The sequence below is a fragment of the Pseudophryne corroboree genome, chromosome 7, assembly GCF_028390025.1.
Source record: "Pseudophryne corroboree isolate aPseCor3 chromosome 7, aPseCor3.hap2, whole genome shotgun sequence".
NCBI classification, from domain to species: Eukaryota; Metazoa; Chordata; class Amphibia; order Anura; family Myobatrachidae; genus Pseudophryne; species Pseudophryne corroboree.
Window position 1 is genome coordinate 40,915,282 of NC_086450.1, and position 144,179 is coordinate 41,059,460.

A 144,179-nucleotide genomic window follows, 5' to 3' on the forward strand; every position below is an offset into this window, starting at 1 on the left:
ATGGCGCCAGTGTGCTGAGGGAGATAGCTCCGCCCCTTTTTCGCTGACTTTTCTCCCGCTTTTTTATGGATTCTGGCAGGGGTATTTATCACATATATAGCCTCTGGGACTATATATTGTGATTATTTTGCCAGCCAAGGTGTTTATATTGCCCTCAGGGCGCCCCCCCCCCCAGCGCCCTGCATCCATCAGTGACCGGAGTGTGAGGTGTACATGAGGAGCAATGGCGCATAGCTGCAGTGCTGTGCGCTACCTTGGTGAAGACTGAAGTCTTCTGCCGCCGATTTTCCGGACCTCTTCTTGCTTCTGGCTCTGTAAGGGGGACGGCGGCGCGGCTCCGGGACCGAACATCAAGGACGAGTCCTGCGGTCGATCCCTCTGGAGCTAATGGTGTCCAGTAGCCTAAGAAGCCCAAGCTAGCTGCAAGCAGGTAGGTTCGCTTCTTCTCCCCTTAGTCCCTCGCTGCAGTGAGCCTGTTGCCAGCAGGTCTCACTGTAAAATAAAAAACCTAAAATATACTTTCTTTCTAGGAGCTCAGGAGAGCCCCTAGTGTGCATCCAGCTCGGCCGGGCACAAAGATCTAACTGAGGCTTGGAGGAGGGTCATAGTGGGAGGAGCCAGTGCACACCAGGTCGTCTAAAAGCTTTCTTTTAGTTGTGCCCAGTCTCCTGCGGAGCCGCTATTCCCCATGGTCCTTACGGAGTTCCCAGCATCCACTAGGACGTCAGAGAAAATGGGAGAAAGGACATTGCCAGGTTATTTTGATTTTTAAATATTCATATATTGGAATTCTCGCAATCAAACAAGTCTACAACGGAAAGGAATAGAAGCCAGGAGCAGGTTGAACAGGGCTACTTGTAAGTGAATAAGTGCGGGCAGATGGGCTCCCCAGAGCATGTCTGCATGGCATACGATGGGTCTGAGCACTAGGCCACTGCTTAATAGAGCACTACTCTTGCAGACTGTAATGTAGGCGTACCAGTTACCTTTACACCCAGGTTTTCCCAAACCCAGCAAGAAGCAGAACAGTAGGGCTACATTTATGAAGTGGTGGCTTTTGTAAGCTGCCGTTTTTCAGGCAAAAATTTAAAGCGCCACACTGGGCTTTACACTTTATGTGAACGCCGCGGTACTTTTGCACCCGAAACCCGCTAAGAAGCTGCAGTTTACAACAGCCCCTGCTTTGAAAATATAATCCTTAGGGGGACATTTACTAAGCAGTGATAAGAGCGGAGCCGCCGGCTGGCGCGCGCGACGGGTCCGTCTCCCGTAGCGGCGCCTGTGCTCCGCTCCGGACGTGGGTCTTGTACTTGCCGCTTTGCCGTCCCCCCCTGCTTACAGGGAAGACAGGCTGAGTCCCGCGCCGCACTAAGGCTCCCACGCGCCGGCCACCGTCGCTCTGCCCTTCCCTGATTAGTCTTTATAAAGGGGAATTATTCAAAACAGTATTTACAAAGCTATAAAAGAGAGAGAGAGAGGGAAGAAAAAAAAAATAGATAATTTTACTACTGGAAGACCCTAGCCTAAGCTTATACGACCAGTACTTACTATTTTGGAGGATCTCCTGTGGAGAGATGCAGGTCACTTCAATAGGGATCTTTGTCTCTCTGAAATCAGGTAGCCTTGTCCCCCCTTTATTAGGGTTACGCAGCCCCTTTTAGATTCTTAGTCAGGAGCTCAAGTGCTCCACGTATTGTGCCTCCAGCAAAATTTTTCAAACTGAGGGAGCAGGGATGTGAAGGGAGAGGAGCCGGCTGTGCAGACAATGCTAATTTAAGATTGTGCCACACCTCCGGTTGAAGGCTTCACACCCCTACTGTATAGGACTCCAGTGTCCCCTAGTGGATGAAAGAGAAATAAATAAATAAATAAAGCAAGTAGCAAATATCAAAGTAATATTTTTTATTAAATATGTCAGTCTTGGATACTGTATTTTATTATATGCAGCGGTGTGGCATGACGGCACTTAGTTCCCACTAATCCGGAAGTAGGATTTTTTTATTGAATGAAAAAGAGTGCAGCAGGAGGTGGGGGAAGTGGCCAGCCTGCTGCACTTGTAGGATACTGGTCCCGTCCCTGCCGGGCACCGACATGGGGTGCACCCCGCTCTCCTTCAGTGCCTCCGCCGGAGCCCCACCAGGCGCCCACGTGTGGTGTACCCAGCTCTCGTCACTGCTGCTGCCAGAGCCCTGCCGGGCTCTGGCAGCAGCAGTGCTCTGCCAGAGCCCTGCCGGGCGTCCACGTGTGGTACGCCCGGCTGCCACCGGAGCCCCTGTACCTGCCGTAGCAGACTGGTAGGCTAATATTAAATTACAATCCCCAATATGTCCCTCTCCCACCCTGCACCTCCCATGTGTCCTCTCCCACCATGCATCCCCCCCCTTACTCTGTGTCCTCTCCCACCCTGCACCCTCACCCTGCATCCCCCTCTCACCCTGTGCCCAATCCCACCCTGCACCCCCCTCTTCCTCTGTCCCTCTCCCCAATATGTCCTATTAACACCCTGCGTCCCCCAATATATCCTCCTCGCACCCTGCATCACCCCTCTCACCTGGTGCCCCATCTTCCTCTGTCCCTCTCCCCAATATGTCTTACACCCTGCATCCCCCCTCTCACCTGGTGCCCCTCTCCCATCCTGCAACCCTCTCCCATCCAGTTTCCCAATCCCTAATATGTCCCTCTCCCACCCAGCATCCCCCCTCCTTCTTATGTCTCTCTCCCCAATATGTCCTCCTCCCACCCTGCATCCCCAATCTCACCCAATGCCCCCCGTCCCCCTCAGTCCTTCCTCCACCATGTGTCCTCCCTCTCATCCAGTGCCTCTTAAGGACACGCCCCTTGTGATTGGCCACGCCTCGGCATGCACAAAAAGTACACCCTGGAATGGACACTATACCCCTTTCAATTTTCCATACCCCCACATCAAAATTCCCACTTCGACCACTGTGCGTGTGCATAATAAATATTATATATATATATATATATATATATATATATATATATATATATATATATATATATATATATATATATATATATATTATACACACACACACACACACACACACACACACACACACACACACACACACAAATAAAAACATACACGCCGATATATACTAAGCATTCCCCTGGCATGACACATTTAGTAGCAGAACGCACCACTTTATTACAGAAACTTTTCATGACTGTATACCCTTTCTATTTCTGCTTCCCTGCTCCGAGCTGGCCGTGGTCTCACACATGCCCTGAGCATGGTCTTTGTTCCAGGCTGGATTATGATCACTTAGAATAATTATTAGGTTGGGCACACACAGTTTTTAAGGTCAGGTCAACTGACAGATATGATGCGGAAATTTGACATCAAATGGAGGATAGGCTTAAACATGGACGTTACTTACGTTATCATATGTAAGCACTTACGGGCAGGGCCCTCCTCCCTCTTGTTATTCCCTAGAAGACTCCAGGTAACCAGTAATCTACCCCCTTGTTTCCTCTCCCCCTTCAGCAACACAGATTCTGTCTGCTCGCCCACACGTCGGGTACAGGATCACTGCGTTCGGAGGAAATTCCCAACTGTGACTCCTGCTAGATTCAGCCCAACCAATGCGCAGTTATCCGTCCTACTCCCACCCTGTGGTGCGATACTAATATCTGGTATTTATGCCAAGGCATTCTGCTGTGTATTGTATGTGAGATGTTTTTGTACAGTACGTTTATTCTGTATGCAGATGCATACATTTTGTGGCGCCATTTATAAAGAAAAAAAAATAGATAATAATTGTATAATAATTTATTTTTTGAAAGACAAACAAGTCAGATACAGAGGTTTTACTTTTTTTTTTTTTTAATTCAGTTTACATACTGGAGGCACTTTTGTTTTTATCTTACCAGTTTAGTCACAATGTACAATTACCCCTCAAGAGGAGAAACAAGAGGAATTACAGGCACCAGGTGTCACCTACTCGCAATCATCACTTATCTTGTACGATCGTTCTCGCAATGAGCTCCTTCATAATTTCATTGGTTCCCCCGTAGATCGGCTGGACACGAGAATCTACGTACGCTCTGCAGGAATAAAGAGAGGGTGCGCGTTTTCATTTCATGTAAATAGATGAATAGCAAGAACATATTCTTCTCATTCTATGGTCAGTGCCAGACTACAGAGTGATAGTCTTCTCACTCAGGGTGGTGGTGCTTTATCACCATCCACTAATCCTGTATCTTCATTATATCCTATGACCAGACCGGTGTTTTTTTTATATTTAAAATAAAATGACAACACACCACTGTGTATTATTAAAATAGAAAAAAAAAAAAACTGAACCCCGCTCCCTCCCTCCCCTCCCCTCAATTAGCTCCTTCACATTCAACATAAAAGTTTAATCTCCCTTTGCTGTAACATTTTCAACCACAGATAACTTAAAAAGGAGATTCAGGGGGTCATCCCAAGTCAGACAGATCTCTCTGCAAGTACATAAATAGAGAGCTTTAGCATATAACGCAGCTGTGGCCAACCACTGGCTTTTGAGCCGTATGCGGCTCATTCTTTATTCAAACGTGGCTCCAACAGATCCTGAAACACTGCACTCCAGCCAGACACGCAGCAGCACTACGGGCACTGAGAACTGAGGGAGACAGATACTAGAGGTGAGACACCCACCGGAGGGAGACAGGTACTAGAGGTGAGACACCCACCGGCAAACAGAGGACACATAAGGGGCTGCTGCAATGACGTTGTGGGTTCTGTAGTGACACGTAAGGGTGGGCTGGAGTGATACAAAGGGGAGCTGACTGGAGCGACATAGGAGGGTGCGTGACATATGGGAGAGCTGGCTGGAGTGACACAGGAGGGTGCTGGCAGGAGTGACATAGGAGGGTGGTAGCAGGAGTGACACATGGGAGAGCTGGCTGGAGTGACACTGTAAGGTGCTAGCAGCAGTGACATATGAGAGAGCTGGCTGGAGTAACACAGGAGGGTGCTGGCTGGAGTGACTCATGGAGAGCTGGCTGGTGTGACATAGGAGGGTGCTAGCAGGAGTGACACATGGGGGAGATTGCTGGAGTGACACTGTAGGGTGCTAGCAGCTGTGACACATTGAGAGCTGGCTGGAGTAACAGGAGGGTGCTGGACAGAGTAATTCATGGGGAGCTGGCTGGAGTGACTCATGGGGAGCTGGCTGGAGTGACTCATGGGGGAGCTGGCTGGTGTGACATAGGAGGATGCTAGCATGAGTGACACAGCAGGGTGCTGCTGGAGTGACACATGGGGGAGCTAAAGTGCATTATGTGAATCTGGCTTTTTCAATTATTTTATGTGGAAGTTTTTTAAAATGTATTTTATGTTGGATCTGGCTTTAAAAATGTATTTTATTTGAATCTGGCCTTTTTCACTGTATTTTATACCAGGGTCGTGGTCTAGCAGGCACAAAGCCACACCCCATTTTTACATGTGTGCCTTCGACTTGATGACGGCTCTTTTTGACGCACCTAACTAGTTTTTTGTCTGACTGGTTGGCCGCCCCTCATATAGCATATGCAGATTAGAATTTCTACATTATTGCAGCTGGGGACAGAAAACCAGTGGATCGTCATATTAGTCCTATGGAAACCCATTATCATTATACATTAGTAAATCTGCGGCATCACACAAACACAGAACCTTAAGGCCAGTACTCACATCCCGATGCAGGAGAGAGGTGTGCTGAGCGAACCGCTCAGCACACCTCTCTCCCGGGGCTCAGTACAGCGCGATCTGTGCTGAGCGTACGGGGGGACCGCTCATTTCACCCAGCGGGTGAACTGAGCGACCCGCTAGATTGGCCTGCATGCAGGCCAATCTAGCACTAGCGATAGCGATGTGCTGGGCTGCGTATCGCTATCGCTGTTAGGACTACACACGGAGCGATCTTGCTGGAAATCTAAGCAATCTAGTCAGAGTGCTTAGATTATCGCTCCGTGTGTACCCCCCCCTTTAGTGTTCGAGAACCAGCACCTCAGTAAATTATTAACAACATTTACTAATATAAAGCTTATTGAATTGTATCACATTTTATTGAATAGAAAATGTGTTACACAAATCGTGTTTTATTCATTTCTACGTATGTATTAGAACAATCTCCTTTATATTGGTAGGCTACTGCTCACCAGCAGCGGAAACACAGGCTGCCCTGGGAATTGGGCCTGAAGGCTAGTCACTCCTCCTTACAATAGATTTCATTCTGCGAGGCTGAATTCTTGTATTGTCGGTAAGAATCTACTTACTTGGCAATGGGGTATTCCCACATATAGCCCCATCCGCCGTGTAGCTGGACACACTCTGTGGCTACTTGGTTCTGGAGCTCAGATGCCCTGCAAGAGACATTGTAGCCTGTCCGTTACATTACAGAACGCATAAATAAATATTGCTTCGGTCAAACATCACAGAAATGAATCAATATAAAAATTGGAGCTTTAACCCCAATTAAAGACGTTTATCAAATTTGTACAAAGAAGTTTTCAGGTTAAAAATGTGGTTCCCAGACTCAGGGAACCTTTACGCTGACATGCGGGGAAATGCCCAGCTAAGGGCAAGTCGGCCCTGCATGCTGGGTCCTGCCCCCCATGCGATGCACTCACGTTTAGGGTTGCCCTCTGCCTACGCAGCCTAGCTGCCAAAGCAGACTGCTTCCTACCATGTTTTGGCTCGCAGCGGCTGCATGTGATGTCAGGCAGCCGCTGCGGCCCGCCCCAGAAACAGTCTGGACACCCCTGCGTTGTCCGGACCACACCCTCTAAAACGCCGCCGCAACACCCCCTCCCACCCTGCAAACTCTAATTGACGGGCAGAGGTGTTCGCACATGTGAGATGCCGTCACAGTCCGGTTTCCGCTCGTGCGCACACTGCAGAGGTATTCAGCATGCGAACGCTGTCGGAGCAGCGTTCCATGCTGAAACGGGCCCTCAGTCCTCAGAGCACCCTAACAGTCCAGGTTTTAAGGATATCCATGCTTGAGTACAGGTGGCTTACTTAGTACCCACTGCCAGATTAAGGCTTGTGGGGGTCAATCAAATCAAATAAAAATGACGGCCCACAATCCCCCTGTATAATACACAGTGCCACTGTACACATGTGGCTATATAGCGTGAGAAGCATCCGCCACCCGGCAATAGATAACGTGACCGGGAGAGCTGCCGGGCACCAGCTACTGTCACTACAGGCAGTTGCTGTCAGGAAGTAACCTTAAGAATGGGGCCAGCACCTACCTCACTCGGCGCGTGATTCTCTCCACACGCTTCTAATCTACACTGTGGCTGTTCTGGGTAGGTCACATGCTATGCTCCCTCCCGCACTGATTGGCTGAATGACCGAGTGTAGAGAAATAGGAAACATCACTCAGAGTTCTGACATCACTGACAGCGGCCACAGGAGGCAGTCCATTGACCGCCTGTTGGGATCCCGTCGGTCAGGAGACCGACGCTGGAATCCCGACACCAGCTGAAATACCGGCCTTCAGAGTCCTGACCACCGACTGGTTACCCCTCTTGTGTGGTGGTCCACGTCGCCACCGGGATCCCGGCTGTCGGGCTCCTGGCGTCTGTCTCCTGATCGCACTCTATGGGGACATGGGGATAGTCCCCGTTAGTCGGCATGCCAACTATCGGGATTGTTAGGGGGCGGGATCCTGGCGTCGGTATTGTGACCAGTGGTCTCCTGACCGCCGGTCACATAACTACATCCCCGCACAGCAGCTCCCGGGTACCCTCATTAGCGACACCGACCTGTGTCATGCAGCGCTGATGAGGGGACTCGGAGCCACTCTGCGATGTATGCAGCACTGATTGTGCAACAGTACACCCAGCCACAGCAGATCCCATCCGAGAACAGCTGCCATAGGTGTGGGGGCCCCGGAATGACCGCCCCTGTCGCCCCTCCCTTAATCCGTCCCTGTTAGTACCTCAGTTAATTTGATTTTACGAAATGCGTGGTTGCCTTGAGGACCAAGTTTGGGAAGCTCTGGGTCAAGGAATTAAGGCAAGTTAACAAACATGTGCCTTAAAAAGTACCAGGCTCAGAATAGATAATTTCTTGAGTCATGGCGCCCTACAGTGCCAGCAATTTTTTTTACTTCACTCCTAGGACAAAACCCCCCCACAACTTTCTTCTATAGAAATTCAGCAAAAAAATAGGTAAATTGTGTTGGTCATCCCTCGGTTATGTTTTGGTGGACAGGGCTGTGCTTCTGTTTGTCCACATACTTTATAATTGTCAGCCACCAGTACTTGTTAAATAGACCATAAATAATTTGATCAGGTGCTGGACCACCAACACGTGGCACCCCAGGTTTGGGAACCACTAGTTTAATACAAGAATGGTGCTTATTCTATTTATTAATTCTGAGGCTTTCCTTTCACTTTATTTCAGATCATGGGCTGTGTGTATTGAAGTCCAAGTTGGCCAGGGGTGCGGATTCCCAGCTGAACACATACGTTTTTTACAGCAGCAATAGTGTACAAGACATGGTTTTGCCTTGAAAAGATAGCCACTTTAATAAAAAAAACTTTCACATTTGGCAGGCAACCCGCACTTTTGGCCAACTCGGACTTCATTATATCCGGCCCCATATCTATAGTACAAGAGCGGAAGCTGTCACTCTGCATTTATGGTAAAAGGGGCCGATTCGCTGTTGCGACCGCTTTATAGCGTCTTTCTGCGCAGTGCTCATGCTAGTATCAGCCCTTTCCCTGGAGTACAAGTTTGCAAGAACTGGGACGACCACTCTGCACGCCTTGAAACGCTACCATTGCACGTACTATCAGAACTTGCCCCAGCCCAATGCTAAATGCAGATTCTCAGCCTCCAATATAAGCGATTCAGCGTCTGTGCACGCAACATTCTCATTACAAGACCGTGCAGCTTGGTGCATCGGAAAACAGCCACATCCTAGTCACCGCCCAATAGACTTCTGAGGCCGTCCATATGCCATGTGACTTCGTTTCTAGTGACTTGGACGCATGCGCAGTTGAAAAACATTGACCATTTGCGCAAATCTCAGCATTGCATGAGACGCTGAAACAGGCCCTAAATTTGCAGACAGATCAGGACTACCGAGTAACCAGGAGGACTGTGGCGCAATCAGAACTGATTTCACCAGAACACCAGCAAAACGTTTGGTTGACGATTCTACATATATGTCCTTACTTCTTATACTTGGCCTGTCCTTCTCATTAAGCCGTCCTTGTTAACAATTAGAGCTACATTCCTCCCTATTCTTATATAGAGACACACACATCATACATTGGGGTCAATCCAATTGCGTCCGATCTTCTTGTCCCCGCAGGTTAGTGCAGTGCCTTATGGGAGCTTGGACCCACACAATTTTGTTTGAGGGCTGCATACGTAATTGTGCAAATTAGGGGGGAGAATGGGCTACGAGATGAGGTGCAGTTGCCAGAGTTTTTACGCTATTGCAACTGTAACTCGCACCCTTCACCTGCAATTCAATTGAACCCATTGACTCAGAAGAAGCCACTTGACCAGCTGGGACTTGCAGTGCCACAGCAGCTAACAACAAGCCACCGTAACTGCGCTCTATCCGAAGTACCGTTGCTCAGGCAAGCTATTGTTATCATGAACAATCAGTTCAGATGCCTCAAATGACGTAGTATGCAGAGCAATTGCTCAGCTGACATACCTCAGTGTTAAATAGCTCTGCGCTATGTGCTTGTAAAATGGAGAATTTAGTGCCCGCTTTCCTTACCCCGGACAGAGAACGTCATGAAAACATCAAGTGGGAACAAAAAGCCAAAGCTGTGAAAAGAGCTGAAAGGACAGCGCCATGGAGACGAGGACAGGGTCACCCACAGTAACCCTTTCACCATTACAAGTGCTATACATTAAGGCAGCAATGCTGGGAGATGCGTTGGATTTAGTTAATGAAATAAACCAGATTAAGGGAATACATTTACTAAGCAGTGATAAGAGCGGAGAAGTGAGCCAGTGGAGAAGTTGCCCCATCAACCAATCAGCACTGAAGTAACATCTATCATTTGCATATTATAAAATGATACAGAGCTGCTGATTGGTTGATGGGAAAATATTTCCACTGGCTCACTCCTCCGCTGTTATCACTGCTTAGTAAATGTACCCCTTAATTAGCTACTTTACGATAGTCTACATTAGATCCTTCAGTAGCTGAAAAGTATGCCAGCCACTTATGGGCAAATACAGGTCACTGGGGCAGATGTATTAAGCCTGGAGAAGTGATAAAGAGGTGACAAGTGGAAGGTGATAACGCACCAATCATTACAGGTATGAAAAATTAGTTAGAAGCTGATTGGCTGGTGCGTTATCACCTTCCACTTGTTACTTCTCCGGGCTTAATACATCTACCCCATAGTGTGTACTTGTCTTTATTCCATGGAAAGTGCTTCTCTCATGCATACCAATATTTTGCCATGGAAGCGGTGGCAGAGTCCAAACGTTTCTCTGAATGAAGCTTGAGACAGCTGTCCAAAAAGGCGCGCCCCACACAGATCTGCGTCTTCAGCTCCGCCAGCTTGTGCTGCACAGTCTTAGGGAGAAAATACAGAGATGTAATAAGAGTGACTGGGGGCTGGGCTTACATATAACCCCAGAACGTCATAGTCAGATATTCTGTGAGTAGCACAAGGACTTTGGTTCTTAGTTCCTACATATTACTAATGCCAAGTCCAGGCATGCAGAGAACGCACAATGATATTTTAACATTACATGTGAGCGCCCCCAACAGGGCATCCGCGTTAATTATATTAAAAAATCGTACAGCTTTAATCCAGTGTAGTGTAACAGAATATCTGGCAGAACCTCAAGCTGGGACTGCTCACTCAACCACAGGACATCTATAGATTTCATATTGTTTAGCTTATTTTAAACAACATGTTTTATTTATATGGCACCGCCAAGTGTCCGTAACGACACATCTTCAATTGTAAAGTGAAAATCAGTCATGAACAATTCAGTGTAAAAAGGTTCCGACAGAACATGGGGATAACTCAGTATCAGTAAGATAATTATACAAGGAGGGAGCTGCCAACAGCAGCGGTCTATGGCCCAGCGTCCTGAGAAAGGGCAGACAGCGGTGAGCGGAGTCGCTCACTGAGTGGGAGTGCACAAGAGGGGCGGAGGGCCCTGCACGTGATGGCTTACAGTCTAGGGGAGTCGTATATTCAGGCTTTAGTACTGTTACTTACATTGTAGGCATTTGCCATTACAAGGACTGCTATAGTATTGGTGAACACAAAGCTTCCTCTGGGTAAAAGCATATGTGCGCACTAGCCTTAGTGCAAAGTCTGGTCTAGAAGGACAATGTGACACGTTCCACGCCAATGACTCAGCTATTACTATAGAGTACTACCTGTAAGTGTGCAATAGTTTTTCCAAAAGCTTTCCTTTGTTTGACATAGTTCCTGGTTTCCTCAAACATGAACTCGCAGCTAGCGAGCGCCATGTCAGCGATTAGTAGTCTCTCCTACAGGGTAACAGAAGGGAGTTATTCACAGTGACACAGAACAAATAGCACAGTTTTTAAATAGATTCATGTAACCCCATCACCGGATTCCTATGTCCGCAAATATAAATATATGTCATTTATATAACACTTTTCATCAGTAGGACTCAAGGTGGTTTACATCTGGAGGATAAATGAACATAATACGAGTAGTCAAAATCGCAAGAAAAGTTAGTGCAGATCGCAAGGTGAAAGTCACCTTGCGATCCCGATTCGATCCCGATGCGCGGTCCCGCCAGGTCGGCATCGCAAGAAAAGATAGACTGTGCAGGCAAGTCAGTCCTTGCTAGATCGGTGTACTGTCTAGTTCATCTCACATGTCAATGACATCTCACATAAGCCAAAATCTCACATAAGCCAAAATCGTAAGCACACATAGTCCATATCTCAAGAAAAGTTAGTCAAAATTTGTGCTATCTGGGCTCCAGGGAGTTCAAGGGAAATCGCAAGTGAAAATCGGGCATAGCAAGGATCTCACCGTGTGTACACACCCTAACAGTGAGTATGATATATATATATATATATATATATATACACAGTAAACATTGGTCGCACCAGCCGTATGGAAGTAGTGTCCTCATCTGCCCACGGCCTCCTATGCTTGCGGGCGTGCACGTGGGAACGCAGCTGCTTGCACTGACACGCCTGCGACACTCCCACAACACGCCCACTGAACGGACCATTTTTGCATGCACTACTAGCCGCCTCGCAGTCACTGCCCAGGAACGCCATCACTTTTCTGTAACATTTCTAAAACAGTCTCAGTCGACCGCACAATTGTACACACTCTTTGTAACACATGCACCGTAAGGAGAGGGGACCTGGACTGCACACAGGCGAGCATTTAAAAAATACAAATCTGATGGGAAGGCGGAATCATTTCAACACTATAAGGACTGTAACAAAATATGCAAAAAAGAAATAAGATCGACTAAAGTAGAAACTGAAAAACTAGTAGCAAAGGAAAGCAAATCAAATCCCAAAACATTCTTTAAATACATTAATAGCAAGAGATTAAAGAAGGAGAGTATAGGCCCTTTAAAAGACAAGTCGGGAGTCTTAATCAAAAATCATAATGACATAGCGGACACACTAAATTAGTTTTTTTCAACAGTATTTACTAGAGAGGACCCAATTCAGGGACTAACACACAATCTCAATAATGAGAATATCCCACTGATAGGTACTTATTTAAGTGAGTAGGTAGTCTGTGACCGATTAAAACATTTAAAGATTAATAGTCACCAGGGCCCGATGGAATTCACCAAAGGGTTTTAACGGAGCTTCACTCTGAACTTGCAAAACCCCTATTTATGATCTTTAAGGATTCAGTTATATCAGGTATGGTTCCCAAAGACTGGCGTATAGCGGAAGTAGTGACTATATTCAAAAAGGGAAGTAAAGCTGAACCGAGTAATTATAGGGCGTAAAGGCTTTTTCACGGAAAGGACAATACGTGTATGGAATTCCCTGCCTGAGGGAGTTGTAATGGCGGACTCTGTCAACACCTTTAAGAATGGGTTAGATAAATTCCTAATGGATAAGGATATCCAGGGCTATTGTGCATAGTCACGCACTATAGTTACTATAAAAAAGGGATATAATGCAACGGCTGACGCCAGCATCAGTCAATTTTTTTTTAGATAAAATAATCCTGCATAGGAGACCACAAATAGGTTGAACTCGATGGACAATTGTCTTTTTTCAACCTTAGATACTATGTTAGCCCATTACTAGAGATATTAAGAGTTGCTATCATGCTGAGGCTTGTATTACTATGCTGGAGGAAGAAAAATAATGATGCACACTCCTAGCACTAAGAACACAGATAATGAAAATAATTTGCATATACTCCATGTTAATTGAGGGTTTAAGTTAAGTTCTTTATTTACAGTTCTTATATAGCGCAGCATATTCCGTTGTGCTTTACAATTAGAACAACAGTAATAGAACAAAACTGGGTAAAAACAGACAGACATATAGGTAAGAAGGCCCTGCTCGCAAGCTTACAATTTATAGGGAAATAGGCATAGATACACAAGGATAGATGCTACCTATTGCATAATGGTCCACCAGATTGCTAGGTTCTTAATGGGTTGTATGATGATACCCACGCAATGTTGGCCAAGTGTCAGGAGGGTGTGAGACTAAAGAAAGACAAGATATGTGATGTTATGAATACTCTACAGAGTATGTAATTAGATAGGGAAGCACTGAAGGTTATGTGGGTGGGTCTGGAATTTGATAGGCTTGTCTAAAAAAGGTGAGTTTTCAGGGAACATTTAAAGGTTTGGAGACTAGAGGCGAGTCTTACTGTGCGTGGGAGGGCATTCCACAGAGTGGGTGAAGCCCGGGTAAAGTCCTGTAATTTTGAGTGTGAACAAGTAATGCGTGTAGATGAGAGACGTAGATCTTGTGCAGAGCGGAGAGGTCGGGTAGGGAGATATTTTGAGATGAGTGAAGAGATGTATGTTGGTGCAGTTTGGTTAATAGCCTTTTATGTGAGTAAAAGTATTTTATATTTAATACGGTAGAATACCGGTAACCAATGGAGGGACTGACCGAGTGGATCTGCAGAAGATGAACGTCTGGCAAGGAAGATTAGCCTCGCAGCTGCATTCAAAATGTATTGTAGTGGTGAGAGCCTATGTTTGGGAAGACCGGTCAGGAGACTATTACAATAATCAATGCGGGAGATAATGAGAGCATGGATTAGAGTTTTTGCTGTGTCTTGTGTAAGATATGGTCGTATTTTGGATATGTTTCTTAGATGTATGTAACATGATCTTGAGACAGATTGAATGTGGGTAACAAAGGACAGTTCAGAGTCAAGAATGACACCTAGGCAGCGAGCTTGTGGGGTAGGGGTGATTGCCGAGTTCTCAACAGTGATAGAGATATCAGGTTGGAAACTACTATTGGCCGGTGGAAATATAATTAATTCTGTTTTGGAAATATTAAGTTTGAGGTGGCGAGATGTCATCCAAGATGAAATGGCAGAAAGGCATTCAGTGACACGGCCCAATACAGATGGTGACAAATCAGGGGAGGATAGGTAGATTTGAGTATCATCCGCATACAGATGGTACTGAAATCCGAAAGAGTTGATTAGTTTGCCAAGAGATGTGGTATAGATCGAGAAAAGCAGAGGACCTAAGACCAAGCCCTGCGGTACTCCAACTGAGAGAGGTAGTGAAGAAGAGGTGGAATCAGAGAAACAAACACTGAAGGAGCAATTAGATAAGTAGGATGAGAACCAAGGGCCATGTCCTGAAGACCTAGGGATTGCAGTGTTTGTATGAGAAGAGAGTGGTCAACAGTGTCAAAGCAGCAGAGAGATCAAGGAGAATACGTAGATTTAGCAGTTACCAAATCATTCACTACCTTAGTCAGTGCTGTCTCTGTGGAGTGTTGGGCACGAAATCTTGACTGAAATGGGTCCAGTAAGCCGTGTGAGTTAAGAAAGTGTGTGAGGCGAGTGTAGGCAAGTCTCTCAAGTAGCTTGGAGGGGCATGGGAGCTGAAAGATGGGACGGTAGTTAGAGAGAGAGTTCGGGTCAGAGTTTTGTTTTTTCAGAATGGGAGTAATCACTGCATGCTTGTATAGAGAAGGAAAGATACCAGTAGACAGAGAGAGATTATAGATTTTAGTTAAGGTTGGGATGGGCACAGTAGATAGAGCTTTACTAATTTGTGAGGGTATAGAGTCAAGGGGAGAGGTAGTAGAGTGGGAGGCAGTCAATTGACCGCCTTTCGGGATCCCGGCAGTCAGGATACCGATGCTGGAATCCCGACACCAGCTGAAATACCGGCGGTCGGAGTCCTGACCGCCGGCTGTTTACCCCTCTTGGGTGGTGGTCCACACCACCACCCGGAGGGGGAATAGAAACCTATGGCGACCAAAGGTCGCCACCGGGCCAGAAGCGTGGCGAGCACAGCGTGCCCGTAAGGGGACATGCTGCGCTCGCCACCAGGATCCCGGCTGTCGGGCTCCTGACCGCCAGGATCCCGTACTGATCCCAGAGTAGGCAGATGAGAAGAGTGCAGATTCTTGTGGGATCAAATGAAGAGAAGGTGTTAGAGGGTTCAGGAAGGAAATGGAGCAGGTCACTGGCTGTGGAAGAGCGTACCATTTCATTTTGGATCTTATCAATCTTGTCTTTGAAATAGGAAGCAAGATCTTGCGCACTGACAGTGGATGGTGGGGTGGGTGAGGGAGGGACAAGAAGTGATTTAAATGTATTAACAAGACGTTTGGGGTTAGAGGCTTGAGCAGAGATGAGAGATTGGAAATATGTTTGTTTAGCAGTGTCCAGAGCATTACGATAAGAGTGGTACATGGTCTTATATGTGAGGAAGTCACATGTACTACGAGATTTACGCCACTGGCGTTATACTTTACGTGAGAGTTTCTGTAGGTGTCTTGTGTATTTAGAGTGCCATGGTTGACATCTAAGTCCACGTGGAGTGTGATGGGTAGCCGTAGCCACTTCATAGAGTGCGGTTTCTAGAGTTTGGTTAAGGTGCGATACAGCAGTCTCAGGAGAGGTGAATGTAGAAATCGGTGAGAGCAGTGGTTGCAGTGAGGTAGATAGTTGTTGAAAATTAATAGCGTTAATATTTCTGCAGGTTAGAGGCGGCTTGATAGACTTCAGGGACATGGAGTTTGAAGTAATGGAGGAGAGCATGCAGGTGATAAGGTTGTGATCTGAGAGAGGGAAAGAAGTGTTAGCAAGTTCAGAAACAGAGCATAGACTGGTGAATACAAGATCAAGGCAGTGGCAGTCCCGATGAGTAGGGGAGTCAGTCCACTGGGAGAGGCCAAGAGAGGAGTGTCTGGCTCCGGAGCTTTACCTCCGGCGGGTGCTCCCGCGGGTTACCTTCCCACTGGTTGGCGCGGCTGCGGCGGCAGGGAGCTGCTGGCGGCGGGTCCTTCTGGACGGATGTGTGGCTGCCAAGGGCCAGGAGAGCCGGGCGCTGCGACGGGGATCGCTGCGATAAGGTCCTCTAGTGGTGACACAGTATAGTGTGTCAGAGACAGAAGCTGGCTAAAGCTGTGTGCTAACAGCTAAGTATGTCTCCTGTGCTGGGGGCAGCCATGTTGATGACCATAGTATTACCAATGAAGTTCCCAATCTGTGTCCAGCCAATCTTGCGTGTTCTCCCCTTACAAAAGGGGGCTGGCTCAGAGGGAGAGTGCCAGTGCTTCATGTTATCTCCTTGTGAAAGGTTCTCCAGCTCTGTGCTCCCAGGTTACTTCTGGTTCCCTGGTCCTAATTGCTCTCATCCATCGGTTACCTAAACGCTGCTGCAGTCCTGCTGTCTAAGTCCGTTGCCACTCGTGGAAGCGCTCACGGGGTCCCAGGTCGTAGAGGAGCTCCAGGTGCTAACGGTGGTTCCCGCAGACGTCTTCATTTCTTCAAAATCCAAGTTCTTCAGCCTCGTCTTTTAATCATAAAACACAGTCATCAGTTCTTCTTTACCGGAGTTCTTCAGCTTCACTCTTCAAGTCATTTAACCATAGACTCTAATTCTTCCAGTTTCTTCAATTGCTCCAATATTCGTGTACAGCCTGATTATTCATTAAAACTACAGTTATCTTCCTACGAAGTCCTCCTTTTCTTTACGCCCTCCGGCCAACGTTAACACTTAGTTTGGCTTCCACCACATGGGGAGGAATTACATTCAGGCACCTCGTTTACTCTCCTCACAGGTAGCTGTCCCTTGAGCCAAAACTCTGTTGTCGGAACCCCAGCTTACGCAGAGCATGACAAGGAGGTTAGAGAGAGTAGTTTGGAGGCATGGGGAGATTGTGGACTGTCAATAGAGATATTGAAATCGCCCATAATGACGGTGGAGAGGTCAGAGGATAAAAAGTGAGGGAGCCAAGAAGAAAAATCTTCCAAAAACTTTTGGGGTTGCCCAGGTGGGCGATAAGATAGCTGCAACACGCAGATAGAAAGGGGTGAAAATCCTAATAGAATGTACTTCAAATGATGTAAATGCGAGTGAAGAAACAGGTGGTAAAACTGTGTGTGTAAGATTTGGACAGTAATATTCCAACCCCACCTCCTTTACAGTTACTAGGCCTGGGGGGGGAGGAGGGAATGGAGGCCAGCAAGTGACAGTGCTGCAGGGGAGGCTGTGTCTGATAGTGTGAGTCATGTTTCTGTTATAGCTAGCATATCGAGTTTTTTTAAATGAAGTCATGAATAGATGTTAATTTATTGCAAACAGAGCGTGCATTCCATAAAGCACATTTTAGTGACTTGGAGGGAGATGGGAGACATGTGATGTTTATACGGTTTGTTGGAATTATATTATGTTGTGAATCAGCTGAATGTGAGCGTGGTATGTGGATGGGACCTGGATTTGGGGATATGTCACCAGCTAGCAGAAGAAGAGAGAGATAGGTATAGTTGGGGGAGGTGTGTGATAGTTTCTTATGGTGACAGGTTGAGGCTGTTACAGTTAGTGTACATAGAGGGTCATTCCGAGTTGATCGCTCGCTAGCTACTTTTAGGGGTATATTCAATTAAAGTCGAAAGCTGCCGTCTGTCGAAAAGACGGCAGTTTTCGACTTTTTAAGGTAATTTGACCTATTCAATATATCCCAAAATTTTTCAACAAGTCGATGAATGTCACTTGTCGAAAAGCACGTGGATCGGCGGAATAGCTGCCGATCCACGTGCGTGTGTCAAACGGTGTTTTGGCCCCCTTTTTGACCATCTCAGTCCGACATAGAAAAAAATGTCGGACTGAGATGAGGGATTAGAGCAGGAGAGGGGGGGGAGCCGCAGGGGGACGGGGGACAGCCGTGGGCATACAGGGGAGATCAGCGCTACAGCACTGCACTGCAGCAGGATGTCACACAGACGCGCCGCTCACGGCAGCTTCCACCCGGCTCCAGCAAGTGAGGTCACGCTTGCTGGAGCCAGGTGGACACTGCCGTGAGGTCGGCCGGCTGTGTGTCATCCTCCTGCAGCGCTACTGTAGCCCTGATCTCTTCCGTCTGCCGGCGGCTGTCACCGCCGGTCTCCTCCCTCCCTCCCCCCCCCCCCCCCTCCTCCTCTGGGTCCCTCATTTCATTTAGACTTGAAAAAGTCAAATTGAGATGAGATTTGAATAGGGGTTGTCGGATCCATTCTGACAAATGCATGAATATACCCCTTAGCAGCCGTGGAAACGCATAGTCGCCGCCCACGGGGGGGTTGGGGGGGGGGGGGGGGGGGGGAGAGTGTATTTTTGCTTTGCAGGAGTGCGAACGCCTGTGCAGCCAAGCGGATGCAAACACGTTTTGTGCAAAACAAGACTAGCCCTGTAGTTACTTATCTGTGCGATCATTGCTGCGACGAATGACACGGTAATGACATCAGATACCCGCCCGGCCACGCCTGCGTTTTTCCAAATACTCTGAGAAAACGATCAGTTGACACCCAGAAACGCCCTCTTCCTGTCAATCTCCTTGCGATCGGCTGTGCGAATGGAATCTTCGCTAGATCCAGTGCACAGCAGCGATGCTCTTTGTGCCCGTACTACGCGCATGCGCATTGTGGCGTATACGCAGTTTTGCCATTTTTTACCCAATCGTGGCGCTGCGAAAATCGTCAGCAAGCGATCAACTCTGTATGACACCCATAGATAGGTTAAAAGCTCATGAGAGTTAATAAGAGGGCAGTGGATTAATGAGGATTAATGAGGCTGCAATGTGTATGGAGCGATGAATAACAGGAATAGTGAAGGATGTTGCCATTTTAGAGAGGATACCATGAAGTGCTATTAGGAAAAACAGTCTGTGGTACATGGTGTTGTTTAAATAGAAGTATAGATAAATAGGTAAGTCCTTAAGGAAAACGCAAGTTAAATGGTGAAATTACCTGGTTTCCAATGTTTTTCAATGTTGGTTTAACTTTTATTTTAACATTTCCTAACTTTGTAATTTCCTCACTTCTTATATTTCCAAACTCAGACAACTGCCCCATAACTGAATGCAAACATATACTACTGTAGCCAGGTCTACTTAAACAAAGGCTTCAGCTAAAGCCAATTGGACAACTAATCAACGGAATTAAATTGCCCTGTGTTAAGTAAATACCAGTCCATGTACAAGCAAGTACTAATATTATACAAATACATTACATACACTACCAAATTATACATTCGTGTGAACTCAGATTAGGAGTTGTAGTATGCAGGATGCCAATGAGAAATCAAATACAGTCAGGTCCATAAATACAGTATTGGTACATCAACACAAATCTCATATTTTGGGCTCTATTCACCACCACAATGGATTTGAAATGAAACAAACAAGATGTGCTTTAACTGCAGACTTTCCGCTTTAATTTGAGGGTATTTACATCCAAATCAGGTGAACGATGTAGGAATTACAACGGTTTCTATATGTGCCTCCCACTTTATAAAGGGACCAAAAGTAATGGGACCAACTAAACAATCCTAAATCAAACTTTCACTTTTTAATACTTTGTTGCAAATCCTTAGCAGTCAATTACAGCCTGAAGTCTGGTAAGCATAGACATCACCAGACGCTGGGTTTCATCCCTGGTGATGCTCTGCCAGGCCTCTACTGCAAATGTCTTCAGTTCCTGCTTGTTCTTAGGGCATTTTCCCTTCAGTTTTGTCTTCATCAAGTGAAATGCATGCTCAATCGGATTCAGGTCAGGTAATTGACTTGGTCATTGCATAATATTCCACTTATTTGCCTTAAAAAAACTCTTTGGTTGCTTTCGCAGTATGCTTCGGGTCATTGTCCATCTGCACTGTGAAGCGCCGTCCAATGAGTTCAGAAGCATTTGACTGAATATGAGCAGATAATATTGCCCGAAAAACTTCAGAATTCATCCTGCTGCTTTTGTCAGCAGTCACATTATCAATAAATACAAGGGAACCAGTTCCATTGGCAGCCATACCTGCCCACACCATGACACTATCAACACCATGCTTCACTGATGAGGTGGTATGTTTTGGATCCTGAGCAGTTCCTTTCCTTCTCCATACTATTCTCTTCCCATCACTCTGGTACAAGTTGATCTTTGTCTCATCTGTCCATAGGATGTTGTTCCAGAACTGTAAAGGCTTTTTTAGATGTTGTTTGGCAAACTCTAATCTGGACTTCCTGTTTTTGTGGCTCACCAATGGTTTACATCTTGTGGTGAACCCTCTATATTCACTCTTGTGAAGTATTCTCTTGATTGTTGACTTTGACACATATACACCTACCTCCTGGAGAGTGTTATTGATCTGGGCAACTGTTGTGAAGGGGTTTTTCTTCACCAGGGAAATAATTCTTCTGTCGTCCACCACAGTTGTTTTCCGTGGTCTTCCGGGTCTTTTGGTGTTGCTTAGCTCTCCAGTGCATTCTTTTTTAAGAATGTTCCAAACAGTTGATTTGGCCACACCTAATGTTTTTGCTATCTCTCTGATGGGTTTGTTTTGATTTTTTACCCTAATGATGGCTTGCTTCACTGATAGTGGCAGCTCTTTGGATCTCATATTGAGAGTCGACAGCAACAGATTCCAAATGCAAATGTCACACCTGGAATCTACTCCAGACCTTTTACCTGCTTAATTGTTGATTAAATAATGAGGGAATAGCCCACTCCTGTCCATGAAATAGCTTTTGAGTTGATTGTCCCATTACATTTGGTCCCTTAAAAAGTGGGAGGCACATATAGAAACAGTTGTAATTCCTACACCGTTCACCTGATTTGGATGTAAATACACGCAAATTAAAGCGGAAAGTCTGCAGTTAAAGCACATCTTGTTTGTTTAATTTCAAACCCATTGTGGTGGTGTATAGAGCCCAAAATATGAGAATTGTGTCGATGTGCCAATATTTATGGACCTGACTGTACATTGAATATACAGCTGAGGGTGTTTGTGGCTTAATGCACTGAGATGTAGGGATCATCAATGAGAATGCCACCTCAGCACTATTTTCACAGACATCACATACTGTATATAACTTATTCTTTTTTTTGTTTTTGTCATTAGGACTTATTTTTTTATTATTTTATTTTGCAACTGATGGGAGTGGGACAATGGGCAGCAAATTGATCTGGGAGGAGGTAGCGGGGTGAGGTTGGGCTGCTTTGGCAATCTCAGGGTATCCGGTCTGGCCCCCAAAATGAAGGGGGCAGTGACATGAGGCATTGGGAACCAATGATGTGTCTAGAAGCTTGACCCCTAAGTCCACCCCTGTGTTGTGTATGGCCCCAGGAAGTCTACTGGATGGGATCACTCAGAGGTGGACAAGGAGCAAAGTGCGTGCAGTCATCCTCCAACTGCAATGATATGGTTCCATGGGATCCAACCAATCAACCCAATTAGTGATCAGCCAGCTCTTTCAGTAGCCACCTATATGGGTATGGCTAACACACACTAAGATCCACCTGCTGCTCTGTTATCAGGTCTGTCATACCCACTATGGGGGTTATTCAGAGTTGTTAGCAAAAAAAAAAAAAGTTAACAATTGGCCAAAACCATGTTGCACTGCAGGTGGGCAGATGTAACATGTGCAGAGAGAGTTAGATTTGGGTGGGTTATATTGTTTCTGTGCAGGGTAAATACTGGTTACTTCATTTCTACACTGCAATTTAGATTTCAGTTTGAACACACCCCACCCAAATCTAACTCTCTCTCTGCACATGTTCCATCTGCCCCTCCTGCACTGCACAAGGTTTTGCCCAATTACTAACTTTTTTTGGTTTGCCAACAAACCTGAATAAGGCCCTATGAACGTAAAGCTTCCGAGCCATGCCTGCTAGGATAAATTCAAACACTTACACAATGAAATATAGAACAGAAAAGTTATAATTATGGACAACTTAAATATAATCTGGTAATGAAAATAATGTAACATGTTAGCTGCAGGTTAGACTCATTTTGTGATTGAATATTTGGTTTATATGGTAAACCGTACTGAAATAATTGATATTTTACAGTATACGGTTGTTATTTATCTTCCAAGTTATATACAGTGTTAAAAACTGTGCATAAGACCTTTGTTACCGTCAGTAACATCCCTGGTTTTATCAAAGGTTTTATGTAGACGCACCTGAGGTAGTTCTGCCATCAAGTAATAGAAACCCTTATTTTCCTCTCCCAATAAAGCGTCTGCAGGAAGCCGGACATCTTCAAAGAACAATTCTGCTGTGTCCTGAAATTACAGTACAGACGTGGTTAGAGGACGGGAGTACAGGACACCCGTTTACTGTATGTAGGTCTGCATATTAACCCGTGTTCTCACGATTATCCGCAGCCAGTCACTGAAATAGGTAAATCAAGATCTTCAAAACAATGCAAGTCACCTAGTAAACATCCCCACATTGTTTTAAAATGGACAGGGGAAAGAACATAGGGTCCGATTCAGCATGGAACGCAGGTACAATTGCGTTCGCATGCTGGGGCCTTTTAAAGTGTGCGCACTAGCAGGAGCCATACTGTGCGTGCGCACACAGAGGGTGATTCAGAGTTGATCGTATAGCACATCTACGATCAGGCACACTGACATGTGGTGGGACGCCCAGCACAGGGCTAGTCCGCCCCGCATGTCTGGACCTATCCAGTCGCAGAAGTACAAAAGCATCGCACAGCGGCGAGGCTTTTGTACTGTAGGAGTAACTCCCTGCCAGCGCAGCTCCTGCGCGCTGGCAGGAGTTACTCGTCGCTGTGAGGGCCGCAGCGGCCCGCCCCAGCCGTCCGGGGACACCTGCATTGCCCGGACGCGCCCCCTAAACGGCGGCCAAATGTCACCAGCCCGCCCCCTCCCTCCTCTGCCTGTCAATCAGGCAGAGGCGATCGCATGGCTAAGACAGCCGTCGGCTGCTGGCCATGCGCCGGCACACTGTGGCGCCGGCGCAGTTCAGACCCGATCGCTGCCGTGCGAAAACGCACAGCAGCGATCGGGTCTTAATAAGGCCCACTGTGAGATGCGACGGCACCTAACATCTGCCAAAGCCTCTAATTGACAGGCAGAGGTGTTTGCAGGGGAGGGGGGGCGTAGTGGGAGCGTTTTCGGGGTGCAGTCTGGACAACGCTGGCGTGTACGTCCCGAAACATGGCGGGTAGCAGTCTGTCTTCGCAGCTAGGCTGCATAAGCAGAGGGCTACCCTAAACATGGAAAAGCATCACCACCATGCAATGCTTTGCATGTTTGCAGGGGGGCTGGATCCGGGGCTAGAGAAAACGACCGTAGATAAGCATTTTTTCGCACATCTATGATCCATGCTGAATTAGGCCCATAGTATCCTAGCCTGCATTTAATCCCATACTCTGCTATACTACAAGGTACAATGTAAGAATACTGTATAAAGGACTCTGCAGTGTCAGTGGGTGCATTATGGTGTTGCAGTACAGTATAACTTGAATGAGTTTCTGTCCCAGGTAAAAACATTGTGGCAAAGTAAATTAAGCTCAAGGTTCTTATGCGATGTACAGCTGTGTACAGAATGGGATTACTACAGTAGTATTAGTCTACAGATTTAAAGGGGCAATAATATTATACACAAAACCAGGTGTCTTTTGTATTTAATATTACTGCCCCTTTAAATCCATCGGTGAAACCAAAATTTAAAAGTGGTACTAATATTACATGCACAACACGTGGAGCTTTGCACTCCATATTCGTGCCGCTTTAAATTTTCAATGTAGAAGCCACGACTTAGTAAATCTAGCCCTTACTGTAGATGCCGTCCTTCACATGTGGTGTGGCCTGTGACAGCGGTAATAGGAATCGCACGCCAGCTGAAGCTTATATGTAAAGTCTTCCCGCATGGAGGACTTGGGTTGAAAATCCCTGCAGGGTACTTGGAACCACTAGTGCAAATACCACACCGCTATAGTAGTATTTCCTTTCCTACCACATGGAGTGCAGCTGCCGAGCACGAGGTTACCTGCGCCTTCAGGCCGATCTTCTCCAGCTTCCGTCCCTTCACAAAGCCTTTGGTACCATTGTCCACCAGGAAGAGGCTAATGCCATGGGCAGGAGTGCGAGCCTCACGGTTTGTGACAGCGACCACAATGACTACATCGCTCAGCCAGCCGTTCGTAATAAATACCTGCAAAACATACAGTAACTTGTCTGAGCAGTGCGAGCGAGAATCCACCGCTTTGCCTCTCCGGTTCAGATACCAGCTCTCCCATAAGCAACAGAGCATTTAAAATTCATCGCCAACTTGTCGAGGTGTGCAGGGACAACAGGCTACATAACACCAGGCCCCTCAGCCAGCTACACGTGTGAGGTGTTACAGCGCTACCATAGGGAGATACTGGACCATCTGCCTTACAGCCCTGTCCTGGCATCAAGTGGTTCCCATCTCTTTTCCGCCATAGAATAAGCACCTGGCTGGACAGAGATTCACAACTGACGGTGAAGTTCAGCAAGCCGCCATGTCCCGGCTTCAGGCGCTTGACACCGATTTCTTCTATGCCGGGATAGATTCCTTGGTGTACCAATGGAATAAACGCTAATACAACTATGGGGACTACAGTATGTGGAAAAATAATCTGTACCAAGGCCATACTACCGATTAAACATATATGTAATAGTTGAATAAATGTACGCAATGAGAGGTCTTGTTGTTACCTTATTAATTGAACCATGCTCATATACAGTAGATGGAGCCTCGCTAATCATGGCTCTTTCTGTGCGTGGGCGCGCATATCTCCACGTCCGTGATGCGTACGCGCCCCATTCACTAGAATGGGAGCGTTTCTGTGCACTCTCAGCGGGGCTAGGCGGACGGATCGCCTAGTCACGCCAGGAGTTTATGTATGCAATGTAGCTGCACTAGACAAGTGCGGAGCCATCTGTACATAAAAATGTTTTACTGTATATATTTGATGACACCTCTGCATCCATCATGATTCAGTGCAAGGGGGGGGGGGGTTGGGATTGAAATGCCGGTGGTCAGAATAACGACCGCGGCATCCCGATCTTCAGAATCCCGACGGGGGAAGTTAAGTATACTGCCTCCCCGCAGCCTAATTTATTATTAACAGTTTCTTATACAGCGCAGCAAATTCAGCTGCGCTTTACAACGGGACACAATAAGACAAAACTGGGTAATCAAACAGTCATAGAGGTAGGAAGGTCCTGCTCGCAAGCTTACAATCTAACCCTAACCCTCCCCCCTGCGGCTTACCGGTCAGACGGTTCGGCACACGCTTGTCCCAGAATCCCGGCGCCGGGCTTGCGACCCTATTCGGGATGCTTGTGTCGGCATTCCGAGTGGGGTCGGGATTTCAACTGCTGGGATCCCAACCGGATCCCGTGTAAGGTACTGTGTCAAATATAGAGAGAGGTGTGTGTGTATACACACACACACACACACACACACACACTTAGATACGTACATACACACACACACTAGCTGAATACCCGTGCTTCGCTACGGGATGAGGATGGTAAATTAGAATTATAGTTGTTTGTTAATTTACGTTGGTTGGAGATCTAGTATATAGGCATATCTTGCTTCCCTGACCCACTTTGTGTAGTGGCCGGTCCCCTTTTTGGTCCCCCAAGGAACCCTGCTCTTCCCATTATACAACGCTCAGTCTGTGGCTTCTTGCTGCCTCCATTCCCCTCCTCACATCATGTCAGTGCCCCTGTGAAATGATAGATTTATTTACAGTTTCTTATATAGCGCAGCACGTTATGTATCTCCTGATATACTCTGTACTGCTGGGTGACCCTTGTCAAAGTCAGAAAAATATCACGCTATACATAGCCATATTTGCACCTCATGCGTGTCCCCGCTGCGAGTGCATGGGCTCTCCCGTGCGTGCGCATACTCGCTGTTGCGTGCACCCGCAGGCGCACGGTATGCGCATTTACGGTAAAGTTTATGTGCGTCTAGCGGGCGACTCGTTCGTAACATATTTTAACTATATAATGTATTTTGTAGATTATGGTCCCTTTGATAGAACCTGAAAGTTTAGTTAATGTAGCATGTTCATAGACAAAGAGATCCCTCTTTGTTTGATACGAAGGGTCAGACAGAGGTTATACAGTGGTGTTTAGTATCCATCGGAAGAGTATTTAATTAGCAATATTCCGGTGTTGGTTGGAAGCAGATTAATCGCTCGTGCGAATAGTTATGGACATAAGAAGTTTATGGACATTTGCTATTATTTGCACTTTATTATCCATGCGGCGGGAAACCTAGTTTCCCACCCACCTGAGCAGTTGGAAATAGTCACAGCCCACCTGTATGAATCAACCTATGACCTTTTGTTATAATGCTAAGACGAATTCCTGTGTCCAATGAACAATAAGAATATAGGGACCATTGTACTGTATTATGTGTAGTGTATAAAAGGACAAGCCGACCTGGGCCAGCTCTCTATTCTCTTCAACGGTTCTCACCACTGATAATCGGGAGCTGGATATCCAGAGGCGCATGCGATTGTTTCCCTTGAGCGTAAGTTTCTCCGCAACCATATTGCCTTTATTGTTATTGTGAGCCATATCTCTCTCTCTCTTCTCCTCTTTCTCTCTCTTTCTCTTAAGTGTTATTGTACTGCTATTGTATTTCATGTGTAGTTTTCTGGTTAGGTAGTCAATGTTATTTTGGTAGTGTATGACTTGTATTGTATTATTCTTTTGCAAATAGAACGTTCATATAAGGTGTTAGAACCTAATACCGGTATCTGTGTATTTATTATATTTCTAAGTATTCTCAGAGCGTCGGAGACGCTCGTACAGCTTTCAAGTTAATAAGGTTACACTGTGTTACATTTACACCCTATCACTGCACCAAGGTTTATTGCATAAATACATTGTTTATGGTATAGTTATAAAGGTTTAACATTGTGAGCATCAGCGCCGCTTGTGATCTCCTCGTGGTCCCAAGCGTCCGCTACGCTAGTAGCATATCATTGTTAGTCGGCAGCCTATAGCGTGCCCGCCTGTGATCTCTTGGCCGTGAGCGAACGTGACGCTCGAGCGTCTCGACTACGGCTAAGCGATTGTTACGCAACGTGCGTACCCTTACGGTATACCATATGCCAATAGCGTACTGTGTTCTTTCACCTTTTAGAGGGTTTTAAGTAAGATAAATATTAGGTTTTATCACCCTGCTACTTCCAATATATAACTCTCAGTATGTGGGTTCGTGCTACCTCCATTCCCCTTCTGACATCATGTCACCGCCCCTGTCACATGCAGCCCTGTCCTGCCTGACATATCATGCATCTCCTAATATACTCTGTGCTGCTGGGGACCCTGCTCCTCCCACTATATAACTCTCAGCGTGTGGCTACCTGCTACCTCGATTCTCCTCCTTACATCTTGTCCTGTTGTCACTGACATATCATGCGTGTCCTGATATAGTCTGTGTTGCTGTCCCACCCCTAGGGGTGTCTTACCCCCACAGTGTTTGTTCCCAGATTGTAAGTCATACGTGTACCAAGTTTGCTGTAAATTGCTCCAGGCATTCCAGAGTTATGCTGTCTGCTTAAATACTCTGTGCTGCTGCTGTCTCGCCCCTGGGGGTGCTAGGGGTGTGTTACCCCCACAGTGTTTGTTCCCGGATTGTAAGTCATATGTGTACAAACTTGTTGTAAATTGCTGCAGACATTCCGGAGTTATGCTGGAACATACATGTACGTACGTACGTACGTACGTACATATCCATTTTTGGCGATTTCCGTGGATGGACAGTGACACTTGTAAAACTGGTTCTTAGCAAGCACCTGGGACCTAAGGAGAAGCTACCTGCCAAGTTTCAAGATTGTAGAAAATAAATTAGTTATATACAGGCCATATGAGTAATTCACATATAGCTCTGTAAACGGGCAACAGTGCACCCTGTGCCGGACTCTCCCCCTATACCAGCGACATCATGTCATCATGCCAAAGGGGCGGGGCCCTAGCATTGGGAGATAAAGCACAGCCTGGAGCACCCTAATGATGCTCCACAGGCTGCCTGCATGTAGTGTGACTCAGAAGCGCTAGGTGGCGCTGCTGTAGAGCTACTGACTGCAGGGTGTCTTTCCAGCACCCGGCAAGCCACAAACAGGTGCGTTGGGGCAGCAACAGTGCTACCCCCAGGACCCTGTACAGCGGCATGGCTCGCACACATCTAGTTGTGGTCCTGTTTACGTACACCTAGCCCTTTCACAAGGATGAGGAGTTGTATGTGGAAAAATAAGAATTTACTCACCGGTAATTCTATTTCTCGTAGTCCGTAGTGGATGCTGGGTACTCCGTAAGGACCATGGGGAATAGACGGGCTCCGCAGGAGACTGGGCACTCTAAAAGAAAGATTAGGTCCTATCTGGTGTGCACTGGCTCCTCCCTCTATGCCCCTCCTCCAGACCTCAGTTAGGGAAACTGTGCCCGGAAGAGCTGACACTACAAGGAAAGGATTTGGAATCCAGGGTAAGACTCATACCAGCCACACCAATCACACCGTACAACTCGTGATAACTATACCCAGTTAACAGTATGAATAACAACTGAGCCTCACTGAACAGATGGCTCATAACAATAACCCTTTAGTTAAGCAATAACTATATACAAGTATTGCAGACAATCCGCACTTGGGACGGGCTCCCAGCATCCACTACGGACTACAAGAAATAGAATTACCGGTGAGTAAATTCTTATTTTCTCTGACGTCCTAGTGGATGCTGGGTACTCCGTAAGGACCATGGGGATTATACCAAAGCTCCCAAACGGGCGGGATAGTGCGGATGACTCTGCAGCACCGAATGAGCAAACTCAAGGTCCTCCTCAGCCAGGGTATCAAACTTGTAGAATTTTGCAAACGTGTTTGATCCCGACCAGGTAGCAGCTCGGCAAAGTTGTAAAGCCGAGACCCCTCGGGCAGCCGCCCAAGAAGAGCCCACCTTCCTCGTGGAATGGGCTTTGACTGATTTAGGATGCGGCAGTCCAGCCGCAGAATGTGCAAGTTGAATCGTGCAACAGATCCAGCGAGCAATAGTCTGCTTAGAAGCAGGAGCACCCAGCTTGTTGGGTGCATGCAGGATAAACAGCGAGTCAGTTTTTCTGACTCTAGCCGTCCTGGAAACATAGATTTTCAGGGCCCGGACTACGTCCAGCAACTTGGAAGCCTCCAAGTCCTGAGTAGCCGCAGGCACCACAATAGGTTGGTTCAAATGAAACGCTGATACCACCTTAGGGAGAAATTGGGGACGAGTCCTCAATTCTGCCCTGTCCATATGGAAGATCAGATAGGGGCTTTTACATGACAAAGCCGCCAATTCTGACACACGCCTAGCCGAAGCCAAGGCCAAAAGCATGACCACTTTCCACGTGAGATATTTCAACTCCACGGTCTGAAGTGGCTCAAACCAATGTGATTTTAGGAAATCCAACACAACGTTGAGATCCCAAGGTGCCACTGGGGGCACAAAAGGGGGCTGAATATGCAGCACACCCTTAACAAACGTCTGAACTTCAGGCAGTGAAGCCAGTTCTTTCTGAAAGAAAATAGACAGGGCCGAAATCTGGACTTTAATGGATCCCAATTTTAGGCCCATAGTCACTCCTGACTGTAGGAAGTGCAGAAATCGACCCAGCTGAAATTCTTCTGTTGGGGCCTTCATAGCCTCACACCAAGCAACATATTTTCGCCATATGCGGTGATAATGTTTTGCTGTCACATCCTAACTAGCTTTTATCAGCGTAGGAATGACTTCAACCGGAATGCCCTTTTCCATCAGGATCCGGCGTTCAACCGCCATGGCGTCAAACGCAGCCGCGGTAAGTCTTGGAACAGACAGGGCCCCTGCTGTAGCAGGTCCTGTCTGAGAGGCAGAGGCCAAGGGTCCTCTGAGATCATTTCTTGCAGTTCCGGGTACCAAGTCCTTCTTGGCCAATCCGGAACGACGAGAATAGTTCTTACTCCTCTCTTTCTTATTATCCTCAGTACCTTTGGTATGAGAGGAAGAGGAGGGAACACATAAACCGACTGGTACACCCACGGTGTCACTAGAGCGTCCACAGCTATCGCCTGAGGGTCCCTTGACCTGGCGCAATATCTTTTTAGCTTTTTGTTGAGGCGGGACGCCATCATGTCCACCTGTGGCCTTTCCCAACGATTTACAATCAGCTGGAAGACTTCTGGATGAAGTCCCCACTCTCCCGGGTGGAGGTCGTGCCTGCTGAGGAAGTCTGCTTCCCAGTTGTCCACTCCCGGAATGAACACTGCTGACAGTGCTATCACGTGATTTTCCGCCCATCGGAGAATCCTTGTGGCTTCTGCCATCGCCATCCTGCTTCTTGTGCCGCCCTGTCGGTTTACATGGGCGACCACCGTGATGTTGTCTGACTGAATCAGCACCGGCTGGTTTTGAAGCAGGGGTCTTGCCTGACTTAGGGCATTGTAAATGGCCCTTAGTTCCAGAATATTTATGTGTAGGGAAGCTTCCTGACTCGACCATTGTCCTTGGAAGTTTCTTCCCCGAGTGACTGCCCCCCAACCTCGGAGGCTTGCATCCGTGGTCACCAGGACCCAGTCCTGTATGCCGAATCTGCGGCCCTCGAGTAGATGAGCACTCTGCAGCCACCACAGCAGAGACACCCTGGCCCTCGGGGACAGGGTGATCAGCCGATGCATCTGAAGATGCGATCCGGACCACTTGTCTAACAGATCCCACTGAAAGATCCGTGCATGGAATCTGCCGAATGGAATTGCCTCGTAAGAAGCTACCATCTTTCCCAGGACTCGCGTGCAGTGATGCACCGACACCTGGTTTGGTTTTAGGAGGTCCCTGACCAGAGATGACAACTCCTTGGCCTTCTCCTCCGGGAGAAACCCCTTCTTCTGTTCTGTGTCCAGAATCATACCCAGGAACAGCAGACGCGTCGTAGGAACCAGCTGCGACTTCGGGATATTCAGAATCCAGCCGTGCTGTTGTAGCACTTCCTGAGATAGTGCTACTCCGACCAACAACTGCTCCCTGGACCTCGCCTTTATAAGGAGATCGTCCAAGTACGGGATAATTATAACTCCCTTCTTTCGAAGGAGTATCATCATTTCGTCCATTACTTTGGTAAATACCCTCGGTGCTGTGGACAGACCAAACGGCAACGTCTGGAATTGGTAATGGCAGTCCTGTACCACAAAACGGAGGTACACCTGGTGAGGTGGGTAAATGGGGACATGTAGGTAAGCATCCTTGATGTCCAGTGATACCATGTAATCCCCCTCTTCCAGGCTTGCAATAACCGCCCTGAGCGATTCCATTTTGAACTTGAACTTCCTTATATAAGTGTTCAAGGATTTCAAATTTAGAATGGGTCTCACCGAACCGTCTGGTTTCGGTACCACAAACATTGTGGAATAGTAACCCCGTCCTTGTTGAAGGAGGGGAACTTTTATTATCACCTGCTGGAGGTACAGCTTGTGAATTGCCGCCAGTACTACCTCCCTGTCCTGGGGAGTAGCTGGCAAGGCTGATTTGAGGTAACGGCGAGGGGGAGACGTCTCGAATTCCAGCTTGTATCCCTGAGATACCACTTGTAGAACCCAGAGATCCACCCGTGAGCGAACCCACTGGTCGCTGAAATTCCGGAGACTGGCCCCCACCGCACCTGGCTCCACCAGTGGAGCCCCAGCGTCATGCGGTGGACTTAGTGGAAGCAGGGGAGGATTTTTGTTCTTGGGAACTGGCTGTATGGTGCAGCTTTTTCCCTCTACCCCTGCCTCTGGGCAGAAAGGACGCGCCTTTAACCCGCTTGCCTTTCTGGGGCCGAAAGGACTGTACCTGATAATACGGTGCTTTCTTAGGCTGTGAGGGAACCTGAGGTAAAAATGTCGACTTCCCAGCTGTTGCTGTGGAAACGAGGTCCGAGAGACCATCCCCAAACAATTCCTCACCCTTGTAAAGGCAAAACCTCCATGTGCCTTTTAGAATCCGCATCACCTGTCCACTGCCGAGTCCATAATACTCTCCTGGCAGAAATGGACATTGCATTAATTCTAGATGCCAGCCGGCAAATATCCCTCTGTGCATCTCTCATATATAAGACGACGTCTTTAATATGCTCTATGGTTAGCAAAATCGTATCCCTGTCGAGGGTATCAATATTTTCCGACAGGGTATCGGACCAAGCTGCTGCAGCACTACACATCCAAGCTGAAGCAATTGCAGGTCTCAGTATAGTACCCGAGTGTTTATATACAGACTTCAGGATAGCCTCCTGCTTTCTATCCGCAGGCTCCTTTAAGGCGGCCGTATCCTGAGACGGCAGTGCCACCTTTTCTCTAACGTCCTAAGTGGATGCTGGGGACTCCGTAAGGACCATGGGGATAGCGGCTCTGCAGGAGACTGGGCACATCTAAAGAAAGCTTTAGGACTATCTGGTGTGCACTGGCTCCTCCCCCCATGACCCTCCTCCAAGCCTCAGTTAGATCTCTGTGCCCGAACGAGAAGGGTGCACACTAGGGGCTCTCCTGAGCTTCTTAGTGAAAGTTTTAGATTAGGTTTTTTATTTTCAGTGAGACATGCTGGCAACAGGCTCACTGCATCGAGGGACTAAGGGGAGAAGAAGCGAACTCACCTGCGTGCAGAGTGGATTGGGCTTCTTAGGCTACTGGACATTAGCTCCAGAGGGACGATCACAGGCCCAGCTTGGATGGGTCCCAGAGCCGCGCCGCCGGCCCCATTACAGAGCCAGAAGGCAGAAGAGGTCCGGAAAATCGGCGGCAGAAGACGTCCTGTCTTCAACAAGGTAGCGCACAGCACTGCAGCTGTGCGCCATTGCTCTCAGCACACTTCACACTTCGGTCACTGAGGGTGCAGGGCGCTGGGGGGGGGGGGGGGCGCGCCCTGAGACGCAATAAAAACACCTTGGATGGCAAAAAAATGCATCACATATAGCTCCTGGGCTATATGGATGCATTTAACCCCTGCCAGAATCCATAAAAAAGCAGGAGAAAAGTCCGCGAAAAAGGGGCGGAGCCTATCTCCTCAGCACACTGGCGCCATTTTCCCTCACAGCTCCGTTGGAGGGAAGCTCCCTGTCTCTCCCCTGCAGTCACTACACTACAGAAAGGGTTAAAAAAAGAGAGGGGGGCACTAATTAGGCGCAGTATTAACTATACAGCAGCTATAAGGGGAAAAACACTTATATAAGGTTATCCCTGTATATATATAGCGCTCTGGTGTGTGCTGGCAAACTCTCCCTCTGTCTCCCCAAAGGGCTAGTGGGGTCCTGTCCTCTATCAGAGCATTCCCTGTGTGTGTGCTGTATGTCGGTACTTTTGTGTCGACATGTAGGAGGAGAAAAATGATGGAGACGGAGCAGATTGCCTGTAATAGTGATGTCACCCCCTAGGGGGTCGACACCTGAGTGGATGAACTGTTGGAAGGAATTACGTGACAGTGTCAGCTCTGTATAAAAGACAGTGGTTGACATGAGACAGCCGGCTACTCAGCTTGTGCCTGTCCAGACGTCTCATAGGCCGTCAGGGGCTCTAAAGCGCCCGTTACCTCAGATGGCAGATATAGACGCCGACACGGATACTGACTCCAGTGTCGACGGTGAAGAGACGAATGTGACTTCCAGTAGGGCCACACGTTACATGATTGAGGCAATGAAAAATGTTTTACACATTTCTGATAATACGAGTACCACCAAAAAAGGGGTATTATGTTCGGTGAGGAAAAACTACCTGTAGTTTTCCTGAATCTGAGAAATTAAATGAGGTGTGTGATGATGCGTGGGTTTCCCCCGATAACAACTGATAATTTCTAAAATGTTATTGGCATTATATCCTTTCCCGCCAGAGGTTAGGGTGCGTTGGGAAACACCCCCTAGGGTGGATAAAGCGCTCACACGCTTGTAAGGGCTCTACCTTCGCCTGAGATGGCCGCCCTTAAGGATCCTGCTGATAGAAAGCAGGAGGGTATCCTAAAAGGTATTTACACACATACTGGTGTTATACTGCGACCAGCAATCGCCTCAGCCTGGATGTGCAGTGCTGGGTTGGCGTGGTCGGATTCCCTGACTGAAAATATTGATACCCTAGATAGGGACAGTATATTTTGCCTATAGAGCATTTAAAAGATGCATTTCTATATATGCGTGATGCACAGCGGAATATTTGCCGACTGGCATCAAGTCTAAGCGCGTTGTCCATTTCTACCAGTAGAGGGTTATGGACACGTCAGTGGTCAGGTGATGCGTATTCCAAACGGCATTTGGAAGTATTGCTTTATTAAGGGGAGGAGTTATTTGGGGTCGGTCTTTCAGACCTGGTGGCCACGGCAACAGCTGGGAATTCCACGTTTGTACCCCAGGTCGCCTCTCAACATGAGAAGACGCCGTATTATCAGGCGCAGTCTTTTCGTGGACAAGCGGGCAAAAGGTTCCTCATTTCTGCCCCGTGACAGAGGGAGAGGAAAAAGGCTGCAGAAATCAGCCAGTTCCCAGGAACAGAAACCCTCTCCCGCCTCTCCAAGCCCTCAGTATACGCTGGGGCTTTACAAGCAGAATTAGGCACGGTGGGGGGCCCGTCTCAATGAATTTCAGCGCGCAGTGGGCTCACTCGCAAGTAGACCCCTGGATCCTTCAGGTGATATCTCAGGGGTACAAATTAGAATTCGAGACGTCTCCCCCTCGCCGTTTCCAAAAGTCGGCTTTACCGATGTCTCCTTCTGACAGGGAGACAGTTTTGGAAGCCATTCACAAGCTGTATTCCCAGCAGGTGATAATCAAGATACCCCTACTGCAACAGGGAACGGGGTATTATTCCACACTGTTGTGGTACCGAAGCCGGACGGCTCGGTGAGACCGATTCTAAATCTAAAATCTTTGAACACTTACGTACAGAGGTTCAAATTCAAGATTGAGTCACTCAGAGCAGTGATTGCGAACCTGGAAGAAGGGGACTACATGATGTCTCGGGACATCAAGGATGCTTACCTTCATGTCAAAATTTACCCTTCTCACCAAGGGTACCTCAGGTTTATGGTACAGAACTGTCACTATCAGTTCAGACGCTGCCGTATGGATGGTACACGGCACCCCGGGTCTTTACCAAGGTAATGGCCGAAATGATGATATTCCTTCGAAGGAAGTGAATTTTAGTTATCCCTTCCTTGGACAATTCCCTGATAAGGGTAAGATCCAGGGAACAGTTGGAGGTCGGTGTAGCACTATCTCAGGTAGTGTTGCGGCAGCACGATTGGATTCTCAATATTCCAAAATCGCACCTGGTTCCGTCGACGTGTCTTCTGTTCCTAGGGATGATCCTGGACACAGTCCAGAAAAAGGTGTTTCTCCCGGAGGAGAAAGCCAGGGAGTTATCCGAGCTAGTCAGGAACCTCCTAAAACCGAGCCAAGTCTCAGTGCATCAATGCACAAGGGTTCTGGGTAAAAATAAGAATTTACTTACCGATAATTCTATTTCTCGGAGTCCGTAGTGGATGCTGGGGTTCCTGAAAGGACCATGGGGAATAGCGGCTCCGCAGGAGACAGGGCACAAAAAAGTAAAGCTTTACTAGGTCAGGTGGTGTGCACTGGCTCCTCCCCCTATGACCCTCCTCCAGACTCCAGTTAGGTACTGTGCCCGGACGAGCATACACAATAAGGGAGGCATTTTGAATCCCGGGTAAGACTCATACCAGCCACACCAATCACACCGTACAACTTGTGATCTAAACCCAGTTAACAGTATGACAACAGAAAGGGCCTCTTAAAGATGGCTCCTTAACAATAACCCGAATTAGTTAACAATAACTATGTACAAGTATTGCAGATAATCCGCACTTGGGATGGGCGCCCAGCATCCACTACGGACTCCGAGAAATAGAATTATCGGTAAGTAAATTCTTATTTTCTCTATCGTCCTAAGTGGATGCTGGGGTTCCTGAAAGGACCATGGGGATTATACCAAAGCTCCCAAACGGGCGGGAGAGTGCGGATGACTCTGCAGCACCGAATGAGAGAACTCCAGGTCCTCCTTTGCCAGGGTATCAAATTTGTAAAATTTTACAAACGTGTTCTCCCCCGACCACGTAGCTGCTCGGCAGAGTTGTAATGCCGAGACCCCTCGGGCAGCCGCCCAAGATGAGCCCACCTTCCTTGTGGAGTGGGCTTTTACAGTTTTAGGCTGTGGCAGGCCTGCCACAGAATGTGCAAGTTGAATTGTGTTACAAATCCAACGAGCAATCGACTGCTTAGAAGCAGGTGCGCCCAACTTGTTGGGTGCATACAATATAAACAGCGAGTCAGATTTTCTGACTCCAGCCGTCCTTGCAATGTATATTTTTAAGGCTCTGACAACGTCCAACAACTTGGAGTCCTCCAAGTCGCTAGTGGCCGCAGGCACCACAATAGGTTGGTTCAGATGAAATGCTGATACCACTTTAGGGAGAAAATGCGGACGAGTCCGCAGTTCTGCCCTATCCGAATGGAAGATTAGATAAGGACTTTTATAAGATAAAGCCGCCAATTCAGATACTCTCCTGGCAGAGGCCAGGGCTAGTAACATAGTCACTTTCAATGTGAGATATTTCAAATCCACCTTTTTCAATGGTTCAAACCAATGGGATTTGAGGAAATCTAAAACTACATTTAGATCCCACGGTGCCACCGGAGGCACCACAGGAGGCTGTATATGCAGTACTCCCTTGACAAAAGTCTGGACCTCAGGGACAGAGGCCAATTCTTTTTGGAAGAATATTGACAGGGCCGAAATTTGAACCTTAATGGATCCCAATTTGAGACCCATAGATAATCCTGATTGCAGGAAATGTAGGAAACGACCCAGTTGGAATTCCTCCGTCGGAACCCTCCGATCCTCGCACCACGCTACATATTTTCGCCAAATGCGGTGATAATGTTTCACGGTGACTTCCTTCCGTGCCTTAATCAAGGTAAGAATGACTTCTTCTGGAATGCCTTTCCCTTTTAGGATCTGGCGTTCAACCGCCATGCCGTCAAACGCAGCCGCGGTAAGTCTTGAAAAAGACAGGGACCCTGCTGTAGCAGGTCCCTTCTCAGAGGTAGAGGCCACGGTTCGTCCGTGAGCATCTCTTGAAGTTCCGGATACCAAGTCCTTCTCGGCCAATCCGGAACCACTAGTATTGTTCTTACTCTTCTTTGCCGTATGATCTTCAATACCTTTGGTATGAGCGGCAGAGGAGGAAACACATACACTGACTGGTACACCCAAGGAGTTACCAGTGCGTCCACAGCTATTGCCTGTGGATCTCTTGACCTGGCGCAATATTTGTCCAGTTTCTTGTTGAGGCGAGACGCCATCATGTCTACAATTGGTCTTTCCCAACGGTCTATTAACATGTTGAAGACTTCTGGATGTAGACCCCACTCTCCCGGATGAAGATCGTGTCTGCTGAGGAAGTCTGCTTCCCAGTTGTCCACGCCCGGGATGAACACTGCTGACAGTGCTATCACGTGATTCTCCGCCCAGCGAAGAATCTTGGCAGCTTCTGCCATTGCACTCCTGCTTCTTGTGCCGCCCTGCCTGTTTACATGGGCGACCGCCGTGATGTTGTCCGACTGAATCAACACCGGCTTTCCTTGCAGGAGAAGTTCCGCCTGGCTTAGAGCATTGTAGATTGCTCTTAGTTCCAGAATGTTTATGTGAAGAGACTTTTCCAGACTCGTCCATACTCCCTGGAAGTTTCTTCCTTGTGTGACTGCTCCCCAGCCTCTCAGGCTGGCGTCCGTGGTCACCAGGATCCAATCCTGAATGCCGAATCTGCGGCCTTCTAATAGGTGAGCCTTCTGCAACCACCACAGAAGTGACACCCTTGTCTTTGGTGACAGGGTTATTCGCAGGTGCATCTGCAGATGCGACCCTGACCATTTGTCCAACAGATCCCTTTGGAATATTCTTGCATGGAATCTGCCGAATGGAATTGCTTCGTAAGAAGCCACCATTTTTCCCAGGACTCTTGTGCATTGATGTACTGACACTTTTCCTGGTTTTAGGAGGTTCCTGACCAGATCGGATAACTCCTTGGCTTTTTCCTCTGGAAGGAAAACCTTTTTCTGAACCGTGTCCAGAATCATTCCTAGGAACAGCAGACGAGTTGTCGGGATTAAATGGGATTTTGGAATATTCAGAATCCACCCGTGTTGTCTTAGCACCTCTTGAGATAGTGCTAAAGCTGTCTCCAGCTGTTCTCTGGACCTTGCCCTTATTAGGAGATCGTCCAAGTATGGGATAACTAATACGCCTTTTCTTCGAAGAAGAATCATCATCTCGGCCATTACCTTGGTAAAGACCCGAGGCGCCGTGGACAATCCGAACGGCAGCGTCTGAAACTGATAGTGACAGTTTTGAACAATGAACCTGAGGTACCCCTGGTGTGCGGGGTAAATCGGAACGTGTAGATACGCATCCTTGATGTCCAAGGATACCATAAAGTCCCCTTCTTCCAGGTTCGCTATCACTGCTCTGAGTGACTCCATCTTGAACTTGAACTTTTTTATGTAGAGGTTCAAGGACTTCAGATTTAGAATAGGCCTTACCGAGCCATCCGGCTTCGGTACCACAAATAGAGTGGAATAATACCCCTTTCCTTGTTGTAATAGGGGTACTTTGACTATCACCTGCTGAGCGTACAGCTTGTGAATGGCTTCCAACACCCTCTCCCTTTCGGAAGAGACGGTTGGTAAGGCAGACTTCAGGAAACGATGAGGAGGATCCGTCTCTAATTCCAACCTGTACCCCTGAGATATTATCTGCAGGATCCAGGGGTCTACCTGCGAGTGAGCCCACTGCGCGCTGTAATTTTTGAGACGGCCCCCCACTGTCCCCGAGTCCGCTTGAGAGGCCCCAGCGTCATGCTGAGGTTTTTGCAGGAGCCGGGGAGGGCTTCTGTTCCTGGGAAGGAGCTGCCTGTTGGTGTCTCTTCCCTCTTCCTCTGCCTCGTGGCAGGTACGACAAGCCCTTTGCTCTCTTATTTTTGTAGGAGCGAAAAGGCTGCGGTTGAAAGGTCGGTGCCTTTCTCTGTTGGGGAGTGACTTGAGGTAAAAAAGTGGATTTCCCGGCAGTAGCCGTGGCCACCAAGTCTGATAGACCAACTCCAAATAACTCCTCCCCTTTATACGGCAAAACCTCCATGTGACGTTTTGAATCCGCATCGCCTGTCCACTGTCGTGTCCATAAGGCTCTTCTGGCTGAAATGGACATAGCACTCACCCGAGATGCCAGTGTGCAAATATCCCTCTGTGCATCACGCATATAGATAAATGCATCCTTTATTTGTTCTAACGACAGTAAAACATTGTCCCTATCTAGGGTATCAATATTTTCAATCAGGGATTCTGACCAAACTACTCCAGCACTGCACATCCAGGCAGTTGCTATAGCTGGTCGTAGTATAACACCTGCATGTGTGTATATATTCTTTTGAATAACTTCCATCTTTCTATCTGATGGATCCTTAAGTGCGGCCGTCTCAGGAGAGGGTAACGCCACTTGTTTGGATAAGCGTGTGAGCGCCTTGTCCACCTTAGGGGGTGTTTCCCAGCGCGCCCTAACCTCTGGCGGGAAAGGGTATAATGCCAATAACTTTTTTGAAATTATCAACTTTTTATCAGGAGCAACCCACGCTTCATCACACACGTCATTTAATTCTTCTGATTCAGGAAAAACTGTTTGTAGTTTTTTCACACCATACATAATACCCTGTTTTACGGTATCTGTAGTATCAGCTAAATGTAACGTCTCCTTCATTGCCAAAATCATATAACGTGTGGCCCTACTGGAAAATACGTTTGAATTTCTACCGTCGTCACTGGAATCAGTGCCCGTGTCTGGGTCTGTGTCGACCGACTGAGGCAAAGGGCGTTTTACAGCCCCTGACGGTGTTTGAGGCGCCTGGACAGGCATTAATTGATTGTCCGGCCGCCTCATGTCCTCAACTGACTGTTTAAGGGAAGATAAACCATCACGTAATTCCACAAATAAAGGCATCCATTCTGGTGTCGACCCCCTGGGGGGTGACATCTGCATATTTGGCAATTGCTCCGCCTCCACACCAATATCGTCCTCATACATGTCGACACCACGTACCGACACACACCGCAAACTCACAGGGAATGCTCTAATGAAGACAGGACCCACTAGCCCTTTTGGGGAGACAGAGGGAGAGTCTGCCAGCACACACCACAAAGCGCTATATATACAAGGGATATCCTTATATTAAGTGCTCCCTTATAGCTGCTTTAATATATATATATATATATAGCCATTAATGTGCCCCCCCTCTCTGTTTTACCCTGTTTCTGTAGTGCAGTGCAGGGGAGAGACCTGGGAGCCGTTCTGACCAGCGGAGCTGTGACAGAAAATGGCGCCGTGTGCTGAGGAGATAGGCCCCGCCCCTTTTTCGGCGGGTTCTTCTCCCGCTATTTTTCCAGTCAGGCAGGGGTTAAATATCTCCATATAGCCCCTATGGGCTATATGTGAGGTATTTTTAGCCTTGTATAAGGTTTATATTTGCCTCTCAGAGCGCCCCCCCCCAGCGCTCTGCACCCTCAGTGACTGCCCAGTGAAGTGTGCTGAGAGGAAAATGGCGCACAGCTGCAGTGCTGTGCGCTACCTTATGAAGACTGAGGAGTCTTCAGCCGCCGGTTTCCGGACCTCTTCACGCTTCAGCATCTGCAAGGGGGTCGGCGGCGCGGCTCCGGGACCGGACTCCACGGCTGGGCCTGTGTTCGATCCCTCTGGAGCTAATGGTGTCCAGTAGCCAAGCAGCAAATCCACTCTGCATGCAGGTGAGTTTACTACTTTCCCCCTAAGTCCCACGTTGCAGTGATCCTGTTGCCAGCAGGACTCACTGTAAAGAAAAAAACCTAAACTAAACTTTCTCTAAGCAGCTCTTTAGGAGAGCCACCTAGATTGCACCCTTCTCGTTCGGGCACAAAATCTAACTGGAGTCTGGAGGAGGGTCATAGGGGGAGGAGCCAGTGCACACCACCTGACCTAGTAAAGCTTTACTTTTTTGTGCCCTGTCTCCTGCGGAGCCGCTATTCCCCATGGTCCTTTCAGGAACCCCAGCATCCACTTAGGACGATAGAGAAATGGTGGCTTCCTACGAAGCAATCCCATTCGGCAGATTCCACGCAAGAACTTTCCAGTGGGACCTGCTGGACAAATGGTCCGGATCGCATCTTCAGATGCATCAGCGGATAACCCTGTCACCAAGGACAAGGGTGTCCCTCCTGTGGTGGTTGCAGAGTGCTCATCTTCTAGAGGGCCGCAGATTAGGCATTCAGGACTGGGTCCTGGTGACCACGGATGCCAGCCTGCGAGGCTGGGGAGCAGTCACACAGGGAAGGAATATCCAGGGCTTATGGTCAAGCCTGGAGACATCACTTCACATAAATATCCTGAAGCTAAGGGACATTTACAATGCTCTAAGCTTAGCAAGACCTCTGCTTCAAGGTCAGCCGGTGTTGATCCAGTCGGACAACATCACGGCAGTCACCCACGTAAACAGACAGGGTGGCACAAGAAGCAGGAGGGCAATGGCAGAAGCTGCAAGGATTCTTCGCTGGGCGGAAAATCATGTGATAGCACTGTCAGCAGTATTCATTCCGGGAGTGGACAACTGGGAAGCAGACTTCCTCAGCACGACCTCCACCCGGGAGAGCACTGGGGACTTCACCCAGAAGTCTTCCACATGATTAAAAAAGGTATTGCGCCAGGTCCAGGGACCCTCAGGCAATAAGCTGTAGACGCTCTGGTAACACCGTGGGTGTACCAGTCAGGGTATGTGTTCCCTCCTCTGCCTCTCATACCCAAGGTACTGAGATTGATAAGATGGAGAGGAGTAAGCACTATATTCGTGGTTCCGGATTGGCCAAGAAGGACTTGGTAACCGGAACTTCAAGAGATGCTCACGGAGGATCCGTGGCCTCTACCTCTAAGAAGGGACCTGCTCCAGCAAGGACCCTGTCTGTTCCAAGACTTACCGCGGCTGCGTTTGACGGCATGGCGGTTGAACGCCGGATCCTGAAGGAAAAAAGGCATTCCGGATGAAGTCATCCCTATCCTGATCAAAGCCAGGAAGGATGTAACCGCAAAAACATTATCACCGCAATTGGCGAAAATATGTTGCGTGGTGCGAGGCCAGTAAGGCCCGACGGAGGAAATTCAACTGGGTCGATTCCTACATTTCCTGCAAACAGGAGTGTCTATGGGCCTGAAATTGGGGTCCATTAAGGTTCAAATTTCGGCCCTGTCAATTTTCTTCCAAAAAGAACTAGCTTCAGTCCCTGAAGTTCAGACGTTTGTAAAAGGGGTACTGCATATACAGCCTCCTTTTGTGCCTCCAGTGGCACTTTGGGATCTCAATGTAGTTTTGGGTTCCAAAAGTCACATTGGTTTGAACCACTTAAATCTGGGGAGTTAAAATATCTCACATGGAAAGTGGTCATGCTGTTGGCCCTGGCCTGGGCCAGGCGCGTGTCAGAATTGGCGGCTTTATCCTGAAAAAGCCCTTATCTGATTTTCCATTCGGACAGGGCGGAATTGAGGACTCGTCCTCAGTTTCTCCCCAAGGTGGTTTCAGCGTCTCACCTGAACCAACCTATTGGTGGTGCCTGCGGCTACTAGGGACTTGGAGGCCTCCAAGTTGCTAGACGTTGTCAGTGCCCTGAAAATATATGTTCCCAGGACGGCTGGAGTCAGGAAATCTGACTCGCTGTTTATCCTGTGTGCACCCAACAAGCTGGGTGCTCCTGCTTCTAAGCAGACTATTGCTCGTTGGATTTGTAGTACAATTCAGCTTGCACATTCTGTGGCAGGCCTGCCACAGCCAAAAATCTGTAAATGCCCACTCCACAAGGAAGGTGGGCTCATCTTGGGCGGCTGCCCGAGGGGTCTCGGCTTTACAACTTTGCCGAGCAGCTACTTGGTCAGGAGCAAATACGTTTGTAAAATTCTACAAAATTGATATCCTGGCTGAGGAGGACCTGGAGTTCTCTCATTTGGTGCTGCAGAGTCATCCGCACTCTCCCGCCCGTTTGGGAGCTTTGGTATAATCCCCATGGTCCTTACGGAGTCCCCAGCATCCACTTAGGACGTTAGAGAAAATAAGAATTTACTTACCGATAATTCTATTTCTCATAGTCCGTAGTGGATGCTGGGCGCCCATCCCAAGTGCGGATTGTCTGCAATACTTGTACATAGTTATTGTTACAAAAATCGGGTTATTATTGTTGTGAGCCATCTTTCAGAGGCTCCTCTGTTATCATGCTGTTAACTGGGTTCAGATCACAGGTTATACGGTGTGATTGGTGTGGCTGGTATGAGTCTTACCCGGGATTCAAAATCCTTCCTTATTGTGTACGCTCGTCCGGGCACAGTATCCTAACTGAGGCTTGGAGGAGGGTCATGGGGGGAGGAGCCAGTGCACACCAGATAGTCCTAAAGCTTTCTTTAGATGTGCCCAGTCTCCTGCAGAGCCGCTATCCCCATGGTCCTTACGGAGTCCCCAGCATCCACTACGGACTATGAGAAATAGAATTATCGGTAAGTAAATTCTTATTTTTTGACAAGCGTGTGAGCGCCTTATCCACCCTCGGGGATGTCTCCCAACGTAACCTGTCCTCTGGCGGGAAAGGGTACGCCATCAGTAACTTTTTAGAAATCACTAGTTTCTTATCGGGGGAAGCCCACGCTTCTTCACACACTTCATTCAACTCATCTGATGGGGGGAAAAATAAGAATTTACTTACCGATAATTCTATTTCTCATAGTCCGTAGTGGATCCTGGGAACTCCGTAAGGACCATGGGGAATAGCGGCTCCGCAGGAGACTGGGCACAAAAGTAAAAGCTTTATGACTAGCTGGTGTGCACTGGCTCCTCCCCCTATGACCCTCCTCCAAGCCTCAGTTAGGATACTGTGCCCGGACGAGCGTACATAATAAGGAAGGATCTTGAATCCCGGGTAAGACTCATACCAGCCACACCAATCACACCGTACAACTTGTGATCTGAACCCAGTTAACAGTATGATAAACGTAGGAGCCTCTGAAAAGATGGCTCGCAACAATAAACAACCCGATTTTTGTAACAATAACTATATACAAGTATTGCAGACAATCCGCACTTGGGATGGGCGCCCAGCATCCACTACGGACTATGAGAAATAGAATTATCGGTAAATAAATTCTTATTTTCTCTGACGTCCTAGTGGATGCTGGGAACTCCGTAAGGACCATGGGGATTATACCAAAGCTCCCAAACGGGCGGGAGAGTGCGGATGACTCTGCAGCACCAAATGAGAGAACTCCAGGTCCTCCTCAGCCAGGGTATCGAATTTGTAAAATTTAGCAAACGTGTTTGCCCCTGACCAAGTAGCTGCTCGGCAAAGTTGTAAAGCCGAGACCCCTCGGGCAGCTGCCCAAGATGAGCCCACCTTCCTTGTGGAATGGGCTTTTACAGATTTTGGCTGTGGCAGGCCTGCCACAGAATGTGCAAGCTGAATCGTACTACAAATCCAACGAGCAATCGTCTGCTTAGAAGCAAGAGCACCCAGCTTGTTGGGTGCATACAGGATAAACAGCGAGTCAGATTTTCTGACTCCAGCCGTCCTGGAAACATATTTTCAGGGCCCTGACTACGTCCAGCAACTTGGAGTCCTCCAAGTCCCTAGTAGCCGCAGGCACCACAATAGGCTGGTTCATGTGAAACGCTGAAACCACCTTAGGGAGAAATTGAGGGCGAGTCCTCAGTTCTGCCCTGTCTGAATGAAAAATTAGGTAAGGGCTTTTATATGATAAAGCCGCCAATTCTGAGACACGCCTGGCTGAAGCCAGGGCTAACAGCATGACCACTTTCCATGTGAGATATTTTAATTCCACAGTGGTGAGTGGTTCAAACCAATGTGACTTTAGGAGACTCAACACTACATTGAGATCCCAAGGTGCCACTGGAGGCACAAAAGGAGGCTGTATATGCAGTACCCCTTTGACAAACGTCTGAACTTCAGGCACTGAAGCCAGTTCTTTTTGGAAGAATATTGACAGGGCCGAAATTTGAACCTTAATGGACCCTAATTTTAGGCCCATAGATAGTCCTGTTTGCAGGAAATGCAGGAAACGACCCAGTTGAAATTCCTCTGTAGGGGCCTTCTTGGCCTCACACCACGCAACATATTTTCGCCAAATGCGGTGATAATGATTCGCGGTTACATCCTTCCTGGCCTTGATCAGGGTAGGGAGGACTTCATCTGGAATGCCTTTTTCCTTCAGGATCCGGCGTTCAACCTCCATGCCGTCAAACGCAGCCGCGGTAAGTCTTGGAATAGACGAGGTCCCTGCTGGAGCAGGTCCTTTCTTAGAGGTAGAGGCCACGGGTCCTCCGTGAGCATCTCTTGAAGTTCCGGGTACCAAGTCCTCCTTGGCCAATCCGGAGCCACGAGTATAGTTCTTACTCCTCTCCTTCTTATGATTCTCAATACTTTGGGTATGAGAGGCAGAGGAGGGAACACATACACTGACTGGTACACCCACGGTGTTACCAGAGCGTCCACCGCTATCGCCTGAGGGTCCCTTAACCTGGCGCAATATCTGTCTAGTTTCTTGTTGAGACGAGACGCCATCATGTCCACCTTTGGTTTTTCCCAACGGTTTACAATCACGTGGAAGACTTCTGGGTGAAGTCCCCACTCCCCCGGGTGGAGGTCGTGTCTGCTGAGGAAGTCTGCTTCCCAGTTGTCCACTCCCGGAATGAACACCGCTGACAGTGCTGTCACATAATTTTCCGCCCAGCGAAGAATTCTTGCAGCTTCTGCCATTGCCCTCCTGCTTCTTGTGCCGCCCTGTCTGTTTACGTGGGCGACTGCCGTGATGTTGTCCGATTGGATCAATACCGACTGACCCTGAAGCAGAGGCCTTGCTTGACTTAGGGCATTGTAAATTGCCCTTAGTTCCAGGATATTTATGTGAAGAGACGTTTCCATGCTTGACCACAAGCCCTGGAAATTTCTTCCCTGTGTGACTGCTCCCCAGCCTCTCAGGCTGGCATCCGTGGTCACCAGAATCCAGTCCTGAATGCCGAATCTGCGGCCCTCTAGAAGATGAGCACTCTGCAACCACCACAGGAGAGACACCCTTGTCCTTGGAGATAGGGTTATCCGCTGATGCATCTGAAGATGCGATCCGGACCATTTGTCCAGCAGATCCCACTGAAAAGTTCTTGCATGGAATCTTCCGAATGGAATCGCTTCGTAAGAAGCCACCATCTTTCCCAGGACCCTTGTGCATTGATGCACTGACACTTGTCCTGGTTTCAGGAGGTTCCTGACTAGCTCGGATAACTCCCTGGCCTTCTCCTCCGGGAGAAACACCTTTTTCTGGACTGTGTCCAGAATCATCCCTAGGAACAGTAGACGTGTTGTTGGAATCAGCTGCGATTTTGGAATATTTAGAATCCACCCGTGCTGACGTAGCACTACCTGAGATAGTGCTACTCCGACCTCTAACTGTTCCCTGGACCTTGCCCTTATCAGGAGATCGTCCAAGTAAGGGATAATTAAGACGCCTTTTCTTCGAAGAAGAATCATCATTTCGGCCATTACCTTGGTAAAGACCCGTGGTGCCGTGGACAATCCAAACGGCAGCGTCTGAAACGGATAATGACAGTTTTGTACCACAAACCTGAGGTACCCTTGGTGAGAAGGGTAGATTGGGACATGGAGATAAGCATCTTTGATGTCCAGAGACACCATATAGTCCCCTTCTTCCAGGTTCGCTATCACTGCTCTGAGTGACTCCATCTTGAATTTGAACCTTTTTATGTAAGTGTTCAATGATTTCAGATTTAAAATCGGTCTCACCGAGCCGTCCGGCTTTGGTACCACAAACAGCGTGGAGTAATACCCCTTTCCCTGTTGTAGGAGGGGTACCTTGATTATCACCTGCTGGGAATACAGCTTGTGAATAGCTTCCAATACTGCCTCCCTGTCGGAGGGAGACGTTGGTAGAGCAGACTTCAGGAACCGGCGAGGGGGGAGACGTCTCGAATTCCAATTTGTACCCCTGTGATACTACCTGCAGGATCCAGGGGTCCACTTGCGAGTGAGCCCACTGCGCGTTGAAATTTTTGAGACGGGCCCCCACCGTGCCCGAGTCCGCTTGTAAAGCCCCAGCGTCATGCTGAAGACTTGGCAGAAGCGGGGGAGGGCTTCTGATCCTGGGAAGAGGCTGCCTGCTGCAGTCTTTTTCCCCTTCCTCTGCCCCGGGGCAGAAATGAGTGGCCTTTTGCCCGCTTGCCCTTATGGGGACGAAAGGACTGAGTTTGAAAAGACGGTGTCTTTTTCTGCTGAGAGGTGACCTGGGGTAAAAAGGTGGATTTCCCAGCCGTCGCCGTGGCCACCAGGTTCGATAGACCGACCCCAAATAACTCCTCCCCTTTATACGGCAAAACTTCCATATGCTGTTTGGAATCCGCATCACCTGACCACTGTCGTGTCCATAAACTTCTTCTGGCAGAAATGGACAGCGCACTTACTCTTGATGCCAGGGTGCAAATATCCCTCTGTGCATCTCGCATATATAGTAATGCATCCTTTAAATGCTCTATAGTCAATAATATACTGTCCCTATCCAGGGTATCAATATTTTCAGTCAGGGAATCCGACCAAGCCACTCCAGCGCTGCACATCCAGCCTGAGGCGATTACTGGTCGTAGTATAACACCAGTATGTGTGTATATACCCTTTAGGATATTTTCCAGCTTTCTATCAGCTGGTTCCTTGAGGGCGGCCGTATCAGGAGACGGCAACGCCACTTGTTTTGATAAGCGTGTGAGCGCCTTATCTACCCTAGGGGGTGTTTCCCAACGCGCCCTAACCTCTGGCGGGAAAGGGTATAATGCCAATAATTTATTAGAAATCAGCAGTTTTTTATCGGGGGAAACCCACGCTTTGTCACACACCTCATTTAATTCATCTGATTCAGGAAAAACTATGGGTAGTTTTTTTTCACACCCCACATAATACCCCTTTTTGTGGTACTTGTAGTATCAGAAATGTTCAAAGCCTCCTTCATTGCCGTGATCATGTAACGTGTGGCCCTACTGGACATTACGTTTGTCTCGTCACCGTCGACGCTGGAGTCAGTATCTGTGTCTGGGTCTGTGTCGACCATCTGAGGTAACGGGCGCTTTAGAGCCCCTGACGGTGTTTGAGACGCCTGGACAGGCACTAACTGATTTGCCGGCTGTCTCATGTCGTCAACAGTTTTTTGCAAAGTGCTGACACTGTCATGTAATTCCTTCCATACGACCATCCAGTCAGGTGTCGACTCCCTAGGGGGTGACATCACTATTACAGGCAATTGCTCCGCCTCCACATCATTTTCCTCCTCATACATGTCGACACAATCGTACCGACACACAGCACACACACACACAGGGAATGCTCTGATACAGGACAGGACCCCACGAGCCCTTTGGGGAGACAGAGGGAGAGTTTGCCAGCACACACCAGAGCGCTATATATATATATATATATATATATATATATATATATATATATATATATATATATATATATATATATATATATATATATATACACACACACAGGGATAACCTTATATAAGTGTTTCTCCCTTCTATAGCTGCTGTATTTGTATTATCTGCCAATTAGTGCCCCCCCTCTCTTGTTTTACCCTGATTCTGTAGCAGGACTGCAGGGGAGAGTCAGGGAGCCGTCCTTCCAGCGGGGCTGTGAGGGAAAATGGCGCTTGTGTGCTGAGGAGATAGGCTCCGCCCCCTTTTCGGCGGCCTTTTCTCCCGCTTTTTTTAGGAAAACTGGCAGGGGTTAAATGTATCCATATAGCCCAGGAGCTATATGTGATGCATTTCTTTAGCCATATAAGGTTTAAAACGTGTTTTATTGCGTCTCAGGGCGCTCCCCCCCAGCGCCCTGCACCCTCAGTGACCGGAGTGTGAAGTGTGCTGAGAGCAATGGCGCACAGCTGCAGTGCTGTGAGCTACTTATTGAAGACAGGAACGTCTTCTGCCGCCGATTTTTCCGGACCTCTTCGCTCTTCTGGCTCTGTAAGGGGGCCGGCGGCGCGGCTCCGGGACCCATCCAAGCTGAGCCTGTGATCGTCCCTCTGGAGCTAATGTCCAGTAGCCAAGAAGCCCAATCCACTCTGCATGCAGGTGAGTTCGCTTCTTCTCCCCTTAGTCCCACGATGCAGTGAGCCTGTTGCCAGCAGGTCTCACTGAAAATAAAAAACCTATTTAAACTTTTACTCTAAGCAGCTCAGGAGAGTTACCTAGCATGCACCCTTCTCGGCCGGGCACAAAAATCTAACTGAGGCTTGGAGGAGGGTCATAGGGGGAGGAGCCAGTGCACACCAGCTAGTCATAAAGCTTTTACTTTTGTGCCCAGTCTCCTGCGGAGCCGCTATTCCCCATGGTCCTTACGGAGTTCCCAGCATCCACTAGGACGTCAGAGAAACCACTGGTTGCTTTTTCTCCCCAAACATAATACCCTTTTTAGTGGTACCTGGGTTAATGTCAGAAATGTGCAACACATTTTTCATTGCCGTAATCATGCAACGGATGGCCCTAGTGGAATGTACATTAGTCTCGTCCTCGTCAACACTGGAGTCAGACTCTGTGTCGACATCTGTGTCTGCCATCTGAGGTAGCGGGCGTTTTTGAGCCCCTGATGGCCTTTGAGACGCCTGGGCAGGCACTGGCTGAGAAGCCGGCTGTCCCACAGCTGTTATGTCATCGAACCTTTTATGTAATGAGTTGACACGGTCGTGTAAAACCTTCCACATATCCATCCACTCTGGTGTCGACCCCGCAGGGGGTGACATCACATTTATCGGCACCTGCTCCGCCTCCACATAAGCCTCCTCATCAAACATGTCGACACAGCCGTACCGACACACACACAGGGAATGCTCTGACTGAGGACAGGACCCCACAAAGTCCTTTGGGGAGACAGAGAGAGAGTATGCCAGCACACACCACAGCGCTATATAATCAGGGATTTACACTAACACAAAGTGATTTTTCCCCTATAGCTGCTTTACATATACAGTTTGCGCCTAAATTTACTGCCCCCCCCCCCCCCTCTCTTTTTTACCCTTTGAGCCTGGAAACTGCATGGGAGAGCCTGGGGAGCTGTCTTCCAGCGGAGCTGTGAAGAGGAAATGGCGCCAGTGTGCTGAGGGAGATAGCCCCGCCCCTTTCTCGGCGGACTTCTCCCGCTCTTATATTAATATTATGGCAGGGGAATTTTGCACATATATAGTTTTTTAGACTATATTATGTGCTGTTTGCCAATGTAAGGTACTCTAATTGCAGCCCAGGGCGCCCCCCCCCCCAGCGCCCTGCACCCATCAGTGACCGGAGTATGTGGTGTGCATAGGGAGCAATGGCGCACAGCTGCAGTGCTGTGCGCTACCTTAATGAAGACCGGAGTCTTCAGCCGCCGATTTCCAGGATGTTCTTCTTGCTTCTGGCTCTGCAAGGGGGACGGCGGCGCGGCTCCGGGACCGGACGACCGAGGCTGGGCCTGTGTTCGATCCCTCTGGAGCTAATGGTGTCCAGTAGCCTAGAAGCCCAAGCTAGCTGCAAGCAGGTAGGTTCGCTTCTCTCCCCTAAGTCCCTCGTAGCAGTGAGTCTGTTGCCAGCAGATCTCACTGAAAATAAAAAACCTAACAAATACTTTCTTTACTAGAAGCTCAGGAGAGCCCCTAGTGTGCAACCAGCTCGAGCCGGGCACATATTCTAACTGAGGTCTGGAGGAGGGGCATAGAGGGAGGAGCCAGTGCACACCAGATAGGACTTAATCTTTCTTTTAGAGTGCCCAGTCTCCTGCGGAGCCCGTCTATTCCCCATGGTCCTTACGGAGTACCCAGCATCCACTAGGACGTCAGAGAAAAGTACATGTAAGAATCTCTTGAAAAATTGTCAGTCGGTCTGCTACTGATCAACACCAGATTCCTTCTTCAAAACAATTGCATTTGATTTTTCCTGTATCTATTTGTCCTTTTTATCACCATAATTTGATATTACTGTGTGTCATTTTATTAGACTCATCAGCTACCTCACTCCCTTCCTGGTAGGAACACTCGAAGCGACGCTCCCCAGTACAGAAGGTAGAACTCTGATACTTCTGGGGCCAGGAATACTTCTCCAAGATCCTCTTTAAAGTTGTCAAGCCCAAGCTGGTTCTGCCAGATCAGTGGCACGAAGCACAAGTGTGACAGTCAGCTGTTAACCTCGGATGCTACACCTAAGGTGTCTACGCCTGACTGTCCGACGGACAATTTAGACTGTTCTTTCAAACAACGTTACTGGCGAAACCCCTCCAGACTTCCACATGGAAATGAGAAGAAAAAGATAAAGGCACAGATTTACGAGCGATAACCTTATCATCACTCGTTATGAATGATAAATCGTGCTCCAGCCAATCAACTCCTGTCATGTGTTTGAAAAATGACAGGAGCCGATTGGCTGGAGCCCTTTTATCATTCGTCATGAATTATAACAAGAATATCACTCATTAAATCTGCCCTAAAGTACATAAATGTTTTCTAACAGTGTACATAGGACACCCAGAAGATACCCCAATCCACTCTACCGAAAAACTCTAGGACAGAAAGCAGCAGGAACTGCTGGAAACTGCTTCTAGTGCACTTTAGTCCGAGAACCAAAAACCACTAAGGAGGTACTGGTACTACTACCACCACCACTACTCCACACTGCAACCTTCCCGCTCCCCGTAATCAGACCAGGAGAGAAACTCACCTGGCTGCCAGAAAGGTTTCAGATAATAGACATCGACATGTAGGATAAGAGGGAGTAACACGTAAGCCCACCTTACTGCCATTTAGGATCCAATCACTTCCATCCTTCTTAGCATTTGTCCGCACCCCCTGCAGGTCACTTAAAACACAGTATAAATACAATAGTTAATACTTATATCACCAATAGATAGATGTACATCTCAAACAAAGCTGTAATACTAATAATGATTATCTATCTGAAACCGTGCAGCTTACCTGCCAGCTCCTGGCTCGGTCATTGCAATGGCCCCAATCCAATTACCAGCTGCCAACTGGGGAATATATTTCTGGATCTGGCTCTTGTTACAGTACTTTGAGATATAAGGCATGACGATGTCGGAGTGGAGGCTGAATCCAGGTCCGGTACAATTGACATACATTCTGCAGACAACAGACACAGCGGAAGGATCTAAGAGATAAGAAACGTACGGTACGCATGATATAAACTATGGAGCAGTTGCTGAAGAACTTACTGTTCCTCCCACACAATGGCAGCCGACAGGAGATCACCGCCAATGCCACCATGTTCTTCTGGGGTATTGACGCCTAGCAGCCCCTGCCGTCCAGCCTTCTGCCACAACTCCCGGCTCACCTCTCCGGCTCTCTCCCATCTACAAGTACAAAGACGCCGCACGGTTATCTGTGCACTGCTGCTTGTATCTGCCCCAAATGTTGAGTGTCTAAGACAGTGGTTCTCAAACTCTGTCCTCTAGACCACATACATTTCACGTTTTCCAGGTCAACAGGCAGATTCGCTGTGTATCACCAACTGTCGCATTTTAAAAATCCACAGGTGACCTGGAAAACATGAACTGTGTGGGGTCCTGAGGTCCGAGTTTGAGAACCTGTGGTCTAAGGAACCAGGCATTACACCAACAGTTGAAGCTCTAGAACAGTAGACATTACTAATCTGGGTAATTCATCTGTTACTTCTGTTAGATACTATGGGACTGATTCTCCAGCGTATTCCAGCGTCCACACACTACGAACAAGCAAGAAAATCATCCTACGCCCCCACAATAATCCCATGTTACGGAAGAGTTCCATGCATTCGCATGGTGGGCAATCAGTTACTGCCCATTTAATGAAAAGTGTGGCCCACCGGCGGACTACTCCATTAATACACACTTGCGATCTCCCCGCCCGTGAGCATACATTACGCCTGATCCGACACATGCGCAGTCACCGTTGGTTTTCTTTGGGGAATGCTAAAATCTACCGGCGTCCGACTCGGAATATAGCCCAATAGCTTTAACAATAAAAGTTGGTATTGCTATTACATCTATAGGGGAACTAGAGGTAGATCTATTGTACAGCTTAGTGTGTATAGTAAATATATGCAAATTCAACTGTGATTGGCAAATAACCGACATGTTTCTTTTTTATAGTAGTAGAATGTTTTAGTGAATTATAACATATTACATATACACATACATACATGAGAAAATGTAATATTAATGTAAAATTATTTTTTTATTATACTTAAATATAAAATAAAAAATGATGGCTCTAACCATTTGTCGGTTATATTAATTTTTTATTTCCCTTTATATAGCGCACACATATTCTGCAGCACTTTACAGAGAATATTTGGTCATTCAGCCACTGCCCCAGTGGAGCTTGCAATCTATGGGGCAGATGTATTAACCTGGAGACGGCATAAGGAAGTGATAAACCAGTGATAAGTGCTAGGTGATAACGCACCAGCCAGTCAGCTCCAATATGTAAATTAACAGTTAGAAGCTGTTTGGCTAGTGCATTTATCACCTTGCACTTATCACTGGTTTATCACTTCCTTATGTCGTCTCCAGGCTTTATACATCTGCCCCTATGGGCCTAATTCAGTAAGGATGGCAAATTCTGCTAATTAGCAGAATTTGCAATCCTTGTGATCGTATGCTGGGGGCCGCCCTGATGACGCCCCCACCACGCACCCATTCAAGCCACCACGCCCCCCGTATTGAAGCCACACCCCTACAACACTACTCTGCCTAGGAAACGGAGCGTTGCCGCACCCCCCGCGAACGCCTCTGCCTGATTGACAGGCAGAGGCGTTTGCATCTTCTGCGGGCGCATGTGCCCGCATCCTCATCATACTTTTTTGCAGCTGGGTCATCCAACCTGAATCAGGACCAATATTCCTTACCTCATGTACAAACACACACACACACACATGGGTTAATTTCTGTCAGAAGCCAATGAACCCATGTACCATTGTATATCTGGGATGAAACTGGAGTACCCAGAAAAATCCCACGCAGGCATGGGGAGAACATATAAACTCTACACAGATAGGGCCTTGATGGGAGCCAAAGCCAAGACCCAAGTGCTGTGAGGCAGTAATGCTAACCACTACGCCAATCATTCTAGTAAACAACATGCAGACGACTGAGTATCCTGCAATTAGCAGCCCTCTGCAGATAGCAATAGAAGCTTTACCATTTCAGTTTATCCAGCTTCCCGGGTAATAAAGGGGTATAATCCAGATCAGGGGAGACGCACTCACGTACTTACTCTGTATGGTAAGGCACCACCTCCTGTTGGAAGAACTTCCGGACACTCTCTCGGAAAATGTCATGATCCGCAGTTAAGATGCCTCTTGTGCCGATGTCCATTAAGGATTTGGAATGAGAAGTTTCTGGCCGGAACGCCTCCTCTCCGGGGCTGGACTGAGTGTGCTGGCATCTAGGAACGGGAAATGCAAACAGAAAACTTATTCTACAGTTTGTGAAATGGCAACTTATTCCTTTATAAAATATATCAACACGTCTTCAGCAAACAACAAGATGGCTTCTGCTCTGCGTGGCTGGCTAAGGTTAGATGCCCACAGTAATAGCGCCAGCGAGCTCGTAACGCCGTGTTCATCTCCTGCACCATGGGCAGTGTGGTCTCTGGTGGAGGGCTGATGTGGCAGATGCACAGTGGGACCCGCCACCATGCAGGAAATGCCCCTAGTGGGCCCTTCAAGCACCAGTGCAGCTACAGCTCCACCTGCCACTGCATCCATGTAACTGGAACATTTCAAGGTCACGCACAGAACGTGAATGCCAAGTCTGGGCACCCAGAGCATCAGATCCCCACAGTGCAACACCCAATGACAGAGGCCAGGACTTCCCCCGGGACCATCAGTAAGCACTCTCGCTGCCAACACAGACGGGTGACGGGGGGTGGGGTCAGTCAGCGAGATATAGAGACTTCCGAACAACCTGGCAATAATCTACTTGTATTATTATGGCAACTTGTGATCCTGCTGCTAAACATTATCACAGGGTCATGGGTTAAAGTCAATAAAACCAGAGTTAGAGGTACATTTACTAAGCAGTGATAAGAGCGGAGAAGTGAACCAGTGGAGAAGTTACCTATGGCAACCAATCAGCACTGAAGTAACATCTATAATTTGCATACTATAACATGATACAGAGCTGCTGATTGGTTGATGGTGAAATTTCTCCACTGGCTAATGGGCCCTACACATTTAAAGATCCGCCGCCGAACTGCCCGACGGAAGATACGGCCGACCCGGCGGCGGGGGGAGTGAAGTTTCTTCACTCCCCCGTCACCTGGTTCCATTGAAGTGCAGGCAAATATGGACGAGATCGTTCATATTGGCCTGCATGCACAGCCGACGAGGCACCAGCGATGAACAAGCGCGGGGCCGCGCATCGTTCATCGCTGGTGCCTCCACACTGAAAGATATGAACGGTATCTCATTCAATAATGAATGAGATCGTTCATATCTTTGAGGATTATCGGCCAGTGTGTAGGGCCGATCACTTCCCCGCTCTTATCACTGCTTAGTAAATGTACCCCTTAAGGTGGGTACACACTAAGATATATCTGCAGATCAATTGATCTGCAGATGTATCTATGGACGGATCGGGCAGTGTGTTGAGCATACACACTGCCCGATAAGTCGTGGACTGACGTCATGAACTGGGCGGGCGTGTACACCCGCCCGCCCAGTTCAGCTGTCAATCACCGCCGGCCGCTAAAGCATGTGTACGGGCGGTCGGCCGACCGCACCGTACACACAGCGACGCGCCAATATATCAGTAGATATATTGGCCATCGGCTGTGCTGCGGGGCCGGCGCAATACGTCTGTGAACGACGGAGTTCACAGACGTATCGGCCGTACACACTGGCCGATAGTCCCACGATATATCGGCCGTTCAAGAGAACGGCCGATATATTGGCCAGTGTGTACGGGCCTTTAGAGTGATAAACATCACCTGCTCCATGTAATACATGCATGACTATCTGTATACCAGTAGTGGCCGCCACCAGGGGATGAGGTCATGTGACCACTGCTCAGGATCCCGAGCGACCAAATGCACAACCATCGGTATGCCTACTAACAGGGACTATTCTCACTCCGTAGTGCCCCACTGTTCTGCTACCACATGGGTGATTACCCACTGAAGCTAAGAAAATGCCCGACACCTGATCACATCAGACTGGCGACATGTAACCAGCCCTTCACCCCTAGGGACAGTTAGGTGGGGAATAGAGGACACGCTACAGACCCCCATTCACCTGCAGGTCACACGGGAGCAGCACCCAACCCCAGACAAAGACGACGTGGGTTTGGGTTATTGGAGGCAATAACTTCTATCCCCACACCGGTTTATAAGCTTTTAATAACATTAATAAACCCCAGTGCCACTGGCATTTTATTAACGACAGCGGGTAATCACCCATTTGACCGTTGCTGTTATTACGGGGTACTACTAGTATTATTACTAACACATATAGCGCACACATTGTATTCTAAAGCGCATTACAGAGAACATGTGGCCATTCACATCAGTCCCTGTCCCAGTGCAGCTTGCAATCTAATACGATGGACGTCACTGTGGATGAACGGCACAGCTATAATGGCGGGCATCAGTGGGACACTGCCGACATACTGGTGTCGTAGTACTGATAGAATAGTGACCACAGCGACTATAATGTGTGCAGATTTATCGCCAGGGGGTAATCAGCCTATACCAGGCATGTCCAAACTGCAGCCCTCCAGCTGTTGTGAAACTACATATCCCAGCATGCCCTGACACAGTTTTGCTGTCAGAGAATGCCAAAGCTGTGTCAGAGCATGCTGGGATGTGTAGTTTCACAACAGCTGGAGGGCCGCAGTTTGGACATGCCTGGCCTATATGCATAGAGACACCCTATAGCAGTAATTAGGCCGCTGTGCCCGTCACCTGACAGCGTCACCCAGCTGTGTCTCCTTGCACTGTTCCGCAGCTGCTGTGTACTGGTAAAGCAGTGCGGTGATCTAACGTGATGTGTGGGCAGCATCTGGATGCCACCACTGCCAACTCTGCCTGAGTCCAGGGACTGTGCCAGGTTATGCAGATTTGCCCTTTGCGAGCGGTGTTCCCATTTTTCAAAACTTCATCACTTCACCTCTGACGAGGAGGACAGCAGCGGGGAATGTGCTGGGACAGGCAGCAGGCATGCTCCCAACACAGTCACTGGCAGAAGTAGGACAAAGGTCACAACACAGACTTTTCCATTACCTCTCTGCAGACTGGCTGTATACTGGCTGCCTATCATCCTAATGGAAATGTGTTAGTAAATACAATGCAAACAAATGACTTGCAACAAATCAGCCCTTTCATTTGTGCAGGAAAAAACAATGTGTTCCCTAATGCACACCGAGTGAAAAAATATTACTACATAATAGTCAGATAATACGGAGATCTTAGTTGCATATATCTGCAGATATAGGGTTAAGCCCCCAGGCCGATCGACAAGGCTTCTCCGTCACTGGGGGTCCCTAATACTAGGTATGGGTCTGGGGCGCAGGACCCCATAACGTCAGCACAGGTCGGCTACCCCAGGTCAGCACACAGGTGAGTTTCATTTGTGCAACAGAGGTTTCTCACTGCATCTTTGCAAGCAACAATCTCTTACTATGCCACAAGTACAGATAGATAGATAGATAGATAGATAGATAGATAGATAGATAGATAGATAGATAGATAAAGGTTTATATAGATATAGTAATGAAACAATGAAAACAAGTAATCAGGTAAATGGTGATATTGCTCCATTATCAGTGGAACATACAGCAATCTTTAAAGGTAGCATGACTTACCTGAGTCCAGCAGTATACACAGGGGGTCTGGCAGAGGAGACATGGCTAGAGCCAGTGCTCAGCTGCTGGAGTGATCTTCTGAGAAGCCTCAGTGGTGCAGCCATTGCGAGTAATTCTGTGCAATATCTGCAGGAGTGTAGGAAGCAGGAAGGAGAGAGAAAGGGAGGGATCACTAACATTGCACAATTTGCTGCTTTATACCATTATATGTAATGCTGCCCTCTAGTGTCTTACTGTGGCATCTCCTACAGCACAGACATGCTGCTTACTGAGTACTGATGACACTAAGGGGGTCATTCCGAGTTGATCGCTAGCTGCCGTTGTTCGCTGCGTAGCGATCAGTGAAAAAAATGGGTAATCTGCGCATGCGTATCGTACGGGTGCAAAGAGCATAGTGGTTTTGCACTCGTTCTAGCGACGATTCCAAACGCACAACCGATCGCAAGGAGATTGACATGAAGTGGGCGTTTCTGGGTGGCAACTGACCGTTTTCTGGGAGTGTTTGGAAAAGCGCAGGTGTGGCTGTGCGTTCGCTGGGTGGGTGTGTGACGTCAAAAGCCATCCCTCCGTCGTTAGAATCAACGCACACGAAGAGTAACCACAGGGCTGGTCTTGTTTTGCACAAAAAGATTTTGCAGGCGCTCTGCTGCACAAGCGTTCGCACTTCTGCAAAGCGAAAATACACTCCCCGGTGGGCGGCGGCAATGCGTTTGAACGGCTGCTAAAAGTAGCTAGCGAGCGATCAACTCGGAATGACCCCTATATACCAGGCAATCTGTCACACTCTAGCTGCTGTGGACAGGACAGTAGAGCCTAGCTGAGCCCAGGTACTTTTCAGGGGGTGTGGCCTAATCACAGGAGGCGTGACCACACACCTTTGAAAACAAAACAAAAAAACCCACAAAAAATGGTATTTTAAGTGCCTCCCAGTCACAGGCCACATTGCAGCTGGGCTGAGGAGAAGAGCTGCAGCTGCTTCTGCCAGGTATAGGGATGGCAACCATCGATCATCGATGATTCAAAATCATCGATGGCTTACGGCCAATGTAGAATACTTTTGCCATCGATGGGGGAGAACCAGCTGGTTTCCCTCCATCGATGGAAAGGTATAACTAAATATTTTTTTTATTTTGTTTTAATGTGGTGCCGGGACACAGAGCATAGCTCCGCCCCTGATACATATGAAGCCCCACCCCTGTATTCTGATTGGCCAACCACACCGATGGCCATCCCTAGCCAGGTAAGGGACAGGGGGGGCCTGGGCCCCTCCATCAGACTTGGTCCCAGGTAATTAGTATCCTGCCCCCCCTCTCGGTGCCACTGGTTGTGGAAATACACCTCCCACCATGCTATGTTGTAGATTTACCATGCTGTAACAGCAAAATTGGGTCAGATCATGCTGGGAGGTGTAGTTCCACAGCGACTGGTGGGCCACAGTACAATACAGCTCATATACTGTACACCTGGGCAGCCGTTTCTCATCATGTCCAACGAGATGGATGTTTTTGCAGCAAGCGCTGGCTTATATTATCACTGTCTGCTTATTTGCAATGCTGGAGAGCCGTCAACCAGGTGACCTTGGGGCAAAACCATCTCTCTCCCAAATTCACACTCTTATTACTGATTAGATGTATTTATATGCACATATTGGCTTTGCAGGTTACTACACAAGGGGAGATTTACCAAAGCTTGGCGAGAGACATCGGGGCTTGTTTACTAAGCCTGGGAGAGAGATAAAGTACCAGCCAATCAGCTCCTGTCAAACACAGCCTGTAAAGTTACAGTTAGACGCTAACACTTTATGATAAAAGATGCTCCAGCCAATCAGCTCCTGTCATGTGTTTGAGAAATGACATTTGGGAGCTGATTGGCTGGAGCACCAGATATCATAAGCAAAGAGTTTTAAATTGCTAAAACTCGTTGATAAATTGGACCTTATAGATCGCTCCACTTTATCTCTTTCCAAGCTTTGATAAATCTCCCCCTAAAAGTGTGATTTATAGGGAGGTATCGGGATTGAAAAATGGTCAATCCCGGGATTCCCGGGATACTCGGGATTGGCTTTAGACTGTGTCCTGTCCATCGCCTCACCCCTCCCCACCCGCCCTGCAGACATACCGGGTGAGGAGGAGGCGGCGGGTGAGTGCAGGGGAGCCGGGGGGAGGCAGCGGGTGAACGCAGGGGAAGCCGGGATGAGGCGGCGGGTGAATACCACCGTACCTTCCGGCTCTGCGGCTGCTGACAGCGCAGCGTGACCTCACAGTCACAGGTCACGCTGCGCAGGGGGAGACAGGAGGAGGGAGCCGGGCAGCGTCCTGAGGACGCTCAATGCTGATCCCTCAATCCCCGGGATTAGAGTTTCCAATCCCGGGATTGAATCCCAGCCATTTTTGGGCCTAAATCCCAGGATCCCGCCGATCCTGATCCCGAGATTGGCCTCCCTAGTGATTTATGAGGATATGGGAGTTTCCGTCTTATTGACCTTGTTGTAAGGAAATGTACAAAAGAATGATAAGAAATGAGCGTGCACGCACGCACGCACACACACACACACACACACACAGAGCAGCCTGGGTGAGATAGAGCGTAATGAACGGGATACGGTCATTCGGTCGACCCCACTTAGGTCGACAGTCATTAGGCCGACCACTATTGGTCGACATGCACTAAGTCGACATGGCCACTAGGTCGATGTGGAAAAATGTCGACATACCCTTTTTCACTTTTTTTTCTTCTTTTTTTTTTACTTTTTCATACTTTACGATCCACGCGGACTACGATTGGGAATAGTAACCTGTGCCGAGTGCAGCGGTAGCGGAGCGAGGCACCTTGCCCGAGGCTCGCGAGCCATGCGAGGGGGCACGGTGCACTAATTGGGGATCCCCGTCACTTTACGCAGAAAACGACACCAAAAAAAAGTTAAAAAACCCATGTCGACCTGGTCCCATGTTGACCTTGTTCACGTCGACCTAATTTCCATGTTGGCATAATGTCCATGTCGACCTAATGCATGTCGACCAATAGTGGTCGACCTAATGACTGTTGACCTAAGTGTGGTCAACCTAATGACCCATACCCGTAATGAACTTAGGGGGTAATTCAGACCTGATCGCTGATGTGCGTTTTCGCACAGTGGGCGATCAGATCCGAACTGCGCATGCGTATGCACCACAATGCGCCAGCGCGTCGGACGGCTACAACGGGCTTTGCCGGTCAGCGGCGGGATGGTGCGAAGGATCCATTCGCACGGGTGTTCGCAAGGTGATTGACAGGAAGAGGCTGTTAGTGGGTGGCAACTGACCGTTTTCTGGGATTGTCCGGAAAAATGCAGATGGGCACAAGCATTTTGAGGGAGGATGTCTAACGTCAGCTCCGGCCCCGGTCAGCAGGATTCAGTCGCACTAGAAGAGATGTCCTGGGCTGCGCAGAGACTGCACACACTGATTTTGTGCAGCTCTGCTACACATGCGATCACACACTTAAATGTGGATACGTTGTTCATAGAAACATGCATGAAAACAATCCCACACTTTTGTCATAGAAGTTTGCTTACAATAATATGCATTTGTTTATGAAGTCAAAATGATGTCCTTCCAAACTGGAAATGTTGGAGCCACAGGTTTTGTTTGCAGAGTATAGTCCACTCAGACCATACTCTGCATAAGCTCTAAAGCTTGACCGGAGAGATGTGTGGAAAGTGTCCTACGCGTTTCAAGCTCCTCCTGAGCTCTTTCTCAAGGCAAGGCAGCCTCTCTAAAGGCCCATACACACTGGGCGTTTTTGAGTTCAAAGTAGCTCACTTTTGGCATTTTAGCTACTTTGTGCTCAAACTCGCCAAGTGTGTATGGCCAGGCGATGAACGCTGATGCGCGCTCCCGCATCATCACCGTCCGCCACCGTCCGTCGGCCTGTTTTAATGGCCGAGTGAACCACTTTCCACAGTCTCAGTGTGTATGTACTGTGCGATTTTCCGGCCAGTGATTTTCACATCATCACTCTGCATACACATCTATATACTTAAACAAAAGGATGATTTCAGAAGTTTGTTAGTGTATTATGGGCCTAATTCTGAGTTGATCGCAGCCTCAAATTTGTTAGCAGTTGGGCAAAAACATGGGCACTGCAGGGGGGACAGATATAACATGTGCAGAGAGAGTCAGATTTGGGTGGGGTGTATTCAAACTGAAATCTAAATTGCAGTGTAAAAATAAAGCAGCCAGTATTTACCCTGCACAGAAACAAAATAACCCACCCAAATCTAACTCTCTGCAAATGTTATATCTGCCCCCCTGCAGTGCACATGGTTTTGCCCAATTGCTAACTAACTTGCTGCTGCGATCAACTCAGAATTACCCCCTATATGCTATGCATATTAGAGGGCGGAATTTAAATGTTATTTCTGCCGGCAGCCACTAGATGGTGTTGAACGGAGCTATTGAAATGTAGTTCGGACGCGATCGGCTGCCGGTATCTACATTTCAGTTCGTATCCAGCAGGGGTGGCGAGCTGAAATGTGTGAAAAGTGATTTGGCACTTTTCCCGATCGCGCGCATTATTTTACTGTATGCAGCTAAACTAGTGATGAGCGGGTTCGGTTCCTCGGAAACCGAACCCCCCCGAACTTCACCCATTTTACACGGGTCCGGGGCATACTCGGATTCTCCCGTATGTCTCGGTTAACCCGAGCGCGCCCGAACGTCATCATCCCGCTGTCGGATTCTCGCGAGATTCGGATTCTATATAAGCAGCCGCGCGTCGCCGCCATTTTCACTTGTGCATTCGAAATGTTAGGCAGAGGACGTGGCTGGCGTCCTCTCCGTTTATTAATGTTGATGCAAATATTTGTGCTTATTGCTTAATTGTGGGGACTGGGGAGCAGCTGTATTATATAGGAGGAGTACAGTGCAGAGTTTTGCTGACAGTGACCACCAGTATACGTTGTATGCCTGAAAAACACTCCATATCTGTGCTCAGTGTGCTGCATATATCTGTGCTCACACTGCTTTATTGTGGGGACTGGGGACCACCAGTATATTATATAGGAGGAGTACAGTGCAGAGTTTTGCTGACAGTGACCACCAGTATACGTTGTCTGCCTAAAAAAACCACTCCATATCTGTGCTCAGTGTGCTGCATATATCTGTGCTCACACTCAGGGCCGGCTCCAGGCATGTTCCAATAGAGCGGCCGCGCAGGGCGCCACCCTTAATGGGCGCCGCATGCTTGCGCCGCCATATTGGAACATGGCTAGAGCAAGAACCTGCAGCAGCAACACATCAGCGTCTGCCTAGAAGCAGTGGGCGGCTGTGTGTGCCTGTGCAGACGAGGGAGGGGGAGTCCTGTGGTCGGGCCGTGGACTAAATGTAAACTACTTTGTGCACGCTATGCTGCGCCGGCGTCTGACGTCAGACGCCGGCGCCGCACAGCGCGCATAGCGCGCACTGCATAGTTTAAGAAGAGTCCGCCCGCGGCCCGGCCTCAGCACTCTCCCTCCTCACAGCAGGTACTGTGGGGGCATAGCACTCCCCACTGGCCCACTCCCTCCTTACAGCAGGTAATTTGGGGGCATTAATGTAGCTGGCACTGTGGGGGCAGGCATTAATGTAGCTGGCACTGTGGGGCATTTCTGGCATTGTGGGGGCATGTCTGGCACTGTGGGGGGCATTAATGTATCTGGCACTGTGGGGGCATATCTGGCACTGTGGGGGCCATTAATGTATCTGGCACTGTGGGGGCATATCTGGCACTGTGGGGCATTTATGTATCTGGCACTGTGAGGGGCATTAATGTATCTGGCACTGGGGGCATTATTGTATCTGGCACTGTGGGGGCATATCTGGCACTGTGGGGGGCATTAATGTATCTGGCACTGTGGGTGCATATCTGGCACTGTGGGGGGGCATTAATGTATCTGGCACTGGGGGGCATTAATGTATCTGGCACTGTGGGGGCATATCTGGCTCTGTGGGGGCCATTAATGTATCTGGCACTGTGGGGGCGTATCTGGCACTGTGGGGGCATATCTGGCACTGTGAGGGCATTTCTGTATCTGGCACTGTTGGGGCATTTCTGTATCTGGCACTGTGGGGGCATTTATCTGGCACTGTAGGGGCATTTATCTGGCACTGTGGGGGCATTTATCTGGCACTGTGGGGGCATTTATCTGGCAGTGTGGAGGCATTTATCTGGCACTGTGGGGGCATATCTGCACTGTGGAGGCATATCTGCACTGTGGGGGCATTTATCTGGCACTGGGGGCATATCTGGCACTGTGGGGGTATTTGTGTATCTGGCACTGTAGGGGCATTTATGTATCTGGAACTGTGGGGACATATCTGGCACTGTGGGGGCATTTATGTATCTGGCACTGTGGGGGCATTTATGCACAGTTGGGGCATTTATCGGGCACTGGGGCATTTATCTGGCACTGTTGGGGCATTTATCTGGCACTGTGGGGGCATTTATCTGGCACTATGGGGGCATTTATCTGGCACTGTGGGGGCATTTCTGTATCTGGCACTGTGGGGGCATTTCTGTATCTGGCACTGTGGGGGCATTTGTGTATCTGGCACTGTAGGGGCATTTATGTATCTGGAACTGTGGGGACATATCTGGCACTGTGGGGGCATTTATGTATCTGGCACTGTCGGTGCATTTATGCACAGTTGGGGCATTTATCTGGCACTGGGGCATTTATCTGGCACTGTTGGGGCATTTATCTGGCACTGTGGGGGCATTTATCTGGCACTGTGGGGGCATTTATCTGGCACTGTGGGGGCATTTCTGTATCTGGCACTGTGGGGGCATTTCTGTATCTGGCACTGCTGGGGGGCATGTCATGTGTAGCTGGCACGGTTGGGGAGCATATCATGTAGTGTTCCCGCTAGGCGTCTGTGGCTAGGCAATGAGTCTCAGTGCTCTGCCTGGCGCAAAGTGTCTAACGTGCTCTGCCTGGCGCAAAGTGTCTAACGTGCTCTGCCTGGCGCAAAGTGTTTAACGTGCTCTGCCTGGCGCAAAGTGTCTAACGTGCTCTGCCTGGCGCAAAGTGTCTAACGTGCTCTGCCTGGCGCAAAGTGTCTAACGTGCTCTGCCTGGCGCAAAGTGTCTAACGTGCTCTGCCTGGCGCAAAGTGTCTAACGTGCTCTGCCTGGCGCAAAGTGTCTAACGTGCTCTGCCTGGCGCAAAGTGTCTAGGAGGTTCTACCTGGTGCAGTGTGTATTAACTGCACTACTGTGTGGTGTAATGCGAATTGCCACTATTATGTGGCCACGCACCTTCCCCACGAAGCAACGCCCCTAAATTTTTGCTGCGCGCCTGCGGCGCGCACTGTCCCTGCTTTTCCATGTAGGTAGATGAGCAACAAGCATTACAGTATGTACACATCATTTTGCCCTCCTAACTTAAAAATGTGCCCTCCCTGCCCTAAAAAGTGAACACTATCGTGTAGCTGGCACTGCTGGGGGCATATTGTGTGTAGCTGGCACTGCTGGGGGGCATATCATGTCTATCTGGCACTGCACATTGTGTATCTGGCACAATACTGGAGACATTATGTGTATCTGACACTATACTGGAGACATTGTGTGTAAGGAACACTACTGTGGCTGTTATTTGTAAGGCTGCTAATTGTGTGCGTAGAGGGGGTGTGAAAACTTATTTATTTATAGTCTAATAATATGAAGTTATGAGGCCATGCCCACTTTCCAAGAGGCCACGCCCACTTTTCCTGGAGCGCGCATGGGGGGGCGCTTTTACATGTTTTCGCTCAGGGTGCTAGTAGGCCTGGAGCCGGCCCTGCTCACACTGCTTTATTGTGGGGACTGGGGACCACCAGTATATTATATAGGAGGAGTACAGTGCAGAGTTTTGCTGACCAGTGACCACCAGTATACGTTGTCTGCCTGAAAAACACTCCATATCTGTGCTCAGTGTGCTGCGTATATCTGTGCTCACACTGCTTTATTGTGGGGACTGGGGACCACCAGTATATTATATAGGAGGAGTAAGTGCAGAGTTTTGCTGACCAGTGACCACCAGTATACGTTGTCTGCCTGAAAAACACTCCATATCTGTGCTCAGTGTGCTGCATATATCTATGCTCACACTGCTTTATTGTGGGGACTGGGGACCAGCAGTATTATATAGGAGGAGTACAGTGCAGAGTTTTGCTGACAGTGACCACCAGTATATATAGCAGTACGGTACGGAAGGCCACTGCTCTACCTACCTCTGTGTCGTCAAGTATACTATCCATCTACATTCTATACCTGTGGTGCATTTTAGTTTTGCAGTTTGCTGACAGTGACCACCAGTATATATAGCAGTACGGTACGGAAGGCCACTGCTCTACCTACCTCTGTGTCGTCAAGTATACTATCCATCTACATTCTATACCTGTGGTGCATTTTAGTTTTGCAGTTTGCTGACAGTGACCACCAGTATATATAGCAGTACGGTACGGAAGGCCACTGCTCTACCTACCTCTGTGTCGTCAAGTATACTATCCATCTACATTCTATACCTGTGGTGCATTTTAGTTTTGCAGTTTGCTGACAGTGACCACCAGTATATATAGCAGTACGGTACGAAAGGCTACTGCTCTACCTACCTCTGTGTCGTCAAGTATACTATCCATCTACATTCTATACCTGTGGTGCATTTTAGTTTTGCAGTTTGCTGACAGTGACCACCAGTATATATAGCAGTACGGTACGGAAGGCCACTGCTCTACCTACCGCTGTGTCGTCAAGTATACTATCCATCTAGATTCTATACCTGTGGTGCATTTTAGTTTTGCAGTTTGCTGACAGTGACCACCAGTTTATATAGCAGTACGGTACGGAAGGCCACTGCTCTACCTACCTCTGTGTCGTCAAGTATACTATCCATCCATACCTGTGGTGCATTTCAGTTGTGCGCAGTATATATAGTAGTAGGCCATTGCTATTGATACTGGCATATAATTCCACACATTAAAAAATGGAGAACAAAAATGTGGAGGTTAAAATAGGGAAAGATCAAGATCCACTTCCACCTCGTGCTGAAGCTGCTGCCACTAGTCATGGCCGAGACGATGAAATGCCATCAACGTCGTCTGCCAAGGCCGATGCCCAATGTCATAGTAGAGAGCATGTAAAATCCAAAAAACAAAAGTTCAGTAAAATGACCCAAAAATCAAAATTTAAAGCGTCTGATGAGAAGCGTAAACTTGCCAATATGCCATTTACGGCACGGAGTGGCAAGGAACGGCTGAGGCCCTGGCCTATGTTCATGGCTAGTGGTTCAGCTTCACATGAGGATGGAAGCACTCATCCTCTCGCTAGAAAACTGCAGTGCCACTCCTAGATGGGCCAGGTGTTTGTGTCGGCCACTTGTGTCGCTTAGCTTAGTCACACAGCGACCTTGGTGCACCTCTTTTTTTCTTTGCATCATGTGCTGTTTGGGGACTATTTTTTTGAAGTGCCATCCTGCCTGACACTGCAGTGCCACTCCTAGATGGGCAGGGTGTTTGTGTCGGCCACTTGTGTCGCTTAGCTTTGTCACACAGCGACCTTGGTGCGCCTCTTTTTTTCTTTGCATCATGTGCTGTTTGGGGACTATTTTTTTGAAGTGCCATCCTGCCTGACACTGCAGTGCCACTCCTAGATGGGCCAGGTGTTTGTGTCGGCCACTTGGGTCGCTTAGCTTAGTCACACAGCGACCTTGGTGCGCCTCTTTTTTTCTTTGCATCATGTGCTGTTTGGGGACAATTTTTTTGAAGTGCCATCCTGCCTGACACTGCAGTGCCACTCCTAGATGGGCCAGGTGTTTGTGTCGGCCACTTGTGTCGCTTAGCTTAGCCATCCAGCGACCTCGGTGCAAATTTTAGGACTAAAAATAATATTGTGAGGTGTGAGGTGTTCAGAATAGACTGAAAATGAGTGTAAATTATGGTTATTGCGGTTAATAATACTATGGGATCAAAATGACCCCCAAATTCTATGATTTAAGCTGTTTTTGAGGGTTTTTTGTAAAAAAAAACACCCGAATCCAAAACACACCCGAATCCGACAAAAAATTTTCAGGGAGGTTTTGCCAAAAGGCGTCCGAATCCAAAACACGGCCGCGGAACCGAATCCAAAACCAAAACACAAAACCCGAAAAATTTCCGGTGCACATCACTAAGCTAAACCCGAAACTAACTGGTGCAATCAGCGCAATAGGGGACATCTATTGCATATCGCCCCCTGCGATCTCCCGTCACTTTAGACAGGAGATCGGGGTTGATAATGACTGTATTCCCCCCAGAGACTTGCATCATAACATGGTTTGTGTAGGTGCACAGTAGTGATGAGCGGGTTTGGATCCTCGGGATCACCTTTTTTTGCACGGGTCCGAGCAACTCGGATCCTCCCGCCTTGCTCGGTTAACCCGAGCGCGCCCGAACGTCATCATCCCGCGGTCGGATTCTCGCGAGATTCGTATTCTATATAAGGAGTCGCGCGTGGCCGCCATTTTTCACTCGTGCATTGGAGATGATCGTGAGAGGACGTGGCTGGCGTCCTCTCAGTTTCTATGTTCAGTGGGCTGCAAATATCTGTGCTCAGTGTGCTGCAAATATCTGTGCTCAGTGTGCTGCAAATATCTGTGCTCAGTGTGCTGCAAGTGCAAATATCTACGTTCTCTGCCTGAAAAACGCTCCATATCTGTGCTCAGTGTGATGCAAATATCTGTGCTCAGTGTGCTAATTGCTTTATTGTGGGGACTGGGGACCAGCAGTATTATATAGTAGTAGGGCAGTGCAGAGTTTTGCTGACCAGCGACCACCAGTATTATACGTTCTCTGCCTGAAAAACGCTCCATATCTGTGCTGCATTGTAGTATATAGTAGGAGGACAGTGCAGAATTTTGCTGACCACTAGTATAACTATATCTATAGCAGTACGGTACAGTAGTCCACTGCTCTACCTACCTCTGTGTCGTCAAGTATACTATCCATCCATACCTGTGGTGCATTTCAGTTTTGCACAGTTTGCTGACCACCAGTATATAATATATAGCAGTACGGTACAGTAGGCCACTGCTCTACCTACCTCTGTGTCGTCAAGTATACTATCCATCCATACCTGTGGTGCATTTCAGTTTTGCACAGTTTGCTGACCACCAGTATATAGTATATAGCAGTACGGTACAGTAGGCCACTGCTCTACCTACCTCTGTGTCGTCAAGTATACTATCCAGAAAATGTGGAGAAGATGATGTTCATCAAAATTAATTATAATCAATTCCTCCGTGGAGACATTCACCAGCAATTGCCTCCTGAAAGTACACAGGGACCTGAGATGGTGGATTCCAGTGGGGACGAATTAATAATCTGTGAGGAGGGGGATGTACACAGTGAAAAGGGTGAGGAATCGGAGGAAGAGGAGGAGGTGGACATCTTGCCTCTGTAGAGCCAGTTTGTGCAAGGAGAGATTGATTGCTTCTTTTTTTTGGTGGGGGCCCAAACCAACCAGTCATTTCAGTCACAGTCGTGTGGCAGACCCTGTCGCTGAAATGATGGGTTTGTTAAAGTGTGCATGTCCTGTTTATACAACATAAGGGTGGGTGGGAGGGCCCAAGGACAATTCCATCTTGCACCTCTTTTTTCTTTCATTTTTCTTTGCATCATGTGCTGTTTGGGGATTATTTTTGGAAGTGCCATCCTGTCTGACACTGCAGTGCCACTCCTAGATGGGCCAGGTGTTTGTGTCGGCCACTTGTGTCGCTTGACTTAGCCATCCAGCGACCTTGGTGCACCTCTTTTTTTCTTTGCATCATGTGCTGTTTGGGGACTATTTTTTAAATCTCCCATCCTGTCTGACACTGCAGTGCCAATCCTAGATGGGCCAGGTGTTTGTGTCGGCCACTTGGGTCGCTTAGCTTAGTCACACAGCTACCTCATTGCGCCTCTTTTTTTCTTTGCATCATGTGCTGTTTGGGGACAATTTTTTTGAAGTGCCATCCTGTCTGACACTGCAGTGCCACTCCTAGATGGGCCAGGTGCTTGTGTCGGCCACTTGTGTCGCTTAGCTTAGTCACACAGCTACCTCATTGCGCCTCTTTTTTTCTTTGCATCATGTGCTGTTTGGGGACTATTTTTTTGAAGTGCCATCCTGTCTGACACTGCAGCGCAACTCCTAGATGGGACAGGTGTTTGTGTCGGCCACTTGTGTCGCTTAGCTTAGTCACACAGCTACCTCATTGCGCCTCTTTTTTTTCTTTGCATCATGTGCTGTTTGGGGACAATTTTTTTGAAGTGCCATCCTGTCTGACACTGCAGTGCCACTCCTAGATAGGCCAGGTGTTTGTGTCGGCCACTTGGGTCGCTTAGCTTAGTCATCCAGCGACCTCGGTGCAAATTTTAGGACTAAAAATAATATTGTGAGGTGTGAGGTGTTCAGAATAGACTGAAAATGAGTGGAAATTATGGTTATTGAGGTTAATAATACTATGGGATCAAAATGACCCCCAAATTCTATGATTTAAGCTGTTTTTGAGGGTTTTTTGTAAAAAAACACCCAAATCCAAAACAGACCCGAATCCGACAAAAAATTTTCAGTGAGGTTTTGCCAAAACGTGTCCGAATCCAAAACACGGCCATGGAACCGAATCCAAAACCAAAACACAAAACCCGAAAAATTTCCGGTGCACATCACTAGCACAGTTACTTGCTCCTTTTAGCTTTACTTCTGCCTCAGAATCAGGCCCCAAGTGCAGAAACAGGAAGGAATCAGTGAAATCAATTAAAAAATGATTCAAATAACTGTCTGAAGATTGGTCCAGATTATGGAAGCTGCTATGGGTACAGTATGATTTACCGATGGACGTGATGTCGGCGGTCAGAATACCGTCAGCAGCTTCCCGTCCATCAGAATCCTGACAGCCCCCCAGTAAGTTCCCTAACCCTCTTCTGCCCCCTAACCCTAACCCACCCTTGTGGGTGCCTAAACCTAACCCTCCCTCCCCGGTCCCGTACCCTAAGCCCCCTTCTCCTGCCTAAACCTAACACCACCGCACGCGCGCATTGCAGGACGCCAGCGCGTCCCACTGTCAGGACGATTGGGATGCCGGCTGTCAATAATGTGCAACCCGCATACCGTGTGGCGTCGGTATATAGACACCGTCATTGCATCCTCCTTCGGGATCCCGGCGTCGGTATATTAACCGCCGGGATCCTGTCCGCCGGGAAGCTAACTGCTTCCAGCTGCTATAAATCATATATCAATTTATAACTATAGGTGAGTCCCAGATCTTATGTCATAGAACAAAAACACTGCTAATCCCTGTCTCTGTAGGCATGTGTAATAAATAATACATTGCCGATATATCTCTGGATTTAGAAGATCCGCAGGGTATCGGGGCAAACGCAGGATTTATTCAGGGTGTGTGTGTGTGTGTGTGTGTGTGTGTGTGTGTGTGTGTATATATATATATATATACCAACAAATATAAAACCACAGCACTCACCACCCCAGAAGCGGGGTACAGTGTCTGCACTCACCACTCATAGGGTGGGGTGCATGTAGCCCATAGCCACCTACTTACAAATATACAAACAGAAAGTTCAGCACTCACCAAAGCAAGCTCACTTATCTTCACAACATCAATAAACAAATGATGGGGGTTTAGTTAGTGAATTGGCCAATGCACGGAAGCCTGCAAACCGCTCGTGCTGTGGTTTTATATTTGTTGGTATATTGTAGGGTTAATCTTTGGTTAACTCATATTAACTGTGGCCACAAGCTTTGTTCATGCACCCCTATGCAAGCCCAATTATCCTAAACCTGTGTCAGCTGTTCTTTAGTAATTTATCAGCCAGTGTCAGGTGACTAGTCCGCTCATCACTACTTTAAAAGCCATAAGATGTTTGGCAGGTGCACATTAAACCAAGTGGGCATATTTGCAGTTACATTATGTGATACAGTTGCTAGGTTTTAATTTTTAAGGCTTTGTGGTAGTGTAAGACCTGCAAGAAGGTGGGGTACCTTGGCGAGCGGTTTGCAGGCTTCTGTGCATTGGCCATACATACATACATACATACACACTTCGTGTACCTTACAAATATATGCAAATGAAGGGGGTAAAAAACAATTAACAAGTACAACAACTGCCCCAGCAACACCCCCCTTACCCCGTCACTTGGCCCGGTCCTGATGGTCCGTGCTGTGTTGCCTATATGGTGTTGGAGCTGCCGCTGGAGCCGGACATGGGCAGCATCCCCCTAGATTTTCTGGGCGCATTCCAGCCGCCACCTGCTATATGGGGAAGCCGCTGACGTCACTGTGTGCCCTCACATAATTATAAATGTATATATATAATATAGACATCCACAACATAAGAGGCAGCATTCAGAGGCTTGCAATCAAGTGAAAAACGTGTATCCAAATAGACTGATTGCAAGCCTCTATTTGGATACACGTTTTTCACTTGATTGCAAGCCTTTGAGTGCCGCCTCTTATGTTCTGTATGTCTAGTGAGATGACGACCCTATTCCCCCTTGGGGAAGACAACAAGACCAGGGAACCCTTTTAGGGATTCAGGAGCTCCGGGGACTGTGTGTTCTGTGCGGAGGGAGGGAGCTGCTGTGGCTGAGCTTCCAGCAGCTCCCCCCCCCCCCTCCCCCCCCCGAGACTTTCACTATTTCACTATGCAGAGAGCTACGGTACTGTAGCTCTCTGCTGCCGAAGCTCCGGCGGTCGCGGTTGCAGTAATAACACATTTGGCTCATCTGGGGAAGGGGGGGGGGGGGGGGTTTCCAGGTACTCAGAACCCCCCCCCCCCCTGCGTGCGCTTCTGAACAATGTATATCAGGCGCACTGCCCCGATAATAGAAATTCATACAAGAAAGACAATGTAAAAAAGGGATTAAACGCATGGTCTCAGTTATTAATAATTCTATCACTGTGCCATGTACTTGTATATTTGTGATAGCTAAGTATTATGCTGCTTGTGCTAAACATTGGTACCATTAGGGGTTGATGTACCAAACAATGGGGCAGATGTATTAACCTGTAGAAGGCATAAGGAAGTGATAAACCAGTGATATGTGCAAGGTGATAAAGACACCAGCCAATCAGATCCTAACTGTTAATTTACATATTGGAGCTGATTGGCTGGTGCCTTTATCACCTTGCACATATCACTGGTTTATCACTTCCTTATGCCTTCTCCAGGTTAATACATCTGCCCCGATGAGTGGAGAAGGGGCTACCGAAGCAATGACATCTCAAAGGGGGTGGGGCGACCTGGCTCCTTGGTGCCGTTCTAGACACCCTGCTAGCCAATTGCAGGGACGTGGGTCAGCGACAGTGCCACACACAGAGCCCAGTGCTCTCTGTGGCTGCACCGCTCCCACACCATTAGTTACGGCCCTGCATCAACCCATTAGCGTGTAGACCATTTACATGGAGCCAAACAACTCTTGCTAGTTCTTTTGTTAAACACTGAGCATGGAGGGTCAATCCGAGTTGATCGCTCGCTGCCGATTTTCGCAGCGCAGCGATCAGGTGAAAAAACGGCATTTATGTGCATTCGTATGGCCCTCAATGCGCATGCGCGACGTACGGGTACAAAGCTCTTTGTGGTTGTGCTCAGGTTCTAGCGAAGTTTTCCTTCGCGCTGGCGGCCGCAAGAAGATTGACAGGAAGGGGGCGTTTCTGGGTGTCAGCTGACTGTTTTCAGGGAGTGTTTGCAAAAACGCAGGCGTGTCTGAAAAAACGCAAGCGTGGCTGGGCGTTCGCTGGGCGGGTGTATGACATCAAATCCGGATACAAATAGGCTGAAGTGATCGCAAGCGCTGAGTAGGTTCAGAGCTACTCAGAAACTGCACAAACTGGTTTTGCAGAGCTCGGCTGCACATGCGTTCGCACTTCTGCTAAACTAAAATACACTCCCCAGTGGGCGGTGGCATAGCGTTTGCATGGCTGCTAAAACTAGCCAGCGAGCGATCAACTCGGAATGAGGGCCATTGTTCATACTGTAGCTTTGTTCTCCTACAGTTTCTGGATATGTGCAGTGCACATTGAACATCTATCTTTGTACAGTACATACTGCTGAATGAACCTTGAACAGTGCTGGTAGTGTACAGCGTCATAACTGCTTGTTTATCATAGAGATTACTTATCTCTGTGGTTATATCCAGCCTGCAGGACACGGGTGTGGTTCATAGGTTCGACCACACGTAGGTCGACAGTGTCTAGGTCGACCACTATTGGTCGACAGTGACTAGGTCAACACCCAACATAGGTCGACATAAGCATTGGGTCGACATGAGCAACGTTGACATGACAAAAAGTTGACACGAGGGGTTTTATTTCTAATTTTTGGTGTCGTTTACTTCGTAGAGTGACCGGGAACCCCAATCAGTGCACCGCGTCCCCTCTCATGGCTCGCTTCGCTCACCATGCTTCGGCAAGGTGCCTCGCTCCGCTACCGCTGCGCTTGGCACAGGTTACCGTTCCCATTTGTAGTCTACGTGGATCGTAAGGTATGAAAAAGTTCAAAAAATGACCTTTTGTCATGTTGACCTAGAAACCCCGTCGACCTAATGCATGTCGACCAATAGTGGTCGACCTAATGACTGTCGACCTAAGTGTGGTTGACCTAGAGACCGGATACCGCAGGACACGTCTGTGCAAAGCAGAGAGGAGGCGGCTTGGAGTTGTATGCACCTGTGCTGGAGCAGGGCACCTGTGCACCCCAGCCGGGGACCAGGAGTAAGAAGGTGGCTGTCCTGCAGCTCTACCTGCAGCAGGGCCTCTCCGGGCACCCCACACAGGAGGAATGTGTGGCAGAGTGCTATCCGGGTAGCGACCATGCTGCCCCTTCAGCGTTGCGCCCTGGGTGGTGGTACTGGTTGCATATCTCTCATTACGGCCCTGTATGCAACCATACTGCCAATATCCATATGCTTTGTTACATCATCATTAGCAATGTGCACTAGGACTATCCAAAGGTGGGAAAGATCTGGCTAACCCTACATAGCCCGCAATTCCATCACTGTGCCCTCTCTGAGATGTGCCTGTGTGCAACCGCCCAGTTATAATGCAATAATAACACAGCACCTGTGTGTGGGGACACAGCCCGTTACAGTGCTGCTGGACAGGGTCCTGTCCTCTTATATACTGCGTGTATATAAGCTGCAACCATGACGCATGCGCAGTCGACTAATAATCACTCAACTCTGTAAATATCATACCTCCCAACTTTCTAGATGGAAGGGTCGACCTTTTTCCATGTCGACCTAGCACATGTCGAACTAATGACCATGTCGACACAGTGATCACGTTGACCAAATGTGGTCGACCCAATGTATGTCGACCTAACTCATGTCGACCTAATGAACCACACCCCGTGTGATGCTCTCGCATGTCTGTGGAGGGGGGGGGGGAAGGCTGGATCCGGCATGTAGGGCGGACTTACCCTGTGCTGGACGTCCCCCCGCATGTCAAAGTAATTGATCGTAGATGTGCTTCTTTTTTTTTTTAGCACCTCTACGATCAACTCTGAGTCGGCCCCTATGTTCACAAGTAATTAACTGAGGAAATATAATCTGCCTCCTGAGATCAGGCTGAGACTGCAAAAACCATTGCTCTGATGAAATAGTCCTCAGACAAAGAAACGCGTCAGTTTTGAACTTGCAATTTGCTGTGGGAAAATATACACCTATAGCTGCATAGAGCATCTGCTAGCGCATCTAACCTTTTACACAATACAGTTCTGTTATGAACAACCAACAGTACAGCACCAAGATGAGTGCTAAATACTTCAAGGCATCATTGGTTGCTAGATTAGAGACTGTGGGGGATGGGGACACCAATTAGGAGCTGATTAGTTGATAGTTTATCTATCTCCACTATATCACTCTCGAAGCTTTAGTACATCTGCCCTATATCACACCACAGAGCTTCATAGTATGATTAACCCTGTAAGTTAAACTATTTGGGCACATTGCAAATCTGTACCTGTTGCCAAGTCTCCTTGTGCCTGATGAAACTGCACACATGAGGATATTATATGAATACTGACGATACGGTATATACAGAATTCCCTATTGTTTCCATAAGATGATAAATTTATATGATATTGTTTACAAGGATATGAAATCTGAGAGAAATCAGAAACAAAATGGCACCTCCTAGTGCAATTAATCTTTAAAAAAAAAACACCAATGTGAACCAATGAAATGTGTGACAAAAGGAGTATTCCCGTACCTAAAATAAAAACAAATGTACTTATATGAACCACAGTATTTCTTGGAACATCAGATGAAAATATTTTCATTTTCAGATTTGATTTTAACTATTGTATGTTTGCTTTTTATCCAGTAATACAGTAATATCCAGTAATACTTGGTACGCTAGGATTTCCTGGTCTCCATCTATTGGCTATCTGGAAATGTTTCAAGTATTATCTTGGTTCAGAGATGCACATTTGTTTTTATTTTTGGTATGGGGCCACTGTGCATGTGGAGAACGGGTCCTGTGTCCTCACATGCAGTGGCCCCTAAACCCCAGCCTGATTGGCGTTTGGAGGTGGGGAGGTGGGGAAGTGTGGCGACTGGCTCTGTTCCACAAAACTGAGGTGTGTCACGACCAAAAAAAGGTCTTCCCCATCAAAAAATAATTCAAAAATACTATGTGCAGCACTGCACACTGCAAAGAGCAATTTGCCCCCCTCAGCAGCATTGCAAAGGGAATCAATGTCCCCTCAGCATCTGACGGGGCCCTGGAAATCAGTACCACGCCCACCACCCTCTTGGCGCCCCTGCGCATGCACACAAAGTGGCAAATTTTACATTGCAACATTTCAACTGAAGTAGTTGTAATTCTAAAATTTGCCTCAAGATGGCGCATAATCACCTTTGACAATATGTTTGGCTTTACCACCAGCGAGGAGACATCTGTATGCCACAAAATTGGCCTGGAGGTGTCACATGAATTTAGAGGTGAAAACGTAAAATCGTGGCGGACGTCCTGCGCATGTGCCCGCACTTTCTGCGGGGGGTGTGTGTGGGGGGGGGGGGCACAGAAAAAGTGATCGCCTCTGTACTATAGTTCCTATAGTGCTATCAAGGGGATCTAGGGGTGAATCCTGGTAAACTAGCTCTCAATTGAGATATATTTTTATATGTGCTATTATCATGTAGCCTTAGAGTAGACAATTATATGTCCCAGAGTGTGTACTATTATCACGCAGCATCAAAGAGACCTTGACGTTTGGCCTGGAGGCTTACCATATGTTTGCAAATATATGTAACTAAGATCTCTGAATTATCTACTACCGTATAGTTTTTCAAATCTTATTGCGTGTGCTGGGGAAAAGCTGTTTTGTGTATCCCTCTACCCCAAAAAAACCCTGATAGACCAAACGTTATTTTTGCTGAGAGTGCCCACGATCCTAGCCCTGATCCCCCGTGCTGCAAATTGTCTCGATGGGGACAGTCATTTTGGTCCCGTCCACTCCACATAGCTGCGAGAATCGAGGCATTATAGCACCGGGGCGGGGGCCTAGTGATGTATGGCATCTCAGGCTCCCAAGTGTGTGTCCAACCAGTTACCGTCTAGAAACGGCCAATTGGTGCAAAGAGAAATCCGCCTGCACTTGCAATCCGTACTGAGAATATGCACTATATGCATTGGCTGTCTGCTTCCAACTCAGAAAGAGGCCCAGGCTGTAAGTTGATCACGCTGGCTATATTGTATATAGTGTATGGGCGTAATTGTGTAGCTAATCTATAACTCACATTAAGGGTTAATGCTCACTATAATGCTAACACATGTAATATGTAAATTCAGGAAGTTTTCAGTATATCGCCTTAGCTGCCCTAAACAGATGAATTGTCGCTATTTTCTAAATGCTGCACAACGCCTAATGTTCTTTACTAGAGTGACAGCAGCTGCCGCTCCAACCCCCAGGGCAGCAGCAGCAGCAGCAGCCATCTCTTGCACTTGCTATCAAGCAGCAGCTGTTTAGTCTTATTTAAACCCAATGGAAATTCAAATCAGTCTCCGAATTCCTGACACGCATGTAAGTGTGTCTGTGCATGCAGCTAATAAAAGGATCCAAGGGCTGTATTAACAACAATTAACCTGTATTGCGAATACAAAACAAGTAAACACCAAGAGCTGTCTTCATGCTGCAATTTTTCCATTGCTGTGAGCCGTTGCGCTAACGACTGCTTGAACTGATCTGTCAGTAAATTTAAAGGGCATCGGTGCTTTCTAAAGAGTGAATTTAGTAATAATTGTTCTGTACCTGAAGACAGGTATCTTTTTGTAAAGTGAAATATTCCTTTTAAATAAAATGATGATGACGACACTAACGGACTTGCTTCTGAGGAAGCTGAGGGGCATTACCTCAGCGAAACGCGTTAAGCTACCAAATGAAACACTGCTGTGACATTTGGATTAGCACCTGAAACACTGACCTCTACCCAGCCCGGGAACACCAGCAGCCATTCTTCCTGTAATAAGTTGCTAAGGACTGTCTGGACTCATCCACCAAGGACTGGTAATATGCTGTACTCCATCTAACTGGCAAACCTGGATCACGTTATTGCATTGATGTGCATGCTCTCATACTGGTCCCATTAACTTTGATTTGCACAGAGGACATTGTTATTTGTATGTCCGGCTGTTGCTTTTAATTAATGTGCCATAAATGGTATTTAAAAATGATCTAATTGCTGAATACATGTATAATTCAATCGGCTATGGTGGGAGGATTATGGTGCTTTTCACCAGACATGGCTGGACCTTAACAGAAATACTCAAACCATTAGCTGCAATTTACTCACAGGTGCGGGTAAGTGCGGCTGGGTGTGGTATATAAGATACACACTGTTTAGGTCGACAGTCAACAGGCCGGCACCAAAATGGTCGACATGCATTAGGTCGACAGATAACATGTTGGGAGAACATGTGAAACCCCCCAAAAAATATGTGTTGACCATTTGATGTCAACCATTGTCATGTCAACCTTTTGAACCTGTGACCTTTTATCTGTCGATTTTGTTTTTTGTACTTGTCAGCCTATGGTGTGTCAGCCATATTGTGTAGACCTATTGACTGTCTATCTAGACATTTTTTGATCTATCATTTGTATACCAGTGCGGCTATAAGCCACACTTATGATACCACTGGACCAGTCCCCCTAGGGCTACTTACAAAAACCCATGAATCTGGGACACGATAGGCTGGTGAGGGGGTTTACATACATTGGGCCCAGGAGGGGCCCACACTGTACCAATGTTTTAATACTTACATTTCTGGAGTCCCGGTACAGGCGCTGAGCTATGGCAAAAATCACAGCCAAAATGGCCACTGCGAATGTGAGTAGTGAAATTAGACCACCTGGAACATGGCGGGCACCATGTTTCCAGAGACCTGCGCATGCACAGTAGACTCAGGCGCAATGCCGGAGCCTACTGTGCCATGGAGAGGAGGGGGCTCAACCAGAGTCTGCACTCTGTTAACTTGCCCCTGGTCCAGTGAATCATTGTGGCATAGATTGCCCCCGGATGCCACAGTGTTCCGTGACTGCGTCTTTTACCGGTCACATGTCTGCATCTTTCTATATCCCTGGTGTACATCAGTGTCCTGTATATCCTGTAATGTCGCTTGATGTGTCTTTAGATGCACCATCGATCGCACCATCGAAATGTGCACCAGCAGTTTCTCCATCTTAGTCAGGCCTTCAGTATAAGCGGCTGTGCGTCTCTGTACCCAACTACTTTCAGCGACATGTCTGAGACACTTCCATAACACGACTATAGGGCTGAAACGCCCAATACATGTTCAAAATATTTCTGAGACTTAGGGGGAAATTTACTAAGCAGTGATAAGAGCGGAGAAGTGAGCCAGTGGAGAAGTTGCCCATGGCAACCAATCAGCACTGAAGTAACATCTATAATTTGCATACTATAAAAAGATACAGAGCTGGTGATTGGTTGATGGGGCAACTTCTCCACTGGCTCACTTCTCCGCTCTTATCACTGCTTAGTAAATGTGCCCCTTAATCTCAACTCCGACTTTGGGGAACATGCAATTAGCCGTAGTAATTTACCATGGCTAATTGTGTCGCCGGGGGCTATCCTATTAGCCCCAATAACCGACGCTTATTCCCTGATGCCGGCACCTATAGAGGATTGGTTTTGCCTGCCTCCGGTCTGCAGCTTTACGCATACACTATGTATTTTCGCTTAAAAATTTTTTTTTTAACGTGAAGTAATTGAATAGGGGGGATAAAAAAATCTGTGAAACGATAAAAGAAACAGGGTTTTTCTTGCGGCCGCAGCATTTTCACGCCTAATTGGATACCCCCTTCTGTGTGTACGGAATCTGAAAGCATGCACAGTGCAACCTAAATCCATGCACAAAAGAATAAAATTGCTCCACTACATCTGTCATACATGGCGTGCTCAGTGACTAGCGCCAGATCACGTTGTCTGTATATGGTGTGGTCCATACGTTTTTCCACATCTGTGCGCTGCGACAATCTTACAACCACTGCAGAAATATATAATTATCTGAGGTAAATGGCAGACAATAAACGCTAATACCCCTTTTCCACTATTTCAAACAACCCGGGTTTTGGCACGGGGGGCGCGAATCGGCTTTAGTTTTTGTAGTGGAAACGGCTCCCTCAGAAAAAAAATGGGTCAAGTGACACGGGAATCCTACCCGGGTAGCTACTGATAAAGCTAGATATTTATCTTATATAAAACCCTTTATGAGGCCTAAGAACACTGTACGCTATTTACGTATGGAGTACCGTAAGGGTACGCTCGTTGCGTAACAATCGCTTAGCCGTGGTCGAGACGCTCAAGCGTCACGTTCGCTCACGGCCAAGAGATCACAGGCAGGCACGCTATTGGCTGCCGACTACCGTAATGATTCGCTATAGCGAATGCGAACGCTCGAGACCACGAGGAGATCACCAGCGGCGCAGACGCTCACAATGTTAAACCTTTATATCTAAACCATAAACAATGTAATATGCTGTAAAACCTTAGTGTAGAGATAGGGTGTAGATGCAACCTAGTATAACCTTATTAACTTAAAAGCTGTTTGAGCGTCACCGACGCTCTGAGAATACTTAGCACTATAAGAAATACACAGATACCGTGCTTAGGGTCCAACGCCTAACATATATATATTATGAATGATATACTTGCAAAAGAATTAACACAATACAAGTCATACACTACAATATAACATAGATCACCTAACCAGATAACTATACATGAAATACAATACTATTACGTTCAAGGGATTAAGAGAGAAAAGGGAGAAGAGAGAGAGAGAGAGATATGGCCCATAACAACAAGGAAAGACAATATGATTGCGGAGAAAACTTACGCACAAAGGAAACGATCGCATGCGCCTCTGGACATCCAGCTCCCGATTTTCAGCAATGATAACCGTTGAAGAGTAAGAGCTGGATGTGATCGGCTTCTCTATTTATGCCCCACACACAATACAATTCAATGGTCCCTACAATCTCATGGTTCATTGGACACAGGAATTCCTCCTCGCATTATAACAAAAGGTCATAGGTTGATTCATACAGGTGGGCTGTGACTATTTCCAACAGCTCAGGTGGGAGGGAAACTGGGTTTCCCGCCGCATGGGTAATAAAGTGCAAATACAGTAAATGTTCATAAACTTCTTATGTCCATAACTATTCGCACGAGCGATTGATCTGCTTCAAACCAACACCGGAATATTGCTAATTAAATTCTCTTCCGATGGATACTAAACACCACTGTATTACTCCTGTCTGACCCTTCGTATCAAACAAAGAGGGATCTCTCTGTCCAGGAACATGCTATATTAACTAAACTTTCAGAATCTATCAAAGGGACCATGATCAACAAAATACATTATATAGTGGAAATATGCAACGATTGAGTCGCACGCTACGATCACATAAACTCTACCGTAAATGCGCATACCGTGCGCCTGCGGGTGCCCGCGACTGCGAGTATGCGCTCGCACGGGAGAGCGTACGCATGCGCAGCGCAGACCTGTGTGAGGTGCAAATATGGCAGTGTGCATAGAGATATTTTTCTGACTTTGACAGTCCACCCTTTGGCAGTCAATAATAACTGCCACCTTCTAAAACATTTCAAAAGGAGAAAAATATATGTCAGGGGTTAGTACATTTACATGGTTGGGTAGGGGAGGAGAGGAGAAGGTAGGAAAAGGGTATGACCTAGTGAGATAGCAGAAGCATGTGTGTATGAATCCATGTTTGGGGGTCATGTATCATCGTGCCGTACGTGTTTTAAATCAAGCTTTGAGGCATTGCGAAGTATACATTTGAATTCCTTCTTATCCCGCGGTACGGGTCTGTGGATGGGCTGTCAAACTTTACCGAGCTCTTTTCGGCTTTTGGTTGTAACAAAATGGGGAGCACATTTTAGTTGATGATACATGAATGGGGAATATGTGATTGCTGATATCTGTGCCTGTATTCCCTATACTATGTGTGTAATTACCTGAAGGAGGTAGAGATGAAGATAAGACATAATTACGGAAAATGCAGTGGTATTCTATGTCAGGTTAATGAACATTCGTCGATTGAGGTCTTGTTTGGTGTCTGTTGAATGCAGTCTTCTTTGTGCTTTTGCCCATAAGGTGCGAGCAAAAGCTTTGTCAATGTCCATAGATTTACAAAAAATGTTGGGCTAGCGTAATTTTAAAATTTCTAGGGAAACTGGGGATCTATGGCAAAGTTCATCAAATCTCTGTGTATAAGGTTGTCAAAACTTCTTCTTTAATCCATCTGTTGTCTGTATATCGGCTCATCAAATTCCTCGTCCAAGTGGGTCTTTTTACCTTGGAGGAAACGGAAAAACAGGTGAAAGAAACGGACCGTAGAAATCGCATTTTCATCACATCATTGTTTCTACATTTGGGTCATAAATCAAATCCATGGGAATTACAGTTTCCTCACTCCTCAGACTCATTACCCTGGTACTTCGTTTACACTTCGTTAAAGCCTGACCGCATCTAAATATCAAACCAATCGTTATGATAACACCTAAGATACATAGGAGAAACTTCCCAACATCCATTATGACTCCTTGAGCCCAGTCTCCTAAACCGGAGAACCAATTTCGTGGGTTCAACCATGACACCCAACCAGTCAGCTCATTACCTACAGCAGCAAGAGTGAGATTGTGTCTCCTGCGAAATTCCCACTTCAGTTGGAGAATATCGTCCATCTTTTGGTCTATGACCTCGACCGGGTCCTCGGTGCTATTCGTAATATATGTGCAACATTTCACGCCGTATTGTGTTGCCAGTGTGACACAATATCCGCCTGTCACTGCTGTGAGGTAATTAAGAACCATTCTATGCTGTACCAGTTCTGTTTTGTAAGCTTGAAGTTCCCTTCCAGTATACCTAAACGTGTCATCATACATTTCAGTGATATTATCTAACAAATTTGCAAGCGCAGATATGTATTTATAATTCAACACTCCTCTGGCGGTGCGAGTGATGTCTAACGCGATTAGAAACTGAATCCCGGTGGATTCATGGATCATGTCAGAGGCCGGATGCTCTGTTCTTTCTATCAGGTGCCGTTTAACTACGTGCTCGTAATGGGTGTGAGTATAAGGAGTTTGGGCAACACGGTGTATGTCTTTCATTTTGTCATGTGATACAGTCATTACTTCAGGCAGTACTTTTCCAATATAACACAATCCTTCAGAGTTTGGGGCAAGCCACTTATACGCCTTCCTCCCGCATATGAAATATGCATCATCGGGGAGAACATATGGGACGGAGTAGGACATAACCATATTACACACCTTCCATGTGAAATCTCCTAACCCTAATTCTTCCATCTGCTTAGTACACGTATCAGGTTGTACGATATGTGCACAGTATCCTGGTGATACCTCTCCAACTCTCGTAATCCTATTTCCTAAGGTATACCTATATCGGAAATATTTTCCTCTACTGGCTATGTGGCGTATAAGCTCTGTATCTGTAGGCATTCTATCTGCTCTATGCGAAAAGGTCATGGTTTGGTTACTCCATGACACTTCCCAATTTCCCGGCTTTCGGGGATTGGAGATGTTAAAACATAATAGGGACCTATCCACATGGTATTGGTGGAGCTTCAAACTAGGAGGGCTGGAGATATTAAACCTCCTGTCCACCGGCCTCCCACCACTTAGCTCAAGTACCTCCCCTATCGTTAAAGGAAATGGTACTAGCCCTGATTTGCTATGACCTTGAGGTACTTGAGAGCATACCCAACAATCTGTTTTATTTAACACACTACCCACTAAGGAGTGATAGTCACTCAATGGATGCCGGTCCATATGGATATTAAAACTGGATTGGCATTTCTTAATGCACCCATCCTCCACTACGTTGTCACAGAGCCTACAGATACAGTTTTCTTCAGCTAACAATCCTTCACAATTCCTTCTATTGTCAATGCTATCGGATCGTTTTCTGATACTCGCCTTTACTTGTTGGTTAAGTTGTTCTTGGAAAACTACGCCTCCATCTTTATCATCAGAACCCATTCCAGAACCTCTCTCGACCTCCATGGTACTCTCGCCGGAACAGACTGCTCTGGTCAACATCATGGTCAACAGGAAAATCCGGATCACAGTCTCTTGGGGCAAGTCCATCTTATAGGAGGAAACGAAGAAGAATGAGAAGGGGGAAAAATAATTTGAGGGAGGGGGGGATGGGAAGTTGGAGAAAAACAATAAAAGGGAACAGGGGATCGACAACTGCTTTTGGTCTTGTGATTTTCAATGCTCAGGTGCCGCCTCAATCCTCCTGGAACAGACACTCCAGTGATACAACCTCTACCGTCTGTTCCTTATCACGGGACCTCTCTGGATCAGCAACCTTCTTACAGTGGGACGAATGAACCCAAGTCTCTCTCTCAGCAACCTTCAATGCTGTAGTGCTAGTCAATAAGACCTGGTATGGTCCTTCCCATCTGTCAATAAGGCAACCTGAGCGTAGAAAATTCTGTATCATTACATAATCCCCAGGTTCAATGTCATGACAATTACTATCTGGTAAATCAGGAATCACTAACTTCAGATTATCATTTTGATTCCTTAACTGTTTACTCATGTTAATCAAGTATTTTACAGTCACTTCATTGTTACACTTCAAATCATCCTGAGGGTTAATCATAACATGCGGTTGTCGGCCAAACAAGATTTCAAAGGGAGACAGATTAAGAGGGGACCTGGGAGTGGTTCTGATGCTGTACAGTACAATGGGTAAAGCTTCTGGCCATGTCAATCCTGTCTCTGCCATCACTTTACTCAGTTTATTTTTAATAGTGCTGTTCACTCTTTCCACTTTCGCGCTCGCCTGTGGACGGTATGGAGTGTGCAGCTTGCTATCAATTCCCATCAACTTACACATTCCTTGAAAGACATCACCTGTAAAATGGGTACCCCTATCACTTTCGATAATTCTAGGGATACCATATCTACATACAAATTCCTGCACAATTTTCTTAGCGGTAAACATAGCGGTATTTGTGGCCGCAGGAAATGCTTCAACCCAATTTGAGAAAACATCTATACAAACAAGTACATATTTCAAATTCCGACAAGGGGGTAATTGTATAAAGTCAATCTGTATTACCTGGAAAGGGCCGCCGGCAGGTGGGATATGAGATGGTTCTGTAGGTATTGCCTTTCCGATGTTCTTTCTCAAACAGGTAAGGCATGACATTGCTCTTTTACTCGCATGAGATGAAAATCCTGGGGCACACCAATATGCTCTTACCAACTTGCACATTCCTTCCTTGCCCAGATGAGTCAGCCCATGAGCTGCCTCAGCTAAACATGGAAGGTATGCTCTGGGGGCCACTGGTTTACCGTGTCCATCCGTCCAGAGTCCTGAGGACTCCTGGCCATATCCTTTTGCCTTCCAGACTGCCTTTTCCTGTGTGGAACACAAATTTTGCATCTCACACAACTTCTGTGTGTTGATGGTATTAAATACCATCAGTTGTGTGGTGTCTGTCTGTCTGGGGGTACCGGCTGCTAACTTAGCAGCTTCGTCTGCTCGGCTGTTACCAAGTGATACTGGGTCCTGGCTATATGTGTGTGCTTTACACTTGATAACAGCCACTCTGTCGGGTTCCTGTATCGCTGTTAGAAGCCATTTTATGTGAGCTGCATGCGCTATCGGTGTACCAGCTGCCGTCATGAAATTTCTGAGGCGCCATAGGGCTCCGAAATCATGGACTACCCCGAATGCGTATCTAGAATCGGTGTAGATATTGGCTGATTTGCCCTTAGCCAATTCACATGCTCTGGTTAGGGCGACCAGTTCAGCAACCTGGGCTGAGTGAGGTGGGCCTAGCGGTTCCGCTTCTATGGTGCCTTGGTCATCTACGACTGCGTATCCAGTACACAAGTCTCCCGAGTCTGACTGTCTATGACAACTACCGTCCGTGTAGAACGTAAGTTCTACATCTTCCAGTGGGTTGTCACTGATGTCAGGCCTTGCGGTAAAATTTTGGGTCAAATATTCCATACAATCACGTGTGTCTTCCTTTGTGTTAAATTCTCCTTCCCCACCACTCTCATCCCCCACCCTTTGTGCCTGTCCAGGCACACCTGGGAGATATGTTGCAGGGTTTAATGCACTGCATCTCCTTATGGTAATGTTTACGGTGTTATGAGCCACGGCTGTGGCTCATTCCTGTTTTGCAGTTTTGTTTTGTATTTCATGTTATACTTCTGTTTATGTTCCCCGTAGGTGTCATGGGGTGCTCGGAGCTCACCCTTAAGGAGGGGATACTGTTATGAACCACAGGTAGTGGTTCATTCCTATTTTATGTTTATAAAGTTGTCTTGCATGCCAGGATTTCCTGTTGCTCTGTTTTAGAATACTCTTGTCTGCTGCCGCTGGTGAGTCTGTGTAATTGCAGCTTGTTCCCTTGTGTTCAGCCTCACCTGGCTGCTAATTGCATCTGGTCAGTTGGAATCATGCAACAAGGCAGCTGCATGGGATTATTAATTAGGCCTCTCTGTTATATGCTGGCTGTTTGCAATTCACAGATGCTGGTGATATTTCCTGGGTTTTCAGTTTGCTTGAGTTCTGAGCTTGGTTCCTGCTAGTTCCTGAGCTTCCTGTGTCGATTCCTGTGTCAGTCCCTGTGTCGATTCCTATGTCTGATCCCGTGTCCTGCCGTGAGGCGTTCCTGTCCTGAGGTCCAGTACCTTTGCCTGTGCAAGTTTCTGGCTTCTTGGTGTCCACCGGTCTGTCGTTTGGGATTCTGCCTGTCCTCCAGTTCTGAGAGTCTGTGTCAGCAGCATTGGGAGTTCCTGTCCGTTTGCCAGTATTCGTACCGGTTCCGTGAGTAGCGGCACGGCCGCGTCCGTTGGCTTAGGCCGCTGTATTCCCTTATTATTTCTGTCACTGGTGTTTTGCAGAGGGTTCTGCTTATGCTGTCACCGCCGGTACACAAAAGTATAGTCGGCGTGTGGTCAGCATTTCCTTTGTTGTTCTTTTCCTTTGGCGGCAAGCCGCACATACTTTGGCTTTAGGTTTGTTAGTAGCCCCTGGCCTTGTTGTTTAGTCAGAGGGCCCCTTGTTATCACCCTGTCTCGGTTCACTCTTTGTCTCTCATTAAGACCTGAGGGGGCATCGAAGTTGGGCAGACGTAATCCGCCCTTCAAACGCGGCTGCCATGGGCTCAAGCAACCATAGTCTCGCAAGAGTGTACTGACAGCACGGGTGAGACAACGGAGATAGGGCGCCAGGGGCTATTCCCTTTCCATTCCCCTTTCCCAGCATTACGTCCTGGTGCTCTGGACTCGCTTCATAACATCTCCCTTGTTCTGAGCACCAGGAACCTAACATTATCACCAGCCATACCACAAAAAAGAAATAAAACTTTTTTTTTCTTTTTTGGCCCAGTCCAGTGTCTAGTCTAGAATCCAGTCCTGTCTAGATTTCAGTGTGTTAGAATCCAGTCCGGTGTTAGAATCCAGTCCTGTCTAGATTTCAGTGTGTTAGAATCCAGTCCGGTGATAGAATCCAGTCCGGTGATAGAATCCAGTCCGGTGTTAGAATCCAGTCCGGTGTTAGAATCCAGTCCGGTGTTAGAATCCAGTCCGGTTATAGAATCCAGTCCGGTGTTAGAATCCAGTCCGGTGATAGAATCCAGTCCGGTGTTAGAATCCAGTCCGGTGTTAGAATCCAGTCTTGTCTAGAATCCGGTGTTTAGAATCCAGTCCGGTGTTTAGAATCCAGTCCGGTGTTTAGAATCCCGTCCGGTGTTTAGAATCCAGTCCGGTGTTTAAAAAAAAAAAAAAAAAAAAAAGTCTTGTTTTGTTTAGCAAAATTTAGTCTTGTCTTGCCTTGCCTTGTCTTGTCTTGTCCTGTCTAGTTTTAAATCCTCCTATGTCTACTATGCAAGCCCTGCAGGCATCTCTCGCAGCCCTGAACTCTGTATTCAGTGCTTTGAGACCAGAGCGACTAGAAGTTTTGCAGCAATCCCTAAAGCAACTGCAAAACCTTCTGACTAAAATCTTGCTCATTTTGCCAGAAGTCGTTGAGAGTACATCTATCTCTAAAGAGACTCTTGTTCACAGTATGGTGACAAGAGAATCCTCTGGTTTAATTGAAGAGAAAAGGTTTAAAAGTTTTCTGCGGCCCAGGCTCTCAGAAGAGGAGCGTCTGCGTCGCAGAAACTTAAACTTATGCCTATATTGTGGGGGTTTAGGCCACTATCTGCAGACCTGTGAGTTGCGCAAGCCAAAGTGTGGTGACGAGTCTTGCCCTCTGGCCAAGTTGAGTCAGGATACAAGACCTACTCCTGTCTCTACTGTGGCAGAGGTACTTGTCACACAACCCACACTAAAAAGCTCTCTGTCCTATAATTGGGGTCCTTGGGCAAGGGAGCCCCATTATAGATTCAGGAATCAAAAAAGAATGTTTTTCTCCTCTCTTGAGGTTCCTGTGGAAGCGGAGTTGCAAGCCCCTGGAGTGGTGCCCGTAGCCCAGGGTCCTGGAGTGGTGCCCGTAGCCCAGGGTCCTGGAGTGGTGCCCGTAGCCCAGGGTCCTGGAGTGGTGCCCGTAGCCCAGGGTCCTGGAGTGGTGCCCGTAGCCCAGGGTCCTGGAGTGGTGCCCGTAGCCCAGGGTCCTGGAGTGGTGCCCGATGCTCAGGTTCTTGGTGCGGTACCCGATGCCCAGAGTGCTGGAGCGGTACCCGATGCCCAGAGTGCTGGAGCGGTACCCGATGCCCAGAGTGCTGGAGCGGTACCCGATGCCCAGAGTGCTGGAGCGGTACCCGATGCCCAGAGTGCAGGAGCGGTACCCGATGCCCAGAGTGCTGGAGCGGTACCCGATGCCCTAGCTTATAGAGGGACATCAAATATTATAGTTCAGGTGTCCATACCAGAAGGGGTCTCAGAAGCTGTCACCCCAGGTAGGGACTTGAAACGCGCAACCCAAGAAAGGGTCTCTAAAACCATAGTTCTTGAAGGGAACTCGAGAAGCAAAACCCCAGAAGGGATCTTTGAAGTAATATCCCCAAGTGGGGTCTCGAGAGACGCAGCCCCAAAGAAGGGTCTAGAAGTCGCTTCCCCAGGAAAGAACTTAAGAAGCATAGCATTAGTGGAGGATCTGAACGTTATTGCTTCAGCAAAAGTCCCGGAAGTCATAGTCCCGGGAGAACTTTCGATAATTATCGACTCAGAGAGGGAGGCCGATGGCCCGATCCCAGTCAGGGAGGCCAACGGCCCAGTCCCAGTAAAAGAATCCGAGGTGCTGGCCCCAGCGGGGTTCCCGGAGGCCACTGCCCCAGCGGGGTTCCCGGAGGCCACTGCCCCAGCGGGGTTCCCGGAGGCCACTGCCCCAGCGGGGTTCCCGGAGGCCACTGCCCCAGCGGGGTTCCCGGAGGCCACTGCCCCGGGTGGGGTTCAGAAAGTCACTGCCCCGGGTGGGGTTCAGAAAGTCACTGCCCCGGGTGGGGTTCAGAAAGTCACTGCCCCGGGTGGGGTTCAGAAAGTCACTGCCCCGGGTGGGGTTCAGAAAGTCACTGCCCCGGGTGGGGTTCAGAGAGTCTCAGCTTCGAGTAAGGTCAATAGTGACCAGGTCCTAGCAAAGCACTCCAGTCAGTCAGATGAGAAGGAAACAGATCCTGACTCTGATATCTCAACATCCATAATCTTTGATGGGGACTTAGCCCAATTTCTGGCGCTTTACAAACACTATTACATTATTATGTTGTCTAGACCATTTCTGGGCATCACTCCAGAGAACCTTGTGCTCTATCTGATTTATTCTTTTAGAGGAGAGCCTTTTGAGTGGGCGACCAGCTTAATGAAAGCTGAAGATCCCATTCTTCAGGATCCCCCAGCATTCAGTGATGCAATTATTAAAAGATATGGTTCCAAAGAAATTGATTCAGGTTCGTCTAGGTCAGCCGTCTTGTCTGCTGAGAGTCCACCAAATACTGCAAACTCAGCACAAGAGTCCCAGCCCGTTGTTTTGACTGCAGGATGTGCTTTTTTGACTTCTTCTAATATTAGTACTTTACCAGAAAGTTCAGCTCCCAAGGGTAAGAGACCTGTCTCTGATTTGAACGCAGCCTTGCTGGGTGGTACCATCAGTTCAGACAATGTTTGGGGAATTACCTTGGTCAGACCTAAAGAGCTTTGTAAAAAGAAGAAGAAGAAAAAGAAATAATTTTTGACTCTTGCCTTGATAAAAAAAAAAAAAAAGATTTTTTTTTTCCCCCTTGTCTTGTGTCCAGTGGCCACCATCAAGGGGAGGGCACTGTTACAAGTTGTTGCTACAACTTGTTTTTTTTTGTTTTCTTGTCTGTTAGACCAGTGTGTCAGGTTTTTTTTTTTTTTTTGTATCCCTTGTTCTGGATAGTCTGAATTTTGGGGTCTTTTGACCCCTCCTCAAGGAGGGGATGATGTTATGAGCCACGGCTGTGGCTCATTCCTGTTTTGCAGTTTTGTTTTGTATTTCATGTTATACTTCTGTTTATGTTCCCCGTAGGTGTCATGGGGTGCTCGGAGCTCACCCTTAAGGAGGGGATACTGTTATGAACCACAGGTAGTGGTTCATTCCTATTTTATGTTTATAAAGTTGTCTTGCATGCCAGGATTTCCTGTTGCTCTGTTTTAGAATACTCTTGTCTGCTGCCGCTGGTGAGTCTGTGTAATTGCAGCTTGTTCCCTTGTGTTCAGCCTCACCTGGCTGCTAATTGCATCTGGTCAGTTGGAATCATGCAACAAGGCAGCTGCATGGGATTATTAATTAGGCCTCTCTGTTATATGCTGGCTGTTTGCAATTCACAGATGCTGGTGATATTTCCTGGGTTTTCAGTTTGCTTGAGTTCTGAGCTTGGTTCCTGCTAGTTCCTGAGCTTCCTGTGTCGATTCCTGTGTCAGTCCCTGTGTCGATTCCTATGTCTGATCCCGTGTCCTGCCGTGAGGCGTTCCTGTCCTGAGGTCCAGTACCTTTGCCTGTGCAAGTTTCTGGCTTCTTGGTGTCCACCGGTCTGTCGTTTGGGATTCTGCCTGTCCTCCAGTTCTGAGAGTCTGTGTCAGCAGCATTGGGAGTTCCTGTCCGTTTGCCAGTATTCGTACCGGTTCCGTGAGTAGCGGCACGGCCGCGTCCGTTGGCTTAGGCCGCTGCATTCCCTTATTATTTCTGTCACTGGTGTTTTGCAGAGGGTTCTGCTTATGCTGTCACCGCCGGTACACAAAAGTATAGTCGGCGTGTGGTCAGCATTTCCTTTGTTGTTCTTTTCCTTTGGCGGCAAGCCGCACATACTTTGGCTTTAGGTTTGTTAGTAGCCCCTGGCCTTGTTGTTTAGTCAGAGGGCCCCTTGTTATCACCCTGTCTCGGTTCACTCTTTGTCTCTCATTAAGACCTGAGGGGGCATCGAAGTTGGGCAGACGTAATCCGCCCTTCAAACGCGGCTGCCATGGGCTCAAGCAACCATAGTCTCGCAAGAGTGTACTGACAGCACGGGTGAGACAACGGAGATAGGGCGCCAGGGGCTATTCCCTTTCCATTCCCCTTTCCCAGCATTACGTCCTGGTGCTCTGGACTCGCTTCATAACATCTCCCTTGTTCTGAGCACCAGGAACCTAACATTATCACCAGCCATACCACAAAAAAGAAATAAAACTTTTTTTTTCTTTTTTGGCCCAGTCCAGTGTCTAGTCTAGAATCCAGTCCTGTCTAGATTTCAGTGTGTTAGAATCCAGTCCGGTGTTAGAATCCAGTCCTGTCTAGATTTCAGTGTGTTAGAATCCAGTTCGGTGATAGAATCCAGTCCGGTGTTAGAATCCAGTCCGGTGTTAGAATCCAGTCCGGTGATAGAATCCAGTCCGGTGTTAGAATCCAGTCCGGTGATAGAATCCAGTCCGGTGTTAGAATCCAGTCCGGTGTTAGAATCCAGTCTTGTCTAGAATCCGGTGTTTAGAATCCAGTCTGGTGTTTAGAATCCAGTCCGGTGTTTAGAATCCCGTCCGGTGTTTAGAATCCAGTCCGGTGTTTAAAAAAAAAAAAAAAAAAAAAGTCTTGTTTTGTTTAGCAAAATTTAGTCTTGTCTTGCCTTGCCTTGTCTTGTCTTGTCCTGTCTAGTTTTAAATCCTCCTATGTCTACTATGCAAGCCCTGCAGGCATCTCTCGCAGCCCTGAACTCTGTATTCAGTGCTTTGAGACCAGAGCGACTAGAAGTTTTGCAGCAATCCCTAAAGCAACTGCAAAACCTTCTGACTAAAATCTTGCTCATTTTGCCAGAAGTCGTTGAGAGTACATCTATCTCTAAAGAGACTCTTGTTCACAGTATGGTGACAAGAGAATCCTCTGGTTTAATTGAAGAGAAAAGGTTTAAAAGTTTTCTGCGGCCCAGGCTCTCAGAAGAGGAGCGTCTGCGTCGCAGAAACTTAAACTTATGCCTATATTGTGGGGGTTTAGGCCACTATCTGCAGACCTGTGAGTTGCGCAAGCCAAAGTGTGGTGACGAGTCTTGCCCTCTGGCCAAGTTGAGTCAGGATACAAGACCTACTCCTGTCTCTACTGTGGCAGAGGTACTTGTCACACAACCCACACTAAAAAGCTCTCTGTCCTATAATTGGGGTCCTTGGGCAAGGGAGCCCCATTATAGATTCAGGAATCAAAAAAGAATGTTTTTCTCCTCTCTTGAGGTTCCTGTGGAAGCGGAGTTGCAAGCCCCTGGAGTGGTGCCCGTAGCCCAGGGTCCTGGAGTGGTGCCCGTAGCCCAGGGTCCTGGAGTGGTGCCCGTAGCCCAGGGTCCTGGAGTGGTGCCCGTAGCCCAGGGTCCTGGAGTGGTGCCCGTAGCCCAGGGTCCTGGAGTGGTGCCCGTAGCCCAGGGTCCTGGAGTGGTGCCCGATGCTCAGGTTCTTGGTGCGGTACCCGATGCCCAGAGTGCTGGAGCGGTACCCGATGCCCAGAGTGCTGGAGCGGTACCCGATGCCCAGAGTGCTGGAGCGGTACCCGATGCCCAGAGTGCTGGAGCGGTACCCGATGCCCAGAGTGCTGGAGCGGTACCCGATGCCCAGAGTGCAGGAGCGGTACCCGATGCCCAGAGTGCTGGAGCGGTACCCGATGCCCTAGCTTATAGAGGGACATCAAATATTATAGTTCAGGTGTCCATACCAGAAGGGGTCTCAGAAGCTGTCACCCCAGGTAGGGACTTGAAACGCGCAACCCAAGAAAGGGTCTCTAAAACCATAGTTCTTGAAGGGAACTCGAGAAGCAAAACCCCAGAAGGGATCTTTGAAGTAATATCCCCAAGTGGGGTCTCGAGAGACGCAGCCCCAAAGAAGGGTCTAGAAGTCGCTTCCCCAGGAAAGAACTTAAGAAGCATAGCATTAGTGGAGGATCTGAACGTTATTGCTTCAGCAAAAGTCCCGGAAGTCATAGTCCCGGGAGAACTTTCGATAATTATCGACTCAGAGAGGGAGGCCGATGGCCCGATCCCAGTCAGGGAGGCCAACGGCCCAGTCCCAGTAAAAGAATCCGAGGTGCTGGCCCCAGCGGGGTTCCCGGAGGCCACTGCCCCAGCGGGGTTCCCGGAGGCCACTGCCCCAGCGGGGTTCCCGGAGGCCACTGCCCCAGCGGGGTTCCCGGAGGCCACTGCCCCAGCGGGGTTCCCGGAGGCCACTGCCCCGGGTGGGGTTCAGAAAGTCACTGCCCCGGGTGGGGTTCAGAAAGTCACTGCCCCGGGTGGGGTTCAGAAAGTCACTGCCCCGGGTGGGGTTCAGAAAGTCACTGCCCCGGGTGGGGTTCAGAAAGTCACTGCCCCGGGTGGGGTTCAGAGAGTCTCAGCTTCGAGTAAGGTCAATAGTGACCAGGTCCTAGCAAAGCACTCCAGTCAGTCAGATGAGAAGGAAACAGATCCTGACTCTGATATCTCAACATCCATAATCTTTGATGGGGACTTAGCCCAATTTCTGGCGCTTTACAAACACTATTACATTATTATGTTGTCTAGACCATTTCTGGGCATCACTCCAGAGAACCTTGTGCTCTATCTGATTTATTCTTTTAGAGGAGAGCCTTTTGAGTGGGCGACCAGCTTAATGAAAGCTGAAGATCCCATTCTTCAGGATCCCCCAGCATTCAGTGATGCAATTATTAAAAGATATGGTTCCAAAGAAATTGATTCAGGTTCGTCTAGGTCAGCCGTCTTGTCTGCTGAGAGTCCACCAAATACTGCAAACTCAGCACAAGAGTCCCAGCCCGTTGTTTTGACTGCAGGATGTGCTTTTTTGACTTCTTCTAATATTAGTACTTTACCAGAAAGTTCAGCTCCCAAGGGTAAGAGACCTGTCTCTGATTTGAACGCAGCCTTGCTGGGTGGTACCATCAGTTCAGACAATGTTTGGGGAATTACCTTGGTCAGACCTAAAGAGCTTTGTAAAAAGAAGAAGAAGAAAAAGAAATAATTTTTGACTCTTGCCTTGATAAAAAAAAAAAAAAAAAAAAAAAAGATTTTTTTTTTCCCCCTTGTCTTGTGTCCAGTGGCCACCATCAAGGGGAGGGCACTGTTACAAGTTGTTGCTACAACTTGTTTTTTTTTGTTTTCTTGTCTGTTAGACCAGTGTGTCAGGTTTTTGTTTTTTTTTTGTATCCCTTGTTCTGGATAGTCTGAATTTTGGGGTCTTTTGACCCCTCCTCAAGGAGGGGGTGATGTTATGAGCCACGGCTGTGGCTCATTCCTGTTTTGCAGTTTTGTTTTGTATTTCATGTTATACTTCTGTTTATGTTCCCCGTAGGTGTCATGGGGTGCTCGGAGCTCACCCTTAAGGAGGGGATACTGTTATGAACCACAGGTAGTGGTTCATTCCTATTTTATGTTTATAAAGTTGTCTTGCATGCCAGGATTTCCTGTTGCTCTGTTTTAGAATACTCTTGTCTGCTGCCGCTGGTGAGTCTGTGTAATTGCAGCTTGTTCCCTTGTGTTCAGCCTCACCTGGCTGCTAATTGCATCTGGTCAGTTGGAATCATGCAACAAGGCAGCTGCATGGGATTATTAATTAGGCCTCTCTGTTATATGCTGGCTGTTTGCAATTCACAGATGCTGGTGATATTTCCTGGGTTTTCAGTTTGCTTGAGTTCTGAGCTTGGTTCCTGCTAGTTCCTGAGCTTCCTGTGTCGATTCCTGTGTCAGTCCCTGTGTCGATTCCTATGTCTGATCCCGTGTCCTGCCGTGAGGCGTTCCTGTCCTGAGGTCCAGTACCTTTGCCTGTGCAAGTTTCTGGCTTCTTGGTGTCCACCGGTCTGTCGTTTGGGATTCTGCCTGTCCTCCAGTTCTGAGAGTCTGTGTCAGCAGCATTGGGAGTTCCTGTCCGTTTGCCAGTATTCGTACCGGTTCCGTGAGTAGCGGCACGGCCGCGTCCGTTGGCTTAGGCCGCTGCATTCCCTTATTATTTCTGTCACTGGTGTTTTGCAGAGGGTTCTGCTTATGCTGTCACCGCCGGTACACAAAAGTATAGTCGGCGTGTGGTCAGCATTTCCTTTGTTGTTCTTTTCCTTTGGCGGCAAGCCGCACATACTTTGGCTTTAGGTTTGTTAGTAGCCCCTGGCCTTGTTGTTTAGTCAGAGGGCCCCTTGTTATCACCCTGTCTCGGTTCACTCTTTGTCTCTCATTAAGACCTGAGGGGGCATCGAAGTTGGGCAGACGTAATCCGCCCTTCAAACGCGGCTGCCATGGGCTCAAGCAACCATAGTCTCGCAAGAGTGTACTGACAGCACGGGTGAGACAACGGAGATAGGGCGCCAGGGGCTATTCCCTTTCCATTCCCCTTTCCCAGCATTACGTCCTGGTGCTCTGGACTCGCTTCATAACATCTCCCTTGTTCTGAGCACCAGGAACCTAACATACGGGGGCCATTAGTGCCAATTCCCATCTTGTAAACCGCGCTGATGAGACGTGCCTGGTTTGGGCAGAATTTAACAAGGCTGACACTGCATGTGGTGTATGAATTGTGAGGTTGTGACCTAGCACGACGTCTTCGCTTTTCGTTACTAGCAATGCTATCGCAGCAACGCTTCGCAAGCATGTGGGGAGGGATCGCGCTACCGTGTCTAGCTGAGCGCTGTAATATGCTACTGGCCTGCTGGCATCACCGTGCTTTTGGGTTAGGACGCCTGCCGCGCAACCAGCACTTTCTGTTCCATATAGCTCAAAGGGTTTCCCATAGTCTGGCATACCTAATGCTGGTGCCTGCGTTAGGCACTGTTTAAGTCTCTCAAATGCCGTCTCAGACTCGTCTGTATGCGAAATCCGATCAGGTTTGTTTGAGGAGACCATCTCCTGCAAGGGTAACGCTAGAATGGAAAACCCTGGGATCCAATTACGGCAATACCCACACATTCCTAAAAATGTTCTGATCTGTTGTTGGGTTTGTGGCAGAGTCATGTCTCTAATTGCTTGAATTCTATCAGCGGTCAGGTGTCTCAGTCCTTGTGTTAGACAGTGTCCCAAATATTTTACTTTAGTTTGGCATAATTGTAACTTGTCTTTGGAAACCTTGTGTCCTGTGTCTGAAAGATGAAACAGGAGCTGTTTCGTATCCTTCAGGGATGCTTCCAATGAATCAGAACACAGTAGTAGATCATCCACGTACTGTATTAATACTGATCCACTCACTGGTTGGAAAGACTGTAAACAATCATGCAAAGCCTGAGAAAATATACTTGGACTATCTATGAAACCTTGGGGTAATCGAGTCCATGTGTATTGGACTCCTCTGTATGTAAATGCGAACAGATATTGGCTGTCAGGGTGTAGAGGTACCGAAAAGAAAGCGGAGCAGAGGTCAATAACAGTGAAAAATTTCGCAGTGGGAGGGATTTGCATTAAGATGACAGCTGGATTTGGCACTACGGGGAACTGACTCTCAACTATTTTGTTAATCCCCCTTAGATCCTGCACTAGCCTGTAACCCCTCCCCCCACTCTTTTTCACAGGGAAGATGGGACTATTGGCAGTGCTGGACGTTCTTACCAGAATGCCCTGTTGTAGCAAGCGCTCTATTACTGGGTAAACTCCTAACTCCACCTCTGGCTTCAGAGGGTACTGTGGGATTTTTGGAGCTATCCTACCATCTTTTACTTGTACAACTACTGGAGCTACGTTTGCCATTAATCCAGTGTCCTGTCCATCTTTAGTCCAAAGTGACTCTGGTATCTGAGATGTCATTTCTTCTACTTGGGAGGGAGTCCTATTTGTCATAATGGTATGTGACATTAATTTTGATGGGGAGTCTAACATGTCTCGCACTTCCTGAGCGTGATTCTCAGGTATGTCCAAGAATACACCTTCAGGAGTACAATAAATGACGCACCCCATTTTACACAGTAAGTCTCTTCCCAGGAGATTAGTCGGTGCCGATGCAGCCAGCAAAAAGGAATGCTTGGTATGTAAAGGCCCTATTGTAATCTCGGCTGGCTTGCTAACAGGGTAATGCTGGACTACTCCTGTTACTCCTATGGCTGGAATTGTCCTACCAGTGGTTCTCTTGCCCACTGTCGAATTTATCACTGATTTGGCCGCCCCTGTGTCTACAAGAAAGTTTAATGATTTACCAGCTACATTGATTGCAATTTCAGGTTCACTTCCGAGGTTTGCAATCAATTTTACTGGCTGCAGATTACAGGTATGGCCACACCCCTATTGGGTATGGTGACCTCCCTGAATCCCGCTGGCAGCAACTACTTGTGATGGAGTTAGCTGGGAACTACCAGAGGCGTGCCAGTCTCTGTTCGGGGGGTAACTTTTTGTTTCCCCTGTATGTGGCTCATAACTCCGTCTCTGTGGACCCTGATCCCAATGTCGTGTGTCGTGTCGTTGTCTAGGGGGTTGATAAGATTTTTGTACATTTCTCGATCTACAGTCTCGTGCAAAGTGTCCCTGTTTGTGACAAAAATAACATGTTACCACATTCGACTTACCCACAGGGTTTGGTGATACTAACACAGGCTGTTTTGTGGTCAGGGCCTGTATACTTACTGACATTAACTTATCACCTTGTGACTCCCTGTGTCTGGTGATATTCCGGTCGTGATCAATAGCAGCCTCTCTCAAAGTAGCCACAGACAGACCTCGCCAACATGGTTGTGTGGTCTGTACCCTAGTCTTTAATGACTCTTTTAAACCATCCATCAGTACCGATACTGCTACTTCTTGATGATTTGCATTGGTCCTAATGTCCTCTATGCCAGTGTACTTTGCCATTTCTAATAATGCCCGGTGAAAATACTCTGCAGCTGTTTCTGACTCCTTTTGTTTAATGGAGAATATCTTGTTCCATTTAACTACCGCTGGGAAACACTCCTTTAACTGTAAGTTTATTCTTTTTACATTATCTTTATTGTACACATCTGTAAGAGGTACATCCTGATCTAATCCACAGTCAGCTAAAAATTTAGTTGCGTCAACATTGGAGGGTAAACAAGCTCTTAGCAGTACTTGCCAATCTTTATTATTGGGCTCTAAAGTGTTTCCTAGGTCTCTGATGTATTTTTGGCTAGCAACTAAATCTTTTCTAGGGTCAGGGAATTCAGACACTATGGTCCTTAATTCCATTCGGGTAAACGGGCTATACATGGCGATGTTCCTAACAGGAGTGATTCCTGAAGTGTCCGTTTTCCCATTTGGCACTACTATTACCTTAACAGGATTAACTCTAACAACCTCATTCTGTGTAGATTCTGCAGTTTGTGGTGAAATAGTTTCAGCATAGTGTATGGTGCCGTACTTACCCGTTGATACGACCTCACCTATCCCTCCGCTAGGGGCCTTTGTTACTAATCTCGGGGGTGGAGCTGTGCCTACTGTGGTCTCTGCTATGTTGGCTGCTAGAGAGAGCGCTGAAATTGTTGCCGATTCGTCCTCTTGATCACACTCCTGAGGAAAGTTCAAAACAGGGTACAACTTGCACGGGTTAATACTTGCATTGGTTAATTGGTTAACATTATCTTTAACATTTACACAGTTGCTAAGTGTTTGTTTGTTACACCTTAGTGCGTCATTCTCCGCAACCAATTTCTCTCCTGGTATGTATGGTGGCGGTGGGGCAGTGGCTATCAGTTTCCTGATAGAGCCAGATCCCGCCGCCTGAGCCAATCCTCTCTGTATGTCACCCTCCTGTTGCCACAACTGCAAATAATCATAATGCTTGATTCGTCTCTTTGCTGATTTAATGAGACATATCCTTCTCCTTAAATTCGTTAACACTTCTGTGCTGAAGCTACCTACTCTTGGGAATTTCTCCCCGTCATGTACTGTCATTCTCTCCCATTCATCACATAAAGCTTCTGTGTGACTTCCGTACTTTTCACACATTACGTACCTTGCCGACCCGACTGGTCGGTTTATAGAATCAACCCGAACCGAGGTTGATCGCCCCCTTCCTGAACAACTGGCCCCCATAATTTGCAGGCGTTGCTTGCTCTACCTCTGACCTTTATATCAGGGTCTTCAGCGAACCCTTACAAAAAAACAAAATATTCAAGGATAGGCTGACGGTGAAGTTTACCGAGCACCTCACTCACTCGCCCACGCCGACCAATACGACCTGATCACACTGATATAGTGCTGGCGTACTCGACCCAGGGCCCCTATTAACCTCTGTTTACTGGAAAATGCGAGTGTGATCCGAAGAGCATTAACCCTTTCCAGTAAAGGTGTGGTCGTTAGATAGTTCCTGAGTGACCAGCGAACTTCCCTTCAGAAAGTAAAAAATTACACAAATCACGTTAGAATGTACAACTAGCGTTTATGACCTTCGTACACAAATAGTACCGGTCAGGTTTACTAATGCACACAATTACGTGCGGTACAATCGTTCAGCACATAAGCAACTAATCTTATGTACGGAGCGACCAGTGGAATCGAAAATTGCGGCTGCGAATTCCTTCAGCGAGCTTGTATGGCCTATATGGGTGTTGCACCAACCCTTCTTTGGTGTTGTGCCTTGTCTCTATAGCGGACTTCCTTGTCTGCTGTACCTAGACCTCCTGGTCTGTTATGCGACCTCCTGGTCTGACCTCCTGGTCTGTTACAGTATGACCTCCTGGTCTGCTACACTCTAATGCTCAAATTTTATGTTTAACCAAGGATGCCTCCCTAGCCACCGTGCATGTCACTTACACGTATGTACCTCACGAGAACTCGATGATTTCTTTTGGTTCAACCTCAAAATTGTATAAATGTATGTAAAAACACTCACTCACCACATGTACACTTTTGTTTCTATTTCTATTTCTGCGCAGAAATTTCTCTTTAGACCAGATGTGTTACAAATTAGGAGAAGGATCTATTAATTTAAATTTCGAATTTAAAATAGATTTGCGCTACTTATCGCCTGTTGCGCTACTTATCGCTTGTTGCGCTACTTATCGCTTGTTGCGCTATTTAAAAATCAACACTATCGTGTGACTTGAGTTACGTGGGCGTACCCAGACGCTCCGTTGCGTAATTTACGCTGCGTGCGTCGGCCTTTGCGTACGCGAGTCTCTCCCTTTGTTAGAGACACGCGTACACCAGTCTTTGTCCACCGTAACACAACTAACACGTTTTATCAATGTAGATGATCCTCGACCATCTACCGCACACCACACCAATCTCTCCTTTTACCATTAGGTAGAGCTTTGTGTATTTCTATACTTTAACTGTATTACCTTTACTCTTTAACTATGAAATAGCGGCAAATCTCTCTTAGTACGTTTATCAATTATACAATGGCAAACAGGAGAGTGATATATGAAAATACACGAATGAAAAGAAATGCAGATATGCGTGCGTGTGTACGCAAGACAGAAATAAACAGTTTTAAAAAGACACTATCGTTTTGTTCTTACCTCCGGTCCCGGATTCCTTCAGCACCCTTTACTAAGCGAAGCAGACGCTTATCCAAACAGCACTACGAGGAATACGACCTCCCGCCCTTTGCTGCTGGATAATGTCTGCTGAAATTACCTAGTGCAGATATGTGAAGGACGGGCGAGCCGCCAATTGATAAAGCTAGATATTTATCTTATATAAAACCCTTTATGAGGCCTAAGAACACTGTACGCTATTTACGTATGGAGTACCGTAAGGGTACGCTCGTTGCGTAACAATCGCTTAGCCGTGGTCGAGACGCTCAAGCGTCACGTTCGCTCACGGCCAAGAGATCACAGGCAGGCACGCTATTGGCTGCCGACTACCGTAATGATTCGCTATAGCGAATGCGAACGCTCGAGACCACGAGGAGATCACCAGCGGCGCAGACGCTCACAATGTTAAACCTTTATATCTAAACCATAAACAATGTAATATGCTGTAAAACCTTAGTGTAGAGATAGGGTGTAGATGCAACCTAGTATAACCTTATTAACTTAAAAGCTGTTTGAGCGTCACCGACGCTCTGAGAATACTTAGCACTATAAGAAATACACAGATACCGTGCTTAGGGTCCAACGCCTAACATATATATATTATGAATGATATACTTGCAAAAGAATTAACACAATACAAGTCATACACTACAATATAACATAGATCACCTAACCAGATAACTATACATGAAATACAATACTATTACGTTCAAGGGATTAAGAGAGAAAAGGGAGAAGAGAGAGAGAGAGAGATATGGCCCATAACAACAAGGAAAGACAATATGATTGCGGAGAAAACTTACGCACAAAGGAAACGATCGCATGCGCCTCTGGACATCCAGCTCCCGATTTTCAGCAATGATAACCGTTGAAGAGTAAGAGCTGGATGTGATCGGCTTCTCTATTTATGCCCCACACACAATACAATTCAATGGTCCCTACAATCTCATGGTTCATTGGACACAGGAATTCCTCCTCGCATTATAACAAAAGGTCATAGGTTGATTCATACAGGTGGGCTGTGACTATTTCCAACAGCTCAGGTGGGAGGGAAACTGGGTTTCCCGCCGCATGGGTAATAAAGTGCAAATACAGTAAATGTTCATAAACTTCTTATGTCCATAACTATTCGCACGAGCGATTGATCTGCTTCAAACCAACACCGGAATATTGCTAATTAAATTCTCTTCCGATGGATACCAAACACCACTGTATTACTCCTGTCTGACCCTTCGTATCAAACAAAGAGGGATCTCTCTGTCCAGGAACATGCTATATTAACTAAACTTTCAGAATCTATCAAAGGGACCATGATCTACAAAATACATTATATAGTGGAAATATGCAACGATTGAGTCGCACGCTACGATCACATAAACTCTACCGTAATTGCGCATACCGTGCGCCTGCGGGTGCCCGCGACTGCGAGTATGCGCACGCACGGGAGAGCGTACGCATGCGCAGCGCAGACCTGTGTGAGGTGCAAATATGGCAGTGTGCATAGAGATATTTTTCTGACTTTGACACTACCTGGGTTGGACCCGAGAATGACCCGGGTAAGGGTGTAGTGAAAACGGGTTACCCGGGTCATCTGAGCCGGGACACGTTTACAGACATCCCTGACCGCAGTGTCCCACAGGCAGTCGGGCGTTGGGGGACACATCGCATGCTGTCAGCGCTGCTGTCTGTCCTGCTACTGTATGCAGGCAGCAGCGCTGGCTGGGAAAGTGTGTGCGGGGGATGAGGGCAGCCCAGCAGCTTCCAGAGTGCTGGGCTTGCCCCCAGCATGACGGTGGGCAGCATCAAATTGGGGCGTCGCCTACTGGGACCGAGGCCATGCCCCTAGGGTCCCGATCTGCCGGTTTTCCCGGCGCTTGGAGATTACCTCATCTCCAAACGCCGGCCAGAAGACACTGCACCCGTTGCAGTGTAAACTGCGCTGACCTGGGATATTACCAGGTCGGCGACGTTGTAACAGGAGTCATGTCTCAGGTCTGACCTGGCTTGGAACTGTGGCCCTCATTCCGAGTTGTTCGCTCGCAAGTGAATTTTAGCAGATTTGCTCATGCTAAGCCGCCGCCTACTGGGAGTGAATCTTAGCATCTTAAAATTGCGAACGATGTATTTGCAATATTGCGATTACACACCTCGTAGCAGTTTCTGAGTAGCTTCAGACTTACTCGGCATCTGCGATCAGTTCAGTGCTTGTCGTTCCTGGTTTGACGTCACAAACACACCCAGCGTTCGCCCAGACACTCCCCCGTTTCTCCGGCCACTCCTGCGTTTTTTCCGGAAACGGTAGCGTTTTTTCCCACACGCCCATAAAACGGCCTGTTTCCGCCCAGTAACACCCATTTCCTGTCAATCACATTACGATCGCCAGAACGATGAAAAAGCCGTGAGTAAAAATCCTAACTACATAGCAAATTTACTTGGCGCAGTCGCAGTGCGGACATTGCGCATGCGCATTAAGCGGAAAATCGCTGCGATGCGAAGATTTTTACCGAGCGAACAACTCGGAATGAGGGCCTGTGTTCCAAATCCTGTGTCAGACCGCGACTTCTAGTGGGAAAGAAGTATTATTCTGCTGCACAGTAACAGAAACCCACTGCAGAATGTAAAACTGTCTGTGCTTGAGGTACAAATCACTCCTATGTAGGTGTAAAGGGGTTAAATAATGATTTAACCATGAATGTGCTAAACCCTGACAGGGAGACCTGGGAAGGGAATGCAGACCATAGATTACTCCTGTGGGAACTAATTTAATATTTTTCTCAGCCATTTTGTCCTCACGGGAAATATTACATGAATGTAAATGGATTGGCAGAGGTTAAAACCAAACTCTTAATGGAATATTGTCAGTTGTCATCCTTCTTTACTGAGGAATGGTGAACAGCTGAGTCTAGGCAGGTGGGCTCACACAGGGTCACCCAGGGCTCAGGCAGATCCTCCACTTACTCATTACTACACATTCCACACTATGGTAAATACACTGAGACTGATTCAGTTATAGGAGCTTAGGGGGAAAAAGCAACTAACTTTTTTTGAATCTAGAACAAACCATGCTGCAATGTAAAGGGGTGCAAATACATTTATCATTTTTGCATGCAGAGTAAATACTGTCTGCTTTTGCATGTAGCCCGCACATGCTGGATAGTATTTTATTTACACTGCAATTCAGGTTTGAGCTAGGACAGAATCATACTTGCCTACCCTCCCGGAATGGGTGGGAGGCTCCCGAAATTCGGGTGACCCGCCCGGCCCCCCGGAAGAGCAGGCAAGTCTCCCGATTTCAGGGGTCACCCCCTGCCCGGCTGCCCAATTAGCGAGTAAAGTGGGCGGTCCGGGCAGGCGATGACGCGATTCTTGTTGAATTGCGTCATCATAGCCACGCCCCCTGCTGTATAATGCCGGTAATAGCGGCATTACACAGTGGGGGCGTGGCTTACATGACGTGTCCAGCAGACACGCCCCCGTTCCGCCTCTGGTCCGCCCCCATTCTGCCTCTGGTCCGCCCCCGTTCCACCTTTGGCCCGCCCCCCTCAGCACGTCACCACACTGCCCGCCTGCCCTGCTGAGCCGACTGGCTGCTCTCTCCCGGAGAGAGCAGCCCAAAAGTCGGTAAGTATGGACAGAACCCTCTCATATGATACAACTCTTCTGTGCTCTGTTACATGGGCAAAACGGGAAGGTGTGGCCAGACCCCCATTGTAGAAAATATTAAAAACTATATGTTATGTGTGGCCACAAGTGCCACCAAGGGGGGCACCAGTATCCATACTTCCCAACTGTCCCGATTATCGCGGGACAGTCCCGTTTTATTGGGACTGTCCCGCTGTCCCACCTGCGGGCCGCAGTGTCCTGCGGTGATAGGGGATGTTAGTTGGGAGACTCGCGATGGGGTGTGACTCGCGATCTGCGAGGCCATGCCCCTTTCACATAGGTCACACCCCCATTTCTGGGCAGGCGTGCGACAAGATCCCGCTTTCTGCTTTTAAGAAGTATTAGTGTCCGATCTGGTGGGCGGCGGTGGGGTGTGCAAGTGCAATCTCTCCCCCCATGCAGGGCGAGAGAGGGCTGACAGACCAGCACACAGCAGCAGTCAGTTCCCTCTCTTCATGAGGCTCTCTGCAACGGGGAAGGGGGCTGGGTAAAGAGTAGCCTCCCCAACAGCGCCTATGATATCATATCCACTCTCTCTGCACATTTTACATCTACCCCACCTGTAGTGCAGCATGTTTTTATCTTTTATGCTACTGTATTGTACTAAATTCAGAATCAGCCCTATTACAGTATGTTTTCTCGCCACAGTGCTGTGTAGCTGAGAGACAGATCCGGACAGTGAGCCATATTTGCCTACTCTCCCGGAATGGCCGGGAGGCTCCCGAAAATCGGGTGACCCACCCAGCGCCCCGGAAGAGCAGGCAAGTCTCCCGAATTCAGGGGTCCCCTCTGCCCGGTCGCCCACTAAGCGAGTAAAGTGGGCAGTCTGGGCAGGCGATGTCGCGATTCTTGTTAAATCGCGTCATCATAGCCACACCCCCTGCTGTATAATGCCGGCAATAGCGGGCAAGAGGGTATGATCTTTATTTTATTTTAATCTTTTATCATTGATGTATTTTAACTTTAGTTTCACTAGATTTCATTTTTGATCAGATTGTAGATGGGTTTTGTCAAACCTTCAAGAGAGATGAAGTGGAGACGTTTCCCATAGTAACGCATCACAGACTGTGCTAGATCAGTGACAGGTATAAACTGATCGGTTGCCTTGTGCAGCTTCATTATGGCTCTCAAAGGCTTCATACATCTCCCCCTTAATGATGCAATTTTTCTACTTTTTCATAATTACAGAGACATTGGGGCTGTTAGTGTAGTGGTGTACACACCCACATGGCATTGGCCACACCCACATGACACTGGTCACACCCACATGGGACTGGTCACGCCTCCTCTGCTTCTCACAAAAGGCCTAGGAGCCGCGCACAAGTGCCCACCCACAAATATTCTCTGTACAGCGCTGTGTAAAATGGTGGCACTATAGAATAATAATGACTGACACTTGTGTGGGTGCAAAGTGACCACATCAAGTACTGGTTACATATATGAAGAATGCTCTTAACAATTTAAACCATAAGAATTATTCTGCATGTAAATAACATTGGGGTAGATGTATTATATCCGCACGTTAACGCTTCCTGCTCCACCTCTTTACCGAGGCGAAGCAGGAAGCAGCAGCGCTGAGATGTATGAACATCTCGGATGCCGAAGTGGGGAAGTGAAAACTCCCTCATCCGGCGATCATTTTGCCACTGTCACAGTGCCACGGGATCCGGTCTGAAGATCGACAGTGTCTAGGTCGACAATGTTTAGGTCGACCACTATAGGTCGACAGTCACTAGGTCGACATGGATGGAAGGTCGACAGGGTTTCTAGGTCAACATGTGCTAGGTCGACAGGTCTAAAGGTCGACATGAGTTTTTCACATTTTTTTTAATTTTTTTATTTTTTCATACTTAACGATCCACGTGGACTACGATTGGAACGGTAAAGTGTGCCGAGCGAAGCGAAGGCACCATGCCCGAAGCATGGCGAGCGAAGCGAGCCATGCGAGGGGACGCGGTGCACTAATTTGGGATCTCGGTCACTCTACGAAGAAAACGACACAAAAAAAAAATCCTCATGTCGACCTTTAGACCTGTCGACCTAGAAACTAGAGATGAACGGATTCGGTTTTACTCGGTTTTACTCGGTTCTCAAAACGGCATCTTATTGGCTCACGGATGTCACGTGTTTTGGATAGCCAATAAGATGCCGTTTTGAGAACCGAGTAAAACCGAGTAAAACCGAATCCGCTCATCTCTACAGAAACCCCGTCGACCTTCCATCCATGTCGACCTAGTGACTGTCGACCTATAGTGGTCGACCTAAACATTGTCGACCTAGACACTGTCGATTTGATGAACCACACCCGTGCACACATCGCTGCCATCATACATGGGGCCTTGGAGACCGGTCTTTAACCATCAGCAACAGCCATCACTTTTCCTGCTGGTGAGGTCAACCATACCAACAACACCATCATCCCCTCTGGACCTTGCCAGGGGAGGGAAGTAATGGGGGCAGCAGTGGATCCTGACAAGAGATGTGCCCCAAGCCTTTTAGTACCCTACCTTGTATTTCTCAGCCTCTGGCACTTTCCTGAGGAGGCGAAGAGTGACAGTTGCATGATGGGAGCCAAAAACCTGATGGCAGGGCCAGATTAACAATGGTGTGGATGGGACTATAGCTCCAGGACTCCACATAAAAATAGGCCCATCGTCATTAGGGCATGATTACCAGCCACACACATGTTGGCCATGAGTCGTAAGTATTAAAATTGTATTTCAATTTCCCTTACAAAATTCTGCAATTTATCTATGTACAGTATTTAAGGAGACATTGGGGCTGACAGTGTTGGGGACAGTAAATGCCAACATGGCACTAGCCACACCCAAACATCACTGGCCTTGCCCACATGGCCCTGGCCACACCTACACAGTACTGGTCCACTTCCCACAATAGTCCTTGATTATTTTCAGCCCCTGGCCTAGCTCATGTAGCCCTTAATCCGGCCCTGACTGATGGGGACTATGAACGGGAATTCTTTTACTCAGTAAATACTTTTTTTCTGGCCTGTGGTAGAGGGTGGGTGCAGGGTGGGCAGCACGAAGCCCCATCCTGGCTTGGGAACCCATGTGCCCTGCATACCCTGACTCCATTGGTAATACGCCAAGTCTTCCAATTGAGTTGAACGAACAATTTATTGTTTTCGATAGGGGAAAGACGTGTTTTGTACGGGATCAGTACTAAATGCCGCCGGTCGGAATCCCGGCGGTCGAAATACCGACGCCGGAATCCCGACCACACAATCCCGACAGGGGTGGTGAGCGGAACGCAGCCCCTTGCGGGCTCGCTTCGCTCACCACGCTGCGGGCACGGTGCCTCGCTACGCTCGGCACACTATTATATTCTCCCTCTATGGGTGTCGTGGACACCCACGGAGGGAGAATATGTCGGGATTGTGGCGGTCGGGATTCCGGCGTCGGGATTTCGACCGCCGGGATTCCGTCCGGCGGCATCTTGACCGCATCCCGTTTTGTACCAGACAGCTATAGTGTGCCACCTATATTGTTCTATGAGGAGGAAACAGGGTGGGAATTAGAGTACAATAGGTTTGGATCCAGTGTCGCATTTGTAAATCCTTCTAAAAGTCCTGAGAGGCCAGGGATATTATGATGGTTTTACAACTACACAAAGGGCTTAAGGCGTGAATTTGCAAACAGAGGCGGACATATAAGAACACTGCTGTTATATGCCAAGTGGTCAAATCCAAGTCTGAGGCCAGCTGAGGCCCAGCAAGTATAGGAAAGAAGGGGGAGCTAATTCACCACAATACATCACCAATCTGTCCCAAACCACCAGAAACTCAAAGATACTGGTCTGCTGGTCTGCGGAAAGTCCAATGCCTTTCACTGTCAGACATGCCAGATGATGATTTCCTAAGTTATTAGCAGCCAGCAAACCATTACACCTGCCAAATAAATGGTGAAGAAATAGCATAGAAATGATTCATGTTCATTATTTTCAGGGGGGTGTAAAGCAGTGAAAAAGATAAATAATTTAAGAGAAATACAGAATTTTTATGGGAGCGAGGTCCCAACCAGGGGTGGGATAGTGTACTAATTTTCACACAATGGCCCTCATTCCGAGTTGTTTGTTCGTTATTTTTCTTTGCATCGGTGCGATTTTCCGCTAACTGCGCATGCGCAATGTTCGCACTGCGGCTGCGTCAAGTAAATTTGCTATGCAGTTTGGTATTTTACTCACGGCATTACGAAGTTTTTTTCTTTGTTCTGGTGATCGGAGTGTGATTGACAGGAAGTGGGTGTTTCTGGGCGGAAACTGACCATTTTATGGGAGTGTGTGAAAAAATGCTGCCGTTTCTGGCAAAAACGCAGGAGTGGTTGGAGAAACGGGGGAGTGTCTGGGCGAACGCTGGGTGTGTTTGTGACGTCAAACCAGGAACGAAACTGACTGAACTGATCACAGTGGCAGATAAACATCCTAGAGACATTTGGTGGACCCCCTTCATTCGAAGTAAAGCATTCGTTACCTCTAATACCAGGAAATAAAGACACGGAGACTTGATTTTGACAGAAAAATTGCTAGCTATTTATTTGACCCTAACCATAGCAAAAACCTGTAATTGAAAACTTTGTTAAAATGCCGAATCAGCCGGCATAATGGTGGCAGCAAAAAGAACGGCTCTATTAAACTAACGCTAACCTTAAAATGGTAAAATCAACAACCATCCTACTTTAAACTACACACTATCACAATCGGTAATAGGTGTCAACTCAACCCCCACAGTGACTACCCACCCAGGACGGGTGCCCTGCCGCTGCCTCCCGGACGGGTGGTCGAGCGGCCAATAAGTCGATGGAGGTGAGTGCACCTAAACCATATAACACTGTAAATCACTACAGCTAACAATAAAAATACAAACTGCCGTTCTTTTCCGCCAACAGCGAAAGACTCCTCCCCAGAGTCCTCGCACCGCCACCATAACCTCACCCTAACTCCTGCAACACTAGGAACAGATCCTCCAGGAAAAACATCATCCCCTCACCGGATAGATGCACACCATCAGGCCGAAAAAGGTGACTGTCTCGGAACCGAATCCTAGGGTGGCGAACTACTTTGCCTCCGTGGGACAGCACCCACTTCGCCACCGCCCCATTCACCTTTTTTCTGGCCTCATCCATCACGCGACCGTCCGCCACACCTCGCCAGATCAACCTTGGCACCATCAGGGAAAATACCAATACACAATTGGTCCATGCTGCGGCCACCCTTGCCAGATCCTGTATCATGGCACACCGTAGCTCCAAAGAAGTCCCCTTCCCAAGGTCGTTGCCACCTAGATGGACAACCAGTACCTTGGGGACTCCATGCTTGCTGGCCTGACTGACTAGTCTATTCCTCAGATCTTTCCACATCATTCCTCGCCAACCAAGCCATCTAATTCCCTGTGCCCTAGGAAACCTCTGAGCCCCCTCCGAGGCCAAGAACTTTGCTGCCCAAAAGACATACGAGTGGCCCACCACCCAAACGGGCAAGTCATCAGCAAAACAACCTGAAGAAGAGGAAATGGGGTAAAATTGGTTACTAGATATCTATGCCATTGTTTGTCATTGCGTTAACCTGAAGGATCTGCCAAAAAGAAAAAATTTTGCTTCCGAATATTGCAGCAGTCACGGCCTAGCCGATCTGCACGAGCTTCGAGCCAATTTGAAGCAGAACATGAACACACGAAGGGAAGGATAAAATAACGTAAGAAAATAATCTGTGGGGGGGGGGGGGGGGGGTATAAAAAAGGGGTAAAACATGTAAGAACTCAGCTGGAGGTGAAAGCGTAAAACCTGCTGAGGGACTTTGATTAGAACAGATTAGCCAAATTGAAGATCAGAATTCAGTCCGTCAAGTCAGGCAAAAATCGCAAAATAACTCCAGACCACCGCTGCCGGCTCATGCCAACAGCGGCGAGTGGCTAATCCCTGAGTAGGATAACAAACGGGTAAACAGACCAACATACAACGCCATAACACACTGAACAGAAACAACATGATCTTAACACTATAACTTTACACAGACTTCGCGCGAGCCAACATCTCAAGCAACGGGGCGAATATATCGTCTGTAACTTGACGACTTCCATCGCCCCACCGCCTGGATTTCAGCCCTTGAGAAACCCGCCGACGCAGCCGACGTCGCAGCCCCTATGCGGAAAGAATGTGTCCCAAAAGCAGCGGGTGAAAGACCCAAGCTCGTCAGACAGCGACCCAGCATCCAACGAAATTGATACTTCGTCACTGGCAGCCCGTCATAGTGCAGCAGCCACGACCCCTGACTGTCAGGCCTTACTGCCGCATATTGTACTGCCAACCGTAGTGGGCATATGCTCTCCTCAAGTGACGGAACCAACGTGACCCATCGACCTCTCCCCACCTGGTCCGTCTCAGAGCGTCGCAATCTGCAAAGCAAGTATCTCTCACCCACCACCACATCCCCGACGAGCATGCGCGAATCTGCTCGCTTAGAAGGCGCTACCAATTCCGAAACCCTAAAGGCTCCGTGGTAAGCCATGGAGAACGCCAAACTAAAAAGCAGTGATTCAAACATGGACGACGCTCTACCTCTGACCGCCCCGATGACAGCTGGCATCAAGGCTGCATCAATGGGCCGCCTCCTGTCAGGCGGCGGCGGCGCCACACGCGCCCATCCTTTCATCCCCTTCAGCAGAATCCCACTTTTCGTCATGTCGGGAACGCCCTTAATTTTGCTGAAGAACGAAATACCCGCCAAGTATCGGGATACCACCGCACTGGACCTGCCCAAAACATACAGCTGCCAAATAAAAGAAAGCATCATCCGATGCCCGCTCTTACCTCGTTGATTCCGTCCTCGAACAAACTCCTCCCATTCGCTCCAAGCTTGTCCATAAGCCTTCAGCGTGGTTGGCGCGACCGATCGCAGTGCTAGACCCTCCAGTCCGGCCCGATGACCTGCCAGACATAACCGGGACAGTGAAAACCCTGCTCGTCGGCCTCAGGAGCCAACGTGACAATGCGTCGGCAATGCCATTCTCCAGCCCCGGCACATGCTGCGCGCGAAACCACACGTTCTTGCGTAGGCATGTCAACAGCAACTGCCCCAGCACCCTGAGAACCACCAGCGACTTTGCCCTCTGGTTGTTTATCGCGTGCACGACGCCCAGATTGTCACATCTAAACAAGATGCTGCAATGGGCCAGCCGCTCGCCCCAGATCTCCAGCGCCACCATGATGGGGAAAAGCTCAAGGAGCAGTCCTTCGTCAACCCTGCACGACGCCAATCCGCCGGCCATGAGGCCGCGCACCAAGATCCCTCCAGATAGCAACCGAATCCGGAGGCCCCCGCTGCGTCGGTGAACAGCTGCAATCTAGCGCTGTCCACCATTGGGGCCTGCCATATACACACCCCGTTGAAGTCCTCCAGGAACGAGGCCCATACAGCCAGATCCCTTTTAATCTCAGCGGACAAACGTACGAAATGGTGTGGCCTGGCGCACCCCGCAGTCGCCCTTTCTAGCTTCCGGCAGAAAACCCTGCCCATCGGAATTACCCGACAAGCAAAGTTCAACATGCCCAGCAAGGATTGCGCCTGCCGCAGTTTTACCTTGCGCGACCCCTCGAACCGGCAAATAGCGTCGCGCAGCTTGACCACTTTGTCTCTAGGCAGACGGCACGATCCCGCCACCGTGTCAATCTCAATCCCCAAAAATGACAAACAGGAGACCGGCCCCTCTGTCTTGTCTTCGGCCACGGGAACTCAGAAGTGACAAAACAGAGCTCGGATGCTGAAAAGCAAGTCGCCGCATCACGGCGAGTTCGCTGGTCCCGTACACAGGAAGTCATCGAGGTAATGGGCGACCCCGTGGCCACCCGACGAAGACTCCACGCACCAATGCAGGAATGTGCTAAATCGTTCGAAATATGAGCACGAAACGGAACATCCCATCGGCAAGCACTTGTCGATGAAATATTCCGTTCCAATCCTGAAACCCATAAAGCGAAATGAGTCCGGATGTAGCGGTAGCAACCTAAAAGCGGACTCAACATCGATCTTAGCCATGAGGGCCCCAGCACCGTAGCTGCGGACCAGCTCCAACGCCTCGTCAAACGATTGATACACCACCGAGCAATGAGCCGGTGGTATCGCGTCGTTGACCGACGCCCCCGACGGGTAAGAAAGATGCTGGATAAGCCTGAAAGCGCCTGGAGTCTTCTTGGGAACCACCCCCACCGGGGAGATGACTAAACCCCCCACTGGGGGTGACGGAAACGGCCCCTCCATCCTGCCCAGCCTGACCTCTTTGTCTACCTTCTCCCGCAGCACCAAAGGCAAGGCACGAGCAGACTGGAGGTTCCTTTGGGCACTCGCCGTAACCTCGCTCGCAACAGGCAAGCGGAAACCAAAACGAAAACCTGAAAACAAAAATAACGCGTCGGCCCTATTTGGATACCAATCCAACCACCTGCCCATCGTATCCAAATTAATTGGCGTTGGCGCTCTGCGGAGCGCTCCCGCCCGCGGCCGATCTTGGGTAAGGTTGCTTACCCGGGGTACCTTGACGACTACCTTTGAAGCAGGAGGAGGCCGGGTGGGACCCGCCACACTGCAGGCATGAGTGTCGAAACCGACACTGCTTGCCGAAGGAACATGTCGCGTTGTTAAACGCGAAGCATTTTCCCTTTGCTGAGGCCTGTCCCCCTGCACGGACGGCCGACCTACCTGGCTTTGCCGATCCGCCGTCCGCGCCGGGCCCATGGGCGGACGACCCTGCGCGGTGCCCGTCCGCCCCCGCGTTCCGGGGCTCCTTACCCTGTTGCGAGGCCCGAGTGACCTTGAGCCAGACTTCCACGTCCTTAAACCCAAAGTCCATAACCTGTAACCCGTCCTGCTTCTCCCGGAACTCTTCATCATATCTACGCCATTCGGTGCCCGACGACGTGCGCTGCATATCATGTACGAGATGCAGATACCGAATGATATTCATGTGCTCGTCCGGCCTATCTTCTAGGTAACAAGCCGCGAAGACCCAAAAACCAGCCAGCCAGTTATCGAAGGTACGGAAGGCCTCGGCCCCGATGCCCTTCTTTGCTGCCGCCGCTTTAAAGTCCTTCTTCGCGTCTTTTGTCAAGACGAACACATCGACGTAGTCCCCCCTGCGAATCTTTCTCCGGCAGCTGTCCCTTAGCCCCCGCATAACGGCAGTATACTCGCAGCGAACTACACCAGGTAGGTCGCGTTGCTTCTTGGCCCTGCAAGCGTCTTCGCTAAGTCGCCTTCTCCTGCTGCCCCGCCGCCCTCTTGGCGAATTTCGTCGCGCGTTTCTTTGCCCTAGTCGTGCTACTGACTTCGGACGCTTGCGACGACAGGGAGGAAGAAGAGGATGAAGCGGAAGAAGAGGAGGAGCTGCGGGAACTCGATCGCGTGCAAGAGCCCGACCCCAACTGCTCCGCCTCACCTGATGCCATCGACTGCTCAGATCCGGAATCCTCCGGCGTAACAAAATCGACATCCTCATCTTCCGACACCGTCATCTCCGCATCTCCGCGCTCACCTGCAGGCGAAAGAGGGGAAGAGGACGCAGACAGCAGTCGCGGCGCGCGCCTAGCACCCCGGGGGGCAGGCGTATCCTCCGACAGCTCCCATTCGCCCCACCCGGGCTGCTGCTGCAGTTGCGACGCGGCCACTCCTAGCTCGTGGCAGGCGCGAGCAACCCGTTGGGCCGCAGACATTGGGCGCGAACCGGAACCGTCCGCCGCCGGCGGCGCACCGGAACCGCTCGACAACTCTGGGGCCGCGGCCAGCGGCCCCAGCGCCGCCACAACCGTTGCTAGGGCCGCCGCCAGCGTACCGGGAGGGTCAGTACCACCCCAGGACGCGGCGCCGACCCCCGCGGGCTCCCGGGCCGGCGGCGCGCGTGCCGATCCACCCAGCGTCCCAGAGTTGTCCCATGGTGCCCTGCTGCCCGGCGCCCAGATGGGCCAGGCGGGGAACCGCCCGCGCCCCTGAGGTGCCGCGGCCCGGTCCCCAGCCCAGAACCACCGGCACCTGCAGACTGTTCTGTGCTATGCCTTCGGTAATCCCTGGGGGCACCCACCCCCCGCCGGCCGGAGCTACTTCCGCCCGCCGGGTGGGCCCCGCGTCGTGAGGGATCCCTTGACCTCGCCTCCCTGCCAATACCTGGTTGATCGCTGCCCCTCCTCTTCCCCCCCCTACCCGCCCCTCGCCGGGTTCCGGCTGAAGGGGAGAGGGCTGGGGAGACGAGGAGGCCTGCGGCGCCGCTGCGCGCACTCGTGCGCGAGCGACGCCGCCGGAGGTGAGCGTGGGCGCGTGCGCACGCCGTGCGCACGTCCCACTGCTTCCCGCCCGCGATCCTCCGGCAGGGACCTCCGCAGCTTCCAACGTGCGAGGCCCCGCGACAGGCCTCGCTCGGCTAAGCGACGACTCCCGCCTGGCTCCCCCCCCCCCCCCCCCGCCTGGCACCACCACTCGGCCTAGGCAAGGGGGGCGTAGTCAGAGCCGATTGCGGCTCCACGGGCGGGCGCCCGGTGCGGCGCGCCTGCGGGCACTGGACACCAATGACTCCTCCGCAGTGATCGGAGGAGAGGGCTGCTGCCCTATCACCTCCGTGCGACCTGGCAGAGCCCCCGGCCCACCCCGCCGCCCGCGCCCAGACGGCAACGCCGCCCTGGCCTCAAGCGGCAGGGCCGACCCGGCCCGCCGTCCCGTCTGCCGTCCCGCACCTGTGGAGGCCCCAGGGGACGGGGCCCCGTCCCCCAGGCCAGCCACCCCGTCATCGGGCCCAGCCCGACCGCCGGACACTCGGTATCGGGCTGGGGTCCCAGCAGATCGACGAGGACGGGCAGACATAGATAGAGGAGTATTGAAGTAAGTGTAAGAAAAACTGGGGAATATTCTGCACTGCAGCACTCACCCAGTTACAAGGCAATTCACCAGCAGAGAGAACCAAGATGGCCTAGCCTACTCTATATATATTAACCCTCCCCTTTTTCTAAGGGCTGTACTTCCTCACAGCTAGGTCCACCCCTCACAAGATGTTTAACTCATTCCTTTCCTATGTAGTCAATTCTCTCTCCTTAAGTGTCGAGCTACTCAGAAACTGCTAAGAAATTTCTATTCGCAATTTTGAGAATCTTTCGTTAGCAATTCTGCTAAGCTAAGATTCACTCCCAGTAGGCGGCGGCTTAGCGTGTGCAATGCTGCTAAAAGCAGCTAGCGAGCGAACAACTCGGAATGAGGGCCAATATACAGTGCATCCGGAAAGTATTCTCAGCGCTTCACTTTTTCCACATTTTGTTATGTTACAGCCTTATTCCAAAATGGAATAAATTAATTTTTTCCATCAAAATTCTACACAAAATACTCTATAATGACAATGTGAAAAAAGTTTTTTTGTGATTTTTGCAAATTTATAAAAAATATAAAACTAAGAAATCACGTACATAAGTATTCACAGCCTTTGCCATGAAGCTCAAAACTGAGCTCAGGTGCATCCTGTTTCCACTGATCATCCTTGAGATGTTCCTACAGCTTAATTGGAGTCCACCTGTGGTAAATTCAGTTGATTGGACATGATTTTGAAATGCACACACCTGTCTATGTACTGTAAGGTCCCACACTTGACAGTGCATGTCGGAGCACAAACCAAGCATGAAGTCAAAGGAATTGTCTGTAGACCTCCAAGACAGGATTGTCTCGAGGCACAAATCTGGGGAAGGGTACAGAAAAATATCTACTGCTTTGAAGGTCCCAATGAGCACAGTGGCCTCCATCATCCGTAAATGGAAGAAGTTCGGAACCACCAGGACTCTTCCTAGAGCTGGCCGGCTGTCTAAACTGAGTGATCGGGGGAGAAGGGCCCTAGTCAGGAAAGTGACCAAGAACCCGATAGTTACTCTGTCAGAGCTACAGCATTCCTCTGTGGAGAGAGGAGAACCTTCCAGAAGGACAACTGTATGGTAGAGTGGCCAGATGGAGGCCACTCCTTAGTAAAAAGCACATGACAGCACACCTGGAGTTTGACAAAATGCATCTGAAGGACTCTCAGACCATGAGAAACAAAATTATCTGGTCTGATGAGACAAAGATTGAACTCTTTGGTGTGAATGCCAGTCGTTATGTGTGGAGGAAACCAGGCACCGCTCATCACCAGGCCAATACCATCCCTACAGTGAAGCATGGTGGTGGCAGCAACATGCTGTGGGGATGTTTTTAAACGGCAGGAACTGGGAGACTAGTCAGGATAGAGGGAAAGATGAATTCAGCAATGTACAGAGACATCCTGGATGAAAACCTGCTCCACAGCGCTCTAGACCTCAGACTGGGGTGACGGTTCATCTTTCAGCAGGACAACGACTGTAAGCACACAGCCAAGATATCAAAGGAGTGACTTTAGAACAACTCTGTGAATGTCCTTGAGTGGCCAAGCCAGAGCACATACTTGAATCCGATTGAACATCTCTGGAGAGATCTGAAAATGGCTGTGCACCAACGCTTCCCATCCAACCTGATGGAGCTTGAGAGGTGCTGCAAAGAGGAATTGGCAAAACTGCCCAAAGATAGGTGTGCCAAGCTTGTGGCATCATATTCAAAAAAACTTGAGGCTGTAATTGCTGCCAAAGGTGCATCAACAAAGTATTGCGCAAAGGCTGTGAATACTTATGTACATGTGATTTCTTAGTTTTTTATTTTTAATACATTTGCAAAAATCTCAAAAACACTTTTTTCACGATGTCATTATGGGGTATGGGTGGTCATTCCAAGTTGATCGCAGCAGCAATTTTGTTAGCAGTTGGGAAAATCCATGTGCACTGCAGGTGGGGCAGATATAACATGTGCAGAGAGTGTTAGATTTGGGTGGGATGTGTTCAAACTGAAATCTAGATTGCAGTGTAAGAATAAAGCAGCAAGTATTTACCTTGCACAGAAACAAAATAACTCACCCAAATCTAACTCTCTCTGCAAATGTTATATCTGCCCCCCCCTGCAGTGCACATGGTTTTGCCCAATTGCTAACAAACTTGCTGCTGCGATCAACTCAGAATTACCCCCATTGTGTGTAGAATTTTGAGGGGGAAAAAATTATTTATTCCAGTTTGCAATAAGGCTGTAACATAACAAAATGTGGAAAAAGTGAAGCGCAGTAAATACTTTCCGGATGCATTGTATGAGCCCAAGAGTACATGTGGGCATTATCAGGGCCGAAACTAGGGGGGGGCTAGGGGGGCAGGCGACCTGGGCGCTGGATTGGAGGGGGCGCCGAGACCCCCTAACACCCTCTCCCTATGCGCCAGTGCAGCGCCGCGGCACTTCTTTGTACTTTGAAGCCCCCTTCTCCCTCCTCCCGAGTGCCCAGCTCGGGGGGGGGGGTTCGCGGAATGACGCGATTGCGTCGTGACGTCACGACGCAAATGCGTCATTCCACGAAACCCCGCCCCCCCGAGCTGGGCACTCGGGAGGAGGGAGAAGGGGGAGCCGCGCAGACGAGGAGGGAGAGGCGGCTGAAGAGCGGCGAGAACCGCTTCAAATGTAAGTCAGCCCCTCTCCCTCCCTCTCTCTCTCTCTCTCTCCCTCCCTCTCTCCACCACCTGCCGGAATGTGTAAAATGGGGACCTGTCTGCCGCAATGTGTAAAATGGGGACACTTTTTCCTGCCGCAATGTGTAAAATGGGGACACTTGCCAGCGTACTGTGTAAAATGGGGACACGTGTCTGCCGCAATGTGTAAAATGGGGACACTTGCCAGCGTACTGTGTAAAATGGGGACCTGTCTGCCGCAATGTGTAAAATGGGGACACTTTTTCCTGCCGCAATGTGTAAAATGGGGACACTTGCCAGCGTACTGTGTAAAATGGGGACACGTGCCTGCCGCAATGTGTAAAATGGGGACACTTTTTCCTGCCGCAATGTGTAAAATGGGGACCTGTGCCTGCCGCAATGTGTAAAATGGGGACACTTTTTCCTGCCGCAATGTGTAAAATGGGGACACCTGTCTGCCGCAATGTGTAAAATGGGGACACCTGTCTGCCGCAATGTGTAAAATGGGGACACGTGCCTGCCGCAATGTGTAAAATGGGGACACTTTTTCCTGCCGCAATGTGTAAAATGGGGACACCTGTCTGCCGCAATGTGTAAAATGGGGACACCTGTCTGCCGCAATGTGTAAAATGGGGACACTTGCCTGTCGTACTGTGTAAAATGGGGACACTTTTTCCTGGATATGAAATTTATGTTAGAAAAGGCAATTTTTCAGGTAAAAAAGTTCTGAAAGAGATATATAATAAGAATTTACTTACCGATAATTCTATTTCTCATAGTCCGTAGTGGATGCTGGGAACTCCGTAAGGACCATGGGAAATAGCGGCTCCGCAGGAGACTGGGCACAAAAGTAAAAGCTTTTAGGTCACCTGGTGTGCACTGGCTCCTCCCCCTATGACCCTCCTCCAAGCCTCAGTTAGGATACTGTGCCCGGACGAGCGTACATAATAAGGAAGGATCTTGAATCCCGGGTAAGACTCATACCAGCTACACCAATCACACCGTACAACCTGTGATCTGAACCCAGTTAACAGTATGATAAACGTAGGAGCCTCTGAAAAGATGGCTCACAACAATAAACAACCCGATTTTTGTAACAATAACTATATACAAGTATTGCAGACAATCCGCACTTGGGATGGGCGCCCAGCATCCACTACGGACTATGAGAAATAGAATTATCGGTAAGTAAATTCTTATTTTCTCTGACGTCCTAGTGGATGCTGGGAACTCCGTAAGGACCATGGGGATTATACCAAAGCTCCCAAACGGGCGGGAGAGTGCGGATGACTCTGCAGCACCGAATGAGAGAACTCCAGGTCCTCCTCAGCCAGGGTATCGAATTTGTAAAATTTAGCAAACGTGTTTGCCCCTGACCAAGTAGCTGCTCGGCAAAGTTGTAAAGCTGAGACCCCTCGGGCAGCCGCCCAAGATGAGCCCACTTTCCTTGTGGAATGGGCTTTTACAGATTTTGGCTGTGGCAGGCCTGCCACAGAATGTGCAAGCTGAATTGTACTACAAATCCAACGAGCAATCGTCTGCTTAGAAGCAGGAGCACCCAGCTTGTTGGGTGCATACAGGATAAACAGCGAGTCAGATTTTCTGACTCCAGCCGTCCTGGAAACATATATTTTCAGGGCCCTGACTACGTTCAGCAACTTGGAGTCCTCCAAGTCCCTAGTAGCCGCAGGTACCACAATAGGCTGGTTCATGTGAAACGCTGAAACCACCTTAGGGAGAAATTGAGGGCGAGTCCTCAGTTCTGCCCTGTCTGAATGAAAAATTAGGTAAGGGCTTTTATATGATAAAGCCGCCAATTCAGAGACACGCCTGGCTGAAGCCAGGGCTAACAGCATGACCACTTTCCATGTGAGATATTTCAATTCCACAGTGGTGAGTGGTTCAAACCAATGTGATTTTAGGAGACTCAACACTACATTGAGATCCCAAGGTGCCACTGGAGGCACAAAAGGAGGCTGTATATGCAGTACCCCTTTGACAAACGTCTGAACTTCAGGCACTGAAGCCAGTTCTTTTTGGAAGAAGATTGACAGGGCCGAAATTTGAACCTTAATGGACCCTAATTTTAGGCCCATAGATAGTAGAGATGAGCGGGTTCGGTTTCTCTGAATCCGAACCCGCCAGAACTTCATGTTTTTTTTCACGGGTCCGAGCGACTCGGATCTTCCCGCCTTGCTCGGTTAACCCGAGCGCGCCCGAACGTCATCATGACGCTGTCGGATTCTCGCGAGGCTCGGATTCTATCGCGAGACTCGGATTCTATATAAGGAGCCGCGCGTCGCCGCCATTTTCACACGTGCATTGAGATTGATAGGGAGAGGACGTGGCTGGCGTCCTCTCCATTTAGATTATAAGAGACTGAGAGAGATTTACTGGAGCTGACTAGGAGGAGTACTGTTACTGTAGAAGTGTAGAGACTGAGTGGAGAGAGTTTACTAGTGAGGACAGTGCAGTTTACTTTATAATCCGTTCTCTGCCTGAAAAAAGCGATACACAGCACACAGTGACTCAGTCACATACCATATCTGTGTGCACTGCTCAGGCTCAGGCCAGTGTGCTGCATCATCTATTATCTATATATAATATTATATATATCTGTCTGACTGCTCAGCTCACACAGCTTATAATTGTGGGGGAGACTGGGGAGCACTACTGCAGTGCCAGTTATAGGTTATAGCAGGAGCCAGGAGTACATAATATATTATATAGTGAGTGACCACCAGACACACAGTGCAGTTTATTTAATATATCCGTTCTCTGCCTGAAAAAAGCGATACACACAGTGACTCAGTCAGTCACATACCATATCTGTGTGCACTGCTCAGGCTCAGGCCAGTGTGCTGCATCATCTATATATATTATATATCTGTCTGACTGCTCAGCTCACACAGCTTATAATTGTGGGGGAGACTGGGGAGCACTACTGCAGTGCCAGTTATAGGTTATAGCAGGAGCCAGGAGTACATAATATTATATTAAAATTAAACAGTGCACACTTTTGCTGCAGGAGTGCCACTGCCAGTGTGACTAGTGACCAGTGACCTGACCACCAGTATATATAATATTAGTAGTATACTATCTCTTTATCAACCAGTCTATATTAGCAGCAGACACAGTACAGTGCGGTAGTTCACGGCTGTGGCTACCTCTGTGTCGGCACTCGGCAGCCCGTCCATAATTGTATATACCACCTAACCGTGGGTTTTTTTTCTTTCTTTATACATACATACTAGTTACGAGTATACTATCTCTTTATCAACCAGTCTATATATTAGCAGCAGACACAGTACAGTGCGGTAGTTCACGGCTGTGGCTACCTCTGTGTCGGCACTCGGCAGCCCGTCCATAATTGTATATACCACCTAACCGTGGTTTTTTTTTCTTTCTTTATACATACATACTAGTTACGAGTATACTATCTCTTTATCAACCAGTCTATATTAGCAGCAGACACAGTACAGTGCGGTAGTTCACGGCTGTGGCTACCTCTGTGTCGGCACTCGGCAGCCCGTCCATAATTGTATATACCACCTAACCGTGGTTTTTTTTTCTTTCTTTATACATACATACTAGTTACGAGTATACTATCTCTTTATCAACCAGTCTATATTAGCAGCAGACACAGTACAGTGCGGTAGTTCACGGCTGTGGCTACCTCTGTGTCGGCACTCGGCAGCCCGTCCATAATTGTATATACCACCTAACCGTGGTTTTTTTTTCTTTCTTTATACATACATACTAGTTACGAGTATACTATCTCTTTATCAACCAGTCTATATATTAGCAGCAGACACAGTACAGTGCGGTAGTTCACGGCTGTGGCTACCTCTGTGTCGGCACTCGGCAGCCCGTCCATAATTGTATATACCACCTAACCGTGGTTTTTTTTTCTTTCTTTATACATACATACTAGTTACGAGTATACTATCTCTTTATCAACCAGTCTATATATTAGCAGCAGACAGAGTGTTTAGTGCCGCCGCTCACCTTGTCAGCAATCGGCGTACGAGGTTACATCCAGAAAATGTGGAGAAGATGATGTTCATTAAAATGAATTATAATCAATTCCTCCGCGGAGACATTGACCAGCAGCAATTGCCTCCACAAAGTACACAGGGAGCTGAGATGGTGGATTCCAGTGGGGACGAATTGATAATCTGTGAGGAGGGGGATGTACACGGTGATATATCGGAGGGTGAAGATGAGGTGGACATCTTGCCTCTGTAGAGCCAGTTTGTGCAAGGAGAGATTAATTGCTTCTTTTTTGGGGGGGGTCCAAACCAACCCGTCATATCAGTCACAGTCGTGTGGCAGACCCTGTCACTGAAATGATGGGTTGGTTAAAGTGCGCATGTCCTGTTTTGTTTATACAACATAAGGGTGGGTGGGAGGGCCCAAGGACAATTCCATCTTGCACCTCTTTTTTCTTTTCTTTTTCTTTGCATCATGTGCTGATTGGGGAGGGTTTTTTGGAAGGGACATCCTGCGTGACACTGCAGTGCCACTCCTAGATGGGCCCGGTGTTTGTGTCGGCCACTAGGGTCGCTAATCTTACTCACACAGTCAGCTACCTCATTGCGCCTCTTTTTTTCTTTGCGTCATGTGCTGTTTGGGGAGGGTTTTTTGGAAGGGACATCCTGCGTGACACTGCAGTGCCACTCCTAGATGGGCCCGGTGTTTGTGTCGGCCACTAGGGTCGCTAATCTTACTCACACAGCTACCTCATTGCGCCTCTTTTTTTCTTTGCGTCATGTGCTGTTTGGGGAGGGTTTTTTGGAAGGGACATCCTGCGTGACACTGCAGTGCCACTCCTAGATGGGCCCGGTGTTTGTGTCGGCCACTAGGGTCGCTAATCTTACTCACACAGCTACCTCATTGCGCCTCTTTTTTTCTTTGCGTCATGTGCTGTTTGGGGAGGGTTTTTTGGAAGGGCCATCCTGCGTGACACTGCAGTGCCACTCCTAGATGGGCCCGGTGTTTGTGTCGGCCACTAGGGTCGCTAATCTTACTCACACAGCTACCTCATTGCGCCTCTTTTTTTCTTTGCGTCATGTGCTGTTTGGGGAGGGTTTTTTGGAAGGGACATCCTGCGTGACACTGCAGTGCCACTCCTAGATGGGCCCGGTGTTTGTGTCGGCCACTAGGGTCGCTTATCTTACTCACACAGCGACCTCGGTGCAAATTTTAGGACTAAAAATAATATTGTGAGGTGTGAGGTATTCAGAATAGACTGAAAATGAGTGTAAATTATGGTTTTTGAGGTTAATAATACTTTGGGATCAAAATGACCCCCAAATTCTATGATTTAAGCTGTTTTTTAGTGTTTTTTGAAAAAAACACCTGAATCCAAAACACACCCGAATCCGACAAAAAAAATTCGGTGAGGTTTTGCCAAAACGCGTTCGAACCCAAAACACGGCCGCGGAACCGAACCCAAAACCAAAACACAAAACCCGAAAAATTTCAGGCGCTCATCTCTAATAGATAGTCCTGTTTGCAGGAAATGCAGGAAACGACCCAGTTGAAATTCCTCTGTAGGGGCCTTCTTGGCCTCACACCACGCAACATATTTCCGCCAAATGCGGTGATAATGTTTTGCGGTTACATCCTTTCTGGCCTTGACCAGGGTAGTGATGACTTCATCTGGAATGCCTTTTTCCTTCAGGATCCGGCGTTCAACCTCCATGCCGTCAAACGCAGCCGCGGTAAGTCTTGGAACAGACAAGGTCCCTGCTGGAGCAGGTCCTTTCTGAGAGGTATAGGCCACGGGTCCTCCGTGAGCATCTCTTGAAGTTCCGGGTACCAAGTCCTTCTTGGCCAATCCGGAGCCACGAGTATAGTTCTTACTCCTCTCCTTCTTATGATTCTCAGTACTTTGGGTATGAGAGGCAGAGGAGGGAACACATACACTGACTGGTACACCCACGGTGTTACCAGAGCGTCCACCGCTATTGCCTGAGGGTCCCTTGACCTGGCGCAATATCTGTCTAGTTTCTTGTTGAGACGAGACGCCATCATGTCCACCTTTGGTTTTTCCCAACGGTTTACAATCACGTGGAAGACTTCTGGGTGAAGTCCCCACTCCCCCGGGTGGAGGTCGTGTCTGCTGAGGAAGTCTGCTTCCCAGTTGTCCACTCCCGGAATGAACACCACTGACAGTGCTGTCACATGATTTTCCGCCCAGCGAAGAATTCTTGCAGCTTCTGCCATTGCCCTCCTGCTTCTTGTGCCGCCCTGTCTGTTTACGTGGGCGACTGCCGTGATGTTGTCCGATTGGATCAAAACCGACTGACCCTGAAGCAGAGGCCTTGCTTGACTTAGGGCATTGTAAATTGCCCTTAGTTCCAGGATATTTATGTGAAGAGACGTTTCCATGCTTGACCACAAGCCCTGGAAGTTTCTTCCCTGTGTGACTGCTCCCCAGCCTCTCAGGCTGGCATCCGTGGTCACCAGAATCCAGTCCTGAATGCCGAATCTGCGGCCCTCTAGAAGATGAGCACTCTGCAACCACCACAGGAGAGACACCCTTGTCCTTGGAGATAGGGTTATCCGCTGATGCATCTGAAGATGCGATCCGGACCATTTGTCCAGCAGATCCCACTGAAACGTTCTTGCATGGAATCTTCCGAATGGAATCGCTTCGTAAGAAGCCACCATCTTTCCCAGGACCCTTGTGCATTGATGCACTGACACTTGTCCTGGTTTCAGGAGGTTCCTGACTAGCTCGGATAACTCCCTGGCCTTCTCCTCCGGGAGAAACACCTTTTTCTGGACTGTGTCCAGAATCATCCCTAGGAACAGTAGACGTGTTGTTGGAATCAGCTGCGATTTTGGAATATTTAGAATCCACCCGTGCTGACGTAGCACCACCTGAGATAGTGCTACTCCGACCTCTAACTGTTCCCTGGACCTTGCCCTTATCAGGAGATCGTCCAAGTAAGGGATAATTAAGACGCCTTTTCTTCGAAGAAGAATCATCATTTCGGCCATTACCTTGGTAAAGACCCGTGGTGCCGTGGACAACCCAAACGGCAGCGTCTGAAACTGATAATGACAGTTCTGTACCACAAACCTGAGGTACCCTTGGTGAGAAGGGTAGATTGGGACATGGAGATAAGCATCTTTGATGTCCAGAGACACCATATAGTCCCCTTCTTCCAGGTTCGCTATCACTGCTCTGAGTGATTCCATCTTGAATTTGAACCTTTTTATGCAAGTGTTCAATGATTTCAGATTTAAAATCGGTCTCACCGAGCCGTCCGGCTTCGGTACCACAAACAGCGTGGAATAATACCCCTTTCCCTGTTGTAGGAGGGGTACCTTGATTATCACCTGCTGGGAATACAGCTTGTGAATAGCTTCCAATACTGCCTCCCTGTCGGAGGGAGACGTTGGTAGAGCAGACTTCAGGAACCGGCGAGAGGGAGACGTCTCGAATTCCAGTTTGTACCCCTGTGATACTACCTGCAGGATCCAGGGGTCCACTTGCGAGTGAGCCCACTGCGCGTTGAAATTTTTGAGACGGGCCCCCACCGTGCCTGAGTCCGCCTGTAAAGCCCCAGCGTCATGCTGAAGACTTGGCCGAAGCGGGGGAGGGCTTCTGATCCTGGGAAGAGGCTGCTTGCTGCAGTCTTTTTCCCCTTCCTCTGCCCCGGGGCAGAAATGAGTGGCCTTTTGCCCGCTTGCCCTTATGGGGACGAAAGGACTGAGTTTGAAAAGACGGTGACTTTTTCTGCTGAGAGGTGACCTGGGGTAAAAAGGTGGATTTCCCAGCCGTCGCCGTGGCCACCAGGTCTGATAGACCGACCCCAAATAACTCCTCCCCTTTATACGGCAAAACTTCCATATGCCGTTTTGAATCCGCATCACCTGACCACTGTCGTGTCCATAAACTTCTTCTGGCAGAAATGGACAACGCACTTACTCTTGATGCCACGGTGCAAATATCCCTCTGTGCATCTCGCATATATAGTAATGCATCCTTTAAATGCTCTATAGTCAATAATATACTGTCCCTATCCAGGGTATCAATATTTTCAGTCAGGGAATCCGACCAAGCCACTCCAGCACTGCACATCCAGGCTGAGGCGATTGCTGGTCGTAGTATAACACCAGTATGTGTGTATATACCTTTTAGGATATTTTCCAGCTTTCTATCAGCTGGTTCCTTGAGGGCGGCCGTATCAGGAGACGGTAACGCCACTTGTTTTGATAAGCGTGTGAGCGCCTTATCTACCCTAGGGGGTGTTTCCCAACGCGCCCTAACCTCTGGCGGGAAAGGGTATAATGCCAATAATTTATTAGAAATCAGCAGTTTTTTATCGGGGGAAACCCACGCTTTGTCACACACCTCATTTAATTCATCTGATTCAGGAAAAACTATGGGTAGTTTTTTCACACCCCACATAATACCCTTTTTTGTGGTACTTGTAGTATCAGAAATGTTCAAAGCCTCCTTCATTGCCGTGATCATGTAACGTGTGGCCCTACTGGACATTACGTTTGTCTCGTCACCGTCGACACTGGAGTCAGTATCCGTGTCTGGGTCTGTGTCGACCATCTGAGGTAACGGGCGCTTTAGAGCCCCTGACGGTGTTTGAGACGCCTGGACAGGCACTAACTGATTTGCCGGCTGTCTCATGTCGTCAACAGTCTTTTGTAAAGTGCTGACACTGTCACGTAATTCCTTCCATACGACCATCCAGTCAGGTGTCGACTCCCTAGGGGGTGACATCACTATTACAGGCAATTGCTCCGCCTCCACATCATTTTCCTCCTCATACGTGACGACACAATCGTACCGACACACAGCACACACACAGGGAATGCTCTGATAGAGGACAGTACCCCACGAGCCCTTTGGGGAGACAGAGGGAGAGTTTGCCAGCACACACCAGAGCGCTATATATATGCAGGGATAACCTTATATAAGTGTTTCTCCCTTCTATAGCTGCTGTATATGTATTTTCTGCCAATTAGTGCCCCCCCTCTCTTGTTTTACCCTGATTCTGTAGCAGGACTGCAGGGGAGAGTCAGGGAGCCTTCCTTCCAGCGGAACTGTGAGGGAAAATGGCGCTTGTGTGCTGAGGAGATAGGCTCCGCCCCCTTCACGGCGGCCTTTTCTCCCGCTTTTTTTAGGAAAACTGGCAGGGGTGAAATGCATCCATATAGCCCAGGAGCTATATGTGATGTATTTCTTTAGCCATATAAGGTTTAAACATGTTTTATTGCGTCTCAGGGCGCTCCCCCCCAGCGCCCTGCACCCTCAGTGACCGGAGTGTGAAGTGTGCTGAGAGCAATGGCGCACAGCTGCAGTGCTGTGCGCTACCTTATTGAAGACAGGAACGTCTTCTGCCGCCGATTTTTCCGGACCTCTTCGCTCTTCTGGCTCTGTAAGGGGGCCGGCGGCGCGGCTCCGGGACCCATCCAGGCTGAACCTGTGATCGTCCCTCTGGAGCTAATGTCCAGTAGCCAAGAAGCCCAATCCACTCTGCAGTCAGGTGAGTTCGCTTCTTCTCCCCTTAGTCCCACGATGCAGTGAGCCTGTTGCCAGCAGGTCTCACTGAAAATAAAAAAAACCTATTTAGAACTTTTACTCTAAGCAGCTCTGGAGAGCTACCTAGCATGCACCCTTCTCGGCCGGGCACAAAAATCTAACTGAGGCTTGGAGGAGGGTCATAGGGGGAGGAGCCAGTGCACACCAGGTGACCTAAAAGCTTTTACTTTTGTGCCCAGTCTCCTGCGGAGCCGCTATTCCCCATGGTCCTTACGGAGTTCCCAGCATCCACTAGGACGTCAGAGAAATATATATATATATATATACATATATATATATATATATAATATTTTTATTCATTTATTTATTTATTTTAAAATGTTTCGTTTTTTTATTTTTTTATTGTAAAAAAAAAATATCTTTTTTTTTTTTGGGGGGGGGGGGGGGGGTGTGTGTGTCAAATGACTACCTTGCCCCGGGTGACAAAAATCCTAGTTTCGGCCCTGGCATTATACACAGGTTCAGAAGCATGTACATGTGGGCATTATACACTTAATGACCCCCTATATATACAGTATGACCCACTTGTCACAACTTGAATTGGACCAGCTAGTGTCACTTGGACAGAAACACACTGGAATCTGCCTTCTCTAGAGATATTCTGAACGGATTACAATACACACCTCATTTTTATTAATACTGGATTTACTGACATCAAAAAGGGCTGATATTCAGTAAGAGCATCTGCCGTCTTAATCCATCAGCCTTAGTGATGAGTAGATAAATGTGGAAAATGAATGGCTATGCCACCATATACAGTGTTCTCGTTATAGCTTCTGATGTTACCGCGTATTACTGTGACTGTATGCAGCAGGAACACATTCAGTAGTGTCATTGGCGTCATGACGGGGGTGCGGGGGGTGCGTCCCGCACCCGGGTGTCACCCTTCAATGGGGTGACACCAAAACGAGCCGCATACAAGGTCCGCGCACCGCACCCCCTCCTCCTTTTCACAAAGCGCCGCACACCCGCCGACCCCATGTCAGTCCCACCCGCCTGTACAAGCAGCAGAACGCCGCTGCGGGAGGGTCCGGACTCTGTAGAACAGCCGGGCTGTTTCATAATAAACTCTCCGGATCCCGGGCGCTGTGACGTCACCATGAACTTCAGTGCCGCTTGCAATGCTGGGAGGGAGAAGTGGAGGACACTGCAATCTTAAGCCGTCCATTGATTTTATTAACGGCCTCGCCGTCCACCCCCTACCCCTTTTTCTCCCCAATAAACACTCGGACAACTGAATTGCGATTTAAAAGGTCACAGCCAAATTTATTGATCGAATTAGAATTGGTACTCTATAAGTGGGTGGCGAGAAAGCAGTGCGTACCCCCGGCTACAGCCTCCGTATTAATTTCTCCTAAATTAAACAACGGGGCGGAACCTAAGTCCCGCCCTTGCGCAAGTTAGCTGAGCGGTACCACTTCCCACCATTGGCATAGCACCGGTCCACCCTTAAGATGACGACCGTGTCGGCCCTTGAGGCCACGACAAACTCGCCGAGTATCTGGGGGAAGTGCCGGCCAACCGACGTTGCGCTACTACAGACTGCCGAGGAGCACTGCTTGCCGCCATAGCCTGGTTCCTAGAACCCAGGCCCGCCACCCGCTGCTACCTCCTGCCTCCCACTGACGCTTTCTGCTGTGCCTCCCAAGAATAAAGCTAAACCCTTCTCTGTCAGGTGTACCCCGTCTTGCCTGAACAGCCCTTCCTCTCCGTACCTCAACAACGGGTGCCTGGCGATTGTATCGCCTTCTCCCGTTAAGAGACGGGCTACCGCCCTGTTCACCTTTCTTCTGACCCTTTGTAACCCCGGGCCCCCCTGTGCCCTTGGGACTATATCGGACCATGTGATCCGTGTATTAGGCCACCTGCCCTTCAGCCCTTGTATGTCGGCTTGGATTGCCGTAATCAGCTCGCTCCCCTTGCTTTCTCCTAGATCGTTGCCCCCTAGACCTTTCGCACTCCTGAAAAGTAGAATTACACATAATCGTTACCCCCTGTTGTATGCGGACCTATGGTGCGAACTTTCGCGCGACCCATATGAAGGTGAAAACCACAAAACCTCTTTTTGTTTGAGGGCAAAATTGGAAAAAGTCCTTCATTCCCCCATTTATGGCGGGCAGCTTAAGGCCTTGGGTTTCGCGAAAGACGCCGAGCTGCCTTCTAGTCTTGCTTTTCCGCGCGTAAGTATACCTTGTACGCTCCTGATTTCCACCTGCCCAGCTTTTTGATCTCGCCCGCTGGCAACCCCTTACGTGCCAATACTGCCATGTCTTGTCAGTTGATAATTACACTTTCAAATGGCCTGACGGTGCCTCCACCGAAAATAAAAATTTCTACATCCTAACGGTGCCACCACCGAAAAATAAAAATTTTCTACATCCTGACGGTGCCTCCACCGAAAATAAAAAATTTCTACATCCTAACGGTGCCACCACCGAAAATAAAAAATTTCTACATCCTAACGGTGCCACCACCGAAAATAAAAAATTTCTACATCCTAACGGTGCCACCACCGAAAATAAAAAATTTCTACATCCTAACGGTGCCACCACCGAAAATAAAAAATTTCTACATCCTAACGGTGCCACCACCGAAAATAAAAAATTTCTACATCCTAACGGTGCCACCACCGAAAATAAAAAATTTCTACATCCTAACGGTGCCACCACCGAAAATAAAAATAAAAATTTCTACATCCTAACGGTGCCACCACCGAAAATAAAAAATTTCTACATCCTGATGGTGCCTCCACCGAAAATAAAAAATTAAATAAAAATTCTACATCCTAACGGGTTCAATCCGGTTAGGTATACTCCTCATATAGCGCACTATGATCTATACCTAGCAACTATCATATGAAATAAGCCACCCGAGGGTGCATATAAACTCCACAAAGAATGCTCTTAACTGGATTGAACCCATGACCTAAGCACTGTGAGGCGCCGAGCGAACGCGTCACGCTCGGAGCCGCTCTACAGCAGCGGCAGCCTGATACCTCGGCTTCGGCGGAGCAGGCCCCACCGCCGGAGCCCACACGGACACCCCCCGCATCCCCGTACACAAGCAGCACGTACCCATACATGATGGGGCGTGCACACCAACAGCAGCAACAGCATACCGCGGCTCCGGCGGGACAGGCCCCACCGCCGGAGCCCACACGTACACCCCCCGCATCCCTGGGCATGTACAGCACGTACCCACACATGATGGGGCGTGCAGCTTGTGTACGGGGATGCGGGGGGTGTCCGTGTGGGCTCCGGCGGTGGGGCCTGCTCCGCCGAAGCCGAGGTATCAGGTTGCCGCTGCTGTAGAGCGGCGCCGAGCGTGACGCGTTCGCTCGGCGCCGGAAGGGGGGGGGCGCGCCGTGCGACGGGATGTGTGGTAGCTCATCCCGCGACGGGCTGTGTGCTGGCTCGCCGGAGCCTGCCTCGAGCCCGCCGCGTGCCAGCCACGTATGGAGGGGGGAAGCGGGCGGAGGTCTCGCCGACCCCGGCCGGGGCCCGTGGTGGTGTGCGGTGCCGCGCGCTGGCGTGGACTTGAACGCGTCCGTTTGTATGAGACGCCGGGGGGGGGGGGCGGCATTCCTCTTAGGCCTGGGCATGCTGCAAAGTGTGTGCTGGTTGTAATACAGCGATGGGGCTTGAATGGGACTTCTGCTAAACAATGTATGGGGATATTTGAATGTGGGCTACAGTGTGGGTATACCTGCAGTTTGGGAGAGGGGGAGCGCGGGGAGGATTAATAATTTTAAATTGTACTTATTCCTTCCTTGATTCCAGGAGCTGTGATGGTGGTGCCTTCTTGGATCCTTGATCAGCATGAAAGAGGGAGCCTGCCTGGCATTCCTGGTCTTTTGTACCTCCCAGGTAACTCTCCTCCCCTTTTTCCTATAGGATGCTGCTATGCTACCTGCTCTATCCCCCCCCCCCCCCCCCTCCCCTCCCCTCCCCCTTTCTCCCATTCCCTGCCCCAGGCTACTTCTTTTAAAAAACCCAGGACGCTTATTTATTCTCGGGCCTAGTTTGTCCCTCGAATTCTTGTAGCGCTGCCGCTGTTTTAACGGGGAGGATCTGTTCTGCAGTGGCGATTGTCTCCTGCTGCTGTCACACTGGCTGCCAGTCGTTTCATCTGCCAGTGTGGTAAATGTTATCAAGTAATTTTATATATATATTTTTGTATATAAGCGGCTCCAATAAATAAAAGCAATAATAACATTTTCAATAGGAGCGCTGAATAGATATGAAAGTGCTAAAACCTGTGAAAAAAACCGGTGGTTAGTAAAGCAATGTTTAACAGCCCTTTTAGATGCAGGTGTTTTGAGTCCGTCATTGATCCGTTTTTGTGTGTTTAAGGGTTCCGTATATTGCTGGGGGTCAGGACCGCATGTAGGTAGTAGGGACAGAAAGTTAGGATCCCTTTGCTAACCTCTGCATACTACCTACATGCGGTCCTGACCCCCAGCAATATACAGAACCCTTAATCACACAAAAACGGATCAATGACGGACTCAAAACACCTGCATCTATAAACATCCTAGTGATATTTGGTGGACCCCTTTCTTTGAAAGTAAAGCATTCATAACCTAGAACCAGAAATAACGACACGGAGACTTGAATTTTGGCAGAAAATTGCTAGCTATTTATTTGTCCCTATCCATTAGCAAACCTGTAATAAAGAAATTAATTTATTATGCCGCTCCAGCCGGCATATGGTGGCGGCCCAAAAGAACGGCTCAATTAACCTAAATTAACCTTAAATAACTAATCCTATAAATTTACTAAAACTTATCATAAACCGGTAATAGGTGACAACTCAACCCCCACAGTGACTACCCACCGCTCCTGGGTGCCCTGCCGCTGCCTTCCCGGACGGGTGGTCAAGCGGCCATAAGTCGATGGAGGTGAGTGCACCTAAACCACAACAAACTGTAAAACACTACAGTTTTCCCTACAATACAAAACTGCCGTTCTTTTCCGCCAATAAATAGCCAACGATACACCAGCCAACAACTTAACGCCAAAGCACCACGTGCCAGAATCTCTTAGTACCAGGGCGGGAGGGTGGGAAAGCAAATCCACCAAGAGAACTAAGATGGCCTCACCTTCCCTATATATATCAAACCCTCCCCCTAAAAAGGCTGTACTTTCCTAACAGCTAGGTCCACCCCTCCCAAGATGTTTAACTCTTTCCTTTCCTATGCAGTCAATTCTCTCTCCTAAACATCCTAGTGATATTTGGTGGACCCCTTTCTTTGAAAGTAAAGCATTCATAACCTAGAACCAGAAATAACGACACGGAGACTTGAATTTTGGCAGAAAATTGCTAGCTATTTATTTGTCCCTATCCATTAGCAAACCTGTAATAAAGAAATTAATTTATTATGCCGCTCCAGCCGGCATATGGTGGCGGCCCAAAAGAACGGCTCAATTAACCTAAATTAACCTTAAATAACTAATCCTATAAATTTACTAAAACTTATCATAAACCGGTAATAGGTGACAACTCAACCCCCACAGTGACTACCCATCGCTCCTGGGTGCCCTGCCGCTGCCTTCCCGGACGGGTGGTCAAGCGGCCATAAGTCGATGGAGGTGAGTGCACCTAAACCACAACAAACTGTAAAACACTACAGTTTTCCCTACAATACAAAACTGCCGTTCTTTTCCGCCAACAGCGAAAGACTCATCCCCAAAGTCTTTCGCACCGCCACCATAAACCTACCCTAACTCCTGCAAAGCGAAACCTAGATCCTCCAGAAAAAACATCATCCCCTCATTGGATAGATGTACTCCATCATGCCGGAAAAGGTGGCTGTCTCTGAACTGAATCCTCGGGTGGCGAACCACCCTCCCTCCGTGGGACAGCACCCACTTTGCCACCGCCCCGTTCACCTTTTTCCGGGCCTCGTCAATCTGGCGCCCATCCGCCACACCCCTCCAACACAATCTTGGCACCATCATTGAAAAAACCAACACACAATTGGTCCATGCCGCGGTCACACTTACCAGATCATGTATCATGGCCCACCGCAGATCCAAGGATGTCCTCTTCCCCAGGTCGTTGCCACCTAGATGGACAACCAAGACCCTAGGGACTCCATGCTTGCTGGCCTGACTCACTAACCTACTCCTCAGCTCACCCCACATCATTCCTCGCCAGCTAACCATCTGACACCCTGTGCTCCAAGCAATGCCTGAGCCCCCTCCGAGGCCACAAACCTGGCCGCCCAGTAAATGTAAGAGTGGCCAACCACCCAAATGGCCAAATTGTCGTCAAACCATCCTGAAGGGGAAAAGAGGGGTAAAATTGATTACTAAGAGGCTTATTAATTGTTTACACTGAAGGATCAGCCAAAAAGAAAAAACTTTAGATCTCGCTATTGCAGCAGTCACGGCCTAGCCGAACTGCACCATGCTTCGTTGCCAATTTAAAGCGCAATTAAAGACACAAAGGGGAAAGATCAAATAAAACAAACGAAATAAAACAGGGAGGGGGGGGGGGGGGGTATAAAATGGGAAACACATGTAATAACTCAGCTGGAGGTGAAAGCGTAAAGACCTGCTGAGGGACTCTGATTAGACCAGATTAGCCGAATTGTAGATTAGAATTCAGTCCGTCAAGTCAGGCAAAAAATCGCAAAATAACTCCAGACCCCCGCTGCCGACTCATGCCAGCAACGGCGAGTAGCTAATCCCTGAGTAGGATAACAAAAGGGGAAAACACCAACAGACGCACAACACCATAACTCACAGAACTGGAACAACATAATACATTGCAAATAAAACAAAGCACTAAGCGCAATCCGACCTCTCATGCAACGGGGCGAATATATCGTCTGTAACTTGACGACTTCCCTCGCCCCACCGCCTGGATTTCAGATCTGGAGAAACCCGCCGCAGCAGCCGACGTCGCCGCGCCTATTCGAAAGGAATGGGTACCGAAGGCAGCGGGTGGGAGGCCCAAGCTCGCTAAACAACAACTCAGCATCCAACGGAACTGGTATTTCGTCACTGGCAGCCCGTCATAATGCAATAGCCATGACCCCTCCCTAACGGGTCGCACCGCAACATATTGCATCGCCAAACCTACTGGGCAAACGCTCTCCTCTTGCGCTGGAACCATAGTGACCCAGCGACCTCTCCCCACTTGGTCCGTCTTAGAGCGCCTTAATCTGCACAGCAAGGACCTCTCACACACTACTACGTCTCCGACCAGCATGCGCGAATCTGCTCTCTTGGAAGGCGCTACCAACTCCGAAACCCTAAAGGCCCCGTGGTAAGCCAATGAGAACGCCAAACTGCACAAAAGTGTCTCAAACCTGGACGACGCGACTCGCCCCGATGACGGCCGGCAACAAAGCCGCATCGATGGGCCGCCTCCTATCCGGTGGCGTCGGCGCCACTCGCGTCCACCCTTTCATTGCCTTCCGCAGAACATCGCTTTTTGTCACATCGGGGACGCCCCGAGGCTTGCAGAAAACCAGACCCCAGCCAAGTACCGGGATACCACCGCTCGGGACCTACCCGAAACATACAGCTGCCAAATAAAAGAAAGCATCAGCCGATGCCTGCTCTTACCTTGTTGCTGACGACCTTGGACAAACTCCTCCCACTCATTCCAAGCATGTCCGTAAGCCTTGAGCGTGGCTGGCGCGACTGACCGGAACGCTATACCCTCCAGTCCGGCCCGATCACCTGCCAAACCTAACCGGGACAATGAAAACCCTGCTCGTTGGCCTCAGGTGCCAACAACCAACACCTCTCCCACTGTCCTCGCGACAAAGCGTCGACAATCCCATTCTCCAAACCGGGCACATGTTGCGCGCGGAACCACAGGTTCCTACGCAAGCATGTCAAAAGCAATTGCCCTAGCACCCGCATAACCACCAACGACTTTGCCCTCTGGTTATTAATCGCATGCACCACGCCCAGATAATCGCATCTAAACAAAATGCTGCGATTAGCCAGCCGATCGCCCCAGACCTCCAACGCCACCATAATGGGAAAAACTCCAGAAGCAAAAGGTCCTTTGTGAAACCCCCGCGATGCCATTCTGCCGGCCACGAGGCCGCGCACCAAGATCCCTCCAGATGGCAACCGAATCCAGAGGCGCCCGCTGCGTCGGTGAACAGCTGCAACCTAGCGCTGTCCGCCATTGGGGCCTGCCATATACACACCCCGTTGAAGTCCTCGAGGAACGAGGCCCATATTGCCAAATCCCTCTTAATCTCTGAGGACAAACGCACGAAATGGTGCGTTCTGGCACACCCCGCAGTCGCCCTTCACAGCTTCCGGCAGTACACACCTAAAAGCGAACTCAAATGAGCCGGAAGGCGCCTGGAGCCTTCTTAGGAACCACCCCCACTGGAGAGATGACCAAGTCATCCCCCGAAGGAACACGCCGCGTTGTTAAACGCAAAACATTTTCCTTTTGTGGTGGCACGCCCCCCTGCGCGGACTGCCGACCTACCTGACTTGGCCAATCCGCCGTCCGCGCCGAACCCCTGGGAGGACGACCCTGCGTGGTGCCCGTCCGCCCCAGGCTTCCGGGGCTCCTCCGCCTGTAGCGAAGCCCGGGTGACCTTGAGCCCAACCTCAACGTCCTTGAACCCGAAGTCCATGACCTGCAAACCTTCCTGTTGTTCCCTGAATTCCTGATCGTACCTGCGCCACTCCGATCCCGAAGACGTGCGCTGCATGTCATGTACGAGATGCAGGTACCTAATTATATTCGTGTGCTCTGCCGGCCTGTCCTCCAGGTAAGATGCCACGAAGACCCAGAATCCGGCCAGGCAATTATCGAAGGTACGGAATGCCTCAGCCCCGATGCCCTTCTTTGCGCCGCCACCTTATACTCTTTCTTCGCGACCTTCGTCAATACGAACACGTCCACGAAGTCCCCCCTCCAAATCTTCTTGCGGCAGCTATCTCGCAGCCCCCGCAGTACAGCAGTATAGACGAATCGCACGACACCGGGCAAATTGTGAGCTTCTTGGCCCTACGCGCTTCCTCGCTAAGCCGCTTGCGCCTGTTCCGCTGCCCTCTTGGCGAATTTAGTTGCCCGCTTCTTTGCCCTAGTTGTGCTACTGACTTCGGACGCCTGTGACGACATTGAAGATGAAGAGGAGGAAGAGGAAGAACTACGCGAACTAGAGCTCGTGGAGGAACCCGAATACCGACTGCACCACCTTACCTGATGCCGCCGACTCCCGCGACATGGAATCTTCCGGCGCGTCCAAATCGTTGCCTTCCTCCTCGAAATCTGCCATCGCCTCATCCCCGAGCTCCCTTGAAAAAGAGGAAGAAGCGGAGGACCCCTCCTGCACTCGCGGCACATGCCGTGGCCTCCGTGCTAGGGGCGTTGCGGCCGTGAGCTCCCCCGCGTCCTGCCCTGGACCCTGTTGTAATTCTGCGGCGACCGTCCCGAGCTCACGGCAGGCGCGTGCCACCCGCTGCGCCGCCATAGCCCGCAGCCCGCCGGAACGAACAGCCGTTCTAGGGGAGGCAGCCGCGGCTAGCGGCCCTAACACCTTCACCGCTGTGGCCAGGGCCGAGCCAGCGCTCCGGAGGGGTCGTGACTGCCCCAAAGCGCGGTCCTGGGTCCTTCGCCGGGGCCCGCGTGCGACCACGCGCTCGCCGCCCGACATGCGTGGGCCGGGCATCCGACGCACGCTGCCCTTGCGGGAAAGCGGAGGCACCGCTGTCGGCGCCCGCACTGCCCTCGCCTCCGAATTTGTCCCCTCTTCCCGTGTATCGGAACTATCCGATGCCGCAGAGGGGGGGGGGGGGGGGGACCGCCGCGAGCTCCTGCGGCGCGTGCAGCAGCCCCGCGGCCACTAACCCATTCCCTCCCCCCCCTCCCCCCCCGCAGGCCGCTAGATTCCGGCCCCGGGGGAGTGATCTGAAAAGACCGGGAACCCCGCGGCGCAGCAGAGCGCGCGCGCACCGCTTGCAGTGGACACGGGCTCGCGCACCTCCCGTGCGCGCACCCCGTGACCTCTTGCTGCCGCACCCCTTCTCCTTGGTATCGCACTGCCCTGCCAGTGATCATAATTGCCCTGTCTCCCCTCTCCCCCCGGCTCCCGCCGGACTCCGGCTGCCTGGGAGATAGCAGGGGAGACAGCAGGGCCGGCGGCGCTGCTGCGTACACACGTGCGCGGCTAGCGGCGCCAGAGGCGAGCGTGGGCGCGCGCGCACCTCGGGAGCGCGCCCCACTGCTCTCTGTCACCACAAGGCCTCTTGTCTGGGCTCCTGCATTAAGAGCCCCATTAGCTTAACCTGGTTGATCACTGCCTCTCCCCCTCCCTCCCCGCTCCACACCGTGTTCCGGCTGCGGGGGAGAGGGCTGAGGAGACAAGGAGGAAAGCGGCGCCGCTGCGCGCACACATGCGCGAGCGGCGCCGCCGGAGCCGCACGTGGGCGCGCGCGCGTCCCACCGCTTCCGGTCCGTGCTCTCTCAGCCGAAGCGTTTGGGGATGACGCCGTGCGAGGCCCTGCGACAGGCCTCGCTCGGCTGGCCACCGTCCCCCGCCCAGTGCCCTCCCCCCGCCTGGAACCACTAGCCGGCCCCGGCAAGGGGGGAAGAGCTGGGCATCGAACTCAGTCTCCGGTCCCTGGATGAGCGCCCGGCGCGGCGCGCTCCCGCGGGCACCCGGCACTGGGGCTTCCCCGGCCATGCCCGGAGGCAAGGGCTGCTGCCCGCCCACCTCCGGGCGGCCTGACTCCCTCTCTGATCCTCCTCGTCGGCCGCTCCCGCCAGTCACAGCCGGCCTGGCTTCCGCCAGATCCCTCGAGGAGGCCCTAGGGGACGGGACGCCGTCCCCAGGGCCAGCCAGCTCGCCCCCGGAACCAGCCCCCACCGCCAGATGAGCGGTAACGGGCTGGGGTCCCGGCGGACCGTCGTGGGCGAGTGGCAGCCAGAGCACTGATGTGTGACCTAAATGCAGGGAGCTGACAATAGAGACATAGGTGTGCGCAGGGGGGGTGCCTGGTGCGCACAGGCACCCCCTAATGTCTTGCACCCGATCTCACATGCCTGATGCAGCGAGCAGGCTGATTACTGTCCCCTCTGCGCTGCACCCTGTCAGGACTGCATTACTGAACGGACGCCTGGGTTAATCAAGGGTGCCACTGCCACCGGCTTTCAAACTCCCGGCTCCACCTCCATGTACAAAAACAGTGTGATGTGATGTGATTACGTCATGCTGCTCGCACGCCCACCCGCCACATGCACAACTCTCTCCTTCTATGCTATGACAACGCCAGCCACTGATGAGGATCAGCATGCAGCCAGCGTTCCTCTTTGGAAGACAAATTAAATACTGGCAGGCGGTCGGCAGCAGCATTGACACGTCACTCGGTTTTCCAGCAGTAGCAGCAGTACCAGTCTGCGACTGTCAGTGTCAGTGAGTTACTGACTTGTAAGTAAGCTGCTGGAGCATGCAGGGGAAAGAGAGGGGGAGCCAGACCAGGCTGAGGAGGAGCAGTGTAATTACAGTGAGTGCCATCAGGGGTGTTTGTTTGGTGCACACCACAACATCTGACAATGTATCTGCTTTATTAGGATTGGTACACGGGTGGATTTTTTATATTGCGATGACCGTCAATAGATGGTGCTAGACATGCCCAAAAGGTGGTGCTAGACACACTCCTCCGATGGTGCACCCCCTAATAAAATGTGCTGCGCACGCCTATGAATAGAGATGGCTACTGACTCTCTGTCTCAACACAGTGACTCGAATCATCAGGAAGTGTGAATGACTCGAGTCACTCACTGTTTCATGAGTCGAGACAGCAGCAGCAGCAGCCTCTCTCAGACAGAGGGAGGAAACTCTGTGTCCTGTGTCCTTCAGTCAGTGTGTTCTGCTGTCTTTAGCTGTGATTGGCCAGAGGCTATACCAGGTGACACCCAGTGGGAGGGGGGAGGGAGCAGACCCACGACTCACCAGTCAGTGAGTGCTGTGCTGCTGTGCCTGAGTCATGTCATGAATCATGATTCATCCTGAGTCTGCCAGTGAGTGAGACAGTTGTACACTGTGTAGACTCAGTGACTCAGTGAATGAATCTGATTCATGCAGCAGGAGGTGGAGCCCCTGTGGTACAGGGCTCTCGGCTCAGTGCTCACTGATCCTGCTCAGTGTGATTGTGGGTGGCAAACTCCCTGGAGGCTAGATAGTGGATAATATAATAAATCCAAGCCCACCTAAAATCATCCAATTAGCAAAGTATGCAAAATAAAAAATAAAAAAATGTTTTTATTTGGTTTAGTTACAGAATGAATGATGTGTTTCATGGCTGTTAAGCTTTCTCTCCTCAGCCAAAAGTAATGTCATATTCTATAACTAGTATGCAATAAGTGGTTATTAATAATATATCAACATAACAGTAAATCTATGTTAATATATTATTAACAATCAGGGCATAAGCAGCTGCCTCCCCCAGATACACTGTACAATCACTGCAGCTGAATAACTCCATGAGTCCAGCACTGATCCTCCAGCACTGGCAACTCACTGATTCATGTGCAGTCTCTGCAACACATTCCACTACAGATGAGTCATGACTCATGTGCCGAGACACTGACTCCAGACACTTCACTGAACTGAGTCATGTGTCTCAGCTCAGCTCAGTGAATCACTTTGCCCATGACTAGCTGACAAAACACTGAAATGTATAAATCCAAAAAAGAAAATGGGGGGATTCTGCAAAGCAGCACTCACCCCAAAGCAAATCCACCAAGAGAACTAAGATGGCCTCACCTTCCCTATATATATCAAACCCTCCCCCTAAAAAGGCTGTACTTTCCTAACAGCTAGGTCCACCCCTCCCAAGATGTTTAACTCTTTCCTTTCCTATGCAGTCAATTCTCTCTCCAAAGGGCTGTTAAACATTGCTTTACTAACCACCGTTTTTTTTCACAGGTTTTAGCACTTTCATATCTATTCAGCGCTCCTATTCATATTTTAATATATTTTTAACCCCCTCAGTGCTCGAAGTGGGCCAGTATATAACTGTATGGCATACCGGCACTTCGAGCACCGACCCCCGCTGCCGCCTTTCAAATTCTGCGCTGTCAAGCATTGGAACCGATCTGCGGGAGATTTCAAATGGTGGCGCCACAGTCATAGAGACCGAAGGCCATATCCACATCACTGCTGTTCCCCCGGGCTTTCTGCCCTTCGCCGCTGCTGCCCACATCCTCCCCTGCTGCAGCCCATGTCCTCCGCTGATGCCTGCCGCCGACGTCATCCTCCACACCGCTGCCCAGGGCCTTCTCCTGGTCACCGGCGCTGCCCAGGGCCTTCTCGCCGCCGCTGACTTCAGCCTCTGCACCACCGCCGACTACAGCCTCGTCCGCTGCTCATTAGGTACTGTCCCTCTGTCACTGCTGTCACTCTCCCGCTCTCTGCTGTCACTGTCTCTGTCACTCTCCCTGCTATCACTTTCTCTGTCACTCTCCCTGCTATCACTTTCTCTGTCACTCTCCCTGCTGTCACTCTGTCACTCTCCCTGTTGTCACTCTGTCACTCTCCCTGCTGTCACTCTCCCTGTTGTCACTCTGTCACTCTCCCTGCTGTCACTCTGTCACTCTCCCTGCTGTCACTCTGTCACTGTTACTGCTGTTACTCTGTTCCTTCTGTCACTACTCTGTTCCTTCTGTCACTTTCCCTGTCCCTATGTCCGTGCTGTCACTCTCCCTGTCCCTAAATTTTGGATCATACGGTGTGGAGTAATGTGAATTTTGGATCATACTGTGTGGGGTAATGTGAATTTTGGATCATTCTGTGTGTCGTAAAGGGAATTTTGGCTCATTCAGTGTGGCATAATTTATAAGGGGTACTAGATAGTATAAGGGGTCCTACTATTGTGGTGCATAATGTGTATAAGGGGTATATGGAAGAGGACATAATACAAATTGAGGATTCGTGTGTGGAAGTGGGACAGGATGAGGGTGATATGTGTGTACTATCGGACAGTGAGGATGTTGATGATGATATTGTTTGTGTAAGTCAGCCACCAGTGGCTGCAGTTATTGACCGTGGTAAAAAGAAAGACATTGGATGCCAGGGCATGAGACCAAAAAAGCCATCTCTTGGGTGTGGGATTATTTTTACTCCAATCCTGACAATGGTTATGAAAGCATCTGCTCCATTTGTGAGGCCAAATTTAGTAGAGGTAGGAACGTTAGCTATCTAGGCACCACCTCCATGTTACATAATTTGCGGCGAAGACATTACATTTATTATACAATATTATAATGCAATTAACACCTCATCATTAACATCCTCAGAGTAATTACTTAAAGGAGGAAGTCCTTCTAAAAAATTGTTTTGTGGGGGCCCAAACAAACCAATCATTTCAGCCACAAGTGACGGTCCCTGTCGCTGAAATGATTGGTTTGTTAAACTGTGCATGTCCTGTTTAATATATACAACATGGCAATTCCATCTTGAACTTTATTTCTTTGCATTAAGTGCTCTTTGGAGCATTTTTTGGGCATAGTTTCTAAAACTGCCATCCTGTCTGCCACTGCAGTGCCACTCCTAGATGTGCCAGGTGTTTTTGCCGCCCACTTCTGTCACTTAGCTTAGTCATCCAGCTACCTCGGTGCAACCTTTTGGCCTAAACTGGTTAAAAACAATATGGTGAGCTGCGAGGTGTTCAAAATAGTCTGGAAATGAGTGGAAATTAATGGTATTGAGGTTAATAATACTGTAGGAACAAAAACAGGCCCAAATTCTTTGATTTTAGCTGTTTTTATGATTTAAAAAAAAAAATTAGAACCAAAAGCAAAACACACAAGGGCGGTTTTGGCAAAAATGGCCAGGTGCACATATCTACTAAGTATTCCATGGGGTGTGAAGCGGAAGGAGGTCCATAGGGGGGGAGGGGGGTGACACCATGAGTTACCACACCGGGTGACACCAACCCTAGTGACGCCTCTGAGTAGTGTTGACCCACGGTCAGAAGTGATTTCATAATAGCTTCAATGAACTCTGACACAACACGGCTCAACACTTGTGTGAATAGTCTGTTTAGAATTTAGGGTTTCCGGTCCCTTTAAATGGATGCACAGGTGCCAATACTACAATTAAATTAGCTGTCCCTATCAAAACAATGTGCTGGTAAGACTTTGATCAGCTTTATGATGTTTAAGACACTGTAATATGATTCTGCAAACCTCTATTCACTGTGGTGGAGATTTATCAGATCTTGGAGAGAGTTAAAGTACCAACTAATCAGCTTCTAGCTGTCATTATACTGGCATAGTCTGATTGGTTGGTAATTTCTCTTTTGATAAATCTCACCCTGTATGATATGCAGGACTGCCATCAGAAATTGTGAGGCCCAGGACTAAGACAGGGCCCCTCCCCGTCCAAAAAAAAAAGATTCTGCCGCACTGCTCCACCCCTATGTGATGTCATACATTGTGACGTTACATATAGGTGGAGTGTTGCAGACCTACAGGAACGGTTCATAGAGAGCTGATGTACAGAGAAGGCTTGTTTCTTAGAAGTCCTCTCTGGGCGTCAGTCTGCTGTTGT

At 48.8% G+C, this 144,179-nt stretch overlaps 1 protein-coding gene across 2 annotated transcripts; it reads right to left on the reverse strand.

Moving 5' to 3' along the window:
* Window positions 1-3,778: 3,778 nt before the first annotated feature.
* Window positions 3,779-58,599, reverse strand: ACADL (acyl-CoA dehydrogenase long chain). 2 transcript variants are annotated; one of them, XM_063933070.1, is made up of 11 exons: window positions 58,434-58,598; window positions 54,847-55,017; window positions 52,806-52,943; window positions 52,549-52,713; window positions 52,366-52,432; window positions 24,442-24,606; window positions 22,605-22,706; window positions 11,376-11,489; window positions 10,426-10,553; window positions 6,265-6,351; window positions 3,779-4,068 (listed from the first exon to the last, which is right to left on the reverse strand). In XM_063933070.1, exons 1-11 carry the CDS (start codon window positions 58,535-58,537, stop codon window positions 3,975-3,977), a joined length of 1,335 nt encoding a protein of 444 aa, XP_063789140.1. In that variant the 5' UTR covers window positions 58,538-58,598; the 3' UTR covers window positions 3,779-3,974. The 2 variants fall into 2 exon arrangements, with proteins under 2 accessions (XP_063789140.1, XP_063789141.1); XM_063933071.1 differs by lacking the exon at window positions 11,376-11,489 and having other exon boundaries at window positions 58,434-58,599.
* Between the last annotated feature and the right edge of the window lie 85,580 nt (window positions 58,600-144,179).

What these genes read in the sequence shown, in the direction of transcription:
- ACADL (XM_063933070.1), bottom strand. Translation starts at nt 58,537, where the DNA reads ATGGCTGCACCACTGAGGCTTCTCAGAAGATCACTCCAGCAGCTGAGC. An exon ending in GGATCCTAAATGGCAGTAAG is followed by an intron (nt 24,607 to 52,365) that starts GTGGGCTTACGT and finishes TATGTTTTGCAG; the next exon opens with GTATTTATTACGAACGGCTG. An exon ending in TGATGGCAGAACTACCTCAG is followed by an intron (nt 11,490 to 22,604) that starts GTGCGTCTACAT and finishes GTTACCCTGTAG; the next exon opens with GAGAGACTACTAATCGCTGA.